The sequence below is a fragment of the Zingiber officinale genome, chromosome 2A (genome assembly GCF_018446385.1).
Source record: "Zingiber officinale cultivar Zhangliang chromosome 2A, Zo_v1.1, whole genome shotgun sequence".
NCBI lineage: Eukaryota > Viridiplantae > Streptophyta > Magnoliopsida > Zingiberales > Zingiberaceae > Zingiber > Zingiber officinale.
Genome location: NC_055988.1, coordinates 43,281,026 through 43,425,204, shown reverse-complemented (window position 1 = coordinate 43,425,204; position 144,179 = coordinate 43,281,026). Strand labels below are relative to the sequence as shown.

At 38.2% G+C, this 144,179-nt stretch overlaps 1 protein-coding gene across 11 annotated transcripts; it reads right to left on the bottom strand.

Annotated features, from left to right (window-relative positions):
• Positions 1–57,457: 57,457 nt before the first annotated feature.
• Positions 57,458–141,560, bottom strand: LOC122041076 (mediator of RNA polymerase II transcription subunit 25-like). 11 transcript variants are annotated; one of them, XM_042600635.1, is made up of 17 exons: positions 141,288–141,560; positions 139,588–139,618; positions 134,908–134,971; positions 133,037–133,167; positions 109,759–109,968; positions 109,586–109,651; positions 93,404–93,445; positions 93,232–93,316; positions 82,248–82,315; positions 81,379–82,128; positions 80,864–80,917; positions 78,290–78,318; positions 71,947–72,044; positions 59,726–59,792; positions 59,538–59,622; positions 58,066–58,152; positions 57,458–57,991 (listed from the first exon to the last, which is right to left on the bottom strand). In XM_042600635.1, the coding sequence occupies exons 1-17, from the start codon at positions 141,383–141,385 to the stop codon at positions 57,677–57,679; spliced, it is 2,280 nt and encodes a 759-aa protein (XP_042456569.1). In that variant the 5' UTR covers positions 141,386–141,560; the 3' UTR covers positions 57,458–57,676. The 11 variants fall into 11 exon arrangements, with proteins under 11 accessions (XP_042456569.1, XP_042456576.1, XP_042456571.1 ...); XM_042600642.1 differs by having other exon boundaries at positions 93,232–93,445; positions 133,037–133,187; XM_042600637.1 differs by lacking the exon at positions 71,947–72,044 and adding an exon at positions 77,708–77,709 and having other exon boundaries at positions 93,232–93,445.
• Positions 141,561–144,179: the final 2,619 nt, after the last annotated feature.

The following is a 144,179-nucleotide window of genomic DNA, read 5'->3' as shown; positions in this document are numbered from 1 at the left end:
ACTTGTTGGAACTTCTCATGCCTAGCATCTGGCCAACCTTGACCTGTAGGGACTTCTTCGCCAAGTGTCCGGTCAACTCTTTGACCCACTTGGACTTTTCTCTTGATGCCAAGTGTCCGGTCAACCTTGACCGACTTGGGCTTACACTAGATGTCTGGTCACCCTTGACCCATATGGATTTCCACGTGTCTGGCTTCACTCATAAGTCTTTCCTTTTACCTTGCTTTACTCATTAGGACTTTTCATCTTCCTGGCTTCACTCACCAGGATTTTCACCTAGCTTCACTCACTAGGGTTTCACCTGGCTTCACTCACCAGGATTTTCCCACTGCCCGACTTCACTCACCGGGACTTTCACCCGCCTAGCTTCACTCACTAGGTCTTTTACCTGGCTTCACTCACCAGGATTTCCCAACTGCCTAGCTTCACTCACTAGGTCTTTCACCTGGCTTCACTCACCAGGATTTTCCTTTGCCTAACCTCTAGTTAGGACTTTCCCGGTCAAGTATTCGGTCAACCTTGACCTACTTAACTCTTCTTCACATCAAACTGGTCAGTCATTGACCAGAGAGGAATTGTATCAACAATCTCCCAAATCAGACAATTGCATTTGCAATCTCCATGTTTTGTCAAACATCAAAACCCAAACATCAAGACTCAAACTTGAGCCAACTTAAGCTTAGTCAACCAGGTCAACATTGACCTAGGGATATTGCACTAACAATCTCATTTTGGAGTAACTTGACCCAGATGTTGGATTTTACTAGTTTGCGCATTAGATAATTTATTAGGTTATGTAATTTATCTACTTAAGAAGAACTTACAGTGTTGTTTGGCTCTTCGGAAATGGATACAGATTCATGGCTTCTCTCAGACTCTGCTTCTGATTCGCTCTCAATTTTGAACTCGATAACTTGTTCTCGGGCCGAAAGCATGAGGAAGCTTGTCTGTTCAAGATCTTAGTCAGAGTCTTCTGATGAAGATTCATCTCACATTACTTATATCACCTTCTTCTTCTGTTGTTTCTTTACTTCCTTCTAGTTTGGACTGTTCACCTTGATATATTCCTTCTTGTCGTAGCTATAGTAGGTGACTTCAGACTTGACCTTTGTATTGAGGTTTGAACTTGATGGTTTCATCTTTGATTGAATCACTTTCTTGATTTTGCATTTTGTGAAACTCTTCTTCTTATTGTATAGTTTTCTTACCAGGTTCACAATCTTGATGGTGATTTCATAATCGCCTTCTGAGTCTGATTCGCCTTCAGACTCGGGTTCGATTCGGTGCTTGGTTTTTAGTTCCCGAGTTTTGCTTGTACTTATAACTAAAATAATACTTTTCTCAACCAGAAGTACATTAGTCTATTTGTGATGTTCAAATTCGGAAAATAGCTCATCTAATCTAATTAGAGAAAAAATCCTTAGATACTTTTAAGCATCTACCATGATTGCCCAAAAAAATGTTCCTCGGAAAGACATTTACCGTGTACTTGATAACATCGCAGTTCTCCACATTCTGTCTGATTCCATGGAGGTCATTGAGAGGGTCTTAGATGTGTGAGTGTAACTGGCTCATCAATTCATTTCTTATATTTTTATATTATATAATTTATTTAAAATTAAGTCTCTCTTACTTACCTTAGTATTGGAGTTCCCTTCATGCATTTCAATTAAGCTGCTCCCGTAAGTCTTTTATACTTGAGAAAGGGTCAACTCGGTTTAGCTCTTCTTTGGTTACTCCGCATTGTAGAGTCTGAGTAGCTTTCATGTCGGCCTCGATTTTCTTTATTATGTGTTGGTCCCAGTTTTTGTATGACATCGGTTTTCTAGTGTCATCGAGTGGTAGTGAGAAGCCCGTTTTGATGATGATCTACATCGACTTGCGTCTTCAAGTGGTACTCCTCTAGCCTTTCCAGTAACTAAAGTTCTCGCCGAAGAAAAGAGTTGGGTGTGCGGTACTATAGCCTTCTTGATGGGCCATTAAAAAATTCTTGGACACAAAGGAAAAATGATAAAATATCCCAATACTTGGTCTTAGATTAGTAGTGTGCGATAAAGAAAAATAATGAACTCAAGTGGTGTTGCACCAACTTTGAGAAATAATAAACTCGTTCGAGAAAAATTATTGGAAGGGGTAAAAATATCAATTTTGATTGACTCTAAAAAATTCAAAAAAAAATACCACGAAAATATGCTTGAATGGTAGTTTTACTGATTCAAAGTGGCCCCATTCTGATACCAATTATAGGATCGAAAGCGCAAGAAGTGGGGAGGGGTGAATAGCGCTTGTGGCTTTTTCACGGTTTTTTTAAAACATAGAATAATGCATCGGAAAGAAATAAAGAAAAATAATTGCTAATACTATTTATTTTTACTTGGTTCAAAGTATGTGATAACTCCTACTCCTACTTGGTTCACTAATCGTTCATAAATTACAAGTGCACAAGACAAATATAAGAGAACTATAATTTAAGTGCTCTATAAAGAGAGATTATACTAATGACTTAGAATTCGGTGAATAGCGCTTTTGGTCGTCAGAGTCATGTCGCAAAGATGTAGGATCATCTTTGAAGCAGTGCACGAGAGAAGGATCATAAAATTGAGTTGCATCTTCAAAGCTGCTCGAAGACTTCTTTTATAGAGTGCTAAAGGCGCCTTCAACACCATGGAAGGTGCCTCTAGCTGTATATCTTATCCCAACAGCTTCGATCTCGATAACGTCCACTTTTTTTGAAGTTCATCCATCCGAAGGTGCCTTTAAGGCTCTCGAAGGCGCCTTTAGAACCATAGAAGGTTCCTCGATCACTGTTTACCAGAGTCTCTTTTGAGTATTTTATTTTCTGCAAGACATGTTAGTCTAAAATATCAAACATACCATGCAAAGCAAAGTTGACACAATAAAATCATATGAAAATAAAATATTTGAGAGTCTTCAGATTGTTTGATTTTGACTTTCGAATTTCCTAAAAATCCTAGGTCAAACTTGAAGGCGCTGGAATTCCGTTCTGTTTCAATTTCCCTGTACAAAAATTGTACAAGTACAGAACTTTTTCTAGCAACCCGCATGTTCAATCAAACATGTGTTTGATCAATCAAGCAAGTTCTTGACGGATCAAAGCACACCTTGATGGAAGTACAAGATCGTTGGCCTCTTGTGTTGGTATTCAAAATTGGTACAAAGAAAACTAAACTAATTACGCAACGGAATCAAAGAACTAGTTGTACCTTACCTTTGTATCTAAAGACCTCTTGATCTTCTATTGTATTCCTCTCCTTTTCTTAGACGTCATGTGGGCGATGATCTACCAAGATAACAAACATCCTTCCCTTCGTTGTTTCCAAACCGTCGACCACCAAAAGAATAGCTAGGATGGGGCACCTTCTCCACTTCTTCTTATTTTCCAAGTCGCTGTCCACAAAGGATGCAAGAGGAGGCGCCGACCCTAGCAAGGAGGAGGCACCGACCCCTAGCAAGGAGGAGGCGCCGATCCCTAGCAAGGAGGTGGAGATGGCACCAGCCCTAGCAAGGAGGAGGAGGTGGCGCCGACCCTAGCAAGGAGGAGGAGGTGTCGCTGGCCCTAGGAAAGGAGGAGGTGCTGTCGGCCCTAGGAAAGGAGGAGGTGCTGCCGACCCTAGGAAAGGAGGAGGCTAACCAAAAACCACAACGACAACGTGGATGAGTGGATGTGAGACTTTATATAGAGGCTACAACAGGGACCTAGAGGAAGAATTAGTTTAGGCCTCCTGATGGGCTTGGGCTTCCTGTGTTCAACCCGAACACTCAACTCAAGTCCATCAATAATAACCCATATCACTAAAGAGTTATTATTGAAGACCACCTTCCCGTCTGTTCCTCTTTACCTTTTGTAGACTCATTTGCATCCAATGGCTTTTACACCATTTGGTGGTTCTACAAGCTCCCAGACCTGATTAGAGTACATAGATTCTATTTCAGAGTTCATTGCACTTTGCCAAGATGCTACATCTTTATCTTGGAGTGCTTCATCATATGTCCAGGGATTAGCTTCATGTTCACTAGGGATCAAGTTCGAAGACTCTCCCAAAAACATGAATCTTTCAGGTCGTTTAACAACCCTCCAACTATACAACAAGGCACAACCTGTAATTGTGCATCATTTGTGACACGTGTTGCAGTTACTTGTGGTATCTCATCTTGTATCGTTGGTACTAAAGTAGAAGTGTCCTGTCTTATTTCCACAAGACCAATTTTTCTCATGGGCTTGTGGTTCATTACATAGTCCTCTTCTAAAAATTGGGCATTGGTGCTAACAATGACCTTCTGATCTTTAGGACTATAAAAAAAACCACCTTTTGTTCCTCTAAGATATCCTACGAACAAGCGAACTTCTGTATGTGATTCCAACTTATCAGCATCTCCCTTCAGCACATGAGCAGGAGTACCCCAAATCTGAATGTGTTTCAAACTAGGCTTACGCCCATTCCACAATTCTGTGGGAGTAAAGGGCACTGACTTAGAAGGTACCAAGTTCAGAATGTACGCCGCCGTTTCCAGAGCATATCCCCAAAATGAATTTGGTAATTCTGAATAACTTATCATTGATCTAACTATTTCCATAAGAATCATATTCCTTCGTTCCGCCACACCATTCTGTTGGGGTGTACCAGGTGCAGACAATTGGGATTAAATCCTGGCCTCTGATAAGTAACTCCTAAACTCTCTTAAGAGGTACTCTCCACCACGATCAGACTATAGTGTCTTGATACTTTTACCATGACATTTCTCCACATCAGCCTTGTACTCTTTGAACTTGTCAAAGCACTCAAACTTGCGACACATCAAGTAAATGTACCTATATCTCGGATAGTCGTCTATAAAAGAGGCAAAATATTTGAAACCATCTCTTTACTGGATAGTCATAGGCCCACACAAATCAGAATGAACCAATTCCAACACTTCTTTGGTTCTATACCCCCTTTGCCTTAAAAGGCCTCTTGGTCATTTTTCCTTCCAAGCAAGACTCGTAGGTCGAAAAGTTTTCCACTACCAATGAACCCAAAGGTCCATCAATTATTAACCTTTGAATCATACTCAAGTTAATATGACCTAATCTTAGATGCCAAAGATATGTTTGGTTCATTTTCGAAGGTTGCTTTCTCTTATTAGAATTAGAAGATGTGTTATTAATTTCCATTTGTTGCATCGTGGGAGTTATTGGATTAAGAGTATACAAATTGCCAACCAACGCACCAGAATAGATAACCACCCTATTTTTCTTGACAACCACTTTGTCATCAAAAGAAACGGAATATCCATCCATAAATAATTTAGAAACTAAAATCAAGTTATTTCTAAAACATGGTACGTAAAGACAATTGTTCAAAATCAAAGTTTTATTCCTATCAAAAGATAAATAAACATCTCCCACTGCAACAACTGCCACTCTCGTAGCATTGCCCATGTAGTGATCTCCCCATCATGTACTCATCTGGTTTCCTGGAACCCCTGCAATGAATTGCAGACATGATCAGTGGCTCCCGTATCTACACACTAGGTATCGGTAGATAACACCGCTAAACATGTTTCAACAACTAATAAATAAGATATACCTTTATTGTTTTCCTTTCTGCGAGGACAGTCCACCTTCCAATATCCAGACTGCTTGCATGTGAAGAACTTGCCTTTTGGCTTCTTCACACCTGCCTACGACCCAGTCCCTTGAGGTCGAATCACTTTCTTTGCCAAACCAACTTGTTTCTTCTTCTTCATTCTGCCTTTCGGTATAGAGGCAGAAACGTTTGCAGCAATATGAACTTGAGAACTTTGACAAAATAGCCCTTCTGCCGCTTGGAGTTCCGTCAGAAATTCTGCCAACGAATAAACCCTTTTGTTCATGTTGTAGTTTAGGCGGAACTACTTAAAACTCTTGGGCAGCGTTTGAAGAATGATATCGACCTGGGTTTCCCCATCAATTTCAGCTCCAAGGACTTCTATATCATTCAAATGAGTCATCATTTTGAGGATATGATCCCTTACGGGTGTCCCCTCAGTCATGGTGATCGTCATTAAGTTTCTCATGGCCTCCTGCCTGGCAGCCCGATTCTGGTGTTCGAAGAGTTCCTTGAGATTGAGCATCATGTCATAGGCAGTGGGTATGACCTGATGCTGATGTTGCAACACATTTGACATAGAAGCCAAAATGTAACACCATGCCATCTCATCTGCCTTAACCCATTTCCTATGTCTCTCTATCTCCTCTTCACTAGAATCCTTATCAGGCACGCTAGGACAGACCTCAAGAAGTACGAACTTGTATTCTTCAGCAGCTAAGACAATGTCCGAGTTCCATTTCCAATCAATGTAATTTGGACCAATAAGTTTGTTTTCTTTTAAAATAACAGCAAGAGGATTGAAATCCATTTTGAAATCCTGAGAATCACAAAATATTTGGTCAAAATTTTAGAATTTAAAATAATATTGATTTCTCAAACAATATAATTTAAATTCACCAACACCTCAAAACACTGTAAATTTCATATGCCATGATAGTGTGGACGTGTATACTAATTCAAACATTTATAAGAGGAGGTTTTACCCATTAATTTTATTATTTTGTCAACCTAACTTTATGACAAATAAAATTAATAGTTGGTTCATCTTCAACCACACAAATAATAGCAGTGACTCTGATGGGGAGGATACTATTAAATGCGCCTAAGTATATACCATTACTTGATATTTAGTCCATTAATTAGGATTGTGCCCCTTCAGATGGAGAAGATCACACATGCCTAAATAATTTCCTATAATCATCCATAGAGGAAGTTTGATCTAGTGATCCATAAACAAACTCATCTGATATGGAGGAAGGCACTTAAAGCCAACGAGCAAGTTTGAATGCATCACTTACAAACCAGTAATGGAGACCGTGAAATTTATTTAAATAATCCCTCTTTTACTTAGTTATTTAAATTGAGGAATTTTAACATGCACAGCATCACATCACATAAAAATAGCATATAAAGGCAATAAATATGAAAATTAAATTTCTAAATTTTATGGCCTCATCCATCGCTGTCCTCTAATATGCCGCCAATGGATCAAGTCGTCGCGTCTATCTCGCTTCCTTCTTTATCGCGCCTCCTGTCCTAAAAATAGCACCACGCATAGCAAGGATACAAGCCGCAACAAAAGAAATAAAAATTTACATTTATCGATCCTATATTCCACAAAGTAATTTACATTTAATCTAGATCGAACAGAATGTAAAAAAAATAATACAGCAACCGGCTGTATTTAATTATTACAATCATGCACAACACAAAAAAACCTCAACATGCCCGAGGGTTCAAATCATACATAAACACACAAAGTCATAATAGTTGGGTCTAGGATGTCTGCAACCACAGAGTTAATCTTTCTATCACATCCTACTATTATCCTGCCTAAACTTATTATGAGCAGTGCATAATTTAACCGAAAACCAATCACACAGAGCTAGAAAACTAGCTCTGATACCACTTGAAGGTGATGGAAGTCCGTTCTGTTTCAATTTCCCTGTACAAAAATTGTACAAGTACAGAACTTTTCCTAGCAGCCCGCATGTTTGATTAGACATGTGTTTATTCAATCAAGCAAGTTCTTGACGGATTAAAGCACACCTTGATCGAAGTACAAGATCGATGGTCTCTTGTGTTGGTATTCAAAATTGATACATAGAAAACTAAACTAATTACACAACGGAATCAGAAAACTAGTTGTACATTTCCTTTGTAGTTAAAGACCTTTTGATCTTCTGTTGTATTCCTCTCCTCTTCTTGGACGTCGTGTGGGCGACGATCTACCAAGATAACAAACACCCTTCCCATCGTTGTTTCCAAACCGTCGACCACCAAGAGAATAGCTAGGATGGGTCACCTTCTCCTCTTCTTCATCTTTTCCAAGCCGCCGTCCACAAAGGATGCAAGAGGAGGCGCCGACCCTAGCAAGGAGGAGGCGTCGACCCCTAGCAAGGAGGTGGAGATGGCGCCGACCCTAGCAAGGAGGAGGAGGTGGCGCCGGCCCTAGCAAGGAGGAGGAGGTGGCGTTGACCCTAGGAAAGGAGGAGGCTAACCAAAAACCACAACGACAACGTGGATGGGTGGATGCGAGGCTTTATATAGAGGCTACAACAGGGACCTAGAGGAGGAATTGGTTTAGGCCTCTTGATTGGCTTGGGCTTCCTGTGTTCGGCTCGAACACTCAACTCAAGTCCATCAATAATAACTCATACCACTAAAGGGTTATTATTGAACTACCGCACCAATCCCATATTATAATATGAGTTTCTTCTTATCATAAGTGCGTTAATCTCCCTGCGTTAAAGATATCGTATATCCGTTAATTAAATGAGTTGCTGACAACTCAATTAATTAGTATCTAATTCCAAAAGTAGCACCACTCAACTTTATTATCATGCCGGAGTAAGTCCACCTACAGGGTTTACATGATAATCCTTTTGAGCTCCTAACTTTATGACAAATAAAATTAATTGTTGGTTCATCTTCGGTCACACAAATAATAGCAGTGACTCCGATGGTGAGGATACTATTAAATACGCCTAAGTATATATCATTACTTGATACTTAGTCCATTAATTAGGATTGTGCCCCTTTAGATGGAGAAGATCACACATACCTGAATAATTTCCTATAATCATCCATAGAGGAAGTTTGATCTAATGATCCGCAAACAAACTCATCCGATATAGAGGAAGGCACTTAAAGCCAGCGCGCAAGTTTGAATGCATCACTTACAAACCAGTAATGGAGACCGTGAAATTTATTTAAATAATCCCTCTCCTTCTTAGTTATTTAAATTGAGGAATTTTAACATGCACACACATCACAACACATAAAAACAGCATCACACCACACAAAAACAGCATATAAAGGCAATAAATATGAAAATTAAATTTATAACTATTATGGCATCATCCATCGCTGTCCTCCAATATGCCGCCAATGGATCAAGCTGTCGCGTCTATCTTGCTTCCTTCTTTGTGTCACGCCCCAGAGGAGTCTCTGTCCGAAGAAATTTCGGCAGCATCTCCCCTGTACGGCGGACAATATGAAACTTTCTACATATCACATATACATCAGCCACAGGCGGCTGGAATGATAACAAAAATAAAAAAACAACCACCACGCAGTTAATAAAGATATTCAGTAACAATAGGACTCTGACTCAAAATCCACCCTACTCCACTACACTCGTAAAGCTCAAATCCAACGATCTCACCTCTTCTGCCGTCCAGGAAGGCACGTAGTAGAATGAAATCCAAGATCATATCAAAAATCCATCAAAAGGTGTCACTCCATACAATATCCATAGGAAAAATCCAAAGACACTACTAAAACAAAGTCTGATATAGAAAAAGGCCAAAATAAAACCAATAACGAACTAGTAGAGAACTAGCTCTACGTGCATATGGGGGGGCCAGCGACTGGAGCTACTCCGGACACCCTCAACCTGAAAATATCAACAATGGAGGCGGGGTGAGTCCAACGCTCAGCAGGTACAACTGATATGCATAATAAAACAAATAACAGATAACACTAATCATGCGTACAGTCTCCTGAATACGAGAAGGAATAAATGCAACTGAAATGAAATCAGGAGATAACTGTACTAACCGGAATCAAGGTACAAAGGTAACAGGTCGTCAGACCGAAGAAAATCATAATCTTGTATGCATGTCAATCAAATGCATCCATACAAATGCAACATATAAGTGCAACAATCACAAACAATAAAATGCAATAAATGCATATGGTGACCGTGCACTCGGACATCACTGCTCCTGACAGTGACTGAGTGGACGGGATGCTGTCGGAGTACTCCTGTCCTCTGTCCCCAAATCATAAATGGGGGAGCTCAATGCTCTCATCTCCCGGTACACAATGACGGGGAGGATATCTCTGCCGGCTACCACGCTGAGTCTCCTGACCAACGGAGCCAAACAGAGTCCACCGCCTGCTACGCTGCTGCACTAAATGCCAGCGGAGCCAAGCAGAGCGGAACTGTCTGCCGGCTACCTCGAGACTAAGAGACCAAATGAACCGCCACACACCTGTCTGATATACCACTAACCCATGGGTGGTGGTGTGTGTGCAGTACATGTAACTGGCGATGGGCTCAACCATAGCGGAGCCAACAATCGCACAGCATGCAAACATGATGCATGACACTAAGCATGACAATCTCATGAATAGCATAGCAAGATCCATACATAAATACAAGGTGTACCACAAGTCAATGTATCAAATGGAAGGTACACAAACAGATAGGGTATCATATAAAACCCTAGGTCCAGAACATGATGTATCACATGGTTGGGTCACTACCGAAAGCTGTTAGGATCTTTCGTACGGCTAGAGAGGGGGGTGTGAATAGCCGACCCCAAACTTTCGCGTTTCTTCCTACGATTAGGTTAGTTGCAGCGGAAATACAAGGAAGAAACTAAGGAGAAGAAAGCAAACCTCAAACGCAAGGATGTAACGAGGTTCGGAGATTAGGGCTCCTACTCCTCGGCGTGTCCGTAAGGTGGACGAGTCCAGTCAATCCGTCGGTGGATGAGTCCCCGGAGAACCGGCTAATACAATAAACTCCTTGTGGGTGGAGAAACCTCGCCACAAACGTTTGCAACAGCAAACAAAGAGTACAAGAACAAAGAGTAAGCAAGAAATACAATAAGAATACACAAGCACTCTACCAATCTTGCTTTCTCGTCGACTGGAGTCCGGATGAAGCAGCAGCTTCAAAAACTCTAACAGCAGCAGCTGTTCCAGTCGGGGAAGCTCACGCGAAGCTTTGGACGAGCTCAACAAAACTCAAGCACAGCAGCACTTAGCAACAGGAAGAAGGAAGAAGAGTTTTCGCACAGAAGATGCCCTCGATTCTTTTATACCTGCGAAGACAGAAGCCAGCGGAGAAGAAATCTAGCCGTTGCGTTGCAACGGCTAGTGCCCTGATCGATGCGTGGACCGATCAGAACTCTTGATCGGTCCCGGACGATCAGCTTCATTCACGAAAGTTGCCCACCTTTACTTCGTTTCTGATCGATGCGTGGACCGATCAGTACCGATCGGTCCACGCACCGATCCCACCTCTGCGTCTACGATCGGTCGTGGAGACCGATCAGCTTCATGCCGATCGGTCCCCGAACCGATCGATAAGCTTCTTGCCTTGTTTGTTATCGATCGGTCACGGGCCGATCGGATACACTAACGTATCAGATCGATGCAGACCGATCGAGCAATTTTGCCCAAACCAAGTCCCAAGTCTCCCAAACCAACATTCGGTCAACCTCGACCTGTTGGTACTTAATTCCTAGCATCCGGTCACTCCCTTGACCTGCTAAGACTCTCCACCAAGTGTCCGGTCAATCCCTTTGACCCACTTGGACTTTCCTCTTCGTGCCAAGTATCGATCACTCCCTTGATCTACTTGGACTTCCCAACACCGGATGTCCGATCACCCTTGATCCATCTGGATTTTCCTGCCCGGCTTCACTCACGGGACTTTCACCTAGCTTCACTCACTAGGGTTTTCACCGGCTTCACTCAAGGGTTTTCAATCTGGCTTCACTCACCAGGACTTCTGACCGGCTTCACTCACGGGACTTTCCAATGCCAGCTTCACTCACCGGGACTTCCACTTTCACCTAGCTTCACTCACTAGGATTTTCACCGCTTCACTCACGGATTTCCATTGCCGCTTCACTCACGGGACTTCTCATTGGCTTCACTCACCGGACTTTCCAACTGCCTTCACTCACCGGGACTTCTCCATGCCTGGCTTCACTCACCGGGACTTTCCACCGCCTAACATCCAGTTAGGACTTTCCCACTGCCTGCTTCACTCACCGGACTTTCCTCGTGCCAAGCTCCCCGCTTGGACTTCTCCTCGTGCCAAGTCTCCATACTTGGACTTTTCCAGCCAAGTCTCCATACTTGGACTTTTCCCGTGCCAAGTCTCCATACTTGGACTTTTCGCATGCCAAGCTCCCTGCTTGGACCTTTCCAGTGCCAAGTCTCCATACTTGGACTTTTCAGGTCAACCAGGTCAACCTTGACCTACGGTTACACCAATAATCTCCCAAACATCTATTCTTGTCCCATATCAAGAATAGAACTCCCTCACGAGTGTCAAACATCAACATGCAACTCAACTAGGTCAACCTTGACCTAAAGTTGCATCAACAATCTTCCCAAGTCAAACATCAAAATACAACTCGAGTCAAGTCAACTTGAGTCGGGTCAACCAGGTCAACCTTGACCTAAGGTTGCACCAACAATCTCCCCCTTTTTGATGTTTGACAAAATCATAATCAAGTTAGGTTAACCCGATAACCTAACTTAGGTTTTCCAACCATCTTCCAATGTCCAATGTTCTTTCCTTGAACATTCTCTGGACATTCTCCCCTTAGGTTAACCCGATAACCTAACTTGGGTTCTCCAATAATTCTCCCCCTTTTTGACACACATCAAAAAGAATTCCAATGTTCTTCCTCGAACATTCCTTGACATTCTTCCCCTAGCTTAGGTTAAACCGATAACCTAACTTGGGTTCTCCAATAACTCTCCAATGAGCACTCTCCCCTTTTTGACACACATCAAAAAGAGAGTATCAAGGTCAAGAGTTTCTTCCTAATGAAAGTCCCATACCTTTCATTGAAACTCTTAATTTCCCCCTTGATACTAAACTCAACAATCAACTTAGTGATAATCCCATATCACTAATCCTTAAAAATCTTAAGGAGTAAAAACTCCCCCTAAAAGCCAACTCCCCCTTGACCATTGCACCAACAATGTCTTTGGGAGTTCCAAACCTTTAGAAATCTACAAAAACCCAACTTCCAGCTGAAATTTCAGACCAACAGCTGAAATCAGAAACTGGCACGCTCTGATCGGTCCCCAGACCGATCAGAAACCCCATGGATCGGTCCCCAGACCGATCAGGCCTTCACCAGATCGCACCCGTGCTACTGGAACCTACTGGATCGGTCTGCAGACCGATCCATGCTTCACTGGATCGGTCCGCAGACCGATCCAGACTCTGATAGGCAGATTTCTGAAATTTCCTTCCCGAAATTCAGAAACTCCTAGAAAATTCCAGAAAATTCGAAAAAATGTGAAATTCTGAGGATACATTCCTCATAACATATACTACCATGGAAAAATAGTTTTCTATGAAAGTAGTTTCCATTTTTCAATCTTGATACAAAGTTCAAAAACTTTGAAAAAGTTCAAGTTTAACTCAACTTTGTATCACAATGTTCAATGATGAATGCTATCACTAGGAAAGCTTCATCAAGGTTTTTCAAATCAATTTTAAAATGCTTTTAAAACCATTTGAATTTAGGACCATAATCTTAGGGCTATATGCACATAACTTGTACACAAGCTTTCCCTATGATCCTCCATATCTTGAATTAGGCTCATCTAGGTACAAGAACTATGCACCTTGATCCTAATTCATGATCCTAATATCTCACACACATCTAAAGTGTATCAAGCACATCCATGTCAATTTTGATGTGAGATATGGGTTTAGGTATCTTAGGCTAAGGTCTCATGCATTTTCTAAACACAAATTTGATCTCAATATCAAAATATGTTTTTCATCCTTAAATCAATTCGATTGATTATTAATGCAAGAGATGATGACATGGCATAAAATGGTATCATAAATGAGAACATGTGCCAATGTCATGATGTCATGGCATAAAGTTTGAAACTAAACTAACACATGACATATAAACTAGCCTAAGTATTATCATGACATTTCAAATGATAAAAAAATAAATATGATGTCATGGCATGGCATATGGCAACCAATCATGGCAAGTTAGCTCAAATAAAATACCTAAATCCGTATCTAAGTATCCTTAGCCTTAGCTAACTTAAAATCTAACCCTAGATTGCCCATATATCCCTAAGAGAAAACCAAAATCCCAATTATGGTATTTCTCTAGGTTTTCCTCAAATTGTGCCAATTAAAATCATTCTTTTCCATAATGGCACATTTTACTCTTTAAGGAGTAAATAATAATTCTTTTTCATTTCCAAAGGTTATCAAGACCTTGAAAATGCTCCTTGAGTGTCAATTTCCTCAAAGTTGGGTTAACTACCCTTCTAATTGGGTTGACACTCTCTAACCCATCTATGGGGTAGAGAAGATGCTCCTAGGAACCCAATACCTATTAGAGCTCATTGGGTTCACTAAATATTCACTAGGGATGACTTCCTAGCAACTCTCCTAATGACCCTCTTAGGCTTTAAAGCCTTGGTCATTTGGGACTCATCAAGATCAACTCTAGGGTGACTCCTTGTGACCTTGGTGGTGGTCTTCCTAGCCCTAGGTTTTGTTCCATAATTGAATGGAACATTATGATAAGTGGGCTTGACCACTTGGGACTTAGGTTTGTGACCCAAACCCTTTTTGTCCTTGGACATTGGTTTTGACCCTTAAACCCTAGAGATGACTTCTCCAAGTTCTTAAGAGCCTTTTCCAAAGTATCAAGTCTTGACCTCAAGACTTGATTCTCCTTCTCTAATACCTCAATTTTTGATTTGTCATTTTTCTTTGAGGCATTCCTAGGCATGTGTCTAGTTGATTTGGGATTCCTACCTAGGTTCTCCTTAACCTTAGATGAGGTAATTCTAGGGTTGGCTTTCCTAGGGTTATCCTTATCTAGGCTCACATGTTTGGCACCTAAGCATGTGTATTGATTTCTAATGTTATCATGCTTATCATTATTGACTAGTGCAATAAAATTTCTAGCATGTATCTTACTAGTATTGCACGAATGAGACTTAAATGATACCTTAGGGTTTGCCTTAGCTCCCCTATAGAAGTGCTCGGTTTCTTGCCCTTGTGAGGTTGCCTCCCTCGGACAATGACTCCGATAATGTCCCCTTCGCTTGCATTGGAAGCACACCACGTGCTCCTTGCCCTTGCGTGTCGGGACTCCGGCTACCTTGACCTTTGGCGCCGGTGGAGTCTTCCTTACCCTCTTTGGACACTTACTCTTGTAGTGCCCAAATTCCCTACACTCAAAGCATATTATATGTAACTTATTTGAAATTGAAATGCTTGAGTTACCTAGGTTTGGGGATGGGTGTGAGCTCTCTTCCTCATCCCTTCCGGAGGTAGATGTCTCTTCTTCTTGCTCCGAACTTGAACAAGAGGAACTCTCCTCCTCTTCTTCCTTGGATGTTGAGTAGCCCTCAACTCCCAATTCGCTCCCTCCATGATTTGAGCTACTTGGCTCACTAGGCTCCTCTTCATGGCTTGAAGTGGAGCTCTCCTCATGGTACTTGGCCAAGTTATCCCATAATTCCTTGGCATTGTTGTATTCACCTATCTTACGCAAAATATTAGTAGGTAATGAAAATTCAATTGTTTTAGTTACCTCATTGTTGATCGTGGATTGATGGACTTGTTCCTTTGTCCACTTGTTCTTCTCTAGAGGCTCTCCTTCTTTATCCATTGGAGGAGTAAAACCTTCTTGTACACAAAACCAATTCAACATATTAGTCCTAAGAAAATACATCATCCTTACCTTCCAATATGCGAAGTTGTCGTTGTAGAAGGGTGGAATGGTGATGTCTTCTCCGAATTGATCCATCTCTAGCTTTGCTCCCACGGGTGTTGATCCGATGAAGAGCGACCTCGCTCTGATACCACTTGTTAGGATCTTTCGTACGGCTAGAGAGGGGGGTGTGAATAGCCGACCCCAAACTTTCGCGTTTCTTCCTACGATTAGGTTAGTTGCAGCGGAAATACAAGGAAGAAACTAAGGAGAAGAAAGCAAACCTCAAACGCAAGGATGTAACGAGGTTCGGAGATTAGGGCTCCTACTCCTCGGCGTGTCCGTAAGGTGGACGAGTCCAGTCAATCCGTCGGTGGATGAGTCCCCGGAGAACCGGCTAATACAATAAACTCCTTGTGGGTGGAGAAACCTCGCCACAAACGTTTGCAACAGCAAACAAAGAGTACAAGAACAAAGAGTAAGCAAGAAATACAATAAGAATACACAAGCACTCTACCAATCTTGCTTTCTCGTCGACTGGAGTCCGGATGAAGCAGCAGCTTCAAAAAGTCGGGGAAGCTCACGCGAAGCTTTGGACGAGCTCAACAAAACTCAAGCACAGCAGCACTTAGCAACAGGAAGAAGGAAGAAGAGTTTTCGCACAGAAGATGCCCTCGATTCTTTTATACCTGCGAAGACAGAAGCCAGCGGAGAAGAAATCTAGCCGTTGCGTTGCAACGGCTAGTGCCCTGATCGGTCTGTGGACCGATCAGGGAACCTACTGATCGGTCCCCAGACCGATCAGCTTCATTCACAGAAAGTTGCCCACCTTTCTGTTCGTTTCCTGATCGGTCTGTGGACCGATCAGGTCACAGCTGGATCGGTCCACAGACCGATCCCACCTCTCCCGGCTGCGTCTCTGATCGGTCGTGGAGACCGATCAGACCATTCAGTCGCCCACGAACCATGATCGCCTTCCGTTTGTTATCTGATCGGTCACCAGACCGATCAGATACACAAACGTATCACTGGATCGGTCTGCAGACCGATCCAGAGCTTGGTTTTTGCCCAAACCAAGTCCCAAGTCTCCCAAACCAACATTCGGTCAACCTCGACCTGTTGGTACTTAATTCCTAGCATCTGGTCACTCCCTTGACCTGCTAAGACTCTCCACCAAGTGTCCGGTCAATCCCTTTGACCCACTTGGACTTTCCTCTTCGTGCCAAGTATCTGATCACTCCCTTGATCTACTTGGACTTCCCAACACCAGATGTCCGATCACCCTTGATCCATCTGGATTTTCCCTTGCCTGACTCACCGTGACTTTCACCTAGCTTCACTCACTAGGGTTTTCACCGCTTCACTCACCAGATTTCCAACCTGCTTCACTCACGGACTTCCAACTGCCCGGCTTCACTCACGGGACTTTCCAACCTGGCTTCACTCACCAGACTTCCACTTTCACCTAGCTTCACTCACTAGGATTTTCACCGCTTCACTCACCAGGATTTCCTGACTGCCTCACCAGGACTTTCCCACTGCCTCGCTTCACTCACCGGGACTTTCCATGCCTGGCTTCACTCACCGGGACTTCTCCGACTGCCTGGCTTCACTCACCAGGACTTTCCACACTGCCTAACATCCCAGTTAGGACTTTCCCACTGCCTGGCTTCACTCACCAGGACTTTCCCTCGTGCCAAGCTCCCTGCTTGGACTTCTCCGTGCCAAGTCTCCATACTTGGACTTTTCCAGTGCCAAGTCTCCATACTTGGACTTTTCCCGTGCCAAGTCTCCATACTTGGACTTTTCGCATGCCAAGCTCCCTGCTTGGACCTTTCCAGTGCCAAGTCTCCATACTTGGACTTTTCAGGTCAACCAGGTCAACCTTGACCTACGGTTACACCAATAATCTCCCAAACATCTATTCTTGTCCCATATCAAGAATAGAACTCCCTCACGAGTGTCAAACATCAACATGCAACTCAACTAGGTCAACCTTGACCTAAAGTTGCATCAACAATCTTCCCAAGTCAAACATCAAAATACAACTCGAGTCAAGTCAACTTGAGTCGGGTCAACCAGGTCAACCTTGACCTAAGGTTGCACCAACAAAAGCATGTATGGTCAGATAAATAATAACATGCAGTGCATAATAAATAAACAAACAACATGTAACAGACCATGTAGCGACCAACCGAATAAAATGGAAAACACAATTCTTGCTATATGTTAAACACTTTATTATGCATATCAAAAGACATAAGTCAAAGTACCCGCCTCCAATAGAAAAGGTCCAATCCGATAATCGAGATACTCGTCTCGCGTCAAAGTCCTGTAATACATGATATATAGATTTAGCTAATTTCATATAAATAATTAGCTAAATCAAATCCTCGAGAAACTATCATAAACCTGGATCCAATTATAAACTCTAATTAGATCATTTAACTCCTCAACTGATTCTAAATATTCTATTCGAATTAGGATTTGAAATAAACATAATCAAACATAGCATCTTACCCGACTTAGCCCAAATTCAATACATATTCAACTAATCAAATAAGTCCAAATTCTTTACCTCAATTCCCACAGCCAATCTTGCTGCTAAAAATCAATGAGAAGCTGAAAGGTGTGACTGTCGGTTCCAAGATCAATCCACAACAACGCAAACCCTACAGGAAACCTTCCCCACTCCCAAAATCAACAAGACTCAGCTGGACCTGGTGGCCGGCAGCAGTGTGGTACAGAGACAGCGGCACGAAAGAGGGAACTTGGCCGACTGTGGTGGCTGTGAATCCGCTGGTCGGCTCGAACCTCACAGCGGCGACTAGGGCAAAGAGAAGATCAGAGAGGGGCGGTGGTTGTGAACCCAAAAATCTAGGGCACAAGGAGTTAGTCGGTGACGAGAGCTCGGGTGGCTAGCGACCAGCCGCAACGCTGTGGCGTCGGAAATGGGGCGTTGACGCTAAGGCAGAGAGGATTCTCGGCAGCGCCGGCTGTGGGGGCGTCGCCGCTATCCCTTGTGGTGGTGGCGGCAGTGGAAACTAGGGCACGGCTCGGCGTCGGTGGGCAGAGATCAGGCTCGGAGAAGGGAGTGAAGATATGCCGGCGTTAGGGCACAGTTGACGGCGACAGAGGATCGACAGCAGGGGAAAAGGATCAGCTCGGCGCTTCTCCAGGTGGCGTCGACTGTGGCTAGGGCACCAGTGGCCGGTGCTAGGAACTCCACGGCAAGGGCTATAGTAGAGGAGAAGAAGGTCGGGGCTGGCTAGGGCACAGATGAGAAGAGATCGACGCTGAGTGAGAAGAGAGGAAGAAAGGGGAACCGCTCGGGTCGGGTGAGGGGTTCGGCGAGGGAAAGAAAAACAAGAAAAACAAAACAAAAAGGAAAAGTAAAAGAAAAATAAAACTTTTCCTCGTTAAATGGGGTGGCCTAAACAGGCTTTCCCGGACCTCGTTTTTATCCTCGTTAACTCGTCCGTACGAGCTCCGAAAAATTCCTAGAAAATTAACAAAAATTCCTAAAAATTCCCCTTGTTATTTCCTTTATTTTCCGGTATTTTACATTCTCCCCCACTAATAAAAATTTGGTCCCCAAATTTCGTTATCAACCATCAGCAAGTACTAACAACAGATAAATAGTATAAATACTGAACGGTAAATAAATCACATACCTCAAGTGAAAAGATAGGGATATCGAGCTCGGATCGTATCCTCGAGCTCCCAAGTAGCCTCCTCATCCGAATGATGCTGTCATCCGACTTTAACCAGCCGGATAGTCTTGTTCCGCAATTGACGCTCTTTCCGGTCTATAATCCATACCGGAATCACCTCATAAGTGACGTCAGGCTGAACGGGAACTGAGATATCTGTCAGCACATGTGTCGGGTCAGGTACGTATCTCCTCAGCATAGATACGTGGAATACATCGTGGACGCCTGCCAAAGACGGCGATAGTGCCAACCGATAAGCTACCGCTCTAATCCTCTCCGAGATCTGGAAAAGTCCAATATATCGCGGAGCTAGCTTACCTTTGAGGCCAATTTCTTCACCCCTTTCGTGGGTGAAACTCGTAGAAATACATGGTCGCAAATGGAGAACTCTAAGGGTCTCCGACTCCGGTCAGCATAACACTTCTGGCAGTCTTATGCCTCTAACATCCTCTGTCTGATAATATGGACCACTTTGCCTCACGTTGAGCTCTATGAGGTCTCAACAACTGGGTCTCTCGGATTCTCGTCCTGATCGACGACTGAGCAACTATGGTAACAAGAATACCCTGCTCTGTCTGTCCCTGCTCCTCAATGTCTAACTCAGAGAAATCCTGAATCAAATCTGTGACCACAACTCGGTGGCAAGCTAAAGTCCCTCTGGACCTCTAGCTAAGTGTATCGGTAACCACATTAGCTTTTCCCCGGTGATAGTTAATGGTACAATCATAATACTTCAGGAACTCCATCTATCTCCTCGGTCGAAGATTAAGTTCCTTCTGAGTGAACAGATATTTGAGACTCCGATGGTCAGTGAGAATCTCAATGTAATATCATACAGGTACTGCCGCCAAATCTTCAGGGCAAAAATAACAGCGGCCAACTCCAGATCATGAACTGAGTATTTTCTTCTCAGGCTCCCTCAACTATCGAGAAGCATATAAGAATACTCTAACGTGCTGCACCAGAACAGCACCCATACCCTGTAGAAACGCGTCGGTGTAGAGGACAAATCCGTCCTCTCCAGAAGGTAAAAACCAAAAATCGAAGCCGACACTAGTCTCCGCTTCAACTCCTAGAAGCTGATCTTGCAATCCTCAGTCCAAGTAAACTTCACGCCTTTCATGGTCACGCGTGAAAGTAGCATAACTATGCGGAAGAAACCCTCGACGAAAGGTCTGTAATATCCTGCGAGTCACAAAAGACTGCGGATCTCCTACACTGATTTCGGCTGCTCCCAACGGTAACAACCTCTATCTCCTGTGGAACCACGGTACACTCCTACTGGTGACCGTGTGTTCCAAACATCATTACAAAAGACAATCCAAACCAGCACTACTGATAATCACATATAGATGTTCTCGTCGAATCATCTCTAGATCTATGCAAAGGTAGTGTACGTGACTCACCTCGGATCCGTAATAAATCACAACATCGTCCACAAAGATAATGGACACCTATCCAAACATCCTCGACATACCAGGATCATCGAGTCCCTGAAAACATCTAAGGCACTGTAAGCCTATATGACAAAAATCAATACACATAATGTCCGTATCACAGACATTCCTATTCATAAGATCTCCAATAATAAATCGAAAAATCTGATCATCAATAACATAAATCACCAAAGAATAAATCCTCCAGGGTGAGAGCAACGCTCCATCACAGGAAACACCACATATGTGGGAGCAACGCTCTACCACAAGAAATCCTCAATATGTGGGAGCAACACTCCACCACAAATAATCTGAAATATATATCTGCAATAAATATAGGAGCAATGCTCCGCTACCAGCAATCCGTGATATGTGGGAGCAACGCTCCACCACAAAACAATACCTAAGTACCCCAAGGCACCTAACTATCCAGCTAGAGACTGTACAAGATCTCTCTACCACAATTCGCTGTGGTTAGCCTAGGATATAACAACTTCTAATCAAATCCATCATCAACTCTATCAGCATCCTAGTGGGTCATCCACTGATAGGAAAATTAGTTGATGGGTTAATTCAACAAATGACATAATGCAGTCACTCCACATTCTGCATTCAGCATAAGTAGAATCATCATGCTGCTACCAATATATACTTGGCACACGTGCTCACATAACATATGTATGATCGACATAATCCTCTAATTAGTACACACCAAACATACTCACAACATAGGTATAAATCATCGTGATATCTCCAACAATGCATACCGAACCCGTGTGCAAAATCAAAGTAGGTAAAATCAACAATACACCTTAAACAACACTCACATGACATATCTTCACCTATGCCAAGAGTATAACCAACATATACTTCCAATAAAGCATACTAAACCCAGGTGCACTCACATATCAAACATAATCAAAAAGATACCTCAGATACCACACCAAACACATATGTACATATCATAACTCAGATTAAATCGACAAAATGCCTCTATCAAAACACCACCGATGTACTTATACTACAACTCGGATTTAATTTGACGAGATATCTTCAATAACACATCCAGATACATACACCGAACTATATATCTATGATCCACAAGGAACCTTCAAACCATATCAGAACATGGATACATATACTACTTGCCAATGGGCAGTCTACCACATGACTCCTACAACACATAACAATCATAATATACATGTAACATAGACATGCAAAATCAGCACACCAGCTCAATCAAAGAGACCAACCTTATTCTACCAACACTCATGGGCTAACGGTAAATCTAAACAAAATTCATGCATATGATCAAGCATGAATACATTAATCAAAAGCAACCCAAAATAGAGCAGCCTAATCATCCAGTAACAATCCTGCTCTAGGTTCAAAGGAACTAGTATCGGACAAGAAAGATATACACACCATGGTATAACATTGTCAGTCAATGTCATACACTACCAAGACTATATCTAATGGGAAAAATTTTATCATCATAAATCCAAATGTACTCTCCCAGTATACACTAGTAACGATTGTATCCCATAAGTGTTAAGCAATTAGCTCTACACTTCCTTACATCAGCGGGGTCGCATATTCCAATGCACCCTCTAAGTTATCCCACCAGGTATATATACAGTTCACGATCAAAGTCTTCATGGAATATGATACATCGATCCTTTATAAACTATCCAAGCTGAAAATGATTTCTGACTAAATCAGTCCTTCCCACGTCAGTACAAAACATGTACTCAAAGGTGCTCTAGATACATAACTAAGCACAAATAAGCTAAAGGTTCGAACCTCAAAAAATAGAGTATGGCAATCCTCTACTGATCAACCAACAAAACTAAATCATTCATCTACTAACTAATCAAGAATACCTTAATCCTCCACAAGCAACTAAGGTATATTCAACCACATAATATCATATGTATAAATGTGTACGACCCAAAAGAAAAAGTCAGAATTTAAGAACATCAAGACACTCTCATCTTCATCCTCAAAAACATCAGCCCACACTATATCAGATGAATAAATCTCTACTCCCCATGAGGGCAAGTTAGCATTCAAAACATCAATCATTATTTATCCACATAGTCCCATATCAGAGGAAGCATATATCATCATTTTTTTTTATATCATCCTGTTAACTATCCAAAACCAACCAGGTTTATTAAAATCTCATAGGCACATTCAACCGTAAAACTCTCCAGCACCCAATTTATAATCTGATCACCAACCATAATCATTAAACCTGTGAATATCATAAATGACACTCACTATGTCACCATCAATGACAACCCAAATATAAATCATCAAAATAGTTATCCACTAATAGATCATCAAAACAAATATCCAGTAATAGATCATCAGACAACCACCTAACATTTACTCTCACAAACCATTAGAAATCAACACATCACAATATCTGATCTCACAAAATTCCTCAACCTCAAATCATTCTCAACAATGATCAAACGTGATAACCCCCAATAACCAATTTCCATCGTACCTGGTACCCTAATATCCAAAAGATATGAGTATAAAACTCTCCTGGCTAAGTCAACAGGAATATGTAGGTATCATCCACTACCCAACTAACAATAGCAGAGGCTGGTATGTGCCTCCATCTCCTACAAATAGTAATAGAAGCTAACACTACTGATGGTATGATAAGAAAAATCACCAGAGATTATAATCCTTTATCTCTATTAAGGTCAACCATGCTCAATGGCTAATCCATCACATGTAATATGTGCTACTACAACCAAACAGGTACTACATAAAGAATGCTAATAACTATCATAAACTATAAAATTAAACATCATACCTATATGCCGTCTGGAGATGTTCCATCGCTGTCCAACCCCCAAATTGACCTCGGAATTCCGTACGAGAAAAACAAACACCGGAAATCCATATAAACCCAAAACGGAAGTCCATAACATAATCGAAACGGACAAATCCGTGCAACCGAAAATAACTGCCCACACCAATATGTCTCGCAACTAGGGCTAGTATAAAAATATCCAAAATACCAAAAGCAAGTATCACACCCTGCTCTGATACCAGTGAATTGGTATCAGATAAATCCCGAAAATCCAACACACGGAAATCAAATAAATATCGCCAAACTTTGGCGCGCTAATACCCAATAAACTGATATCAGATTATTCAAAGTATCCATAATACGAAAACAAAGATCGTATAAATCCAGAACACACAGCAAGTATCGTATACCTGCTCTGATACCACTAAATTGTCACGCCCTAGAGGAGTCTCTGTCCGAAGAAATTTCGGCAGCATCTCCCCTGTACGGCGGACAATATGAAACTTTCTACATATCACATATACATCAGCCACAGGCGGCTGGAATGATAACAAAAATAAAAAAATAACCACCACGCAGTTAATAAAGATATTCAGTAACAATAGGACTCTGACTCAAAATCCACCCTACTCCACTACACTCGTAAAGCTCAAATCCAACGATCTCACCTCTTCTGCCGTCCAGGAAGGCACGTAGTAGAATGAAATCCAAGATCATATCAAAAATCCATCAAAAGGTGTCACTCCATACAATATCCATAGGAAAAATCCAAAGACACTACTAAAACAAAGTCTGATATAGAAAAAGGCCAAAATAAAACCAATAACGAACTAGTAGAGAACTAGCTCTACGTGCATATGGGGGGGGGCCAGCGGCTGGAGCTGCTCCGGACACCCTCAACCTGAAAATATCAACAATGGAGGCGGGGTGAGTCCAACGCTCAGCAGGTACAACTGATATGCATAATAAAACAAATAACAGATAACACTAATCATGCGTACAGTCTCCTGAATACGAGAAGGAATAAATGTAACTGAAATGAAATCAGGAGATAAATGTACTAACCGGAATCAAGGTACAAAGGTAACAGGTCGTCAGACCGAAGAAAATCATAATCTTGTATGCAGGTCAATCAAATGCATCCATACAAATGCAGCATATAAGTGCAACAATCACAAACAATAAAATGCAATAAATGCATATGGTGACCGTGCACTCGGACATCACTGCTCCTGACAGTGACTGAGTGGACGGGATGCTGTCGGAGTACTCCTGTCCTCTGTCCCCAAATCATAAATGGGGGAGCTCAATGCTCTCATCTCCCGGTACACAATGACGGGGAGGATATCTCTGCCGGCTACCACGCTGAGTCTCCTGACCAACGGAGCCAAACAGAGTCCACCATCTGCCGGCTACCACGCTGCTACACTAAATGCCAACGGAGCCAAACAGAGCGGAACTGACTGCCGGCTACCACGCTGAGTCCTCAGACCAACGGAGCCAAACAGCAGAACCGCCACACACCTGTCTGATATACCACTAACCCATGGGTGGTGGTGGTGTGTGCAGTACATGTAACTGGCGATGGGCTCAACCATAGTGGAGCCGACAATCGCACAGCATGCAAACATGATGCATGACACTAAGCATGGCAATCTCATGAATAGCATAGCAAGATCCATACATAAATACAAGGTGTACCACAAGTCAATGTATCAAATGGAAGGTACACAAACAGATAGGGTATCATATAAAACCCTAGGTCCAGAACATGATGTATCACATGGTTGGGTCACTACCGAAAGCATGTATGGTCAGATAAATAATAACATGCAGTGCATAATAAATAAACAAACAACATGTAACAGACCATGTAGCGACCAACCGAATAAAATGGAAAACACAATTCTTGCTATATGTTAAACACTTTATTATGCATATCAAAAGACATAAGTCAAAGTACCCGCCTCCAATAGAAAAGGTCCAATCCGATAATCGAGATACTCGTCTCGCGTCAAAGTCCTGTAATACATGATATATAGATTTAGCTAATTTCATATAAATAATTAGCTAAATCAAATCCTCGAGAAACTATCATAAACCTGGATCCAATTATAAACTCTAATTAGATCATTTAACTCCTCAACTGATTCTAAATATTCTATTCGAATTAGGATTTGAAATAAACATAATCAAACATAGCATCTTACCCGACTTAGCCCAAATTCAATACATATTCAACTAATCAAATAAGTCCAAATTCTTTACCTCAATTCCCACAACCAATCTTGCTGCTAAAAATCAATGAGAAGCTGAAAGGTGTGACTGTCGGTTCAAAGATCAATCCACAGCAACGCAAACCCTACAGGAAACCTTCCCCACTCCCAAAATCAACAAGACTCGGCTGGACCTGGTGGCCGGCAGCAGTGTGGTACAGAGACAGTGGCACGAAAGAGGGAACTTGGCCGACTGTGGTGGCTGTGAATCTGCTGGTCGGCTCGAACCTCACACCGGCGACTAGGGCAAAGAGAAGATCAGAGAGGGGCGGTGGTTGTGAACCCAAAAATCTAGGGCACAAGGAGTTAGTCGGTGACGAGAGCTCGGGTGGCTAGCGACCAGCCGCAACGCTGTGGCGTCGGAAATGGGGCGTCGACGCTAAGGCAGAGAGGATTCTCGGCAGCGCCGGCTGTGGGGGCGTCGCCGCTATCCCTTGTGGTGGTGGCGGCAGTGGAAACTAGGGCACGGCTCAGCGTCGGTGGGCAGAGATCAGGCTCGGAGAAGGGAGTGAAGATATGCCGGCGTTAGGGCACAGTTGACGGCGGCAGAGGATCGACAGCAGGGGAAAAGGATCAGCTCGGCGCTTCTCCAGGTGGCGTCGACTGTGGCTAGGGCACCAGTGGCCGGTGCTAGGAACTCCACGGCAAGGGCTATAGTAGAGGAGAAGAAGGCCGGGGCTGGCTAGGGCACATATGAGAAGAGATCGACGCCGAGTGAGAAGAGAGGAAGAAAGGGGAACCGCTCGGGTTGGGTGAGGGGTTCGGCGAGGGAAAGAAAAAGAAGAAAAACAAAACAAAAAGGAAAAGTAAAAGAAAAATAAAACTTTTCCTCGTTAAATGGGGTGGCCTAAACAGGCTTTCCCGGACCTCGTTTTTATCCTCGTTAACTCGTCCGTACGAGCTCCGAAAAATTCCTAGAAAATTAACAAAAATTCTTAAAAATTCCCCTTGTTATTTCCTTTATTTTCCGGTATTTTACACTTTGCCACGCCTCCGGTCCTGAAAATAGCACAACGTGTAACGACCCGACCCTCTTGGCCCATTAGGCGGCCCATTCGGCGACCTCTCATGTCGTCGACCGTCCGTCCTTATGTCGTCGGCCCATTTGGCGACTTCTAATGTCGTCGACCGACGACCCTTAGCCGTGTCGTTACTCACTAGGACTTTCCACCCCTGGTCAGTGGATTTTTGCCTCCCCCAGGATTCGAACTCTAAACCTCCAGGCTTAAGTATTAGAGTTTATGAATCCTGGTAACCAAAAATAACTGCCCAGTTTGACTCGCAAACTTGGGCTAGCACAATATATCCAGAATACTAAAAGCAGGTATCACACCCTGCCCTGATACCAATAAATTGGTATAAGATAAATCTCGAAAAATCCAACACACGGAAACCAAACAAGTATCGCCAAACTTTGGCGCTCTGATACCATATCAATAGGTATCAGGTTATCCCAAATATCCAAAATACGAAAGCAACGATCGTAAAACTTAAGCTCTGATACCAAATAAATTGTCACGCCCCGGAGGAGTCCCTGACCGAGAAAATTTCGACAGCATCTCTCCTGTACGGCGGACAATCTGAAACTTTTCTACATCCTCATATACCTCAGCCACATGCGGCTGGAATAATAACATGTAAATAAACCATCACCACGCAGTTTATATAAATATAAGCAAACCAAAGCAGTAATACCATGACTCAAAATCAATCCTACTCAACTACACTCGTAAAGCTCAAATCCGATGAACTCACCTCTTCTGCCGTCCAAGCAGGCATGTAGTAGAATAAATCCAAATCATACCAAAAATCCATCAAACGATAAGAATCCATACAATATCCATAAGTAAAGCAATACAAGACTAAAAAAACAAAGTCTGATAGAGAAACTAAGATAAAATAACAACTTAAGATCAGTAGAGGACTAGCACTACGTGCAGATGGGGACTAGCGACTGGAACTGCTCCGGACAACCTCAACCTGAAAATATAACAACAATGGAGGCGGGGTGAGTCCAACACTCAGCAGGTACAACTGATATGCAAAATAAAGTAAATAACAGACAACACTAATCATACGTACAGTCTCCTGAATACGAGAAGGATAAATGCAACTGAAACAAAACCAGGAGAAAACTGTACTAACCAGGATCAAGGTAAAAAGGTAACAGGGTCGTCAGACCGAAGGTGTCATAATCCTGTATGCATGTCAATCAAATGCATTCATATAAATGCAGCAAGTAAATGCAGCAAACATAAACAGTAAATGCATCATGCATATGCTGCCAATGACATGGTCACCCCTGACGCCAGTCAGCCATCTCACACACAATGGTGAGTCTGAGTGGGTAAAGCTGTGACAACCGTGCACTCTGACATCACTGCCCCTGATGAGTGACCGAGTGGACGGGATGATGTTGGAGTACACACATACTCCTACCCCGGAATAATAAATGGGGGAGCGCAATGCTCTCATCTCCCGCTACACGATGACAGGGAGGGATCTCTAACGTGCTACACGCTGCGTCACACTACCCATGAGCGGATCAATGGAGCACCGGAAGAGCAAACTGACGTGCTACCACGCTGCGTCACACTACTCATAAGCGTCACAACAGAGCACCGAACAATGATGAAACTGGCAATGTGCTCGACAATAATGGAGCAATCTATCACACAACATGCAATCATGCAAATGGTGTATGCCACTAAGCATGGTAATATACCGAACTAATCTACATACACATATGATGTGCACCATAGTAAATAAATTACATCAAAGTATATTGATCAGATAAGGTATCAAACCTATGTCCTGAACATGGTGAAACATGGTTATATCACTACCCCTATGAGCATGTGTAATCAGGTACGTAACAACACGAGATGCAAAACAAACAATCAATCAGTAGGTAACAGGTATCGGGTAGTGATTAACCGAAACAAATAAGAGAACATAATTATTGCTACTTGTAAATTTCACTACTATGCATATCAAAGACATAAAGTCAAAAGTACCCGTCTCCGACAAAAGAAAGGTCCAATTCCGACTCCGAGATACTCGTCTCGCGTCAAAGTCCTGTAATACCAAACATACATTTTTATTTAGCTACAAATTAAACGAATAGCCAAATAAAAATCTTTAAGAACAATTTTAGGGAAAACCCCTAAACCATAAATCTCAATCTACCTAAAACAAATCCAACAGTTAATTAACGAACCCTAATTATTCTAAATCTCCGTTTTAAGTGATACTACAGCAGGGATAAATCCTTCCATATTGGCATACTACAATTATCCAACAAACATGAACCAACAATTATATACCAATCATACTAACTCATGTAAATCCAAATCCCTACACCTTACCTCAACACTAAGTTTCTCCGGTTGATCACGGCCAGATCGGGCAGTCGCTAAAATTGAGTAGCTGTCGGAAATCGAATGACTGCTCAATCTCAACTGCTGGAAGGAAATCCTGCCAAAACCAAAATGAATTGCTGGAACCCAAATCATGCAGAGGTGTGTCTCTGATCAGAAAGACTAGCAAAGAGTAGAGATGTGTCGGTGAACTCGAACCCTAGCTAAATCTCCACTGCTCGGAAGGAAGGAGGCACCGGAGAGGGGCGGTGCGTCAGCGTCGGCACAATGCTCGGGCACAAGAGAGGCCGGTGATCCGTTGGCGTCGCTGGGCTAGCCCCGTGCGGAAAGAAGGCTCGGCTAGGGCACGGGGTGGCCGGCGGTGGCGTCGGGCTGGCTATGGCATGGAGGAAACTCGGCCAAGGAGTCTCGGTAGTAGCACAGAGGAAGTCGGAGAGGGCGTCGGCACCTAGGGCTCGACTATGGCCAGCCGATTGGGGTGGCGGTAGAGGAGAGGAGGAAGGCGTGCGTGCTGGCGTCGGGTGTGCGGCTCAGGAGAAAGACAAAAATGAAGAAGATGAAAATGAGGGCTCGGCGGAGGGGTTGTATGCTCGAGGAGGAGTAACTGCCGCCGGCGGTTAGGGCAAGGAGGAGAAGGGAAGGGCGGCGTCGGGATGGCTCGGGTGCACGAGGGAGAGAAGAAACGACGAGGAAGAGAGAAAATAAAGAAAAAAGAAAAAGAAAAGAAAAAGGAAAAGAAAATAAAACTTTTCCTCATTAAAACAGGGTAGCCTAAACAGGCCTTCCCGGGGTCCTATTTTTATCCCCGCTAACTCGTCCCTACGAGCTCCGAAAATTTCCCGAAAATTTTCTAAAAACTCCAGAAAATTCCCTTATTATTATTCTCTTATTTTCCGGTATTTTACACAATGTATAGCAATGATACAAACCGCAATAAAAGAAATAAAAATTTACATTTATCGATCCTATATTCCACAAAGGAATTTACATGTAATCTAGATCGAACGGAATGTAAAAAATAATACAACAACTGGTTGTATTTAATTATTACAATCATGCACAACACAAAACAACCTCGACATGTCCGAGGGTTCAAATCACACATAAACACAAAAATCCATAATAGTTGGACCTATGATGCCTGCAACCACAGAGTTAATCTTTCTATCACATCCTACTATTGTCCTATCTAAATTTATATATGAGCAGTGCATAATTTAATCGAAAACCAATCACACAGAGTTAGAAAACTCGCTCTGATACCACTTGAAGGCGCTGAAATTCCGTTCTGTTTAAATTTTCCTGTATATAAATTGTATAAGTACAGAACTTTTCCTAGCAACCTGCATGTTCGATCAGATATGTGTTTGATCAATCAAGCAAGTTCTTGATGGATCAAAGCACACCTTGATCGAAGTACAAGATCACTGGCCTCTTGTTTTGGTATTCAAAATCGATACAAAGAAAACTAAATTAATTACGCAGCGGAATCAAAGAACTAGTTGTACCTTTCCTTTGAAGCTAAAGACCTCTTGATCTTTTGTTGTATTCCTCTCCTCTTCTTGGATGTCGTGTGAGTGACGATCTACCAAGATAACAAACACCCTTCCTTTCGTTATTTCCAAGTGGCCGACCACAAAGGAAAGCAAGAGGAGGCGCCGACCCTAGCAAGGAGGAGAAGCGTCGACCCTAGCAAGGAGAAGAGGAGGCACCGACCCCTAGCAAGGAGAAGAGGTGGCTCCGGCCCTAGGAAAGGAGGGGGTGCCATCGGTCCTAGGAAAAGAAGAGGTGTCGCCGGTCCTAGGAAAAGAAGAGGTGTCGCCGGCCCTAGGAAAAGAGGAGGCTAACCAAAAACCACAACAACTACTTGAAGGATGGGTGGATGCGAGGCTTTATATAGACGCTACAACAGGGACTTAGAGGAGGAATTGGTTTAGGCCTCTTGATAGACTTGGCCTGTTGGACCGTTGCGGTCGGCTAGAAGGGGGGGTTGAATAGCTTGAAAATAAAAAGCACAACCTTTCTCGAACTTTCTTAAACTAACACTTGCATAAAATCGAAAAGCAATAAATTAAAACAGAAAAAGAAGAGGCACTAGATGTTTACTTGGTTACAACCGGGGAGGATGTTAATCCAAGGAATGGAATGCACTAGAATATCTCCTTCAGGTGGAGAAGCCTCTTACAGCAATGAGAGCGCAAAAAGAAAGAAGCTAATCTAGAATTTGAGCGTATAAGTGTTGGAATTACAGATTCTGATTTGATGAAAAGCTTCTGGACCAAGGCTGTATTTATAGCCTTGGTCGGGGCACCCTAGGGGGGATAAAACTTTATCCCCCAGCGTTCAGATCATGATTGATGCAATCTGGTCAAAAAGTCAACTCCAGGCGCCCGGAAAGGTTCCGAGCGCCCTGGCTGGGAAAGTCAACCCTGTTGACTTTTTTCAGCCCGGATCTTCTGCTCCGGCTCTGTTCACCTCAGACCGAGTCTTCCGTTCGCTTGGGTGATCTCTGCCATCCGAAATAGGGCTCACCCAAACCCAACTTCCGGTCTTCTCGAGCAGGCTTCCGCTCCAGCTTCTCGTCCCTCAGAATTGCCGCGTGCTTCCTTCTCATCTGCTAGTGTACTCATCCGCAGTCTTCGTCCCTCGGTTGCACCCCATGCCGACCTTCTTGTTAGCTGCATTTCTTGCTCCTCGAGCAGTGTTCCGCTCCGGCTTCTCGTCCCTCGAAACCACCGCACGCTTCCTTCTCGTCCGTCGGTGTACTCTTCCGCAGCGCCTCGTCCCTCGGACGCACCGCGTGTCGTCCTTCTCGCTAGCTACGTCTTCTGCTCGACTACCTGTGCTTCTAAACTCCTGCACACTTAGACACAGGTTAAAAACACACAGGACCTAACTTAACTTGCTGATCACACCAAAATAACCTTGGGGTTCCAACAATCTCTCCCTATTTGATGTGAGCAACCCAGGTTAAGTTAGGGTAAAAATAGACATAATAATAAACTAACTAATTTTTCAATTAAGTGTTAAAAGATAAAAAAAATTGTTTACCTCCCCCCAGAATTATATTTTTCCTTCTCCCCCTTTGATCACATAAAAAAATGGGGTTCCGAAAAAAATCTAAGGGTTAGAAAAAATTTCTAACTTTCTTCAAAAATTCTAAGTCGAATAAACTCTAAGTTAGAGAAATTGCAATAATTTTCAGCAAAAAATATTCTAAGTTAAACAATTTCTAAATAAAACTTTAGGTAAGAAAATTTTCTAAGGAAAAACTCAAAAAAAAAATCTTAAGAAATTTTAACTTAGGAAATTTTACAAAAATATTTTTAAAAATTTTTTCTAAGTAACGATTTTAAGCAGAAATTTCTAATTTCAAAAAATAAACTTTTAACTTTTAAGTAAGTTTTTCGAAAAAATCTTAAGTAAAAAAAAATAAAAATTTTAAAAAATTGTTTAAAAAAACCTTTTTAAAGCATTATTAGATTCCCACTTTAATGCTTTTATTAAAAAGTTAATTAAACATTTTATTTCAATATTTTGGCTTCCAGGTCGTGGCGAGGCACTAGATCTTCTTGGTTATTGGAGCAACAACCACTTCCTTAGACAAAGTCTCATAAAGAAATTTTAATGTCTAATTTTCTCGCTGAAAGCTCTAAATCTGATTAATTCAAGTTCAAGTCAGACAGGACTTAGGAACCCAATATAGGTTCCAACCTACTGCATTGACTTAAAATTTCTTAGGGACATATTTCTTTGAAATATTTCTAATCTGTCCCTTATGATATCGAAAATACCAATTTAAATTGTTGTATTTTCTAAAATTTGTATTAGATGAGCATGCACGGTTTTTCAAGTTATCTACTTGAATTTTTAGATTTTCATTTTTTGATTTCAATTTTTTATTTTCTAATTTTGATTTGTCTAAATCTTCTAGAGGGCAAGATTTAGCTAGTATTACTTTTAAACTTTTATTTTCTTTTTCTAATTTGTAGCAGTCTTTTGTTAAAAATTTAACTAATTTAAAGAGTTTATCGGGAGGAAGAGATTGTACCTGACTTACCTTGTTAATCTCGTTGTCCGTGTCTCCCCCTGAAGTGCTGCTTTCTTCCGATGTAGCTCCCCCTTCAGCGATGCTCATTTCGGAAGAGCTTGAATCATAGTCGTTGTCTTGATGACTCGCTATTAATGTAAGCCCGGAGAACGCCTCGACTTCCGATTCGTACGACGTATCGTCCCACGTCGCTTTTAGGGCCTTGTGCTTTTGGACAGGTTTCTTACCTTTATCCTTATCCTTGTTCTTTAGCTTGGGGTAGTTGTCCTTGACGTGCCCTACTTCGTCGTAGTGGTAGCAGCGGATCATCCTTTTCTTTTTACCCTGCGGATGGTTATAGGTTCTAGATTTACAAAGTCTTTTAAACCGTTTTACCATCATTACCATTTCCTCGTCGTTGAGAGAAGACTCCGACTCAGGTTCGTCTCTCGATGCTTTGAGGGTGACATTGTTCTTGGGCTCCTTCGTACCTGCACATCTTGATTCGTGCACTTTAAATATAGAAAAGAATTCTTCTAATGTAATTTTTTCTAAGTCTTTTGAAATATAAAAGGCATCTACTAGTGACGCCCATTTTGAATTTCCAGGAAAGGAATTTAGTGCGTACCTTAGCGAATCTCGGTTACTTACCATCTCTTCGAGATTCGAAAGTTCGGTGATGATTTCCTTTATCCTTGAGTGTAGATGCATAACTATCTCGTCTTCCCCAAGTCGCGGGCTGGTGGGCTGGTTGCGGAGTACATCCCGTTTTACGAGCTTTGCTTCGAACGTTCCTTCATGCAGCTCAAGGAACTTCTCCCAAAGTTCCTTCGCGGAGTTGTAGTTGCCGATCTGGTTGACTTCTTGTGGCGGAAGAACAGTTAGTAGATAATACTCAACTTTACCGTTTGCCACGTAGTCGGCCTGCTCCTTTTTCATCCAGTGGTGTTTCTCCTTACCTTCCAGTGCTGTAAAATTGAATTCCATAATTAACATTAAATCAAAATCAGTTTTAAAGAATACCTGCATTCGCTTTTTCCAGCTAGCGAATTCCCCTTCGAACTTCGGTGGGTAGATGTTTGGTCTGGCCATTTTATCATTACTTCGTTCGGCGGTTAGTCCTCCTGAAGCGCCTTGGCTCTGATACCACTTGTTGGACAGTTGCGGCCGGCTAGAAGGGGGGGTTGAATAGCCTGAAAATAAAAAGCACAACTTTTCTCGAACTTTCTTGAACTAACACTTGCATAAAATCGAATAGCAATAAATTAAAACAGAAAAAGAAGAGGCACCAGATGTTTACATGGTTACAACTGGGAGGTTGTTAATCCAAGGAATGGAATGCACTAAAATATCTCCTTCACGTGGAGAAGCCTCTTACAACAATGAAAGCGTAAAAAGAAAGAAGCTAATCTAGAATTTGAGCGTACAAGTGTTGGAATTACAGTTTCTGAGTTGATGAAAAGCTTCTAGACCAAGGCTGTATTTATAGCCTTGGTTAGGGTGCCCCGAAGGGGTTCCGAGCTCCCTGGGAGGATAAAACTTTATCCCCCAACGTTCAGATCGAGATTGACGCGATATGGTCAAAAAGTCAACTCCGAGCGCCCGGAAGGGGTCCGGGCGCCCCGGACAGTTCCGAGCGCCCTAGTTGGGAAAGTCAACCCCGTTGACTTTTTTCAACCCAGGTCTTTTGCTCCGACTCCGTTGGCCTCAGACTGAGTCTAAAGCTCGCTTGGGTGATCTCTTCTATCCGGAATAGGGCTCACCCGAACCCAACTTTCGGTCTTCTCGAGCAGGCTTTCGCGCCGGCTTCTCGTCCCTCGGAATCGCCGCGTGCTTCCTTCTCGTCCGCCAGCGTACTCATCAACAGTCTTCGTCCCTCGGTCACACCCCGTGCCGACCTTCTCACTAGCTGTGTGTCTTGCTCCTCGAGCAGTCTTCCGATCCGGCTTCTCGTCCGCTGGTGTACTCTTCTGCAGCGCTTCGTCCCTCGGACGCACCGCGTGCCATATTTCTCGCTAGCTGCGTCTTCTGCTCGACTACCTGTGCTCCTAAGCTCCTACACACTTAGACACAGGTTAAAAACACACAGGACCTAACTTAACTTGTTGATCTCACCAAAATAACCTTGGAGTTCCAACATGGCCTTCCTGTGTTCGGCCCGAACACCCAACTCAAGTCCATCAATGATAACCCATACCATTAAAGGGTTATTATTGAACTACCGCAACAATTTCATATTACAATATAGGCTCCTTCTTATCATGAGTGCGTTAATCTCCCTGCATTTAAGATATCATATATCCGTTAATTAAATGAGTTACTGACAACTCAATTAATTAACATCTGTTTCCAAGAGTAGTACCACTCAACTTTATTATCATGCCGGACTAAATCCACCTGCAGGGTTTACAAGATAATCCTTATGAGCACCTCAAGGGGACATCATCAGTTTAAATAATTAGGACACAGATTTCTTCTATAATCAACAACACACTATATAAACAGTACTATCTCCCAACTCATCGGGCATATTGATTTAACGAATAAATCTCACCCATTGATAAGTTAAAGAAATAAATACTAAGTATACGTGCTTGTCATTTTATAGGAATTAAGAGGACGCACATCCATAATAACAGAGGTTCTATTCTTTTATGTAGTCAGTACAAATCAAACAACCTTAAACGGTCTTGTTCAATACACACACAACCTCAAACGGTCTTGTTCAATACACACATAGTGTACTAGTGTAATTTTATAGTCAAGACAGACTAATACCAAATTACACTACAACCGTTCCAATGGTTTGCCCCAATCCATCTTGGTTGTGAGCTACTATTTATAATTTATAAGGAACCGATAACATGATCTTTTGTGTGGCACCACACACCATGTTATCTACAATATAAATTAAATGGACTACTGCATTAACATATATATAAATATAAAATGCAAACATTTGACCAAAGTGATTCTCATTTCAAAATATTTCAAATTAAAACAGATGTTCATACAAAAGCTAGGCTTATAGTATACATACCAACACAAGTAAGACAAGACTTAGGAACTCAATATAGGTTCAACCAACTGGATTAATTAGATATTTCTTAGGGACATATTTCTTTGAAATATTTCTAATTTGTCGCTTATAGTATCTAAGATACCAATTTAATCCATAAAATTTTCAAGTATGCTGATTATTTGGATATGTGTGATTTTTCAAAATATCTACTTGTACTTTCAAATTATCATTTTTCTAATTTTAATTTATCATTTTCTACTTCTAATCTTTTAAGATCTTCCGAAAAACAAGATTTATGTAAAGTTAATTTCAACTTTTTATTTTCTTTTACTAGCATGCAATAATCTTTATTTAATAATTTAACAAATTTAAACATTTGGTCAGGTGGTAGAGATCGTACCTAACTTACCATGTCGATCTCTGATTTTCCCCCTGTAGAGCTGCTTTCCTCCGAAAACTCTCCCCCTTCATCGATGCTCATCTAGGATGAGCTTTCTGTGTCCTTGGGAAGGAATTCGGCTATAAGGGTTGTCCCGGCAATTTCTTCGGTCTCGAATTCTTCTGACGACAACTCGGTGTCCATCGAGGAGTCGGATTCAGCTTCAATCGGTTCTTCGTGGAGCTTCAAAAAATTTTCCCAGAGTTCTTTTGCACTTTGGTAGTTGTCAATTCTGTCGAGATCCTCCACTGGTAGTACACTTATGAGATGATATTCAGCCTTACCGTTTGATATGAAATCGTCGCGCTGCTTTTTGGTCCAGAGGCGTTTTTCAATTTCTTCTCCATTCGCATTATTTAGTGCTTCATAACCATATTTCATTATTAGTAAAATACTGAAATCTGTTTTAAGAAATAACTCCATTTGTCGCTTTCAAAACGCGGACTCCCCCTCGAACGTTGGTGGATAGATGTTAGCTCCGGCTATCTCGTTGCTTCAGTCGGCGGTTAGTCCTTCTGAGACGTCCTGGCTCTGATACCACTTGTTGGTACCGTTGGTGGCCGGCTATCGGAGGGTTGAATAGCCTTGCATAAATTAAAAACAAATACCCTTCTCAGACTTTTAAAAGAAAACTTGCATAAATTAAATAAAGAAAGAAACTAAAAAGAAGAGGCTCACAGATTTGACTTGGTTATAACCGGAGAGATTGTTAATCCAAGAAATTTGAAGTGCAATAAAGGCCTCCTTAGGCGGAGAAGCCTCTTACAACATTCAAGCATAGAAAATGAGAAGCTAAACTAAACAAGAGAAGCGTACAAGTGTTGAATATCAAATTGCTTGTTCTTCTTTAGCTTCTTGGACCAAGGCTATATTTTTAACCTTGGTCGGGGTGCCTGGAAGGGTTTGAGGTGCTTAGAGCGGGATTGAATTCTATCCCCGATGCGTCAGTCAAAGTCCATGTCGATAATGATAAACATAAGGTTCCGGGCGCTCGGAAGGGTTCTGGGCACCCAGACCCTTAAAGTCAACTTTGTTAACATGTTCGGTCTGTGCCCTCTACTCCAGTTCAGCTCGCCTCGGTCTAGATCTTCAGCTTCCAACTCCTCTTGCTTGGGTGATTTCAGCCATCCGAAATAGGGCTCACCCGAACCCAACTTCCGACCTTCTCAAGCAGGCTTCCGCTCCAGCTTCTTATCCCTCGGAATTGTCGCGTGCTTCCTTCTCGTCCGCCAGCGTACTCATCTGCAGCTCTTCATCCCTCAGACGCACCGAGCCTGTCGGCTCTCTCCCGTACCGACATTCTCGCTAGCTGCGTCTCTTGTTTCCCGAGCAATCTTCTGCTCCGGCTTCTTGTCCCTCCGAAACACCGCACGCTTCCTTCTCGTCCATTGGTGTACTCTTCTGCAGCGCCTCATCCCTCAAACACACAGAGTCCGTTGGTTCTCTCCCGTGTCGTTCTTCTCGCTAGCTGTGTCTTCCGCTCGACTTCCTATGCTCCTAAGTTCCTGTACACTTAGACACAGGGTCAAAACACCATAGGACCTAACTTAACTTGTTTGATCATATCAAAACAACCTGGGGTTCCAACAATAGAGACTGACTTATTTGGAACTCTATTTAGCAAGTAAATAGCTGTCTCGAGTGCGTAAGTCCAAAAGGATTTGGGAAGACTTGTATGATTCATCATCGACCTAACCATGTCCAACGATGTTCGATTTGCCTCTCTGAGACACCATTGTATTGTGGTGTGTAAGGCAAAGTCCATTAAGACAATATGTCATTGTCTTTGAGATAATCCTGAAACTCTTAGGTTAAGTATTTTTCACCTCGATACGATTGAAGTATTTTAATACTCTTGACTAGTTGTTTCTCTACTTCATGTCTGTATTCTTTTAACTTTTCAAAGGCCTCGGACTTGTATCTCAAGCGATACACATACCCAAATTATGAGTGATCATCGACGAAGGTAATGAAGTAGCTATAACCTCCTAGTGCATGAGTTAACATAGGTCCACATACATCAGTATGTATAAGGGCCAATACATCATTCTATCATTCACCTTTTCCCTTAAAAGGTAACTTAGTCATCTTGTTTTTTAAGCACAAAGCGCGTGTATCAAATGAATCTAATTCAAATGATTCCAAAATTCTACACTTGTGCAATTCAAACATGTATTTCTTACTTATATGACCCAGGCGATAATGCCACATGTAGGAAATTAATTAATTATCTCATTTACCACATTTGCTACTTGTTTCAATATTGAATATGTCATTGGATATATCTAACGTGTAGATACCATTGTATAATATTTCAGTCCCATAAAAAATATCATTCAAAGTTATGTAACAATAATTGTTACTAAAAATTAAATGAAAATCTTTTTATATTTAAGAAATAAATAAAAATAATGTTCTTTATTAATGAAGGAACATATAACAATTATCTAATTACAAAACTAGTCCACTAGGGAGTTTCAACAAATAAGTTCCTATGGCTATAGCTGAAACTTTTGTCCTATTGTAAACTCACAAATTTGTTTCTTCTTTGACTAGTCTTTTTCTATTCGTTAGCCTCTGTATGCCATAACATATGTGTGAGACACACCCGATATCCAATACCCAAGTGTTTGAAGAAATAGTATGGCATTCAATAATGAAGATACCTTCTTGAGGTGGGGTATCAGATGCCCTCTTCTTATTCACAGACTCAAGATAAATCTTGCAATTTCTTCTCCAATATCCCACCTTGCCACGGTGGTGACATGGCCCCTTTGGTGTCGGTTCTCCTTTATTAGCCTTTTTCTTCCCTTTTGCTTGAATTTTTTTATTTCATCTCGTTAGAACCTTTCTTAGAAGATTCAAACAACATCACAGCTTTCGGATCTTTCTTAACTGATGGCTCCACTATCTTAAGCATGTTGATCAACTCCGGAATTATGGATTCAAGTTGGTTCACCCAATAGCCCATCACAAACTGTGAATAACTTAGATAAACTATGTAGAATTAAGTCAATACTTAACTCATGATCCATTACAAATCCAAGTGATCCAACCTCTCAATACAGTCATTCATCTTTAGTACAAACTGCACTATAGATAAATCCTCCTACATCTTTGAGTAAAAGAGGAGCTTGGAGACTTTGAACAGTTTGGATCTTTTTACTCATCAAACAACTCATAAAGATGATAAACAATGGTATAAGCATCCAAATACTCATGCTTTTGTAATTTGGGAGATATTGAAGCTAGCATGATGCAACTAGCAAGCTCAAAATCAATCATATATTTCTAATGGGCCAACATTTGGTTAGAAGTTGTATCATTGGCCAAACTCATGGGAAGAGACTCTTCAAGGATAGGTTATCTTCTCAACTTTCATAACAATTTTTAGATTTCAAAGTCAATCCAAAAAGTTTGGCTCAGTCAATTTATTCATGTCCAAAATCAATCGCAAATTAACAGGAGTCATGCTTATTCTATTAACCGAGAAATACAAAATTGAGCAATTCACATACATAACAGAGATCCCACCTACTTATCAAATTCAAGAGCTCTTACTTTAAATTCGGGAGATAGTAAGTTTTCTCTAAGTGGGTTGATATCCACTATAGATAAAAATAACTTTAGAGTGAGTCCAATAAGTCATTCTCAGCTCTAGTGGTAGGTATCAAATATATCAATTATATATCACGTATATATGACTATCACATTATGTTATCAACTTTTGATATTTGCATAAATGTTGGGTTGTTAGCTCATTATCATATATGCATTAAATATATATCACCCAACTACATCTCTTTCCACATTAACCTTAGAGAAAGTCCAACAAATGAATGCTTCAAGTTATAGTCAACCTATTAATCATGAGATTGTATCTTAATGGTATGAACATGTCTAATTTCAAGTTAGGTTTGAAGTGAGTCCAACAATCCAAACATGAAATTAAACTCTAGTTCTTATCATATTAATGGAAGATGTAGACTTTAATATTTTTATAAGAGATTTAATTAATCTAGGTTTCATTAACCACATATAAAGAAGGCATACAAAAAATTTATAAACATTTACATGGCATCTTTCATGACATCAATCATGGCATAAATCATGGCATCAAACATGGCACAGATTATAGCATAAGTTATGGCATCATTGTCATAAATTAATTAGGAAATAAATATATTAAAGAATTTGATTTCATAAATTATAATTCCCTAACTAGATTAGGAAACAATTTTCAAATCTAATTATATATCTTATTAGGAAATAATTCCTAAGATTGGAATTTTCAAACAAATTAGGAAATAACTTCGAAGATTGGAATTTCCAAAAAAATAAGGAAATATTTTCAAAATTGGATTTCCTAACAAATTAGGAAATATATCCAAAATTAGATTTCCTAACCAATTGAGAAATATTTCCAAAATTAACTTTATGACAACCTACAACACACTAAATAAAGATCTACAATCTATGTCAAAACACTGGTGGCTCTGATACCACTTATTTGGTGTTTCTATGTGTGTTTTAAAAATTTTGTTTCGAAAACAAGCAGCGAAAGTATATTAATTTCTTAAATTATTACTACACGCATCACACACATATAGGATTTACACATGTAGACATAATTGTAGAAAATAAAAACTTCACGAAGAAAATTATACTTGTCATATGACGTGTAGAGACAACGTCATCAACTAGCAAACTTAACCAAGTTTGCCTCTATCTATATCCAAGCCGAGATACCCTCAAGACAACTTCGTTAAGCCATAATTTTTTGTCTCTAATTTGGTACTAGCCAAAGGGAGGAGACAATGGATCCGAAAGAGAATCCCGACTTGATTTTATACCTGCACCGAGGGAAACCCAGTGGCACAAATTGAGAAGACGGTAACCCTTAGGTTGTTGCCCGATGGCCCTAGAGCTATTGTCCGACGGTTGGACGGTTGTTGTCCTGATGGCTGGGAGCCAGACGGTAAGCAAGGGAGAGTAGTTCTTTGCTTGTTGTCCGGCAGCACAACATGCATAGTAGCCCATTTGGTTATTGTCCAGTGGTCGAGTTGCTAATTAGAGGCAACAAAGGAAAGGATGGAAGGCCAACAACAGCAAAGGTGGCACCAGCGGTGAGGGGAGGCGGTGGCAACAAACTTGGCGGCACCTTTGTTTCAGTAGTGCAAGAAGAGGGAGAGGGAGAGAAAGAAAAAGAGAAAACCTAATCCTATTAAGTTATCTACTTAATTATTTTCTCTTGTTCTATGAAGGGGGTATTTATATACCTCTTCACAATGACTTAGGGAGTAAGTCATAACCCAAACCTAAAACCCTTTAAGACAACTCAATTCATTAGCATTAAGTTTGGTTCAAAAATTAAACCATCTTGGTTTATAACCAAACCAATTTTGTTTCATAACTAAACCAAACCAATTTAGTTTATTACTAAACTATAATTAATCCAACCTTGCCTTCAAGAGATGTCACCCATCATCACTTCCGATGTGATAAATATCTTCTATATTTACTCCTCGTTTGGTCCTATCAGACTTAGTCTCTCTCAATCTGAGAATCCAATTCTCAAACTTGTTTTAAGTCTTTCGGATATACTCGTAGTGCATGTGACCCAATAGGTTCCTGGTTATGCTGATCATTCATAATTAACCATTAATTATAAATTGATCGTGAGTGGCACCTAGTAATACATCATGAACCTCAATTAACCAGAAAATCACAGTTGATCTCAGAACTAATTTTGAATCATTCGGTAGTTACAATTATCAATGCATTTATTTCTTTTACTCATCTTAGATCCATTTGGTTTAGGATATGATCTATGTGTCAGTCTCCACATGGTTGACTATGTCATACATATCCCAAGTAATAGATCATGATCTTGTGAATTCAAATTACTCAGACACATGTCAAAGAAGACCATCCTCTTGACACATTTTATTTTGGCCAAAGACTTATAAGTAATAATCCTGACAAGAGATCATAGGGTATACATCTCATTATAAAAGGGGTGATGAATCATCTATGAATTATTCAAACACCTTTAGGCATATTAACTTATATTCAATCATCCAAGACTTGCACCTCCTAAGAGATAATTGTTGAGATATCAAAGTATAAGCCTCCATGACCAAAATGACTTGAATACCTCAAATCTAAAGAAACTTACACTTGAGTTACAATAAGATCTTCATCGACATGTAAAGAACCACATGAAGTTTCATAGAAGGTCACTTCCAGTGAACTAGTTACCCCTTAACCAGCATCCATATGTTAACTTTCAATATCCTAATGTTTCCAACTAGTGAGGATCGACTGCTTGGATAAACTAAGGAGAATAACATTTGCTAGTCTTATATAATTATAGTGAGGATATTTGATGATATCCAATCTCATCAATTCATTGACTAAAAAATATTTCAATACATATGATCCTGCGGTAAGAATGGGGGACCCACAGATGGGGTCCCGTCCGAGCGGAACCAGAGATTACCCAGCCAAAGGTTTGGGTTTCCGACGCCAAAGGAGAACCGGAGCCGAGTGGCCGAGCGGAGGTGTCCGCTCGGCCGAGGACAGAATGGCCAAACGGAGGTGTCCGCTCGGCCGGAATCGTGGCAAGGGAACAGTGGTTAGCCGAGCGGCCTATTCGCTCGGCTCGGGATATGGTATGTCAGCAAAGGCATGCTGATTAGACTGTACGCAAGATGGCACTATTAAAGGCCCCACCATCACGTCACGGAAAGGTTGATACAGTAGTGGTATGGCCTTATGGATGCCCTTCTGACAGGCCCACACCTAGGCATGGTCGAGAGCAGGTGATTGTATCAACAGTATGGTCTTATGGATGCCCTTCTGACAGGCCCACACCTGGGCATGGTCGAAAGCAGGTGATTGCTTCGATTGGTGTGCCCAGGCTCCTTCGAGAGGTCTATATAAGGCCTCCACTTCTTCAACCGAAGGTACGCGAGTCTTCATCCTGCAGCCACCTTCTTCGCCTATTCCCTTGCCTGACTTGAACGTCGGAGGGTCGTCGCCGGGATCTCCCCGGCCCGACTTCTGTGCAGGTTCGCCGGAGCATTCGAGGATCTAGCAGAGAGCGCCACATCCCCAGCGTCCGTTGACTCCTGGTTCGGACAGGATCAAATTGGCGCCGTCTGTGGGAACGCACCTGCATCCGAACGGGAACAATGGACGAGGCTGGACGACAACACACGGTGATGCTTCCGTGGAGCAAAAACAGAAAGCAGCAGCCGAACGGCCGGAGCAACAAGCAACGTCTGCATCGGGTGGCCGAGCGGAAGCACCTCCAGCCACCGTCGCATTCCACCGGGCCTTATTTCGCACTCCTGAAGCCGTACCAGCTCGAAAAGATAGAGGATCTTCTTCAGACGAAATGCCTAGGCGAGATGACAGAAAGGGGAAAGCCCCCCGAGCGGACTCATCTCCCGAGCGGATCAATCGCCAATTTTCGGAGGCTATTCTACAAGACCCTCTGCCCAAGCACTACGTGCCTCCGACGATCGGCGAGTACAATGGAACAACAGACCCGGATGATCATCTGGGTAAGTTTGATAACACGGCTACGCTCCATCAATACACAGATGGAGTAAAATGCCGAGTTTTTCTTACCACCCTCTCGGGATCGGCTCAACGGTGGTTTCGGAGGCTGCCGGACGGATCTATCACCAGCTTCAAAGACTTCCGAACGGCCTTCCTCCACCACTTTGCAAGAAGTCGGCGATATCAAAAAACCAGCGTTAGTCTGTTCACCATCAAGCAAGAAGCCCGTGAATCGCTCCGAGCTTACATCCAGCGATTCAACAAAGTGGCGATGGATATTCCAACGGCCACATCGGAGACCATGATGAATGCCTTCACACAAGGCCTAGTGGATGGGGACTTCTTCCGGTCGCTCATCCGAAAGCCGCCCCGAGATTATGATCACATGCTACACCGGGCCAACGAATACATCAACATGGAAGAAGCGCAAGCCGCCCAGAAAAAGGAAACTCCAATCGAGCGGGCACCTACTCATGCCGAACGGAAACAGCACGCCGCTCATCAGCCGCCCAGAGGACCGAGGGCCGAAGCAATCCGATCCCCCCACGCCAGATCACACGTACAAGAGGTATCCGCCGCTCGGCCCAAGCCAAAGAAGAGATGGACCCCTATGTTCTGCTCCTTCCACAGGACGGATACGCACAACACGAAGGATTGTCGAAGTCTTCCCTTCGTGGCTAATCTCGTTCCCAGGAATGTCGAACGACGGTCTCCTTCCATAGACAGGAGACAAAGGACCCATGAAGCCGAACGGACCCGCACCGAGAGGCGACATCAACAGACGCCCGATCGGCACCGATCTCCAAGACAGGAGAATCGCCGAGCGTCCAGAGAACGGTCTCGACCGTCCACTCGGGAAGAGGAAAATAGGAGCAATACTTCCCGGGGCGAGATCAACGTTATTGCTGGTGGGCCGACAGGAGGAGACTCCAACCGAGCCAGAAAGGCGGGCGTCCGGCAGCTCCAGATCCACGCAGTCGGTTGCAGCCAAGATCACTTTCGGCCCGGGGACTTAGAAGGAGTTGAAGTGCCCACGACGACGCTCTGCTCATTAAAGCGGTAATAGAAAATTACACTATTTATCGATATTTGTTGACACAGGGAGTTCGGTCAACATCATATTCAAGAAGGTGTTTGATCACCGCAAATTGATCGAGCCAAGTCACGCCCATGACAACCCCGCTTCTACGGGTTTACTTGTAACGAAATTCACCGGCTTGACAGATCCTACTGGCTACCTCGGGAGAGGAGCCAGAGGACCAGGACAATAAACTTCGTGGTGGTCGACTCTCCTCGTCCTACAACGTCATTTTGGGACGACCGGCGCTCAGCGAATCCGAGCGATCGTCTCAACCTTCCACCAAAGATCAAGTTCCCGTGGAGGATAAAGTGGAGGAGTACGGGAGATCAGCTAGCTCACGATGCTACATCGAGATGCTCGAGAATCCAACTCCGCTCGAAGGCGCCGAATCGAGGTAAATGCCATCATCGAAAAGCCACCCTCTTTAATTTATGAAGAAAAAGAGGAAGTGCAGATTCATCCGACCCGCTCGGAGGCCACGACTTTTATCGCCTCTGATCTGGAGGAGAAGCAGAAGGAGGAGCTGATCCAATGCCTCCGGCGAAATCATGATGTCTTCGTCTGGTCGACACATGAGTTGCCCGGAATTTCGCCGAGCATAGCGCAACATGAGTTGCATGTCCGGCTCGGCCAGTGAAGCAGAGAAAAAGGGATTTCAGTGCCGAGCAGAATGCCATCATCCGGACGGAAGTAGAGAAACTTCTGGAGGCCGGCCATATACGCGAGGTGCAATTCCCGAGCTGGCTGGCTAACGTAGTATTAGTCTCTAAGCCGGGCGGCAAGTGGAGAGTCTGCATTGATTTTCGGGACTTGAACAAAGCATGCCCCAAGGACTTTTATCCTCTGCTCCGGAGGACTCTACGGCCGGCTGCGAATTAATTTGTATGCTCGACGCCTACCAAGGCTATCATCAAGTGCCGCTCGCCTGTGAAGATCAAGAAAAAGTCAGCTTCGTGACGGCCGACGGCACTTATTGCTATAATGTGATGTCGTTCGGATTGAAGAATGTCGGGGCCACCTATCAACGCTTGATGAACAAAGTGTTCAGGAAGCAGATCGGGCGGAATCTGGAAGTCTATGTGGACGACATTCTTATCAAATCTGCCCGAGCGGCCGATCTCTTCAAGGACATGGAAGAAACCTTCCGAACGCTACGCAAATATGGAGTCAAGCTAAATCCTTAGTGCTCGAGCAAAAGGAGGCGTTGGGGTACATAGTGACCGAGCGGGAAATCGAAGCCAATCCTAGCAAGGTGAAAGCTCTACAAGACATGCCGCCTCCAAGAAATACAAGGAAAGTGACCGGTCGGATAACCGCATTGTCCTGATTCATCTCCAAAACTGCCGACCGGAGCCTCCCTTTCTTCAAAATTTTGCGCAAGGCCACTAAATTTCACTGGGACGAGGAATGCGACCGAGCATTCGAAGAATTGAAGACATATCTTAATTCTCTGCCTATACTAGCTAAGCCGATCGGGGGTGAGTCACTTTATATTTATCTGTCTTCAACCGAGCATGTTGTAGGCTCGGCACTTGTAAGGTCCAGCGGCGAGGAACAGCCGGTGTATTTTCTGAGCCACATTTTAAAAGATGTCGAATCTCGTTACACTGGGCTCGAGAAGTTGGCCTTTGCTTTGGTTCTAGCCGCTCGGCGCCTTCGACCATATTTCTTGGCTCACACCATCATTGTCCGGACGAGCAGTCCACTAGGAAGAGTATTGTTGAATCTAGAAGCGTCCGGACGGCTCATCAAGTGGACGACCGAACTAAGTGAATTTGACATCCAATACCAGCCCCGCTCGGCAATGTGAACGAAGTGCAAAGACCTGAGCCGGAAGCTATGTGGAGAATATATGTGGATGGGTCTTCCACTCGGCTCGGAAGTGGGATTCGAATATTGCTGCTCTCACCTCAAGAAGAAAAAATGCACCTATCCGTCCGGATGGATTACAAAGCTACCAACAATGAAGCAGAGAATGAGGCCCTCATAGCCGGATTGCAGGCAGCACGACATGTGGGAGCCGGTCGAGTGACACTCTATTCGGATTCACAGTTGGCCGCTCAGCAACTTTCTGGCACCTTTGAAATCAATAGCGTTCGGCTTAAACTCTACGCTGAGGCCTTTGAAAAACTCAAAGCTACTTTCCGAGAGGTTCTTATTCAGAAGATCCCCCGAACGGAGAACCAGGCAGCCGATGAGTTGGTCAAACTAGCAAGTTCTATAACGTCGGTCGCCATTCAGCAACCAATTGAAAAAGTATTGCTGGTGGCGCACGTCGACCGGATGGAAAGCCTCACGTTTCCGAGCGACTGGAGGACACCCATCATAGAGTTCCTCCGCTCGGGAGACACACCAGCCGATCGGGATGAAGCCCAGCTGCTCAGGAGGAGGGCCGATCGGTTCACACTCATCGGCGATCAACTCTACAAGAAGGCTTTCTCACGTTCGCTGTTGAAATGCGTTAGCTCGGAAGACTCAGCTTACATTCTCCAAGAAGTACATCAAGGATCGTGCGGAGGGCATCCGGGCGGACGGTCACTAGCTAAGAAGATCCTGCTAGCTGGATACTTTTGGCCGACCTTACAAATAGACGCCGCTCGGACAGTATCTATGTGCCTTTCGTGCCAGAAGTATCACAACTTCTCCCACCGACCGACAGAGGGGATGAAGGCATCAACCGTTTCATGTCCGTTCGATCAATGGGGAATGGATATTGTGGGTCCATTTCCGATGGCGACCGAGAAGTTCTTATTGGTGGCGGTCGATTATTTTTCCAAGTGGGTGGAGGCCGAGCCACCAGCCGGATCACCGAATGATGGTCAAAAATTCATCCGCAACACATCATCCGTAGGTTCGGATCCTCGCCGATTGGTTTCCGACAATGGGCGGCAATTCAGGGAAGATGCTAGAAGATTGGTGCAAAAGCTACGATTGAGCAACACTTCACGTCCGTGGCTTACCCCCAAAGCAACGGCGGGAAATCCTTCGTATTCTGCGCGCTCGGCTCGACCACTTGGGAGGAAGTTGGCTGGAGGGCGTTTTATGGGCCATCCGAACGACTCCTAAGGAAGGAACGGGCGTCACACCTTTTCATCTGGTGTACGGCGGCGAAGCGGTCATTCCGGTTGAAGTCGGCGTCGAGTCCGTCCGGGTCCAATGTTACGATGAAGGCAACGCCAAACGAAGGAACATGGAGCTGGATTTGGTTGACGAGGAGCGAGCCAAGGCATCCGTTCGGCTGATGGCGTACCGTCAACGGATGAAGCAAAACTACAACCGGCGCGTCCTTCCCAGATCGTTCCAGGTCGGCGATCTTGTCTGGAAGAAAGTCAAGCCGGTCGGCGACGTCGGCAAGCTTGAAGCTCCGTGGGCAGGTCCCTTCAAAATCATCGAAAAGCTCCGCTCGGGCGCGTATTATTTGGAGGATGAGGACGGTCGGCAGCTGGATAGGCCGTGGAGCGCGAACTACCTCCAGCCTTACCGGACGGGCTGAAAGAGAACAAATATAAGGCACCGTCAACAAGGAACGAAGGACCAGAGCCGGTCGGCCGAAGGTAAATTGGTCGAGCCAAGCGCTCGAGCACCGAAGGCCACGTGCAGGAAGCAAAGTGGTGTAATATGGCGCTAATTCTTTGCATATTTTCTGTTAGCCTGTATCCTCATAATGCAGGAACCAAAAGTGATAAAAAGGATGGCAAAAAGCTTCGCCGAACGGAAGCGTCAAAATTAGCCTTAAAACCGTCTAGCCCAGACGTTAAACCGTAGAGCCGCGCCGACCGGCTATAAATATCCGCGCCGACGAGCTCCGTCGTTAAAGATCGAGAGCCGCGCTGACCGGCTATAAATATCCGCGCCGAAGATCGACGAGCTCCGTCGTTAAAGATCGAGAGCCGCGCCGACCGACCGAGCGGAAAACCGACGAGCTCCGTCGTTAAAGATCGAGAGTCGCGCCGACCGGCTATAAAAACCGAGCGGAAAATCGACGAGCTCCATCGTTAAAGATCGAGAGCCGCGCCGACCGGCTATAAATATCCGCGCCGACGAGCTCCGTCGTTAAAGATCGAGAGCCGCGCCGACCGGCTATAAATATCCGCGCCGACGAGCTCCGTCGTTAAAGATCGAGAGCCGCGCCGACCGGCTATAAATATCCGCACCGACGAGCCCGTTAAGATCGAGAGCCGCGCCGACCGCTATAAATATCCGCGCCGACGAGCCCGCCGTTAAAGATCGAGCGCACCGACCGCTATAAATATCCGGCCAAGACCGACGAGCACGCGTTAGAAGATCGAGCCGCTACCGATCGGCTATAAATATCGCACCGACGAGCCCGCTGTTAAAGATCGAGCCGCCGACCGGCTATAAATATCCGCCCGACGAGCTCCGTCTAAAGAGCCGCGCCGACCGGCTATAAATATCCGCGCCGAAGACCGACGAGCTCCGTCGTTAAAGATCGAGAGCCGCGCCGACCGGCTATAAATATCCGCGCCGACGAGCTCCGTCGTTAAAGATCGAGAGCCGCGCCGACCGGCTATAAATATCCACGCCGACGAGCTCCGTCGTTAAAGATCGAGAGCCGCGCCGACCGGCTATAAAAACCGAGCGGAAAACCTATGAGCACTATTGTTAAAGATCGACAGTCGGTCCGGCGACTATAAATACCCCGGGCGTACGAACGAATCAGAGAATAAGAAACCGCGGAAACCATAAGTATTAAAACATTTAGGCCCGCTCGGGCGTTGGTCCTTCGATACTTGGCACAGGCTAGATACGTGTAGAGCGAGTAGGCCCTCCCGCTCGGACTTTGCTTAATGGGTTAAACTGATCGGCCGCGTGACGGAGAACACTTAGAGCATGAGTGACTCTAAGCATAAACGTTAAGCAAACAGAATAATATTATGGGTAATGATCAGGAAGACGCAAGCAAAGACATAATTGCATTAAAGGGAAAGCATGCCGGACGGCAAGTACAAAAAGTTACGCTGGGCGTAAGAAACGCAAAAACAAGACAGAGACGAGGAACACTCTTCACTCGGGGTCTTCGAAGTTGAAGAAAGCGTCCGGGATATCGTCAATCATAGCCGCCAGATCCGAAGAGGGAATGGTCAGGTCAGCAGGAAGGTGCCCCCCCTTCTTCAAGTACGCCATGGTGACCTTGACCGCCTCGGCGAAAGTTGAGGAGACGTTGCCACCGAATTTTGAGCCGAACCGCTCCGAGCGGAGGTATTCTTGGCGCGCTGCTGCTAGGCGACTCGGCTCTCCCTCCTTGTACTTTCTGAGCGCCGCTCGGGAGGCAATTAGTGAATCTTGGAGAACTTTTTGGTCCACCTCCGCTTTAGTGCGTTCAGCTGAGCGCCCATCCCGTTCGGCAGCCAGTTGGGCTTCTAGCTTCTTAGATTGCTGATCTAGGGCTCGGACTTCAACTTTCATCTTGTCCAGATCGGCAATCGCCCGCTTCTTCCGGCTACTGGCGCGCTTCACGTCTCCGTCGCGTTTCTTCACTAAGTCTTCAAGTCGGGCCACCTCTGTAGCCAGGTCGGCAGCCTTCTTCTGTTCGGCCTCGAGGGCTTGTGTCCCCCGCTCGGCCGATGGACCCCCCGAGACTTGGAGTTTTTCCATGAGATCCTCCAGCTCGGCTAGCCGATGGCTAGTGGCGATTTGCTCTGCCCAATGCTGTAAGGGAAATGATAAAATCAGAAACCAAACAGTAGCAGGACACAAGAAGAAAAATGAACCTACCTGAGTGGCCTGCTGCATGTGGTTATCGCCGAGCTGCTTAGGCGTCATGAGGGCCACCCGAATCTGAGCGTCCTAGAAAAGCTTGGCGGGCGGACCCCTCAAGGTTATCTCATGAACGGGGCTTGATGGCCGATCGACAGACAATAAATATTCCTCCGATGGGAATCGAAGGGTAGTCTTGACGGTCGGGTGGCTGGCCGGCACTTCCTCAGCCTCAGTCGCCTGGCCCGAGGACTCCCCAACGGTTGAAGTTTCGCCCAACCGTCGTAAGCGACGACGAGTCCGTGGAGGAGAGCCAGAGGGCTGTGCGGTGGGCGAGGCCACTGAGGTCCCGATCTGCGACGGCGTGCGATCTGGTGAAGCGACCTCGATCGGCGCCTGTGGTTCGCCCTCTTGGGTCGGCGGAAAGCTGGGGTCTCTTCGACGTTTCCGCCGAGCTTCCAGTGGTGAATCCTCACTGGGGACTCCCAACTCTGCTGGAGCAGAGGAAATAGGATCCGCCTCAACCTCCGTTGAAGCGGATTGGGTAACTATTTCGTGGGCGATGACCGCGCCCTCTCCTCCATCTCGCCGGCTACTGGGATAAGACCCCGTCGTGAGTTCTTTTTTGGTAGCCGCCTCAATTTCCACGACCTTCAATTTCAGGTGATCGGTAGCCTTGGAGCGCCACATGACTTCAGCTGCAGTGGAAGAAATTAAAATCAGTTAGACAAAAAAGGCGAAGGGAGTAAAAGAGTCCTTACCCATGCGGTAGGGGAGATTGGCCCGAACGGGAGATAATCCAAAAATGTACAACACTCCCTTGAGAAGCAACTGGTCGATTTTGTACCGCTGACCGGACAACCAGTTTGCCGCATGAAGGTAGGCTGGATTGCTTCTGAATTTGCCGAGCTCCGGCTGGGTCGGCACAGCGGTCTGCCATTTGGTTCGGAATGCTGGCCGCTCGGGAAGTCGTATATAGAAGAAGAACTCCTTCCAGTGCTTGTTGGAGGTCGGCATATTATCAAAAAATTTGAAGCCTATTCTACTTTGGAAAATAAAAGTGCCCAACTCGGATTGTTTGGGGTAGAAGAAGAAGTGGAATATTTTGGGGTCAAGTGGAATACTGTGCAGCCTAAAGAGGACGACCACCCCGCTCAGCAGCCTAAAGGAATTCGGCACAAGTTGGCCGAGCGGGATGCGGAAATAATTACAAACTTCCAAAATAAATGGATGGGTAGGAAATCTAAGGCCGCCCTGGAATTGGTCTAGAAAAAAACAAATGGTACCGATCGGAGGGTTATGGGGCCGATCGGTCGGGCCGGCTACAACTATTTCATGGTCGTTCGGGATCCAGTAGGTCCTAACAACGCGCCGGGCGTGCTCCTCATCGAACCTACTCTCCATACTCATATACCATGGACCGTGAACCTCGGTAGCGGGTGCAGAAGTGCTCGCCATGACTAAAGAGGGGAAGGAAGCCTAGCAATACTCGGAAACGAGGGGACGAGAGAAGAGAAGAAGCTTACTGAGGGAAGATCAAAGGAAAGAACTCCCAGGAACTCGAAAACCGTCGGAAAGCAAGCACTGGGAGTTGCCGGAGTAAGCTAGCAGCGGGCGGCTTCGACAGAGGACGCATGATGGAACAGAGGGTCTGGCGTGAAGGCCAGCACTAGGGCTTTATACAAGCGAGACCGCTTAACCTCGTCCGTCGGATGCAGGGCACGAGAGACGAGGTCATCATCTAGCCGCCCATTTCAAAACAAAGGGCGTCTCATCGTACAGAGCGTCACCGCCACTAGAGACGAGCCACGTGGCGCTCTGTCACTAAGCGCAATTAATGCGCCCATACCGCGCATGCTTCGGATTAATGAAAAAGACTTGCGCAATTTTCAAGAGGATTTAGACAAGCAAGCATCCACTTTGGGCGCCAAGGCATACAAAGCGAAGAGCCGAGCGGCTAAATTCGGCATGAGGGCCGAACGGCGCAAGGGATATCAGCAGCAGTGATAAGGCGATGACCGCCCGCTCGGACACACAGTCCAGTCAGTCGGACTCACTGCCTCCTTCGACTAGACTTGAAGGGGAGGCAAGTGATCCTGCGGTAAGAATGGGGGACCCACAGATGGGGTCCCGTCCGAGCGGAACCAGAGATTACCCAGCCAAAGGTTTGGGTTTCCGACGCCAAAGGAGAACCGGAGCCGAGTGGCCGAGCGGAGGTGTCCGCTCGGCCGAGGACAGAATGGCCGAACGGAGGTGTCCGCTCGGCCGGAATCGTGGCAAGGGAACAGTGGTTAGCCGAGCGGCCTATTCGCTCGGCTCGGGATATGGTATGTCAGCAAAGGCATGATGATTAGACTGTACGCAAGATGGCACTATTAAAGGCCCCACCATCACGTCACGGAAAGGTTGATACAGTAGTGGTATGGCCTTATGGATGCCCTTCTGACAGGCCCACACCTAGGCATGGTCGAGAGCAGGTGATTGTATCAACAGTATGGTCTTATGGATGCCCTTCTGATAGGCCCACACCTGGGCATGGTCGAAAGCAGGTGATTGCTTCGATTGGTGTGCCCAGGCTCCTTCGAGAGGTCTATATAAGGCCTCCACTTCTTCAACCGAAGGTACGCGAGTCTTCATCCTGCAGCCACCTTCTTCGCCTATTCCCTTGCCTGACTTGAACGTCGAAGGGTCGTCGCCGGGATCTCCCCGGCCCGACTTCTGTGCAGGTTCGCCGGAGCATTCGAGGATCTAGCAGAGAGCGCCACATCCCCAGCGTCCGTTGACTCCTGGTTCGGACAGGATCAACATACATAATTATACATGGAGAGATACTCACTAATTATGATCTAATCATAATTTCTCTGATGTTATGCATTGTATTATAGACTTCACTTATTAAGTTAAGATCAATATCATATACATATAGAATGCACACTCAAATAAGAAATATTATTTATCTAATAAATAATTCAATATCTAAGATAATTACCTTAGGACACCTCTCAAATATAACAATACTTAAGATCTAGTGTAACAAAATTAAGATTAAAATAAAATATATTCTAATTTAAAACTCTCCTTTCTAGAAAGATTATGAAGGCAGAGAAACCTTTTTAATAAGAATCAAGAAATTTAAGCACAATAATAAAGAAATTATGGCAACTTAAAGAAAGAGAAGTTACAAGTCTTAGGTGTCGTTGATCTTTGTGAAGCACAAGAACAAATATGTTATCACAAGGAAGCAAAAGCACAACCAACATAATGTCGAAATGAGTGATCGATTGTTTGAAACACTATTTTGAGCCTCCTTTTATACAGCCCTATCTAAGTTCACTTGGCACTCTTCTTGTCAACTAGAAGTCCCTCTAATTATCTGGAGTATGCTAATGTGACTATAAACTGTATCTTCGTCGATAACATTTTAGTGGACTCTGATCTCCTAGAGTCCCTCCGGGGGCCTGAGCATGGTCAAATGTCTCTCTTGACTATCTCCTCTGAATCGTTGGATCACTTCTTCACCGGTCACCTAGAAGCTACTCTAGTTGCTCAAATGTCGAGGTTGACACCTTTTGCTAAGGTCGCTTGAAAGATCTCAATTCCGTCAGTTGAAGCTTATCTACAATTGGTCATCACCTGGAACTATCAAATAGCTCCCTACAACATAAAGTTAACGAGAGAAATAATAATATTCTAAGTAGGTTTCGAACAACACTAGTTGCTCGAAACTTTACTTACGTTTGTCTAGTACCTATAGGAATTTGCTAGATGTTCAGCTCCCAGCTGACTTATCTAGATTTTTACTACAAAGTATTTAGCTCCCAACTGACTTTCTTGGACTTTATTTACATAGTTCCGAACAAGGTCTACATTGCATGGTTCCTAATCAGGTCTTCTGTTGCCTACATCCACTAGGTCTTTCTACTGTCTGATTGCCAACTAGGACTTCTGTTGTATAGTCCCACTAGGTTTTTATGTTGTCTAGTTTCCAAGTAGGACTTTGTCTCATATCAAGTTACCTGCACCTGTGAATTTGACAAACTCATCAAATCACAAACAAACCTAACTTTAAACTTAATCATACATTAAAATATAGGTTTGATGTGATGCTCATGACACCAACAAATTTAACCTAGGATCATATTTGCATTTTTGAGTTTGATCAAATCCTAATTAAAATTTTACAAAAATACTAGTCCGAGCTTATTCATACATCAACATTTGACTAAGCTCTATAAAAGGAGACTCAAGACACTTGTTTTCATCATTCACTACTTCAAATCTTTTTTTCTAAGTGTTTTCATTCATTTGTGTGCCAACGCGTTGTGCTAGTGCTCTTCAAAAATCAACTGACAACCTAAGCTTGTAATTTTTATTACTTTTGTTGTCATACATTTTCGTTATTATTTATGCTTAAATTTAGATTCTTGTCAAGGGGTTTTCCACCTCTAGAAGCTTTCTAGAAAGGAGATCTTTATAAAGAATCTACATATTTTATCTATTCAAGTCTTGTCATATTAATTAGGTTAAGTGTTAGTTTGATTTTGCATGTTTAGATTTGGTTATAGAAACTTATTCTACTTAATTTAAGTTATTCTTGTTATTTCTGTTGTATATTCTTATTAACTTTTGATCTATGAAACTATCATCTCGTAATAAGGGATCCACACAATCCTACAATCTTTGTTTTCTCTTTGGTTAGTTCTGTCGTAAGTTGGAATTGATGAGCACAAATTGTAAACTTATTTTTGAAAAATGTTGGAATCCCCTTGGTATTAATTTTTATGAAGTTTAGTTCATGGAAGCTTTGTATTCTACAATGGGATGTGAGTTTTTATGGTGACAATCTGAATTCATATTCACCAGGTATGTATCGTTATTTGTGCTGTAAATCATAGATGGCTTTATTGGTTTCGTACCAAATAAGGCGAGACTTTATGATACTTAATTGAAAAATAAAAAGTTTTTCGTAAGTTGAAAAATTGTCACATGGAGAAAGCTTCTCTCTAGCCCATCAATGAGTCAACTAACAAACTCGTCCTTGAAAAATCATGATAAAATCATTGCATTTCATCGTTGCAAAAATTTAGGGTTTGAGAATGTCAACAAATTTCATGTTGATTGGCAAGCTTCGACTACTTTGATTCTGAATTGGATGTGGCTGGATAAAGAGTTGGAAATTATTGAGTTTGCCGAGCATTTTGTAGTCAGATGATTGAAGCATTTCTTTGTTCATGTTCAAGAAAGGCAGCCATAAAGAGCAAGGGGCACACCTTCAATTCTTGCTACTGCCATTAGCTAATAGAGCCATGTCACCTCACATCATTTACATTCCGAATCCCAGAGCTAAGGATGTAATCGAGCCGAACCGAACTTTTGAATGTTTGAGCTTGACTCGTTTATAATCGAGTCGAGCTCGAGCTTTATTTAACGAATATATTCATGACTCACGAACTTATTCGAACTTTTATCGAGTGTAAACGAGTTTAATAAATATAAATCATAAATTTAAATATTCATTAAAAACTAAATTACATATTTAGAGAAAATTATAATATTATTATTAAAATTTATAATTTTATTCTAATAAATAAATTTAATATATTTATCTATATTTTTCATAAGTAGAGTATAAAATTTATAAATTCAATATCAAAACTATTATTTTTTTATTTAAAAGTCGCTTAATGAGCTTAACGAACGTGTTCACGAGCTAACGAGCCGAATATTACGAAACTTGAGGTTGATTTGTTTATCTTAACGAACCTCATTAAACGAGCTCAACCGAACTTTTATCGAATCGAGCTTCGAATAGCTCGCAAGCGACTTGGTCCATTTACACCCCTACCCAGAGCCGCCCAAGTCCACGAACACCGCATCCATTATTGCCTAAACAATTACCAAAATCTATGCCAGTGAAGGTTCAATGAAACCCAAATGGAGAAAGTTCGATCTTCATCATTTGCTCAATTAGCAAAGTGTCTGCGCGCGTGTATATATATATATATAGTTAACTGAATGCGCGGAGTGCCCGAAAACCACTCGAGCACCCCAACTGAATGCTCATCCGGATGCCTCAATAGCTTCCAGACGTCCAAGACACTCAGTCACCTATGCACATCGCACATGGATTGTCGCTCATAATATCAAAACCCTATATATATATATACACGGACGTCTGGATGCATTCCTAGACGTCCCGATTCTCAAAAGTAAATTAGGACATCCGGTGATATACCTGAACCTATGAGGGTCACCCAAGTATGCACCGAACGGATGTACTAGGAACAATTAATTATTTCTATCAACGCATACATTTCATAGAAATTATTCAAATAATAACAACTAAAGAAAAACCGATAAAGCTTTAGTGGAATGCGAGGAAACTTTGCCGATTGGCGGAATGATTAAACACAAACCAGTCACATTAATATTACCACTAGGAAACCTTACAATAGGACCCATGATGAGTATAACTCAAGTGGAGTAAAGCATTCATGAACATAATGATAATGGTCGCAGTAGTTTTAGGTACCCTAGTACAATTCCTAATAACCCAGTAAAGAAGAGAGCTACTCTATAGAACGAAAGGTGAAACGTCCAATATAAATCTAATTAATACATGGCTAAGGTAAAAAACCTCCGGGCAAATTGGTTGGCCCTGCTTGAGGTAGCCTTCCCTGTGTCATGATTTGGGACCTGCCATGTCCTTGAATAAATGTTTGGCTGATTCCAGCCCCAACGATTTGTTGCGGCTGCTGTTGCTGCTGCTGTTGAGCCGGCTGCTGAACCTGAAGATGCTGATGCTGCTGTGCCTGCTGTTGAAGTTGTTGCTGCTGCATATGTTGCTGTTGGAGATGTAAGTGGGACTGCGATTGTGGTTGCAGCTGTTGAAGCTGCTGCTGCTGACTTGGGACTTGAGGTTTGAAGACTACCATATCCTACAAGAATATAAAGAAAAGATTAGTAGATCAGAAGCTAAATGGAGTAGCAAAGTAAACTTTTCTATGCATACCCCAGGAAAAAGCATGCCAATTAATCGACCAGCTTTGTCAGAGACAGAGAGAAGCAATGTCTGTGAAGGTAACTGGATGACTGCACACTGATGTCAACATGAAAAGCATATTAGCTTCTAGCTGAGTGTGTTTCTTTAGTATGTTATCCACAAAGGATATAAAATTAATGATAACGAAAATGCAACTTAGGACTAATAGTTGGAATCGCAATATCCACTTAAGAAAATATTGACAGGATGTGAAAAGGTTGCAACTGAAATAAGGGTGCCGTTTAACCATCACCAAGTTGTTTGTTCCTACAATTTGAGGTTGGCTGAAGTGAAATGAGGATGCACATTACTAAGTAAGGGTGTTTTATTTTGGGCCGCCCGTTGCGAGCGCTTCCTGATGGTAGCCAATGGGAAACTTTCATGAGGTCAAGCCGGTCACCCCCAAGATTAGTCGGCGTATGTTGGATGTCAACTAAAAAAAATCACTGACAATAGCTCAAAATATTGACAAATAGGAGGGAGAAGCAGATGGGGAAAAAAGCAAAAGAATGAAAATGGATATGTACGAGTGATTTATGATCCATTTATAATTTTCTAAATTTGCTCCTTCCCTTGATTTGTCGCCGTAAGTTGAATACCTAGTGCAGCTAAAAAAATTGATGGCAATAGCTCAAAAAATTGACAAATAGGAGGGAGAAGTGGATATGTATGAGTGATTTATGATTCATTTATAATTTTTTAAATTTGCTCCTTCCCTTGATTTGTCGACTTAAGTTGAATACCTAGTGCAGCTAAAAAAAAAATTGATGGCAATAGCTCAAAAAATTGACAAATAGGAGGGAGAAGCAGATGGGAAAAAAAGTAAAAGAATGGAAATGGTATGTATTGGTGATTTATGATTCATTTACAATTTTCTAAATTTGCCCCCTCCCCTCCTATTTTTCCATCCAAGCAAACTAAGCCTTATCTGGAGCGGAAGAGAGAATCAACATCTGAACTGGTTATACCGCTTGGCCAGCCTAGAAGGAATAAGTTCAGAAACATTGAGAAAGTCAAGTACTGCAGTTGCTTCAATTTTTTGTTAACAATCAAAAAGGCAGAAGAAAGTCGACATCAACTGTGAAAAACTAAATATCAACCAAAGAATGATTTGGACTGAAGCTTTATAATCAATGTGCATCTCCCAAGTTCTATCTTTTATTGTTCATAGCTGAAAGAAAACAGCTAAATCAGCCAATGTTTGAGCAATACACCTTTGGACAGAAAAGAACCCCAAAGAAATGGGAAGAATATCTCCTTGCAAACAGATATATTGATTCTTTCATCAGAGGATAGAAACTCCATAACGAAAAAGGTTTGGCATAGCCATTGATCACTCTTAGTCATCAGTTGCAAGTCAGATTTGGTCAAATACTTCGTTGAAGATAGCAAAAACAAACATTTGAAAAGGAAAGTATCAAGCTTTGCATTCCATGACTTACAAGCTTCTTTTCTTGCAATTGTCCAAGAAATCCATGCTGATTTAGTGTCCGAAATACCAAAAAGTCTGCATTCCCCACATATTGCCTGCATTTAAAGTGAACAAAGAATTAGACAAGAATGATATTTGTAGAAAGAATTGGAACGGGAAATGGTTTATCTTAATTAATTTTTAAAACTGAGGAAATACTTGTTATTCATATGCTCTTGTGCTATGAGGCGTACAATTTGCATGACTGATGGCCAATCGGCTGCTACTGTAATTGATAGATTGTGTTAAGACTGAACTTCACAATATATGATAATAAGATTGAAATTCATCGAATATCAGAACCCAAAGTAGTTGTTGAAAAAGCATTACTGTAAGTATCAAGCAGAATGTTAGAAGAATGAAAACAACTCCTGCACTTGAATCATCCTCATTGGTATCATGAATCAAAAGCACAAGCCCCTTTCCTAAGCAACTGTATGATAAACACTAACTAGTAAATTTTGGTATCGTGCACTGCACTTTGCTATATATCATTACAACAACAACAACCAAGGCTTATCCCACTAGGTGGGGTCGGCTATATGGATCCTTTTATATCATTGAGCTCTATCTCCTAGTATATCATCATCTATACTTAAATAAATTTTATCTTATTTTATTGTTGCTAACCAAGTCATTTTTAGTCTTCCTCTTCCTCATTTGATATGTGTGTTTGTTATAGTTTCACATCACATAATTGGAGCATTTATTAGTCATCTAAGTACATATCTGTATCATCTTAAATGTGTCTCTTGGAGTTTTCCCTCAATCGATGCAACTCGGACTTTCTCTCTCTCATTTCTTATTCTGTCCATTCTCATATGTTCACACATCGGCCTTAACATCATCATCTCTGCAACTCTCATCTTTTACTCATGTGCTCGAGTCATAGCTCAACATTCAACTCCATATAACATAGCAGATTTAACTGCAATTTTGTAGAATTTTTCTTTAAATTTTAGAGGTACTTTTCAGTAACATAAAACACCTGACGCTCTCCTCCATTTCAATCATCCTGCTTGTATTCTAGATGAGGCATCTCTCTCAATCCCTCCATCATTTTGCAAAAACGATCCTAATTTTCTAAAGCTCTTGGTTCTGAACAACTCGTCATCTCCTATCTTAACAATTGTCTCATTATGTCTAATATTGCTAAACTTAAATTCCATATATTCTGTCTTTATTCTACTAAGCCTAAAACCTTTCCCTTTTAGTGTTTTCCGCCAAAATTCTAGTTTAGCATTTACTCCTTCACGTGTTTCATCTACCAAAACAATATCATCTGCAAATAACATGCACCACAATATTGTGTCTTGAATGTGTGCAGTGAGTTCATCCATAATTAGTGTAAAAAGATAGGGACTTAAAGTTGATCCTTAATGTAACTCTATCTTTATTGGAAATACTTCCTTTACTCCACCTAAAGTCTTTACTTTAGTCGTTATATCCTCGTACATATTCTTAATTTGTTCAATATATATTACGCTAACACCTCTCTTTTCTAGAATTCTCCATATAATTTCGCTTGGGACTCTATCATAAGTTTTTTCTAAATCAATGAATACCATGTGTAGATCTTATTTTTGCTCCCGATATTTTTCAATTAATTGTCTAAGATGTATAGCTTTTATTGTCAACCTTCCAAGCATCAAATTGATTTTCGATCATGTGGTCTCCTTCCTTAATCTGTTTTCTATTACTTTTTCTCAAAATTTCATGGTATAATTCATTAGTTTAATACTCCTATAGTTTGCACAATTTTGTATGTCTCCCTTGTTCTTATATAAAGGAATTAGAGTGTGTATCCTCCATTTGATCGCCTTAGATGAAGAGTACTTATCTCTCTCTCTTGTTATATACCTTACATGCTCTACTCGATGAAGAGTACCCAACCATGACACCCTCATTCGCATTAGATGAGAATTTTTTTCAAATGATGCTTTGTATTGAGAATCTACACCTTACAACCAAACACCTAAGGTGTTTAATTGTATTTTCTCCAACCAAAGTTCATGAAGACCTGCATGCATAAACTCTAATTTAGATATAGGATGTGGCATTTATCGTCTTGGCTCAAAGGTAAGCTAGGTAGTCCGTATTCATTTAACATTGACCTAACCACCTCTTGGCGCATGATTTGCTTTCCACCGTCCCCTCGGGGCGGTGCGATGGTTAAGACATGGGGTGTTGGCCTAGGGACGGGTTGGCGGGGGCGATGGGGGCGAGCGAATCGCCTTTTGCCACATGATTTGCTTTCCACCACATTATTTCATTGAGGTGTTCTTGGAGAAGAAATTTCACAATTATACCTGTTTTCTTTGTAAAATTCAATGAATTTAAAATTCTCAAAAATTTGCCACCATGGTCACTTTGGATCTAATTAATTTTTAGACTTTTTTCATTTTTGACTCGTTTACAAAACCAATAAAGGCCTCTAAGGTATTGTACTTATATTTTAGAAAATACGCCCAATTGTACCTAATGAAATCAACCACAATAACGAAACAATATCTACTTTCATTGTATGATCTAAATTTACTATTATCAAATTAGTCCGTATGAATTACTTCAAGAGTTAAAGATGTATTAACTAAAGTGTTACCCTTATGAATGGATGAATGGCCTTGGTTTGCTTTCCTTTAACATGCATCGCATAATCGATCCTTGTTATAATGGATCTTTAGCAAAGCCTTCACTGACTTTTTTAGTCATTTTTTCATTTGTCTCATGTTGGTATGTCCCAACATCCTGTGTCACAACTAAACATCTTCTTCATGAGACATTTTAGAAATATAAAGAATAGTGTCTAGCTCATTTAGTCAAGTTTGTCTCCGACGTCACACAATTGGCTCATGCTAAGTAAATTGCATTTCATGCCTTCTACTAACAACAGTTTTAAATTACAAAATTTGATGAAAATTCAATGTTACCAATACCCATTACCTGAAACTCTCCACTATTGCTAAAGGATATAATTCCCTTAACCTTGCGCTTAATGGTGGTGAACTTCCTCGCATATTCAGTCGTATGTCTCGAGCACTCACTATCCATGAATCAATCGTCCAAGTGCTACCAATCGACCTGTACCTAATCAAATGTGAAGCATTAAATGTTTTGGTACCCAAACCTTAGATCCACTAGTGTTAGTCAAGCAATGCTTGGGTACCTAAGCTTTTACAATTCTAGAACTAGAAACACCCCTAGTGAAGTTTTAGGTATGATGATGTATACCTACCTACAAATCAAAGACATGTTATTTACATTTACTTTGGCATGTATACAAGGTCAACCTTGGTATAAACGACTTATTGATCCCTAAGTATCATATTAAGATTCTTTGAGTTCAATGTGAATTATTCTTAGCTCTTCATCTTCTATTTACAATTTCAAAGAAGAATTCTCTCCTTCAAGTTTTTCAACTTGGAACAAGCTTCTCTCTTGAACTTTGCAAGTAGAAGATAAGATGTCTCCTTCCTTAAGGGCTTTTAATTCTTTTTGGAGGGACTTGACTTTCTCCTTAGATCTAACCAAAGAATTAGTAAAGTAAGCTATTGTCCCATATAACTTATCTAATTTAAGAAAATTTATAAGTCATCACCAAGACAATAGCTCCTCGCATGATGACTCATCCGAACTTGATGATTCTTCCTCCTAAGGTGGTGACTGCATCATCCACTCCATCAATGGCTATAAAGGTCATATGTCAAGCCACTTTGCACAGCTTCTCCTCGTAGGATGACAATTCATCCCACATGACCTTGAGATTCTTCTTTTTTTTGGCTTCTCTTCTTGCTTTTAGAGCTTTAGGCAATCTGCCTTAAAATACCCTTTCTTGTTACATTCAATGTAAGCAACCTAGACTTTATATTTTAGCTTTAGTTCTACAATTACCATCCTTCATCCTTCTTTGAGTCTCAACGGATCCTTTTAGCATCCTTCTTGTTAAATTTCATATTCCTGCACATCATTTTACTCACGAACTTCGCCATGTCAATGATGGAGATATCTCCTTCGCTCATAGTTTCATCTTCAGACTTGAATGTTGCTTCCTTTTCCTTATTTTCCTTCGGTTTTTTCCATAACAAAGGTAACACCTTTCTCTTTGACTCATATTAGCTTGTTCATGTAACTCAAACTCAAATAAAAGTTCATTTAATTTGATAATGGAAAGGTCCTTTTAAAGGCATCCACCATGGATGACCACACAAATGATCTAGAGAAAGACTTAAGAGAGTGCCTGATAAAGTCTTTATCCAATGACAGAGTATATTGAGGAGTTCCTTGAACATCTTGTGAAATTGATGCTCATTATTTCTCCATCCTTCATTGTGCAATTTTGCATTTGGCTTATTAGTAGGTCTTATTTGGCTATCCTTGAGCCCCTCGAGTATTCATGCAACTTGCGCTCATAAAAGGCCAAACTATGTTCGACTACTCTTGAGCTATGACACTGTAGAACTAATGTGGCTTTAGCATTGGCTTGAGTTTTCTTTTTTATCTCCGTTATCAACTTCGAGTAGTTTAGAATTGGTTGGTCTTCATCAACCGGCATCATGAATCCCTTCATAACAATAAACCAATTGTCAATTATACAACCCTTGTCAGTATGCAAAATTTGCACCACTAAGGTATATGGGTCCCGTAGTCTCTCTGCATAGTCATCTTTCTTTAGAAAATAGATTCATTTAGTTGTTAGTCCTCTAAAATGACTTCGCTGTGATACCACTTGTGGATGGTGAAGAGAAACTAGTGGGGGAGAATAGTCTTATTCACTTCATCGCTTTTGCTTGCTTGTTTTCTACATAATTAGTTGAAATACAAATTCAACATAATTTTAAAAACATACAACATAATTAGTTCGCTCCATCCTATCACTTTGGCATAGTGATACAATGTGGTTCGGTCAGACATCCCTAGGACCCCTACACCACGGCTAGGATCCTTTAGGCGGATCACTCCTCAAAGACTCCACTATGCTTTCTTTTTAGCAATGCTGAAAGTGAAGCAACCTCTTACAACTTTTCTTCTTATTATAACATTGAAGTATAAGGAATAAAAGAACAAGAGAAGACACTAAATAGATTTGAGAGCTTTGAAAGAGAGCTTTTCTTGACACTTCCCATATTTCCGAAAGTTGATTGTCCCACCAAATTCGTCGTGTATCAGTATGTTAAACTCATATTTGTCATTGCAACAACGCCTTTATATTTTCTTATATTGGCATCAATCAACTTAATGTCATTCCAGTCGGCAATTCAACAAATACATCATGTTGCTTGCTTTTTTTTGATCCAAAGTCGTTGACTCCTCAACAAGATTCAATCGACTACTCAACAAAGGCGATTATGCTGCTCAGTTATGCTTTGTTCCCAGTCAACTGCATATTAGGTGGCTATAGATGCTCAACTTAATCGCCCACTAGAGATGTATTATACGCCCAGCTCTACTTAAGTACCAACCAACTGATCTATCCATATAATTGACAATTCAACAAAGACGTAGCATACACTTAGTTTTGGATAAGTATTAGTTGCTTGTCCAAACTATAAAACCCATAATTGGATAAAGATTTAAGGTTTTCCAACTGACTAACTAAATCCAATAGTCAACCGACTAATTCTCAATCTAGTCAACTAACTAAATCTCAATCTAGTAGATAGTTACCTAGACTTGATCATTCTAATGATCTACTTTCGCCTAGTGTTGAGTTCTACCCATGCCCCCATGAGTCTAGTTCACTCAACTCGCACAGATCACCATAGATTACTATTTGCCAAAAGGCCTTCGGGACTTCCATGCCTAGAGACTCTTCACCTCTAGGTCTTGCTCCTAGGACATCAAGCTGTTAAGATTACGGTCCCTGATCTTATTGGACTTCCATTTTTAAGCATTCGATCATCCTAAGCTACTGGGACTTCAAGTCGCCAAGAATGTAGACCCCAACCTACTTGGACTTTCTTGTCTGGCACCCGATTTATCTGACTTGTCGAGACTTCATCTCACCAAGTATCTAATCCTCATTAACCTACTTGGATTTCCTGCACTTGCATATTTGATAGATACGTCATATCACAATATTCCCTAACTTAAATTTGGTCCAAATATCAAAATCACATACAATATTACATGCTTGGAGGCATTATTACACCAAGAGAAATGTGTAGGATTTGGCATTGTAAAGGACTTTTGGACAAATAAGAAATGCTCTCAATTTTGAATCATGAAGGGGTAGGTACCATTGGATTATCAGGGAAGCAAGGCACGTTGTTTAATTTGTGCATTTACTTTGTATGCAAGAGCACAATAGTGTTGGCCTTAATGTAAATTTTTGGTGTTGAACCTAAGCTTATGAAGGCATCATCAACCTTAATGCTAATCACAAGTGTTGGGCCTAACCATATAAAGGTGCCGACCCTAAGCATATGAAGGCATCATCCTTAATGCAAATCATGGGTGTTGGTCCTAACCATATGAAGGTATCGACCTAGTCTTTATTACTGCATCGGGCTTATTTTACTCATGGCATCAGCCTAGCATGTATGTCAAACTCTCATGTGTGTATAATATAGGAGTGTTTAGCCTCACATTGCCTCATTATTACTATGCATGATTATAGTCATTTTTCAATGACTTATTGCTTTGATAAAATTTGTAGGTGAACCTAATGCAATGATTTGTCAAGTGAATGCTAAATTAAGTCATTTAATAGTAGCAAGCATTACTCTACTTTTTTTGTCAAATGAATGCCAAACTAAGTCATTTATCAAGCATTACTCTAAATTCTTTATTTATTTATTATATGTATAAAATGGTATACCTTGCTCTCACTATATGGTTAAGGAAATGATATGCTTATGTATCTTAACAATCATTGTTGACTTTGGAACTAATTCCTATGTTGTAGTTGCCTCCAAATCCGTAGGTGGGATGAAGCACTAATAGAAAGCCCGGAGATGGAGATGTACTATGCCATTGCGTTGAACTAAGACTTGTTAGTTCACTTGTGAGACTCTTATAGTGAAGGTGTTTGTATTTTGGATATCCACCTTGTCGATCTTGCTGTGATATTTTTGTGGACTATGTTTTGAGTGACTTGGTGTGGTTGCTTGTACCTTCTTTTAACTCCTCTAGTGGATTTCAAGTCTTGTTTTCGGTTATTTTGGATGTTGGAACATTCACGCTATTTGGTGGATATAATTATGTTTTAATTAAGTTGCTTCTTGGGACGGTGTCCATCTTCATTTGCATGGTTAGTTTATCTTATGTTATGTTAACACGACATGTTTGGGATGTTTGGTTGGGCATTAACTGATAAAAACCTTGTAAAATAGTCTAGAGGAATTTTTGGTTGAAATTAGTGCCACAAACCTAATTTTAGTCTACACTTTTTTACCAAAATGTAAAGTGTCAACCGAACTTCCCATGTTAGTCAACATCATTTTCTAACAACTAAATCTGGTCAACCAACCTTGTGTTGATTAATTGAGGCTTCAGCTTGGGTCCACCTAACCTTTGTAGTGTAACCTAGCCTTTTAAAGCTTTTGAGTATGACTTTTGGGCAGTAACAGAGCAAGTCAAACCTAATGTAGGTGTTGCCTCCTAGAGATGTACATAATAAGTCAATCAGTAAGGAATTGTTATTTGAAAAAATCTCCCCGGCTGTTGATGAGAGAAGTTGAGTTTGTGTGGTATGACATCTCTGAGGAACAAATATAATTGTGCAAGAACAAGTGGCTGATTCTTTCCTTTATAATAAGAAAGTTAATTGTGTTAATGGTAGAAATGCTCTTTTAGTACGTAGTTGTTGATTTTGAAGGGGACAAATAAGTAGACTTTCCTACCTAGCTGGGATCAAGTTATTTGACATGGAGAATGCTTAATAAAAGTTGTTGCTACCTTTTCTTTTTTTTTTTTGAAGCTCAATAAAAGTAAGAACCTTCTTTTTATTGAATGTAAGTTTTCAAAGTGAGGGATAATGTTTCATAGAAGCTATGTGCATTGTGCTATTGGATGTGATATCAAGGGGGTTTCGGGCTTATGCTAATCTCATTGATTGGGATTCTCCAACTAAGTTATGGGTTATTGCTGCAAACTATCATGTGTGGATGGTAAAAAATTATAGATGTATCAAAACAAGAAGAATTCTACTAGACTTGATCTGGCAAAACTAATTAGTAATGTTCATTTGAAATTTCCAAATAAGTAGAGGATGAATTTTTTTAACCTGGAAACTGCATTGTTTAAACCTAAAGTTGAATCACCTTTCACTAGATGTTGGATTTCTACTAAATTGTTAGAAGTTGTTATATGTTGGATGCTTTTTGAAGTTGTAAGTCACTGAAAGGCTAGTAACTTATAGGTTAGGTTGATGATCAGCAGAAAATAAAGAAGTAAAAGGATGAAAACTGAAGTTGGTTGGTTTTGTTCCTCATTAGTTATGGCGATGAGTGAAACTTTAAATGATGAAGCAACTTTTGCTTTTGTTTTGTGACACCTTTGGTGTAACATGTTTAGTTTTGTGAATGTTTTTGAACTAAAGAAATTGTATGTACCAAAATTGTTTCCGCCCCATGGACTATTGGGTATATTGTTTGGTCTATCAATGAAACGTACAGAGTGGGGCACTTAAATGCCCTGTAAACTGTAAATATTAGTCGGGATGATACTACATTGTCAGAGTCGAGATGAGGAAGAATATTATAGATTTAGGATTTTTAAATTTGAAGTTGCTTATTAGAGTCAGCATGGAGATGATTATGCTTTTAGTTGTGATTTATGATGTTTTGGAAGCTAATCTAATATATAAACTCCACCATCATACAAAATTGTGAAAGCTATAGCATGGAACATAGGTCAAAGCAAAAAATACCTCGTTGTTCACGAGTGTACAATGATAGTCAAATTGGTTGATGCATGCTGGGAATAGTCTAATAATCCTACATGTTGGTCAGTTGCTGTGGAGTTCAGGGTAAGTTATGTTACAAAAAAAAAAAAAAAAAACATGCTTTAATATATAGGAAGGTGATAAATGTGTCGATTGGTGGGGACTATATAACCTTATCAAGGTGTGTCTTGAGAGCACAATGGAAGTTTGAGGTTGTATCTTGAACTTCAGAAAGGGATCCTTGATAGGGATCGTGGTGGTGTCAGAGATGTCCAATGTAGATCTGATATTGGACATGAATATTATGTCAGCATGCAATGCAATGGTGCATGGCAATGCTACTTAAGTGTTGGCTTTTAACACAATAAAATGCTTTCCTTAGAAATTTGGAGATGCATGTGATCAAGGAATCTCGATCATTTCTACATTATAAGCACAACTCCTAAATAACAAGTGAGAGGGTTGCCTACTTTTTTTTATTGAGACAAGCTCCCAGCCAACATAATAATTGGTTGTTATTGGCTACTTTGATAAATTGACTTGGAATAGAGTGGTGGTTGAGATCTTCTAGTCCAAATTGAGTTATCAGAGGTTATTATTGCATGATGGATGGCACCTAAAGACCTAGTGGAATTTAAAATCAAGAACTTTAGACGAAGGGTTTATTTATGCTATTATTTCACCATGAAATACACTGTATTATTCATTGATGAAAAGGATAAATCCCTTTAAATATGCATACTATAGAATAAATACACTTTGCCTCAAATAAATGATTTACTTGTTTAGTTAAAAGGAACAATACTCAAAGATTCAGAAACTTAGAAGGGGTTGCTTGAAATGTCATTAAGTGAATTTTTCCCTAAATTTGTGAGAGGTGGGGCGCAATTGCAGTGGTGATTGTGCGTGACCAAGAGAGGAGTCGAATGCCTCTTTTCCCCCAAATTGAAACTATCTTTTCCCCTTCCTCTCTAAGCCTTTCCCTTCATCCTGTTCTACTTTAGATGGTGGAGATCAAGAGAGAAAGAAAGAGAAGCAAGTGTAGTGAACTCTTTTCTTCCTCCAAAGCGGCTGGTAGCTACACGGAGCCAATTTTGTTTTGAGGATAAGACCTTGAAAAAACTCAAAATGTTCTCTTGTTTAGGGATGAAAAGAACCCTAATGGCCTATATGAGGTCCTAAAGAGAACTTATCACTATATGAAGATATGAGGATTTGGGAATGGACTCTATCATGATTGTAAAAAAGTCAAAGGGGAAAAACCTCTTTTTGGTGGAAAGAATCAAGTTAGTGTACACGGTGATTCTCATGCCTTGCAGAGATCGTTGATAACTAATTTGGTAGATATGATGATTTTGAGAGGAAACTCATAGGCTTCATGATTGCAAAAGGCCATCGGGACAATTCAAAGATGCCCTCAATTTTAGGTCTTAACAAGGTGGGTCCAGTTGAATTGTTGGGGAGGCAAATTGTTTAATCATTTATTTTGTAATGCATAAGCATAGTATAGGCGTTGACACAAATCATTGTGTCATTTCTAAATATATAGAGGCATCAACTCAATCTTCATGATGGTGTTAGCCTTCTTTTACTCATGGCACAAAACTTAGCATGCATGGTACACTGTAGTGATTGCCTCTCATGTGTGTATACTATTGGGTGTTTGACCCAATATCTTGCATTGATATTGTTATGCATGATATATCATTTTTCCTCGACTTGTTTAATGAAATGTATAAGTAAGACAATTAGTCACATGAATACTAAACTAAGTCATGTAATAGTAACAAGCATTACTATGAATATTTTGATTGCTTTGATAGCATTGTGAACATATCAATTGCATGTATATGTTGTTATACCTTGCTGTCATTGTATGGTCAAGTATCATCTTATGCATTTTGCTAATCATTTTTTACTTTGGAACTGATACCCATGTTATTGCCTCAAAATTTGGAGGTGGCGGAAGCATTAAACCATAGGAAGCACAGATATGGAGATGTGTTGTGCCAATATTAGATTTTGGTCGATGTGAACTAAGATTTGTTGGTTAATTTGTGAGTCTCTCTAGTAGTGCAAGTGTTAGTTTCTGGATGTCCACCTTGTCACGATACTTTGTGGATTGTGTTATATGTCACTTAGAGTGGTTACTAGTACCTTTGGTGAATTTCAAAGTCTTGCTATATGTTGCTTTAGTTTTTAGCACATTTATGCTAGTTGGTTGAGATGATATTTTAATTTTCTTTTATGTGGATGGGTCAACCGAGTGTTCTAAATGGTTGCTGCCTAGGCAGTGCCTAGGCAGGAGACGAGCATCAACTATAACACTTTTGTCTTAGACGGTGCTTTAGGCGGTCAAAGATGAGTTGAGACGGTGGGTGGGCGAGACGGCGCATGAGGCGGTCGAAGCGGAGCTTGAGGCGGGAAAGGCTATGGGACAACAAAATTTTAAAAACCCTAGTCCCTTTCAAAACATAAATAACACCACAGCCTAAGTCATCCACAACTCACCTCTTCCGCCGCCGCCGCCGTCGCCACTAGGTTAGCTTCATATAGTTTTAGTTATAAAACCTCAAGCTGTAGCAGTTTCACCAATGCGAAGCATCCTAATTCCTAACGCATCGTCGAGGCCCAGCGACAAATCCGGACGCATCGTGCAAGCCCGAATGTGAGCCTCGAAGCATCGCCCGAGCCCAGCAATGGGCCTTGACACGTCGAGTGGGCTAAACAGGGTATGAAGCCGGAGTTAAGTTTAGGTTTTTAAGTTAGGATTTGATAAATAACTTTAGGTTAATAATTTTAATTAACTCCTAGCAATAATCAAGATAATTTAAATAGATTTAATTAAAGATTAATAAAATTATCTCATTATATATATATATATATAATTAAATTTTTTATTTTTAGTTAATATATTTTATATTTAAAAATTACCAAAACTTCAATATAGCTCGATATTTTAAATCATGTTTCTAATAAGTTTTTGTTCTAATTTTTTATCTTTTATTTAATTATTGAAGGTTAATGGTGGAAAATAAGAAACAACCAATTGAAACGAAAGTCTAGTGATATTATTTGGGATTATGAAGTTTTGTAATGCAAAGAAAAAAAAGATTAGATCACATACAAATTGTGTAAGAAGCTTATTAAGGGAGGAGTTTATCAGATGAAGCATCACATTACGGGTATTGTAGGACAAGTTGAAGCATATCCTAAAACATCTAATGAAGACAAAAAGAGTAAGAACTTATTTTGAAAATAACAAAAATAACAAGCAAGAAAGGGTAGAAAAACTAAAAGAAGAGAGGGATTAAGTAAAAATATAGGTGTTGATGCAGAGGATGATGATTGTCAAGTGGAGGGAAATTCTTCTAAAAAAAAGTCAAAACTCCTCGGACCTATTGATAAGTGGGCATCTACAATCGATCCAACAAAGGCAAGACAACAAAACATAAATGATGCATTAAAGTTAAAGTTTGCGAATAATGTGTATTACCTGGATTTATGAGGAAGGAATTCCTTTTCATGCAATTTACAATCAAAGCTTTAGACAATTTGTGGAGGCAATTGACCAATTCGGTCCGGGCTACAAACCTACAAGTCAATATCTTCTAAGAGAGCCACTTTTGAAACGAGAAGTTAAGAGGATCAAATTATATCTAAAAAAGCATGAAGAGTGGATGAAAAATGAATAATTAATTATGATCGAAGCATGGACGGATCACAAGAGGAGAAGCATTATGAATTTATGTATTAATTGCAAACTAAGCACTTCCTTCTTAGTTTTATTGAAGAATTCATGGAGGTGCACACTAGGGCTTACATCTTCAAGTTTGTAGAAAAATACATCAATGAAATTGACCCTCAACATGTTTTGTTCAAGTAGTGGCGGGCAATGCGACAAATAATATGGCGGCGGCGAAGTTTTTGAAGGTTACATGACCTCAAATTTTTTAGACTTCTTGTGCAACTCATACAGTCAACCTCATGCTTGAAGCAAGTAGAAAGCTACCCAAGTTAAGCATAATACTTGAGAAAGCAAAGGTCCTAACAATATTCATCTATCTACATAATAGAACTTTGACTATTACGAGGAAATATACCAAAAAGAGAGATATTGTGAGGCCTAGGGTGACTAGATTTGCTACTTCATTTTTTACTTTGGAAAGTCTAAAAGACAAGAAAGATCAATTGAGACTTATGTCTACATGCGAGGAGTGGAGCAAATCAAAATTAAGTAGTGTGAAGGGGAAAACGACAGAGGTGATGATAACAAGCATCGCATTTTAGAATAGTGTTTCTTTGGCTTTGAATGTTTTCACCCCTTTAGTGAAAGTTTTACGACTTGTTGATAGTGATAAAAAACCCTCAACCTTTTTATTGGGTGCACTTAACAAGTCAAGGAAGAGATTAAAAAGGCTTTTAAAAGAGAAGAAAATGTCACCCCTATTTTGAAGATTATTGATAAAATGTCTAAGGGTAAACTTAATAGTCCTTTACATTATACCGCTCCCTTATTGAATATGATTTTTTACTTCAAAGATCCAAGCATACAAAATGACACCAATGTTATGAATGAGTTTTTGAATTGTGTCCACCGATGAGGACATGCAATCCACCATTTTTAATGATGAATTGTTGAAGTATAAGAGTAAATCCGGAAACTTTGGAAGAAACATGACGGTTGCGGCATATGAGAAGGTGGAGGTGTACCATGACTTTGACCCGGATATATCTTGGTTATTAATTTTTATAATTATTAAAAGATTAACCATACATCATTATAAAATATTAAGAATATTATTAAGTAATGATTCAAAATGTCTTATTACCTATATAATTATGTTTATTATCTATTGGTAATAAATTTATTAGGTATTAGTAATTATCTATTTTCTATTAACTAATACTTAACATATATTATTTACTACATAATATAGGCAAAAGTCCGTGCCACGACCCACGAAAGTCGTCGTGGGATCGCAGTGGTCGTCCCGCGGTGCCTCCATTATCCTGCATCGGCCCACGGTGTTGGTGTTGGGCCAATGCCGGTGCGAGCAATTGGTGAAACGGCAAATTTCTTACTTTAACTGTCTTACAATTTAATGTTGCTCTTTTCTATCGATTCTTTTCATTATCATCATTACTTAAGATGCTCTATATTCTCTTCTATTGCGAGTGTTCAGTTAAACATGTTTTGACAAACCCTTATGTCTTGAATGAGACAAACTATGCTTGGTTTATCCAAGTGTTTCTGTGCCTCCAAAGAAGATCCCTCATCTAAGCTTACCTCATCTAATCATGTAAGCCCTCTTGCAAACAATAGAACTTTAACCCTTGCACTTGCAAAAGCCTCATTAAGAAACAACAAAATCCTAACCTCCACATTCACAAAAGTCTAACCCTTGCATTAGTTACAAAAGCTCCATCACGGTCTATCGCAAAAGCACCTCCACATTCACTAAAAAAGTATATCATTACTTTTATCAAAAGTCTAAGTTTATATTCAAAGTTTCAATTCAACATGACAACAAGTCAATAAGGATTAGACTAAACATAACTAATCTTCTAAATAATCTACACATGCACCATCAACTACATCCTTATCCTCTTATCATCGGACTCAAAATCAACATCTTCATTCTCCTCCTCGATGTATCTAAATCCTCATTGCTTATCATGGTTATTGCACGATTCATAATAAAATATCACATTTATTCTACTTCCATAATTTTCAACAACTTGTTCTTCATCGGACAAACATTGATCCTCCTCTTCTAGACATTCTCGTGAAGTTCTCGCACTATAGAGCTTCTTCGGGATTATAGATTATCATCTACTCCACTTGCTTCATCAACAATTTGTCATGTGTGCCCAGAATCTAGTTCAACTTCATCATCTTCCCCACTATCCACAATCCAACCTTGTGCATTTGAAGCATCTTTTACAAGAACATCGACATTCTTTTCTTTTTCTCTTTTTTTATTTGTTCAATAATCTAACATTAAATTGGACAAATACTAGATTGTTTAACCGACATCCAACCTATTTCTTTTCTTTGTATGAATCTTAAAAAACGAGAGAAAGTAATATATTATAATTAGTAACATGAATATAAACTTTAAAACAAATTAAAGACTTAAAGCCTAAAGTTTACCCCTTCAAATGCACTCCAATTTCTTTCACACCCGAATGAACTTGTAGTTAATGAAAGTATCCTCGATGCACTCTTAGCAAGTTGGGTGTGTGAGCACCATATGTACTCCACCATGCATATGGATCAAATGTATCATCATTCTTTTTACATGTTTTTGCTGCCAATGTTTTGCCAAATAACCCAATCTTATGTCTATATTTTGCAAATTGATTATTAATAATTGTATCCTGTAGATCTAACTCACTGACATGCAACATTTCCATGCATTCAAAAATCCCCATCACAACCTCCTCATAAACAGCAATAGAACTATCATTATAGTAAAAATAGGAATTCAACAAAAAAAAACAGTAGTACGCAATGTTGTATTAAGTCTATCCTTCTTTTTTGATTCAATAATCACTATAACAGACTGATAATTTGATTCCACATTGTTCAGGGTCACCTTGATATCTACTTTAGCTTAAAGAAGCTCCTCATATAGAGACCCCATGGATGGCTTTCTATCTCCATCTACCAATCGAAGAACACTCTCTAAAAGAGGAAATATTTTCAAACAAAGTGTCACACCATTCCAAAAACTCATGCTCATCGCAATAGAGTAATTCAACTTCCCTTTGTTTTTAGCCATTTACATGTCTCTCACAAATCACTTGTAAACATAGCCCTTAAACTAGATTTTTTAGCAATCAAACTTTGCAACGTGAGAAAATTTGATGCAAACCTGGTAACTCTTGTCGGACTGTCTCTCTTCTTCGTAAAACTTCTGATCAATGACAAAGTCTTATGGTAAGCATAAATGAAAATGATAAAATACTAGGCTTGCTCAATAACCTTTTTATATCGTGGAAGCTTGCCAATACTTTCAAGCATGAGATTAACAGTGTGAGTTGCACATGAACTCAAAAAGATCCTAGATCATTTTTCTCTCATAAATTTAGTAGTCATATTGTTGGTCACATTGTCTGTTACAATCTGAACAATATTCTGAGTTCCTACTTATACAACACACTTGTCAGTTGTATGTGCCTCACCTGAAAACTCCTAAGACTCTGAAAATGTAGTACCTTTCTTGCAATTAACACAAATTTAATATGTTTCTTCTTTTTCTATCACTCCATGTCATGATCAAGCACCCATTCTTTACCCATTCTTCTTCAAGTTTCTTCAACAGTTACTTTCTTCTTTCAACTTCGACATTCAACAGTGGCTCCCTAAGTTGATATTGGAGACTTGAATCCTGATCCAAATTGGCCCACTGCCTTCATTAATTGCTTGAAACTATCATTATCAACAGCATTGAATGTGATTCCATTTTCATAAACATATCTCTTAACATATTGTTGAACTTATTGAGTTCTCTTTTTGAAAATAACCTCATTTATATTATTTTTTTTAGTGAAACACTTTATTCCCACTTGCACCTACGTTTTCTGGAGCAATTACTAATGCATATCTATCCATTGGGCCAAGTGGAAGACGTTTTTTAATTTCATCCCTTCAATTTCAAGACCTTCTTATTCATCTTAAGAAATAGTCATCTCTACTCTACAACTTTGTTCCTCCATTATTTTGTTCTTCTTTCTGTTCCTCCCTTCTAAAATAATATGTTGGCACTTATTTTTATCTTATTGAGATGTTTTTCGACAACCAGATACATTTTCAGGTATATTTTCAATGTGCTCCTTGACATTATACACTCCTCCCGACATCATTTTTCTACGACTTGCATTTAATTTTATAAAGGTTCTTAGGATCAATCAACATCTTAAACTCCCATCCGATGTCATTTGACTTTTTCCTAAGAATTCCGGATTCAGATTTATTGGAAGATGTTGTTGAAGATGAATTGCTTGCCATTGTGATAACCTGAAAAGTAATTTAAGAATAAATTTAGGAACTTTGGAATCATTAACAAGTCTAAGAAAAAAATTATATATAAAATATAATTATACAATAAAAAATAGCATTAACAAGTATGAGAATAATCGAATATATTTTTCATATATCTTAATCTAATTAATAAAATTTATTAGATATTTATTAAAACAATAATTTTAAAATATTTTTTATATATTTAAATCTGATTTGTATAAATGAATAATATTTATTAAAAAATTTTAAATATCTTTTTATATATTTAAACCTGTTTTATATAAATTAATAATATTTATTTTAAAATTAATTTTTAAATATATTTTTTATATATTTAATTGAGATAATTTAATTAGACTTTATGAAAGCCTATTATTGAAACTGTCCTAGTTGGGAATTGTTTGATTTAATTAAATCCTAAAAATATTTATGCACAGTACAGGAACTCACGACAACACCACTGGACACCACCAGACGCATGGAGGCGTTCGACGGTGCCAAAAGATTCGCAGGACACGTCCAGCACTGCCAGAAGGATCGCGAGACACCATTGAACATGTCCTGCGACGCTTCCGACAGCTGTAGACTCCTATAGCATCTCGCGACGCGCCCAATGTTGCCAGAGTCGTCTCGCGACGATGAGTAGACGAAACAAAAAATAAATAACAAAAACAAAAAAAAATACCATAATCGATGAATCAACCAAGCTGCAGTGATGAGACGATGAGAGCAAATGAAGAGGCAGACGCAAACGAACAAGTAATTTAGGGATTTTAAATTTAATGATTTATTGGTCGGACAAACAGGTTTTTGTAAATTAAAAACCCAAAATCATCAACGCCGAGGGTTGCCTAGGCGGTTGGGCTGCCTAGGTTTCTAGCGCAGGTAGCTGACGTGTAATGCCTAGGCAGCGCCTAGGCGGCCATCTAAGGCGAGCTTTAGAACATTGGTTCCAGCCATGGAGCAACAATGATAGTAGCAAACATAGCATTTGATGACTGCATCTTAAACCATTGTGGCAAAAGGTGAATACACTCGCCTCCAGCGCCCCCGCCAACCCGTCCCAGGGCCAACACGGAGGAGGTAAATCACGGGCAGCTACTAGCCTTTGGAATAGTGACTAGCACATAAGGGAGGTATTTAACTCGGCTTTGCCAAGATTCGAACCCCAGACCTCATTGTGACACCACCTCATGCGCTAGCCATTAGACCCATCCGAGGGGACGACTGCATCTTAAACCAGAATGTACCTAAGGAGGATGTGAGCATGCATGTAGTCACGCTTTCAAGCCCTTTTTTATTATCAGCAGAGGGATAATTTTGAAGACAAAACAAAAGTTAGGGACTATAGAAGTGAATTTAGGGGAAAGATTGAATTAAAATTTTAGGGGATAAAATGAAATCTTCCCAACAAATAAGAGGGGATTGAAAGGATGAGACCAATTCGAATGATTCCACAGGAAGCGTGTTCAACGTGTTACATCAGCAATTATTGACATATTGGGAATGAGGATAATTAAACTGGTTTGTGTGAAATACTTGGTTATTGAGTGAACTTTCTAATGCCGATATAAGAATTCAAGGGAGTTTTGCATAACCATCTCAAATCACATACAACAGGAACGCTGACAGTATCAACTAAGCTTGTTTTCATCTCACTTTATGTTGCCATTTAAGATCAAGGATATCCAGTGTAGTTGAAAACAAGAGATTAACTTGTAGGAATACATGTGACTAGATCAAGCATATGGTGCATAAAAGAACTTTAACTACCAACGGAAAATCAAACGAAGTCAAACAAACTTACGAGTCTGATGCTGTTTGACTTCTATAACCCTGCCATAAAGAAATTACGCAATGATCAAGGCAAGTAAAATTTATATATTCATGTAAAGAAAAGGATTTAGAGATAAAATAAGGTTTTCTTCATGATAATTCCCATGCAAGAAAAATTCATCCCAGCATTAATTTCAAACATGCCCAGCAACGCCAAGATTTACCACTGTCAGATGACTGAAACATGTCATTGATTGGCACAAGAAAATTAACTTGTGTCACAAAGTGTCAACCGTACCATTGGGATATCGCAATGTTGTCATGGAGTATCAATGGTCATTTCGGCTAGTATGAGAGGTGACTAAGTGGACCATGCTGAAGAGAATCTTGTTGTCAAGAATAGGAGGAGAAACAGGATGAGAAGCTAAAATTTGAATGACAAGGTGAGAAGCAAGCATACTGGAAAAGGTCAAGGAATTTGCAGCGAGCTGAGGAAGAGAAGGTTATTGGCACATTAGCTTGTGGAGGAACGTCCAAGTGAGGAAAATGGCGAAATTAGGTGATAAATTCCATTAAGTTTAGCTTTTGATCTAGAGACAGAAGCTATCGAGGTGGCCTCAGGCCTTGTCTACAAGGGTGTCAAGACAAGGGCAAGGAAAGGAGGTGGGTCACAGAAAGGGGCTTAATTATATAACTTTATAATTGTAAATTATAATTATAAAGTTATATCATTGCAAAATTATAACTTCATAAAGTTGACAATTATATTAACCATGGTTTGATATCTCGTACGGTATCGGGTGAAACGGTCCACATGTATTATTTCAATAAATCACCGAAACTCGATACCACTCAGCATTACAATTCAAAATCTCGAGTGTGTTGCAGTTTCGACCTTCAACTAAAAAAGGTATTATTCTAATATCAGATAGACACTTCAATGCATGATGTCAGTGATAGATTGAAGGTTGAAGGAAGAAAGAAAAGCAAAGGAAGGAGATATTGTCTATGTTGAATGGCATGGAGTTAAGATAATTTTTTTGAATGATATATTTCAATCATTTCACTTGGCATGATACAAGATTTAAAACCATGTTTGGACAATGTCTCCTTCCTATGCTTCATCTCCTTCTTCAACTCCAATCTATTACTCGCACTATGCATTGAAACATCAACACAATAGTGAAACAATATCATTTCATTGAAGAACCAAAATTTCAGCATGGCTCGAGATTGGAACCTTGATATTAATAATATATAATTTTATAATTACATAAGTTTATAATATATAACTAATAAAAATAACTTATCTCTTGTAAGTTACATATGAAATATTATAGAAATTATAAATGTATTTCATTTCACATGTGAATTATTATAACTTATAGTTATATAGATTCATAGTTATATAAGTTGTAACTATAATTAAATTGGATGACTTTTTATTGTATAACTATAATTCTAGAGTTACATTATAGAACTTATAACCATATTTAATTACAATTTTAACTATTAACTAATGTAATTTTATTATGCACTATAACATCTAATATTGTTATTTATCTTATAAAGGTTGTTACTATATAAAGACTAAATGCATATTTGTTTATTCTTTATAATATTGAAAAAATAGTGTTTAAAATGTAATAATATGTATAAAGTTAATATATGTGAATTATAAATATCAAATATAGTTCTAAAATATTATAGTTAAATTTTAAAATTTTACAATATTATGCTTTCCTAAGATTTGAACCTATACACCTCCTTTTGTTCCTAGGTAGGATCTCAATCGTGACTATCTTATTTGCTATCATCAATATGCATATAGAATGGTGAACTACTAGAGCATAAATCATGATGATAGCTCATATTAAAATACAATGAAATTTAGATCCATCAAAAATGTGGTTAGCACATTGAATAGTTGACTTTCTAATTTGTCTATTATTTTGTGACATTTGAATCCAAGATCATCACCGCAAGCAAACTAGAAAACTCATTGTTAAAGATAAAATAAACCTAACCAATGCAAATAGTAATGGTAATATTACAAATGAAATTTTCATAATATCAACTTCATCCTAAGCTATGAAAATTTGATTTTGTTAAAGACAATAAAATTTAAAAAAAAAACAGTGCAATGATAATTGTACCAAATAAAACAAAAATCTCATCTCATAATGTCAACTTTAACCCAAGCCATGGATAGACTTAATTTATCCAAAAACGAGTCTTCTACGAATGAGAAAAGAGTAAGAAGCCTATAATCTACATTGCCTATTATCTTGGTATATGGGTTTCCTATATTAGAATAAGTTAAACAGCAGTTCATAAAAATAAATAAATAAATAACAAGATTTCATGTGCTTCCAAAAGGCCTTACTTGTTTGGTATAATCTACTTCAAAAATTTTAAATACTAGCTGTTATGAATAGTGGAAAATACTGGTTGATACTCATCTGTATACTAGTATATTGGAATATAGTAGAGTCAAACCAATACAGTTTGTTGCATAGCCAATATTTTATCACCGTTGAATAGTGGCCAACAAGAGAAAATTGCATGATATCATTACTAACATGAATAAGAATCCAAAGCTTACTTCAAGTCTACAAATAAACACAGGTTGCCCTTGTCTCTGGCCAGACAATTGTCCCTAAACAAATAAGTAACAGAAGATTAGGATAAGCATCAATTCTGACAGTGGGATACTAATGACTAGGGCATACAAGATCGGCATTGACTTTAAAGGCATGATATTTTAATTGATAGCTTTACCTAGCAAAACGACAATAAAGTTGAGCATTAATGAACATACAAGAAGCACTCTAATTTTTTGTACCAAGATAAAACTTGCAGAAAAGAAAAGACATTTGTAAAAGGTAACTAAGGAATTTATTCCATTATTACATTTTATAGTGTACTATGATTCTAAATTTAACCATGACACTTCAAAAACTTTACTCTTTCCAACATAAGTTTCTAAAATCATACAAGAACAAGATTCAAGGTATGTCATTTTACTCCTTAAAATGTAGCTAACAATCAACTCGTTACTTAAGATGTTCAACTTTTAAGCATACGATAATCCTGGGAAAACAGGAAAAAGAACACCACCTCCCAAATTTTAACATATTTGGACTGAGACTGTTGAATATTTGAAGTTTGCTGCACCAAAGGCATATTGATTGCAGTATTATTAGCTATCTCAAGTGAATGTGATCCAGCTTGCTGAGACATTCCAGGTGTCGGGATCATGGTTCCAGGCCCAGAGGAGACGGAGCTGGATACAAGATTGTTCATCATGTTTTGGTTTATTGTTATTCCAACTTGGCTTATTTGTGCACCTGATGTTAATGTTCCTTGTCCAACATTTGATGCTGAAAGACCTATTGTCATATTTCCTTGAAGAGTATTCAGTGTGGGTGGAATGCCAATACTTGAGTTTCCACCTAAATTAGAAGTGACTGATGCAAGTGAACCAAGTGGTGAATTTTGAGTAACTTGTGTCACAGCCATTGGTTGTCCTGACCCCGAGACTGAAGAAATGGCTGAATGAGCAGATGACGCCATACCACTAGAGATCATATTCGACATGTGAACTGCCACAGGTGTTCGATGTTGGGAAATCGTATTAAGAATGTTGACATTAGCTGGAGCAGGAACTGCAGGGCGTAATGGTTGTGAGAGAGGATTTAATAATGGTTTGATTTCCTGTGTTGTGTCAATATTTGCATTCATTTCCTGAGAGCTATGAGATGGAGAAGAATTCTGTAGGTTGGAAACTCCTTGAGAAGGAACATTAGTAATTGATGATATATGTGAAAAACCAGGACCAGACACCATAGAAGAAACAGTAGCTGGCTCCTGAAATGAGAAAACACAAGTCATCTAATTACTCTAGGAAAAAGAACATATTATTACAAAATAAAAAATTGTCAAAAATTTAACCAGGCTAAAAATATGAAACTGCTCAAAGTTCGTACCACTTTTACAGTTGCAGTTGGGATGCTTCCAACAGTTATTGGTTGACGGGGCATTATAGTTCCATTTACTGTGAAAAATAAAGGAACAAAAAAAGAGTTGTATTGATAAAGAGGTTAACATAAAATCCAAAACCATAGTACAACATAAACACAGCAAACAAGATCAAATGCAACATAAACTTCAGCGTAACAATGTGCTTGCTTTTTTGCAGCATAAAACTAACTCAACAGAAGTTCAATTGATATGACAAAGCAGAATGGTGAACAAAGAAAGTAAGTGCCTCACCTTCTTTACTCTTAAAAGAAACTAACTCAACATTTATTGTTGGATCGAGAGAGGCTACAGGCGAGGCGAGACATGGGGTGAATAGCCAATCGCTTTCGTTCTCGATTGAAAATCTACAAGACTAGTGCAGTGGAAAAAACAAACAATAAAAGAAAACAATTAAGATAAACTAAGACACAAATTTTTAATGTAGTTTGGAACCCTAGTTCCAACTCCATAATCTATGATCCTTTGATGGATCGCTCCTCACAAAGTGAGTATCTTTTCTCCTACTTGGTTAACTACAGAAGATAGAGAAATATCTTCTTACAATTGTTGGAATTTAAGTACAAGAAGAAGAGTAAGAAACAATAAAAATAAGAGTAAGGAAAAGCAACGCAATAGACTTAGAATTGAAAATATGTAAGTTTTCAATAGTCTTCTCGTGCCTCCATAAACTGATAATTATAGCAACAACCTTTTGCTCTCTTTTCTCCTTCAATCTGCTTTTCTAGATCATGATCAGTCAACTAGATCATCCCCAATCTATTGTTGACTTAATTTTGTCATCTATGATGCCACAACAGCAATTTCAATCGATTGGTTAGGGTCATCAATTGACAAAATGATTTTTTTAATAAAAAAATATCATATCATACAACAACAACCAAGTCTTATTCCATTATGTGGGATAGACAAAAATATCATATCATAGGTCAAGAAAATTTGTCTATAGCATATACTTATTTCTGACACAACATTACACGGCTGTATATATATGTATACTGACACTCCGCTCAATCTCAAAGATATATTTATTTCTAGCTCTCCATACATAGTGTATTAACGAATACAAAGCCAAGTGTTGAGCCTTCATTAATATCATATTCCCGTGGTAACATCTCCCAAATACCCTTAGAGCCCATTTGAAAGTGGACATCTCCTGTCACATATGAAGCTAGTCTCTAACCCTCCTAGATGACTCAGCAATAGAGGGGCACCCAAAAAAACAAATGCTCCTGCGTCCCCAACACCTGTCAACAAAATGTACACTGCCTATCCTCTAAGTACTCTTGCATGTCTTTGGTATGAAGACGCCACAGGGCCAGCAGCCAACAAGTGATAGTGTGACTAGGCTGCAAGTAAGTCTTCCACACCATTCGTGTGCATACCTTCTTTAGACTAGGATATCTAAAGAAGTCATATGCCTGAACCACTCCGTCGTCCTGTGCGAACTAACCTACCAGTCTTTGTCCAACAACAGTCGGCAAGCCTGCATCTCAAAGAATTCGGTCCCCTATCAACAGTAGCCTCTTAATTAAGGGGCTTTGTAAAGATTACTATTCAAGACCACACATCAACTATCCAAGAATTAAGAGGCTCCACACCTTCGAAATTTCACCATGCCAAGAAGACTCACTTCTGAGTTTTTTTAAAGACTCTCACCTTTGGCACTTTATCGTCTTACCTATAATGGGTCCTCCTTACCTATTAATGTAGGATCCTTGGCGGCCGACTAGAGGAGGGTAAATAGCCCTGCAAAATAAAATGAACCTTCATCGAATGTTTGCAACTTAATTAAACCAACACTTGCATAAACAAAATAAAAGACTGAAAAAAAAGTAAACTAAGACACGAAACAGTTACTTGGTTACAACCGGGGAGATTGTTAATCCAAGGAAGTTGAAAGCTCACTAAACAGTACAGCGTTGATGGCTCACAAACAAATAGTAGAACAAACTAAAAGCGTTTACAAGAGTTGTTCTGAACCATTGGGACCAGGGCTATATTTATAGCCCTGGTCGGGGCGCCTGGACGAGTTCCAAGCATCTGGGAGGGGATAAACTTTTATCTCCGTCGTAACGGAACGCGTCACGTTGCGTTCCGAATAATTTTCTGCTCCAGACGCCCTGGACAAGTCCAGGCGCCCAGGACCAAAAAATCAGCTTTTGTTGATTTTTCGGTCCCGGTCTTCCGCTCGCCTTGGTCCAGGTCTTCCGCTATGGCTCCGCTCGCATTGGTCCAGGTCTTTCGCTCCGGCTCCGCTCGCTTGGGTGATCTCAGCCATCTGGAATAAGGTCACCCGAACCCAACTTCCGGCCTTCTCGAGCAATCTTTCGCTCCGACTTCTCATCCCTCGGAAACTCTGCGCGCCTCCTTCTCGTCCGTCCACATACTCTTCCACAGCACCTCGTCCCTCAAACGCACCGAGTCCGTCGGCTCTCTTCCATGTCATCCTTCTCGCTAGTTGCGTCTTTCGCTCGACTTCCTGTGCTCCTAAGTTCCTGCACACTTAAACACAGGGGTTAAATACCACCAGGACCTAACCTATCTTGGTTAATCACATCAAAACCACCTCGGGTACTTACATTTAAGACTCCAATTATCCAAGGATTATGTCTTTAACCTACTTAGTCTTCCACTTGCCAAGTATTTGGTCCCCGATCTACTTGCTAAGTATCTGATCTTTCTGACCAACTTGAAATTTCCTACACCATCAACGCACATGAGATAACGTATAACTTTGCTCAACATCAAAATTGGGAGTAAACATAATTTTAGTAAACATCAAAATATTGATTTTTTGGATTAAATTGGTTTGGTTTTGATTCTAAATTTTGAAAATTAATTTAAATGATTTTTTATTAAATAGTTAAACAATCTTAATATTTTTTTATTTTTTAAAAAAATGATTATTTTGATTACTGACCGAATTAATTGATTTCTTATCGGTTCTATTTTAATAGTAAGAATTGATAGGTTCGATTGGTTGAAAAAAAAATCAATTAATTCAGTTTTAACAAATTTGGTTCAGTCAATTCGATATTAACTAATTGATCACCCTTAAGCAAAACCTTAAGGACATACTTGTACCAACATTTATAATATATACACTATATACTCCAATAATAAAAACTTGGGGAAAACATGATCTATATATAATGGGAATTGATCCATAATTATGGAGAATAGCTAATTTCCATTTTTATTGTTAATATTGTGTTATATATATATATATATATACATATTTTTTAAAGTGATTTACAATAAAAAAATATTCCATTTTTTTCAATTTCCATCAACGTTAGGGTCAATTTTAAGTTTCCTTCCAACCTTCATCTTTTTTCTATATCAACCTTCATAGTTAAATTACTTTCTTTGATCTCCTTCATTGCCTATTTCTCTTTTCTCATTAGTTTTCTTCAAATGTAACATATACAATTGCTACACATAGTCAAAGGCTCTTAATCATGATACTACATAGTCAGAGGCTCCTAATCGTGATAGCTTATGGTACAACTATTATGAAAAAAGGCACGTCATAGTTGCAAATGATGTTACATGCTTCATGGTTGCACAACCGAGTAGGGAGATAAAAGAATACAAATAAAGATCAATGGTCAAATGCATATGATGAGTCCACGACAAAATGAAGCATTACCAAAGGAATCAGGTGAACCAAACCAAGTAAAGGTCAAGCCGTTGAGATTTCTTATTAGTAACTTTGATAAGCCTTCAAAGTACTTATTCATTGGTATACTCATGTATCAATTGATCCTCTATTGGATTAAGTGTATCAAAAAGAACCTTTAACAACCCTTGGATCATGGATCCAAGAGCTACCAATCATAAAACCATTCGATAAGTACCCTTTCCACGTACTCCCCATATCCAAGAAATTGCAAAATAGCCACAGCCGATGATTCGCTAACTAATATAGTAGGTGCAAGAGATGTTACAATAAGTTTTTCGTTAAGCTTAAAAATTCTTTACTCAAGATTTATATTGCAATGTAATTTTTCATCTTAGTTATTGTGAGTTTCAAGACAAGGATTCAAGGAAAATAATTGAGCATCCTAAAGAATGGGATAAACTCTACTATTTTAAAACATCGGCTAATTAAAACATTATCAAAAGCAAGTTACTTTCCTTTTTAGTTACATAACTTTATTTGCCTAATAAAGATATGATCTATGATTTGGTTTCACCACCACCGACATGAACATCCATTAGAACCATTAAACTATTTGTTTTCATCTTTATTCAAAAATATAAATGTCGAGAGTTTACATTCTTAAGTGTGAACTTGCAAAACACAAATGATTATTTTTTTCATTAAATAATAAAAGAAACAAATGGGTTCCTACTCCTACCGTTTATAGAGTAAAATGGCTGCTGTTATTTGTAGATATATCTGATGTTAGAAACATCCTACAATTTGTTGCATGATTGAAAAACAATCCGAGTTTGAGGTCAATATCCAAAGGTTTAAAATAGATACTGTTAGAGATTATATCATTCAAGGCCTAACTCCTTATTTCAAAAATAAGAGTACATAAGTCATCTTGTATCAATACACCACAATAAAAAGGATCACAGAAAGAAAAATGGTCATCTCCTACAATCCGTGTGAGCCATTTTATTACCAAAAAAAACTTATATGCCTAAACATTTTTAGAGAAGTTCATCTTAATCATTTGCCTTCCAAAATCTTCGGATCAAGAATCCAATGAAACGACTCTCAACATTTGATTCAGACAAACTACAAATAATCTTGTCCCTATGATATTTAGGTGTGTATCATTTGTTCATAACAGGGAGGTCGACAATAGAAGTTATACATCTTCTTAGACAACTAGTTGAAAAATATTGAGAGCAAAAATAATATCTACACATGGTATTCATTGACTTAGAAAAAACTTATGATAGAGTCCCAAAAGAAATTATATGAAAAATTCTAGAAAAGAAAGGTGTTAGCGTAACATATATTTAACTAATTAAGGATATGTACGAGGATGTAACGACCAAAATAAAAACTTCAGGCAGAGTAACTGAAGCATTTCCAATGAAGATAGGGTTAAGGATTGGCTCTAAAGCCCTATCTTTTTACACTAATTACAGACGAACTCACTACACACATTCAAGACACAGTATCATGGTACATGTTGTTTACAGATGATATTATTTTGGTAGATGAAACACGTAAAGGAGAAAATGCTAAACTAGAATCTTAGGGAGAAACACTAGAAGGAAAAAGTTTTAGCCTTAGTAGAATAAATATAGGAAATTCAAGTTTAGCAATATTAGAAGTAATGAGATAATTGTTAAGATAGGAGATGACGAGTTGCCCAAAACCGGGAGCTTTAAATATTTAAGATCATTTTTACAAAATGATAGAGGGATTGAGAGAGATGTCTTACATAAAATACAAACAAGATAGTTGAAATGGAGGAGAGTGTCAAATGTTTTATGTGATCGTAAAGTACCACTAGAACTTAAAGGAAAGTTCTACAAAGTCACAATTAAACTTAGCTATGTTATATAGAGCTGAATGTTGGTCTATGACTTAAGCACATGAGTAGAAGATAGGAGTTGTAGAGATGAGGATGTTAAGGTGGATGTGTTGATATACGAGGATGGACAGAATAAAAAATGAGAGCATTAAAAATAAAGTAGAAGTTGCAAGAAAACTCCTAGAGATACGATACGGGCATATAATTAGATGACTAATAAATGCTCCAGTTAAGTGATATGAAACTATGACAAATACACATATCAAACTAGGAAAACCAAAAAAAGGCTCGGTTAGCAACAATAAAACAAGATAAAATTTATTTAAGTATAGACAATGATATAGTAAGAGATGGAGCTTAATGGCATAAAAGGATCCATATAACCGACCCCACCTAGTGGGATAAAGTTTGGTTGTTGTTGTTGTTGTATTATTTGTTCATGTGCATAGTCAAAATAGAGGGGAACTAGACCAACAGACATTAAAATGTATATTTGTAAGTTATTGCTCAATTAAAAAAGGGTACAAGTGTTATTGTTCTATCTATCGACGGATGTTACTTTTAATGAACAAGCATCTTACTTTGTCTTCACCACACTTCCATGCAAAAACCAAAAGATGTTCATCTACAAGCAACTCACGGACTATTGTACCAAGCTGGGAAAAATAAACAAGAAGATCCATAAATCATGGGATCTCACCCATAAATTAGGAGAGCATAGTTAGTTTCTTTTTCTATTGTTAGGATTGTTAAATATACAACCTCTACATATTTTTTAGGCAAAGTACAATAGAATATTCTTCCATTCAAAATGTTTTTTTCAATTTTTGTCAACAACAAGACAAAGTTATTTCAACAAAGGCCTATAAACAAGAGTGTGAGGACCTGGGAAGCAACCCATATAGATTCCCCTCTGATCAAACGTGTGTTACAGATACGATCTTAAATTATCGACTGTTGGGTCACCAGAGACTGCTGAACAGAGGCTAGCATATTGGTTTGCTAGGGACGACGGTGTGGTTCAAGCATATGACTTCTTTAGGCATCCTAGTCCTAAAAAGCCATGGTTCTAGCCAAGTCATGCAGTTAACCTCTAGATGCTAGCACAAAAAGGAGTACATGGAGGATCGGCGACAATACACATTCTGTAGACCGGTACCGGAGACACAAGAGCATCTATTCTTTGGATGCCCTCCTATAGCAGAGTTATGGAGGCGGATTAGAGACGGGCTTCACATGCGACAGGAGATGTCCACATATCGGGGGATGATGCCAATTTTTAGGAGGTATTACCGTGGGGTTGACAAAGGCGCGTCATTTTACCTTGTCTTCTATGATTATGTATGGAGGGCTAGAATTAGTAGTTGTTTTTAATGATGAGCAATTAGACATGAGAATTTTTCGGAGTGTTCAAATTCATATATATCGATCTTTAGGGGTATACTTGGATCTGACACTATGTCAAACAAAAGTAGCTCCTAAAGGTCAATTCTTGTACTCATGAGTTGTGCTATACTATTTTACTTATCAAAAAAAAGGCCTATGAACAAAGAACAAGGAATGCATTTCCCATTTTTCAGCCATGATATGACACAAATGTTGGTCCACATGTCATTATTGAATTTATTGAACAATATTTTGCTAATTATATCTAGGCCAAAACAAATCAAAGCTGTCAACAGTAATATAAATTAATCTCAATCATGGTTTAAAGTATCATGTCAAGACGGGCGAAACGGGCGAAACATCTTGTTCCGCTCAGCGACCGTCACCGACACAACCCCGGCACCAGACCCGCGACAAGTGCGACGTGTTATGCGACCCCGTGGTCACAATGGAGGGGTTGCTCGACCCTACAACAGCAACGGAGGGGTCACATAACCCTTCTGCTTCCGCCGCGGAGGCATCATGCGACCCTGCGGTGGCTGTAAAGGGTTCGCACAGCCAACGCGGTCACGCTGAAGGAGTCACGCAATCCCCACGGTCATGGTTGGTCGCGCAACCCTGCGACGGCACCGAAGTCATACAGGCTCGCGAGTGGTGTCGGATTTCAGATTTTTTTTAATTAAACTTAGGTTAATTATTTTAATCAACTCCTAGCTATGATGGGACTTTATTAAACTCTAATAAAATTATCTAATTAATTTTATATTTCATTTATTTTAATTTAAAAATTATAATAAAATTTTTATTTATTTATTTATCTATTTTCATATCTTTTTCTTTTTTAAAAAATTATTTTTTATATTGTTTATTTTTTAAATATTTATGTTAAATATTTTAGTTTTTAATTAATATATTTACATTTAAAAAATGTCGAAACTAGAAGTTAATACGCAATGATTTAAATCACATTTTGTGCCAGTCGCCACGAGCATAACATACTGCACATGAACTAAAACCAAATCCAATTTGCACAAAAGAAATTACACTTGATTAGTTGATTTGTAAAAACCGGCCATGTATCACCTAATAAAGATCATCTCACCCTGTAACAGGCAGAGCCATCCTTCCAACAAGTGAAAAAGGAGAAGAGCAGCGAAGTAAGACTTTAGCCCTCAAGATGAGGGTTTGTCACCAAGCATCAAAGGCAGGACATGCTTGGAGGTTTTGCATGAGATTGTAGGTGGTGAGCTAAGTTCAATCATGCTTCAGGCTAATTTCACACTGCAGATCCCAGAAAGCCTCAAAGCCATCTAGTGATGGCTGCAATGTTATAATTCAAATATTTGCATCTCTTGTACTTTGGAGTACTTGTGAAATCAAAGAAGGCACATTGGACTACTCAATAACGTTCATCCCTGCTTCACTGGTCTCCTAATCAACAAGAGTTATTCCTCCCATTGGGAAGGTAAGCCTTGATAGATTGTCAAAAGGTGCACTTTCTATAGCTTACACCTGATAACCTATTGAAGGGGAGCCTTGGCACAACGGTAAAGTTGTTGTTTTGTGACCAAAAGATCACGGGTTCAAATCCTGAAAATAATCTCTTGCAAAAAAGCAAAGTAAGGCTGCATACAATGGATCCTTCCCCGCGACCCCGCATAGCGGGAGCTTTGTGCACCGAGCTGCCCTTTTACACTTGATAACCTATTGATTCTATTGGTAGACAAGGCCAGGTATTCCAATCCTAAGGCCAATGACTCCTGACTTCCAAACTTACTATGAATATCTTCCTAGCTTAGTAGAGAGAAAAGATAGCCTTTGATTGGGGTTCAATAATCTTGTAGTAGCAGATATTCATATGAGCATTGAATGATTTGAGGATTGCAATGGTTATGGATTAACTGCTTGAAATGGTTTTCATTTGTTAGAAGTGATACCTCTTAAGACTTAGGTTAGCCAGGTAAAAGAATTTAAAACTAAAGCTTTTAGGAACTAAAATTACCGTTTGAAACCCCAAGTCATGTCAGAGTTTCAATCTTCAACTAGAGAGGTACACTTTCAGTGTCACATCGAAGTGTTGGCACATCGTGTTGATAGCCAAATGGAAGTGGAGCAAAAAAATGCAGAAAAAAAAAAAAAGATGTAATCACATACATACTGAGGCTAACAGGATACATACCTAGGCTAATGGGTAACATTTACTTTTGTCTCCAATTACAAAGGTATCGCTTGGAATTGTCTTGGCATTAAATTGAGCTTTATTCTTCGTCTCCATGGTCCAATTTTTAGATTTGATGGAGTCAAATTTGTTCACAAGCATCTCAAAACCTTCAACGATACTAAACCACATATCTATATCATTCATGAAATAATATTCCATCCTACCACCTTTCCAATAAGAAAAATGGGTATCGTCAAAGAAGGATGGCCTCATAGTACTAAAGCCTTCCTGCAATACCATAATTACGTCCTTATTTTAGTCTTTTGGAGGTAGAACCTATTCTAATACCAATTGTAAGTGGTGAATAGGCTTAAACAATAATTAGATACAGCAAGAAAAACTATTCCACCATAAGAAAACTAAAGCAACACAAGTAATAAAAGAAATGTACAAAGAAAGAGAGAGACAATTTTAACTCAATGGTTTACATGTTCAGCAGCCCTCAGACTCCTACTCCACAGCCTATAACCTTTCAGTAACTCACACCATGAATTCCACTAGCTTTCGCCTTCTTGAAAAACCTTTAGAGGTGGGAAACCTCTAACAATGACTTGGTTACAAAAATGTGAAGAGAAATTTACAAGAAGCAAAGAAAAGAGCTTGAGAGTTGACAATTTGGTAAAGTAAATTTGCTATGTATTGATGTGCAGAGCTAACATACCCTATATTTATAGGCCCTACCAAGCTTCCAAGTAGCTTTTAGAGTCATCCAATCAGCCCTACATCAGTCAACTAGTCGATTGTGTGCAACCACTTTGCTCGCAATTTCAATTGATTCCTTTTAGTCATCCATCAACTCTCCTCAAGTTGACGATTCAACAAAAAGATGAGGAGTCGACTTGCTTTATCAATCGATTGCTCAATTGAATGGGCATATAGTACCAGTTTACTAATCAGTACTAATCAATTGACTAGTACATTAGTAACTTGAAGGTTTGAGTCGTCTAGTGAATCGACTAGACTATGAGTTAACTAGTAATCACAATTCAATCGATAGTATTGATTGGGTTATTGCTAAAGCTCCAAATCATGTGCACTCATAATCATCATTGCACAAATGAAATATGCCAAATACCTAGAGAATAGCCTTCTCCATGACCTTAGTTTGATATCTTCTTTCTCTTGCCAAGCGTTAAGTCAATCTTGACCTCCCAAGGTTTCATCTAGCTAGGTGGATCTTACCCTTGATCTGTAGATTGACCTCCCAAGGTTTCATCTAGCTAGGTGGATATTACCCTTGATCTGTCGAGACTTCTTCCTAGACATCCAATCACCCTTGATTTGTCAAGACTTCCTTTTGTCACTCGACCTGCTCCTACACTTGTCACAAACTCATCCAATCCATATTCTAATTTAACACTTCGCCTACTTCAAAATCAATAGCACCAACACATTATTCATCGCACGATCAACAAAAGTAACATAGAAACATTACCTATATCGGGTTTCTATAATTTAGTGCAACAATATGTTTTGTGCTTGTTGTACGCCATGCTAAGAGATTTCAATCTAAGTTTAATGCATAATAGGTTCTTACAGAAACGGAACAGCCTGTCTATGCCAAGGTACAAGATTCAAGCTATGTTCAATACATAGGTTAATGGATGGGAAAGAACAACCTCAACAAACACATGTTCTCTTGGTTAAAACCTGATAACCCTAAGTCCCAAAGAAGCAGTCAGTCTGCAATGACAAATCCATTAAATGGTATTCACTGCAGCAGTACACAACAAAAAGGAATCCAAGAGCAGAAATTTTCAAATTAGAAATATCTATTTAGACAACCAAATTCATTAAATGTTGGAACAAAAATTTAACCTGATGGGTTAGCAGTTGCAGGCAGTCCTGAAATAGGGACAGTGGATGACCCATCTATCTTTCCAATTCCTTGACTTGAGATGCTCTGGTTTGGCAATAAAGTGCGGCTTAGAGCAGCACAAGCCTCAACAAAGGACTCTGAGAGTAAAACTAGAAAATTAGGATTTCTAACATGATCTACCGATGGATCTGCAGCATGAGGATTTTTCTTTCCCTGTATAACAACAAACTTTTATCTAATTGACTGGGTACGATAAACAATGAACTCGCAAAACAACAATAACACAAAATAGTATCTAATAGGCATAGTTGTTTTGCATGAACACAATCAAACGCTGACAAAAAATTGCAAGAAAAAAAATGAACTGTCGAGGAGACTAGAAAATAAAGATATATTGATAATGAGGACTGTAATATAGATGCTCTTTTTTAGATGGACAAAAGCGGAAAGAAAAAAACTAATAGCACATTCAAAGAGAATTTACTAGATAATGAAGTTACAAGAATATGGAACTTAAGCGTTGTGATTTTCACAAAGAGCACATGATGTTATCTTATTTACAAAATAACCATTCATAAATCTTAGTTAATGGTCAAGAAAGAAATTATATAGTAATAAAGTAGTATACATAACAAATCACAATTTTAGCCTACATTGTGTTAAATATTGGAAGAATCACATTACCTTCAATATCATTTATTTAGCTCAAGTTTGGAATCTTGTGCCTTTTCCATTGGCTCAAAGGAAACTTAGCATTCTGGCCACTGAACAAAACCAACAATCATAAACACAAATAGTAGACAATCATGGTTTAAAATCTCATGTCATACCGGGCGACATGGACGAAACATTTCTTGCGCCTACTAATCGATACGATGCAAAAACTAGCATGCTTCGCGCGACCCCCGAGGCACAACCTCTGCGAAGGGGTGGCACGGTCGCTAGCCAGTCACGCGAGCATGGGTGCTAGGGCTTTTTAATTAAAACTTTGTTTAATAATTTCAAACTCCCAACTATAAAACTACAGTAGTGATAATCTAAATAAACTTAATTAAACCCTAATAGACCTATCATATTAATTTAATATATTATTTCTTTTAATTTTTAAAATATATAATAAAATTTATTTGTTTATTTATTTATCATACAAGAGATCTTATTTTTTTCATTTTCATTTTAATTTTTTTATTTTTTTTATTTTTAAGATATTCAAGTTAAAAAAATATTAATATATTTTATATTAAAATTACTGAAACTTTATCAACATGGCACAATACGGTACCAAAGTTGTATCGTTCCGATCATAAATCGAACTCCGATATGGTTCAAAAAATTTTAACCATGAACAATACCTAGTATTTAGTCGATATCATAGTCTTGTTTCGTCCGGTACCACCCAAGATGGCTTTGACTCTAAAAGAGGATGGAGTAGGATTAAACCATGAAATAGAAAGCTTCCACTTAGAAGACTGAAGATACAAGTGGATTAGGCCAAGGTTTAAAATTTCAAGCTATATTGGAGTTTCAATCTGACCAGAACGATACGGTTTCAATATCGTACCATGTCGTGCCGATATAGTTTAAGTATATTTTAAATATAAAATATATTAATAAATATAAAAAAATAACTTACATATTTTTAAAATAAAAAGAAAAAGAAAAAATACGAGGTCTCACATATGATAAAAAAATTTTATTATATATTTTTAAAAATATATATATATATATATTATTTTAATAGGATAGTTCTACTAGGGTTTAATTAAGTTTATTTAGATTATCCCTACTTTTTTTCAGTTGAGACTAGGTATTCAACTTTAGATTATCCCTGCTATAGCCTTATAGTTGGGAATTGATTAAAATTATTAAGCAAAGTTTTAATTAAAAAACACTAGCACTCACGCAACACGCGAGCAACAGCGCAACACCTCTATAGTAGCCGTGGGGGTTGTGCGACCCTTCCGTAGCGCCCATGAGGGTAGTGCAATCCCTCCGTCATGGGTGCGGGGTTCACACGACCTCTCCATGGAGGTTGTGTACCCCCTTCACAGCGGTTGTGGGGGTCGTGGGGCACGTGTCGATCTCTACGTCGTACGAGTCGACAGGCAGAATGAAATATTTAGCTCATGCCGCCCAATACCCACGAGATTTTAAACCATAATTAGGCTTCTTGTGAAGAAGGGGGGCAGTGAAGAAAGCCTTTGGTTACAAAAACTCTTTCCGTGACAATTGAAGCGGAACAAAAAAGTGAAAATAAGAGGTCCATGATCAGAGGTGTTATACACTCTTAATCATGTTAAATTAGTTAATCAAAATTATATCAATTAGATATAGTATATGATATATCATTAATGTAATATATGTCATATTAATTAAATTCAGTAGACCAATATATCGGGATATCATTATTTATTTGATTTGTAATACATATATTATAGTCCATATGATATAGCATTAACCTAAAAAAGTTGTAAATGTAGAATCCATTTTCTCTTTGTTGGGTTCTTCAATCTTCTTCAGCTTAGATTCTTTTTTCAATCTGAAGTTTCTTCCTGCAGTCTGTAAAAATTTCTTCATCCCAGATTGCTTCCAACATTTCTGATGCTGATTTCTTCCAGCAAATCTCCCCCTTGTATTGATGTTGCTGAAAAGTAAGAACTCATGAGTTTTCTTCTTTATTCTTCAGTTTTGGTGCTGTCCTCAGGATCTTCTGCATTGCTACCTTCTTCCAAATTTTGCAGTTCTAAGTTGTCCTCTATAGAATCTGCTCGTTTCTCTGAATCTTTGGAGCAGATCTACTGTTCTCTTCCTTACATTTTGCAGCCATCTGGTAGAGGCCTTTTTCCTTTGCTAGATTTCCTCCCAGATGATAGCTGTTTTTGGTCCCTACATATATTTGCAGCAAATTTCATATCTAAAGGAGCCCCCCATTCGTGGAAGCAGGCCTTCTACAATCAGTATATCAGCTGAGTATCTATGTTTCTTTGCTTAGCAGACTACTAAACTTCAGCATGTGACACTGTCATACCCAGTTCGTGAAGTTAATTTGTATGGCAAATGTATATGGTTAAAAATATGGATTCTAAATTTTAGAACTGAGAAATGTCCAGCAATATGTTCCTTTTCTCTAGTCTTAAGCCTACGTCTCATCCTATTTTATGTCACTTTAGCAAATAGGCCCCTCTCATCTATTCAAAGTGTTGGTCAGATCCCTCCTCACTTTGCCACTTTCTGTTGCCTATATACCCAAATTTTATTTGAATCTGATATCAGTTGACAAACGCATTAAGTTAGTCTGAATTTCACTGAGGATGATTCACGGACCAATAGAGTATTTAGTACAAGGCAAGAGTCTCAATGATTATATTATTTCAGTCGTTGCACATTCATTTGCCCCTGAGGCTGTTACCTATTTACTTCACATTCATAGCCATCTAGGGCATCCTAGTCTTCAGAGCCTACAAAAGATGGCTCCTAGTCTTCCAATCTCCCGAGTTTCAAATGTGAGTCCTATCAAACAGTAGAATATTTTCAATTCACAATGCCTATCAATATCCATTTTTCAATTCTCTTCCTTTTTTTCTGAAAAACTCCGCCGGTGACAAACGAAGGTCCCAAGGAGGAGGGTTGTGTTAGGTTGTCAACAGCGTTAAAAGTTAAAACTATGACAAATATTCAATTAATAGATTCATTAAACTATTATGCGAATGCTAGGTTGTTCTCCAAAAAGAACGCATTACAAGGTCCAACTGTAACATCTCGGCAAGGACCATTACATCTCTAGAACTCAGATGTAGTGCTAAATATGCAAGAGTTCGCATTGCAGGGTCCGACTGTAACGTATCGATAAGGACCATTATATCTTCATGAGAATTTCGGTGTAGTGTTAAATACGCAAGAATTCTCACAATATAGGTTGGATAAAAATAAATATGATAGAAAAACTAATAATCTAAGGTTTAGAACATGAAACATAAAAAACCCTCACTGATAAATCACAGAGCTAGTAGATACGATAATTAGGAGAAGAATTAGTATTTTTTTTACAAGAGACAAAATGGGGCTTTAAGTTATGGTACACAGGAAAGAGTAAAGCAAGAAATGGAGTAGGTATTGTTGTAGATAGTTCGTTAAAGGATGAAGTTGTATGAGTATTTAGAAAAGGGGATAAAATTATAACTCTTAAGATAATAGTGGCGAAAGAAACTATTAACATAATTAGCATATATGCACCGCAAGTAGGATAGATGAAGCTATAAATCAAGATCTTGGGACGACTTATATGAAATATTACAAAATATTCCGCCAAATGAAATGATTTTAATACAAGGTGATCTAAATGTGCATGTCGAAGTAAAAAATGAGGAAATATGAGAGGGTACTTTCTCTTCTCCACTACCACACGTTATACTCTAGTTTTTTATAAAGGTTCTCCCTATTCCTAGCCCAATTCTTTCTATTCCCACTTTGTTGTCTCTCCCTAATTCACCATACTCTCCTATAAATAAAGCAAAACCAAAGCCTCATCCACAAAAAACCTACACAGAAGATCAAGAGTTAAGTTTGTCATACCCATTTGAGATTCTGTTGCTATTGTAGCACCATCTATTGTCCCAAAGTCTATCTCTAACCTTGATCTTCTTATTGCTTCAAGAAAAATTATTCATATGTATAGCAACTCACATGCATTATCTCGATTCATTTTTTATGCTTCCTTGTTTCTGCAGATGCTTTGGATTCTGTTAAGAACACCCAAACTATCTCAAGCTCTATCTAATCCAAAGTGAAGAGTAGATATGATTAAATAAAATAGTATCATTGGATTATAATCTTACATGGGACTTCATTATTGTCACTTCTAGGAAATCTATGTGGGTTACAAGTGGGTGGTTATGATTTAAAAACTGATAATTCCATTGCTAGACTAGAAATTCGATTAGTAGAGAAAGAGATACTCAGAAATATAGTTACTTTGGCAAAGGCATACTCAAATATATAATGATGACCATATATATGCAGATCTTCTTTAGGTCAAGATTATCCCAGTTTGTATTTTTGATTTAATAGTGTCCACTCTTAGAAAGTGTTAAGGAATAGACTCAAATATTAAGTGTGATGATGAACCAATACAGCTAAATAGAAAAACAAGAAATGACCCTTGTCATCAGAAGCATATCAAGAGAGCACAATCAAATAATCAAAAAAAATTATTGAACCATTTAGACAAGTTATAAACAAAGCAAACGCTGAGTGCCAAACGAGGTAAGGGGTTAGAAGATATTTGAATCGACACAAAGTTAATGAAGCATTCTATTTACTAAAGCCAATCAATTTTTAAAAAAGCATAATAGGTGTTCTGCAATTGGCCCACTCATGGATCTCCTAGCTCAACATCAACTAAGGGTTCATAGGAGTATTGACTATGTTAGTCAAAATTGCAATCAACACCTAAAGATCTTACAACCTTATGATCCAAATCCAAACTGACTTTAACAATTCAAGTTCCGAGTAATATCTAAATTGGGTTACAATGTTATGATTCTACAATCCAATCCTAAGCCGGCTTATAGTTTCTACACGGAATCTTGGTTCCCACCTCCTTAATTGGAATATATTTTTATTCAATTAAACATTTTAACAATGTCAGAATGCTTTGGATTAACAAAAGACTCTTGTTGACTTCTAAGTAAGAAAACCTTTTAATTGTTGTTATTATCAGTCATTATATATTTATGATTCATCTTATTGAAGTTATTACTTGTTATACATGCATGGAACACTAAAAATTATATTGTATTTTTCATTTATTTACAATGAGTAAATTATATTGTATTCATTTGCAAAGAAGGGTAAGATTGCGTGCAATAAATCCTTTCCCAGCACTCCGCATTGGTGGGCGCTTCATACACCGGGCTATCTTTTTTACAATGAGTAATTTGATTTATCGATATTAGAATGATAAAGATTAAAATATTCATAGTAATATTGTATATTAAAAGCCAATAGGTATTTATTTTTAAACTATTATTAGTAAATTTTAGGATCTTACGATCCTATGCTTTGATCCTACAATCTGCTTTTATGGAGCTATCCTAGATGCAATCCCGACAACCTTGGTATTGATTGGTCAAGCTCTAACATTCTAGTTCTTCAAAAAAATTAAAATCATATCAAATTTGTAGTTTCTCTACGAAAGATAAATGTCTAATCATGGAGAGTAAACTATTTTCCAAGAAAATACTTAGGCACCGTTTGGTTTGTAAGTTTTTCATTTTCATTTTCTGAAAAAAACGAAAACATTGTTTGATTGGCAATTTCACATCCATTTTCTAGAAAAAAGCGAGATATCATTCTATGGAAAATAAAGAATGTCTAAAAGTCTTTTTATAAGAAAAGGAAAAAATGCGCGTTTTTTAGAAAATGAAAATAAGAATCAAAGAAACCACATGCTCCCTTAGATTTCTCGAGTCCTTGGTTTAAAAGTGTTAATAAAGATATGGTTTCAACTTTGTAATTCTTGTAGCATCGTCATTGTAGGAACTACTAATGTCATCAACAAAAATAATGAGATGAATACATGCTCCAAACTAAAAAAATGATAAAATTCTGACTAATCTAGTGCGCTCCTAGTTATACAGAATTAGAGAAGTGCAAAAATGAATTTTACCAAATTTAGTAGATTGCTAAATCCTATACAAAAACACCTACAGCTTAAACACAAGCATGTTCCCATAGCAACAAATCCAAGAGGTTATTCCATGAATACCTCTTCCTCAAGATTCTCATGAAGGCATTATGGATATCCAATGACCGAAGTGACTAGATGCAAAAGGGAGAAAGAATCTCACAAAAATAAACTTAGTCACAAGAAAAAAGTATCAATGTAATCAACTTCATAAATTTAAGTGCACCCTTCTTCCACAAATTAGGTTTCAATCGATGCACAATACCTCCATATTTCATCTTTGCAATGAGTACCTACTTACATACAATTGTATACTTGGGAGAAGCAAGAGGAATTAGCTCTCAAGTGTCATTAAAATGCAAGATATCATGCTGCCAATCATTTCTTGATTCTATCTCAAATCAGAAAGAGCTTCTAAAAATAGTTTTATGAATGGAATGTGAAACCAAAGATGAAATAAAAGTAGAATAACTAGATGAAAAAGAAGTATAAGAGATATTTTGAGAAAGATGTGAAGTAGAGCATTTGTTGGTACCTTTGTAGAGAGTAATAGGAAGGTCCCAATCAAAGGTCAGATCCATACTAACAAGGAATTGAGTAGTAAGTTGGCACTTGTTGGTACCATGCTCAACTCTTCAAAGGTATGAAAGAGGTCAAAAAATACACCTTGGCAAGTTGGCATTGCCACTTCTTGAGACTTCAATGGATACACTAAACTGAGAATCTTGAGACGTCATTTAAAGAACAATTAGTAAATACAAAATATTTGAAAACAAGTTTTCCAAGAGACTCGACTTAGAATCCGGATATCAAAGTGTACCAAGGTAAAAAGTGCAAAAGAACATTGTGAACACTATTCAGAATTGAAGATAGGACATGGTTACATAATTGGCAAGGCACACATTCTAGACTTTCAAGATTAGGCAAACTAGGAATTTTCTGGAATTTAGTAGGCTAGGATGTTTATGATGACTATGAATTTTGATTGCTCAAGAATTAATTATAAGAAGAGTTGAGCATGTAGTCACTACCAATTGATACAATCCTTAACCCGCATAACCTATACAATATCTGAATCAGAAATGAAGATTATCAAACAATTAAGTGACTTAGTGTGTTTGCTCGGAGATAATGAATAGAAAGAAAAATTAGGCATAAAAGGATTATATAAAGTTACAAAGATAGTGTATAGGAAGCCTACCAACGTCTTTCACATAGAGTGACTCATCTGCTACGAAGTGGCGTGAATGGGGTGAGATGGTAGTGTAAAGTAGAGAAGAAATGAAACAAACATACTCGCAAAGGCACTTGAAGATAGAATTTAGATGTTCGATCGATAATCCAAGTCATAAAAGCAGTAGGATTATCTTCTCAAACCACCAATAACACAGACTGACATAATGCACCTGAGAGGTATGAAACTTAAGACATCTTTAAGATACTCTTCAACTGATATATCAATGGTAGGCCTGTTGCTGAGGATACCATTCTGGAATGCTTCCTTATATGGAACCAAAGTTTAAAATCACGACCCGTGCCAAGGTTTCGGTCCCGGATCGGAACGATACGGTTTCGGTATCGTATCGTGTCGTGCCGATATTGTTTCGGTATTTTTTTATTTATATATAGTAATTATTAGATAAATATGTTTATTGTGTATAATTTAAAAATAAGTTGTATATTAATTTTATATAAATTCTCAATTATTGAACAACTTAATATGGTTAGAAAAAATAATTAAATATAATTTTCTTTAAAACAAGTTGATCTATGAATAACTTGAACTAAAATTGATACATCATAATATGTTACCTTATTAATACCAAAAGGAGTGGCGTGAATCAGATGGAAGCATTGGTTCTTACGACATTTTGTTTAGGTCAACTCCATAGTTCTCCAATGTCCAGATTAAATAAGCATCCCATGACATGCAATATTGATATTGATTTCTCCACATGTCCATCAGCGTGTCTCGATTCATCACTGGATGTTGGATTTGAACTGGCACCACTGAAATCGGAACGGGTACAAGTACAGGCACAGGATAAGGATAAGGATAAGGATAAGCATACATCCCCGAACTCTGGTATGATGGATCACCATATGATGCATCAGAGTTATAATAAGAAGGTTGCGAGTATGATAATTATGAGCTTTCTTTTGTTTGTCACCCTTATATCGATGTTGATATTGAATAGCACTACTTCTAGCTCCATGATCATAATCTTGAGTTGCATGTGTGTAATCTATCTTACATGTCCATAGCTCTGATGCTAGAGTAGGGGGAACATAATTTTTACCACTAGATGCATCACCATTGTCATCACTTCCATGAGTACTTGCACTGCTATCAACATCACTATCCTCATTTCGAACTTCTCTTCGGACTGCAATGTCAGAAGGTGATGATGTATCATCACTGTCATCCTGTTCTTGCTCATCAATTGCATCGAGTGGATTTTCTCTAATTCTCAATTGACCCCTTCCCGTAAAAGCAGGAGGTTTGCCTTTTTCTTTCTTTTTAATAAAAATTACAGGACCTTTGCCTTTGCCTTTATCTATGGACTTTGGTTGGGTTTGTGATGTTTGAGAATGCCTAGACCGAGATCCAAATCGAAATTCTTGATCAAAAGCTTCATCATCTTCTTCCTCGCAGATATCTCCTCTAGCTTGTATTTTTCAATCTGTTGAGTAAGAAATTGAGATGGTCATGGCGGGTCTCCTGCTTCATCAAGTAATGGATTCTCAGCCTCAACGGCGCTCCACCAATCCATCATTGGACCATTATCAGTTTGGACAAATCCAATATCAAATGGGTCTACATCACCAGACTCTTGTTCTTTATTCTCTTCTGTTAGTTGAAGACGCATATTATAATGAACGTAGATCATCTTCTCCAAGCGACGATAAGAAAGATAATTTCGTACTTTTGTATGAATGAGGGAGAAAGTTGACCAATTTCTTTCACAAGCACTTGAAGACGTTGTCTGTGAGAGAATTCGTACTGCAATCTTTTTCAAATTTGGAGTTGATCCTCCATATTGTAAGCACCACTCAACTGTAAGATAAATAAAAACAAGATTAAAATAAGTATTTATATTTGTTGACAATAATTAGTAATAATGTTTACTATATTTACCTGCATCCATTTTATATCTGCATGACACTGTAATAGAATCGCTAAAAGAACCATATGCCTCTCGAAATAATCGATTTTCATTAATAGTCTCAGCAATTGATTCTTTGTTTGTATGTAGTCTTAATATTACATGTCTGAGAGCCACTAATAAATCATCATTTGTGCAAAGATTATAACAATATTGATATGCCGGATTGACATAATAGCCTACAATAATTAAACATATATAATTATTAATAACAATATTAAAAATTATTTATCATTAAAAAATACATACCGACCAAATAAATAGATTTTCCCATTTGATCATCCCATCTTATAGTAATTATATCAATGTAATGTTGATACTTGGTCAGTGATTGTAGACGCCTCTTAATTTCCTCTTTTGCTTCATGAATTAGGCGGTAAATGTTGTCCATTTGTGGCTTCTTGTCCATATCAACTTTAGATAGAACAATGTACAATGATTTTACTGCTATAAGAATATCTGCGATATAGTCCCAAAATCTGACAGATATAATAATTTTTTACACCTCCTTACCTTCAGTCGTGTTAGAATATCGAGAAACTTTCCAATCCTCAGAAGAGAACATGGCCTTCAATCCGACTTTTTTCTAATTTAACGATTTTAACAAGAGAAAGTGAGTGGCAAATTTAGTCGCTCATCGTCGCAGAATCTCCCCATCAATAAATTTCCTCATTAATCCATGAACCCAATGATGATTATAGATGAATTTTTGTTAAAGATTGACCTTTTTTCACTGCCTTCTTCACTATATCGAGCTTACCGATATCTGCCATCATCAAATCGATACAGTGTGATGTGCATGGTGTCCAAAATAATGTTTGATACTTTTGCTCCAATAACTCTCCAGCCCTTTTAAAGTTGGCATCATTATATGTAATCACCTGCACTATATGTTCTACACCTATCTCGTAAACTACACTATCCATCAAATAATATATGCAGGGTGCATCATGATAGTATGTAGTTGCATCAATAGATTTATGAAATATCACCTTTCTATTGCAGTATAGTAGAAAGTTGATAATGTTCATTCGTGTAGGTTATGTCCAGCCATCACACATCAACGTAACCCCATATAAGCTCCATTGCTTCTTGCATGATAGGATCTAAGTCTTGATCTCCTCCACTTGCTCATCTAAATATGGACCGGCAATTTCATATACAGTCGGAGGTTGAATGCCAGGACCAGATTTTTGGATGTTGGACACCATGCTACGGTAGTATGTGTTGTTTGCTGCATTAGGGAAAATATGATTAAAATGGAAATATTTAGCAATACTTTTACCGATTGATTTTTTCTTCTCTTTTGAATATGCATCATCAATCCTAGTCTGTTTGCTAGCTTGGTCTGGGAATACTAATGGATCAATATTAGCAATATCAACTGCACGTCTTCGTCCCATAGAAGAAAAAAAACAACCAATACCACCTGTGTTGAAGTAATATGAACACTTACACTCCTTCCTAATGTTGTTGCAGTAGTTGAGTCACTTCCACTGGCACCTGAGTCACTTCTATGTCACATATTTTGCTCATAGTCATATTGAGTTCGAGAGGCATTGAGAACTGCTAAAAAGTCTTCGTCATTTGGAACTTCACCACGACCTTCCATTTCATCATAGATTGGTTTTTTAAAGCTTCGGCTATCAACAAGTTCACGTTCTCGTTGTTGTTTATACTTTAATGCTTTTTTGCCATCAAGTTCCTCTTTCATTGCACAACGAACTTCTTGAGAAATTTTTGGACAATTAGAAACATCTGAATATCCACCAGCAAGATGTTCTAGGCGTGTGACGCCGCTGTCGCGTCCAATCATATCATAATGCAAACATTGCCAATGAAATCGATTTTCTAATCGGCGTGTGTCTCCAAGTAGGATCATGAGATTGTTGTTTTGGTGTCATTACCTATGCATTATACAAAAATTAAGAATAATATATATTTCTAGGTAATGGTCATCATTTTATAATGTCAAGAATGTATTAACATTATAAATTTACAAATTAAGTATATAAACTATAAAGAGCAACTTCTGAAATTTGAAACAATCTCCTAAAAATATTAATTCATCTTTCTCAATTTAGAATGATCAAAATTGCACAAGATTAAATATGTTAATATTCGTAGATTCAAATTTTAAATTAATTCTGAGATTAAAAAGATTTATCTATAATAAATATATAAATTAACATAAAAATACTATACAAATTAATTATTTATTTATTTAATTATTATTGTAAAAATTATAAAATAATAAAAATATCAGAATATCAATTTAATTTATTAGATTTTTTAAATTTTTTAACAATATTTTTAAATGAAATTTAAAATAATAAAAAATTATTAGAATATATATATGAATTTTTATAATTTTTTAATTTTAAAATGAAATTTAAAATAATAAAAAAAATTAGTAAAATATAAATCAGATTTATTATAATTTTTTTAAAATTTTTAAATACAATTTAAAATATTAAAAAATCATTTTTCAGAATATTAATTAAAATTTTAATTTTAATTATATTTTTTAATATATTTTATTGGAATAATTTAATTAGGGTTTATAAAAGTCTATTTGTAATATCACACTTCCTTAGGAATGGTTTAAATTAATAAAATTAAAATCTAATTTGTTTTTTAAAGCTAGGGCACGCGAAGCACGCAAGCAGCGGTGGATCACAACCTCCGGTGGTGCCGAAGGTGTCGCAGGACACCTCCGGTGGTCCGGCGACTCCTCCAGCGTATCAGAGTTCGCCGCCCTTGTTGTCGCCTTGCTGTTGCTCACCTCGCCACTGTCGCCTCGCTGCTGCTCGCCTCGACTGTCGATCGATCGCGATCTCTGGTGCCTTTTATATATTTTTTTTTACAGCAATCAATTAACCGCGACAGAAGGAATCGAATTGATTCCTTCTGTCGCGCGATCGACTACAAAAGGAATTGATTCCTTCTGTAATCGATCGCGCGATAGAAGAAATCGATTCGATTCCTGTCGCGATTAATCGATCGTGCGTGGAATCGATTCCTTCATTTTGTCGCGATCTCTGGTGCCATTTTTTTTCTACAGCGATCGATGAATCGCGACAAAAGGAACGCGTGGACTGATGCGCGTGTATCACGCACCGAAATTTTATCTCGTCGGGTGCCGGTTTCGGCCAGGCGGCGGAACGGTAAAAACCATCCATGCCGCCCAGCACGGAACGGTATTCGTTTCCCTGTATGGAACCATATTGGAGAAAGAGCACCGATCTCATAAAAATTTGCACAAGATACACAAGATGAGCCACTAGCTTAACAGCACCAAGAATAAATCTGCACACAGATTCTGCTGAGAACCACCAAATCTATCAGAGAATCAATTAGTAAATACCAATTGGAACCAGATATACTCTGAAGGAAGCACAGAATAGGTCTCCACCAAACTTGAAGAGCAGATCTGTTTCAAATTATTAAAAAACAAAAACAAAAAGGTAGAGAAAGTGAGGATGTGCTGGATTTATGGAAACCACAATGAAGATCTGGAAACATTCTTGGAGACGGGCAAAGCAAATAAATTTGTTGCTGAACAAAGTCTTTTTTAAAGAGAAATTGTGAAGAAATCACAAGAAAAAATCAATTTCTGGGAAGATCTTGCAAGAACAGAAGGCAGAAGACGGAAAAAGCAACACAGTTTCCTGGCAAATAGTGTCACTACTAAAATCTAATGTAAGAAATAATGCACAAGATCTCCAATAATGTAAATCACATGGTTTAGGCAAGCAGGAGAAATCGGGCAACAGGAACAAGGATGGGCAAAAATCAGAAGGGCAGCACTTATTATCATTTTCAACAAAAGAACAGAGCCACCTTGAAAAAAAAAAAAAAGTTGAAACAGCAATCCATCATATTTTTCATCCAAAAATACTCTTAAAAAGGCATTGTGTAGCTATAGCCGTAGCTGCTACACTATGTAGCAACAATAGTCATAGTTACTATAATGTGTTAAAGTAAACAGGCTCAACTTTTTCTTTTCGGTCCAATTTGGCCAAAATTACTACACATAAAACCCTCATATATAAAAATACAGTTTACCAATTTGGTCAAAATTACTCAAATTTGAACAAAAACACTCCAATTTGGTCAAAATCACTTAACACTTTTGTAGTAGCTATGTCTATAGCTACTACAACTTGAAGCAGTTATGGACATAGCTACTATATCGTGAAGCAAATTGTAGCAGCTATCATCACAACAAAATTTATCCAATTTGATCACAATTAATTGACATTGTTGTATAAGTTATGTCATAACTGCTACAACTTATAACAACTACGGTCATAGCTACTACAACAATGTTACAATAATTTAACTGAGTTGGAGTGATTTTGATTAAATTTAAACAATTTTGAGTTATTTGGTAAAATATAATTTAATATAAAATTACTCCATGTGTTGTAATGTTGAACAAGTTGGAGCAATTTTGCTCTATGTTATACTAGCTATGATTGTAGTTGGTACAACACTGAAATTATTTTCAGGATGAAAAAAGTGATACGGCATCGTTTTGATATTTTTTGAAAAAGGAGTACACTTCTGATGAAAAATTATAATAAAAGATGCCTTTTAATTTTTGCCTGAGAAAGAAACCCCAATGAGATATGGAATTAGAAAAAAATCACAAACTGAATTGAATCACAATGCAGTGATGAAGAAGAAAACTTGCGATAGGAATTGCCTTGGCAAGAACTCATTAAAGGTCAGACATAAAAAAAAAAATTATTAGTTTTTTACACATAGTCCACTCTACCTTAATAGTTAATATAAATTATCACCATGAAGTTTATATGATTGCAGTTAAGCATTTTTCTATTTATAATTAGGTCTCAACACCTTTAATGTATTGCACGACTATATCCATTTATTTATTTGTGAAGGGAGTTGACAAGTGATAATTAGGAGTTTTATTTTATTTGGTTCAACCTAATCTAGTTCAAGTGAAACACAAGTTCATATAATTGGATATTCGCAATTTCAGCTGCATATATAATCACGTAGACTGCATATTGATGCTAATCAGACTATTGGCGCCAACCCCGTATAGGGGACTGTATATATTATATGATATATGGCTCCTGCTGCAAACACCAAAGAGGCCACTTTTTAATCCATAAAGCCAGCATCACCAAGTGGTCCAACTCAGACATAAAATTGTTGACAACTTCATAAAATTGTGAATGACACAAAACCATAGCGTCAACAAATACAGAACCCAACAATGAATATTATTGTGACAATTAGCCCTAGAATCTTTGATACAGAACTCAACATTACTGCTAAAGCCCTAGTGGTGCTCCTACATTGTGCAACTAAAGGCAAATAATATGAATGGATATGGCTGGTAAGAACAAAAAAAAAACAAAGAAAAGGATGACCATTTATAAGATACCTTGTTGAAGGGAATAATTGGGAGAGAATAAAGTTGAGAAGCAATGCCCTAGTCCATCTTATTATATATGCACAAAAAAGTATATATATGGATATAAAATTAGTGATTACTTCCACGATATTCACAATATCTACAGTACAACCCTTAACAAGGTTGATTGGTCATAACAACGTAGGGCTTTAATTCCAATTAAACAGAAGGGACAGCAAGTCATTTGATTAAGCCGGGTTAGACAATGAAGCAATTGAACTAATCTTGCATGACAAAGAGGCTGAAACATATTGGTCACTCGAGAGGTGACACTTCATTCACCCTTGTAGATGCACCCTGCAACTTTTTCTTTATTCAACATGGACAAATACATCAATACAAACGGGTAGGAAACACATTGATCAAATGCTCTATTTAAAAACTGAAGTGTTGTTCCATGACAGTCAACAAGCGCAAAGCATATCATTCCACCTGAGGACCAAAATCATAAAAGAATTGGACGCACACCACCTGCTGACCCTCAACGCCCACTGACACTTACCGCTAATATCCACCATTGATATCCAGCTTCAATGTCACCGTAGAACCATGTATCAAAAACAGCAAATAACTACTGAGGGCAAAGCCCAACCAAAAGTTAATAACCTATATTGTTAGTTGTCAAACTGAAAACCAGTTAAACTTATCCCTAATTTCCCATGTCTATCCACCCACCCTCTTGATCCCACCTTCTGCGAACAAATCCCTCAAGCATCAACTAGGATTATAAATCACGGAGCAACATAGAATCATAGAATCAACTGGTGTACTACACAAGGAGCAACATAGAATCATAGAAGTTCATAAGAAGAGAGGAATAGGAATCTTAAGTAGTATAAGCTTCATTCAAGAAAAGTAAAGACTGAACTAAGTAGCAATCAATGTATAGTAAGGTATATAAATAAATTGTCCATGCATTATATGAATATTGGCCAAGCCAACAATTTTCAGTCAAAATATTAAGTGATTTCACATTAAAGAAATTAAAATTATTAATAAAAAATATTTGTATGGCATAATTAAATGGCTTGTGAAGGAGACATGAATACCGCATTATATATAGATCTCAATTTGGGTAGTTGTTTAGGTGAAATCACGGACAATGAGACAAAGCACTGCCAAAGAGTAATCAAGCATATCAGTAAAACAGGAAACAAAACTTACTACTAGTCACTACCACGTATATGCAACAAAAAATTATATTGTATGATGCCTTTATTACCTGGCTAAATGATTTTGCAACGGTCTCAGCATCAGCAAGGAAACTCTCTTTTTGTACTTCAGTATTCTCCTTGTGTTCTAAACTTGAGATAGGAGGTCGATAGACAGGAGTAGGGAGAGGGTAGGGATTGCTGGCAGCAACAAGGACACAATGTTTTTGTACTTCGGGGCTTTGGTGATTGTCTGATGCATTTATAGAGACTAGAAGCATCTAATATTCCAGATGATGTATATGTATTAGAAAAAAAAGATACAAAACAATTCACTATGAAGAAAAAATATTAACATAAAGAAGAAAATAGTATTTGACATGCAAAACAAACAAATTCCATGAAAACATATGGGACAAGAGTTCCATATAAAAAAGCAATTTTTTCAAGTGTCGATAAGACACAATACTTATCAACATGATATGTATTAGTGGCATAAATGGGAGTACCCATGTTGGTCAGTAGCGAGCTTCATTTTTTTAAGTAATTTGGTTGAACACTGTGTTTCGACTATGTCACTAGATTTTAAACTATGAAAACTCTAGCACACATTCTAATAGGAAGACAAAAATACAAGAGTGTGATTTGGATGACAATTTTAGCATTATCTTTGTACCGAGAAACAACAAAATATTATCTCAATTTTAACATGCCAAGAGGTGAAAGTGTTGGCATGAAATGATAATCGTCAACAAGATTGGCACAAAGGAGGCATTGTTTGGATATCGAATAGTACCTAGTTTCAATTATGAGATTTCAAATCATGTTCTAACAACTCCATTTTAAGAAAATGTGAAGTTTTTAGTTAGCAATTAAAATATCAAATTATGTGCATGAGTAGAATTTACCATTACATTCGCCAACCGACACTGAAACTCTTTTGTACCTGCACTCGACTGCCAGGTAAGGCTTCCGCAAGAGGCCACACAGTCAGGCAAAGTCGTAATGAGGTCGCCACAGCCTCACGACTAAGCATGGTAGGTGCGATACTACCACGACCTTATCGAGGCCTTACAACAAAGCGAAGGTGTCACAAGGCCTTGCGACAAAGCGAGGGTGTCGCAAGGCCATCGTGAGGTTGCAATGGCATCATGGCAACCAAGCCTAGCCATGACCTCAGTCACGATACGACGGCAAGCTATAGCCACTGATAGCGCCTTATAACTTTTTTCCCAATTTTTCACCCTTTTTCCTTTGACTCCCCTATTTTTCATTCCTTTTCTTTCTTTATGTTCCTTTGTAAGGAAAAGTATAACAATGTAGCAATATAAGGAAAAATATAATAATGCTAGGCCAAGATTGAAAAGAAAATTAAATATAATATAAATTCTAACCTTATAAAATATCCTACTATGATTGAACTAAATTATTTTGGATATAAATTTGGTTCAATTTTAAACCAAAATAAATCTAAATTAAATTCAAATTAAACCTACTTAATCATAATTGTCATGTCTACTACTAGGTGGACTCTACCTAGTCCTAAATTGACTTTTACTCACCCTACTTCTTAAAATGTTAATTTTATTTAACTTAATTATTTAAGAAATAATTTTAAATATAAAAATTTTAAATAAGATAAATTTGATATGTAAAATACTTTTTATATATTCTAACTTTTTTATGTCAATAGAGATTGAGATAAAGTGTTAGCATGTGATATGAAAACTAAAGTTCAACAAGATCGTGGCAAGCTTCTCCTTTGTGTTCCTTAGCTTTAGTTCGAATGTCAATAAACAACTAGAGTTCAACACCATAATTTATTTAAATATTTATTTAATTTAAATTTTAAAAAATAAATTATTAATTCAAAAGTAAACATCTATAGCAATTAAATATTAATAAAAATATTTTCAATTAATATATTTTATATTTAAAAAAATATTGAAACTCTATCGACATGGCACCAGAGTTATTTAAGGCGTGAAGTGCCCAAAAGTGCATAAGTGCTATGGATTTGAGGCGCTAGGGGAAAGGTGAGGCGCACTTTGGATATAAATTTATATAATTCAAACATATATAGGAAATTTATACCAACATATTTCATTAACAAAATTATAATCCATAAACTATTAAACAATAATATAAATATAAAATTCACTAACATTCAAAAATTGAAAATAGTTTATCTTCATAATCAAAATCAAAACTTCAAATTAAAGAAAAAACAAACTTCAAATATTGAAGAGTCATGCAAAGAGAAAAAAAAGTTTGCAAGGGAGGTTGATGTTCATTTTCTAAGGGAGAGGAAGAGTCAAATATAAATATGTAGTATGCATGCAACCTAATTAAAGTTTGATGTTCATTTTCTAGGGGAGAAGAAGAGTCATGCTAGAAATGTGTCACATGCATGCAACCTAATTAATTTAAAAGGTAATCAAATATGTCATATGCATGGCACGATATGGTTTTGTACATCGAAATCTCTACACGGCTTGAAATTTTAAATCTTGCTTTTAGTATAGTCTTGCTATAGGTTTTTAAAATGGTTATTTGTTAAAACATGCCTAATTGGTTGATACAATAAGGAAAATCTTGTAACACCAGTGTATAAATAAAAGTCGCCCACCAAGCCTATATTGTTTACTATCCTAAATCTTGCCCTAGGGTTATCTTTGTCAACATGAATTCATGAGTGTGGAGATGAGGCAATGCACCTACTCAAGCAGCAACAATGTCCTCATAACAAAACAATGTCCTTCCGTCATATATTCTAGTTTGTCACCATCACCATGTACCCTATCCACCATTTTTCCTTGCTCCATGCCACCTGCACCAATGACCACACTAGGAACATCTAACTTACCTACACTCTTATGCCACCACACCATTGAGAACCATGACAATTTTGGTGCTCAAGTTGAATCCATGAATAAGAGAAGGGTAGATTAAAAAACCACATGGTGGAACCATTATACTTGATCATATGAGTTATGATAACACACTTTGTACTTGGTTATGGCAACGAACCAACAAGGTGTACATTTTTTTTTTATGCCAAAGGATCGATTACCAACACGAAAACTACAATAACTTAGAGCCCCCTCCACAGTGCACAACATTAAGTAACAACAATTATTGAATATTCTAGACATAATAGTTTTCCTTTGTTGATGTGTTCCTACCCATAATTATCCTTTTGCCTCCTTAGTATATTCACACTTCTTATTTCCTTTATCACATATAATTTATGCATAAATGGGGCTTTTCCAATAAAGCAATATTAAGAATCCAGTCTGCACTACTTGATTTTTTTTACCAAAATGAATTTACTTAATACATTACCAGTGGAAAACTATAATAACTTAGATTATATTCCTATCTACCGCCTACTCCATTAAGTATCAACAATTCTATGATATCATAACAATAATAATTTTTCTTTGTTGATGCATAATTATTGTATAAATGGGTCCAAGGTTTAAAATCCTGATTGTGCCAAGGTTTCGATCTCAGACCGAAACGATACAATTTTGGTATCGAATCGTACTGTGATGATACGATTTCAATATTTTTTTTATTTATATATATATATATATATATATATATATATATATATATATATATATATATATAGTAATTATTAGATAAATATGTTTATTGTATATAATTTAAAAATAAGTTGTACATTGATTTATATAAGTTCTCCATTATTGAACTTAATATTATTAAAAAGAATAATTAAATATAGTTTTTTTAAAGAAAATTAATTTATCAATAACTCAAATTAAAATTGATACATAATATATTACCTTATTAATATCAAAAGGAATAGTGAATCAGATGAAAGCATTAGTTCTCGTAACATTCTGCTTAGGTCAACTCTACAGTTCTCCAATGCTCAAATTAAATAATCATAATTATATAAATTAATACAAAAATACTATTTTATATATAATAATTATATAAATTAACTATTTATTCATTTAATTATTCATTAATTTAAATAATATATATTTAAAATAGTGAAAAAATATATTAAAACAATAAAAATATTAAAAAAAAAATATCAGAATATAAATTTGATTTATTAGAATTTTTAAATAAAATTTAAATCAGTAAAAACAACTTCAGAATATCAATTAATAAAATTAATATTTTTATAAAAAAATAAATATATTTTTTATATATTTTATTAGGATAATTTAATTAGGCTTGATGAAAGTCTTCAAAATATCACTTAAGTTGGAAATTATTTGAATTAAATAAATTATAAATTTAATTTTGCTAAGTAACATCACCCGCAAACCCCACGACGGTTCCGGCGCCGCTGAAGGCATCCAACAGCACCGGAGGCGACTCCTCTGGGATGCCTTCGACCCACTTCTGGCGTGTGACGTGTGCTCATGACACACAGATGACGCACGCGAAATTGGAAGCATACTATGATGGTTTCACTCCCCCGTTAAAACAATAAAAACCGCTCATATCACCCAGCACGGAACGGTATTTCAATCATTGAATGGGTCTTTGCCGTAGTGAAATGATATTAAGAATCCAATTCTATTAGTTCGTGATACTGACAAGAAATGTGGAATGAAAGTCACTTACTTTTTTCATAGCAACAATTATTCTTTTACATTTATGGTGAGTCACACTTTTTATGTAATGCCCTAGTGAAATGATAATAAGAATCCAATTATATTAGTTCAAGTGGGGTTGTCAGCAAGGCCTCCTTTCCCTCTTTTGATACTGACAAGAAACATGGAATGAAATTGTCTCTTACTTTTTTCATAGCAATAATTATCCTTTTACCTTCCTAGTGCAAATAACATGTTATATAATTACCATATAAATGGGTCTTCACCCTAGGAAAATAATATTGGGAATCCAATTTTGTTAGTTCAAAGGGGGATAAATGACAAGAAATGTAGAAAGAAATTCTCTTATTTTTTTCATTATATACAATAATGAGTATACATACACTATGCATTTATTATGTATAGAAACCAAGAAAAGAATAAAGTTAAAATATTTTATTTAGGATTCTAGTATTAAGGGATTTTCATAATTAATTTTCCTTTTCCAACAAAATTAGAAACTATCCAAAAGTAATTTTCTGCTTTCCAACACTCCCTCTAAGCTGGTGAATAGATATCCATTCCAAACTTGGATATAATCGTTAAGAAGTCATGTTCATTAAATTCCTTTTTAAATACATTGCAAGTTGCTCCTTTGTAGGCATATAAAGAGTACAAATCAACTTGTTGTCTAACTTCTTTATAAAGTGTCTATGGATCTCGATGTATTTTGACCTATCATTTAGAACCAGATTATGAGCAATATTGATGGCTAACTTGTTGTTGCAATTTAGTCTCATAGGCTCCTCCCGCTTTATCTTGATATCTTCAAGGGTGACTTCAACCACAATAGGTCACTCGCACCTTGAGTCATAGCCATGAACTATACTTTTGCAATTGATCAAACTACCATATTTTGTTTCTTACTCCTCCACGTGGCGTGACTGGATTACCACCTAAAATGTGTAGCCTAAGAATGTGTAATAACTTATTATAGAACGTATATCAACTGGATATCCTGCATAGTCTACGTCAGTGTAAATTTTAAGAATTAGCCCCAACTTTTTCTCACCTTTCATGTATAAAATTTCTTTCAGGTAGTGCAGTATAGGTGGTGGAGTATCAGATTTGCAACTTGTAGATGATCTTCTTTTGGCTTGTGCATGAACTAACTTACCACACTCATGACATAGGCAATGTCTAATCGAATGTGCCAAATATATTAGTTTCTCGACCAATGTTTGGAACCTTTCCTTGTTTGGAACTTCCACATCTACTACCTTATCATCATTTATCTATCAAAGTTTGTAATTGGGATCAATGGGAATTGGAGCATGTTTACACGCTAATTTACCAATTTCCTTCAAGAAGTCACATACTTCTGTTGCAAAATAAAGATACCTCGCCAAGACCGAACTACTTCGATCCTAAGGAAGCATTTCAAGCTCCCCAAGCCTTTGATCTCAAATTCCTTTGTCAAGCAGTTTTCCAAGTCCCCGTTTTCTTTCTCATCATTCCTAATAATAATTATGTCATCTAAATACACCAAACGAGTAGTAACTCCCTATAAAATCAAGTGTTTGGTAAATAATGTATGATCACTTTGACTCTATTTAAACTTTGGTATTGAGCATCACTATTGTAAACCTACCGAACCAAGCCCTTAGAGACTGCAAGAATCCCTGTAACACCTTCAGTTTGCAAACGTTGCTCCCCCTTTGATCTCTCCTCCAATTGTGATAAAATTTCCATATATATCTCTTCCTCTAAGTGAATGTGAATGAAGGCATTCTTCACATCAAACTATCATAAATCCTATTGAAATTTACAACCAAGGACAATAGAACTCTCACTTTATTATCTTAGCCGCCTTTGCAAATATCTCTTGATAGTCCACTCCAAAGGATTGTGTGTAACCCCAAGTAACCAACCTCGCCTAGTATCTCTCTAAAGGCACACGTCTCATCTATATTTCACGGCAAATACACATTTGCATCCCCGCTACTCTTTTATTTTGTGGTAGCTCCATGATTTAACACATTCTACTTTCCTCAAGTGCCTCCATCTCTACTCTCATATCTTCACTTCTCATCGGATAAAACCCTCAAATAAGGTATTAGGAATTGTGATAACATTTAAATTTGCTAAGAAAATTCAGTTTGAGATTAAAAAAAAAAATCTAATTTGGCCAATAAATATCTTGGATGTTTACTGCACTCTCTTGTCCATTTTCTTAAGGCAAGATGAAGGAAATTAGGTTTGTGCATACCTCACGTTCAGAAGTAGAAGTTAAGTTTTGGACTTGCAAGAGATGAGGTTCTTATGGGGACAATTCGGGCTGCAGGGATGGCTCCTTTGAAGATGATCCGGAGTGAGATGAAGATGAGTAAGATTGTGAGATGGGTAGGGCAAGGAAGAATAGATCTTCTACCTTAGCTTCATCAATAAAGTCACACTCCTCTTGAAGATAAGTCTAAGAGAAAAATGATGGGCCCTCCTCAAAAGCGACACCAACAGAGATATATAATTTTTGTATAGATGAGTGACTTATAGCCTTTTGTGTTAGTGAATAGCCAACAAACACACACTTGATTGCTCATGGATCTAATTTACCTCTATTGAAGTTAGACACATGAACAAAAGTAAGACAAACAATGACTCAAGGAGAAAGGTTATTTGAGGTTTGAATATTATAATAAAACTGAAAGAGGAGTTGCATAAGAGTTTGATTGCCTAAGACTTTAGAACATAGTCAATTTATATGTGGATTAGGACTACTTCCCCAATATGATTTCAGAATTCGACTTTGGAAGAGCAAAGAACGAATGTAGAAAGTGACCATTTTTTCTCTTAGCAACCACTTTATGTTGAGGAGTATTTATCCCTTCTTGTAGAAAATATAGTGAAAGAAATTGGTTAAAATAATCTTAACATTGTGAGAATAGAATTTTTTCCTTTGACACCAAATTGGTTATGTATTATAGTGGTCGCATATGATTTATATCTAAGAAGAAAAATCCATGAGACTACAATCATCCATAAAAGAAACAAACCACCGAACTCTTGTAACATTAGGAATTCTAGAGGGGACTCATATATCTATTGGGTCACTTCGGGAGCTAGAGGGAGGTGAATAGCTCGTCACGCTCGTTCGCTTGCTTCGTAGATAATGATGTTGCTGCAGAAAAACCTCACAGCAAGCTTTCAACGCTAACACCAGGATTTATTTAGTATCCACCTCAAGAAGAGGTGACTAATCCACTATGAAAAACACTCCTCGTAACTACCGGAGGAGGAGAAACTTCGTACAAAACTCACACAAGCATACAACTCGAAACAAGAAGTAAAAGTAAACAATACAATGAATAACATCTCTTGTTCAATCTTGTGTAGCTTGTAAATGCCTCTTGACTCTTGAAAGTACAGCAACACTTGTACCCAAGATGCTCCAAAAACTAGCGGAAGACTCGTGAGCTCGGTGGAGAAGAATCGGGAGAGATCTTCGTGTAAGCGCTACCTCATTTGAACTCGCTGTCGCCCTTATATTCCGCGATTTAGGGCTCCCAATCGACTGGGTCTCCTCCCAATTGATTGCCACGTCAAATCCCAACAATCCTAGCCATCCAAAACCTACATCCTGCGCAACAGTCATATCCCAATCGATTGATCAATCGATTAAAGAGGCTTGAATCGATTGATCGATCGATTCAGAGCGCCTCTGTGCTCTCGTTGAAAAAAGCCTAAATCGATTCAGCTTTTCTCACATCCTTGCGAGAAATTCAGCCCAATTTTTCTGTGCTCGCGAGAAGGTCTCTCCAATCGACCGGCTGATTGATTGGGCTGCCTTCACTCGCAGCACACTCACAATCGATCAGCTGATCGATTGGGCTCTGGTTGAATCTGATCAAATTGATCAACCCTAACTTGCCTAACTCAAGTCTAGGATTCTCAAACCCAACATCCAGTCAACCTTGACCTGTTGAGTCTTCTCATTGCCTAACATCCTGTCAACCTTGACCTGCTGGAACTTCTTCATCAAGTGTCTGATCAATCCCTTGACCAACTTGGACTTTTCTCCTTGTGCCCACTATCCGGTCAATCCTTTGACCTACTTGAACTTTCAATCACCAGATGTCCGGTCATCCTTGACCCACCTGGATTTCCATTGTCTGACTTCACTCACTAAAACTTTTCATTCTGCCTAACTTCACTCACTAGGACTTTCACCTGGTTTCACTCACCAAGACTTTCATCTGCCTAGCTAAACTCACTAGGTCTTTCATGGCTTTACTCACCAAGACTTTCATCTGTCTAGCTAAACTCACTAAGTCTTTCACCTGGCTTCACTCACAGGATTTTTCATTCTGCCTAGCTTCACTCACCAAAACTTTCACTGGCTTCACTCACCAAGACTTTCATCTGCCTAGCTTCACTCACTAGAGCTTTCACCTGCCTTCACTCACCAAGATTTTTCATTCTGACTAGCTTTACTCACTAGGTCTTTCACCACCTGACTTCACTCATCAGGATTTTCATCTGCCTAGCTTCGCTCACTAGGTCTTTCACCTAGCTTCACTCACCAGGACTTTCACACCAAGTGCCGGTCAATACCGACCCACCGATTTTCATCTTCTAACCTTCCCGTTGGGCTTATCAATCAAGTATCCGGTCAACCTTGACCTACTTACCAATCTCCACAAACGGACAATTGTCGCTGCAATCTCCATATATTGTCAAACATCAAATCCCAAATATCAAGACTTAAGCTTGAGTCAACTCAAACTTAGTCAACCTGATCAACCTTGGTTCCCAAGGGATATTACACCAACAATATCAATGTGAATCAAATAAAAAGGCAAAGAAAAATACTAACACTCTTGATGGGCCTTAACACTCTTAATCAAGAAAGAGAGCATTCTTTTTAAAATAATACATGATGATTAAAATGAAAACGTTGACACCAAATGAGATAATTATATGAAATAGAAAAATTAGACTTTGAGAAAGCATGCTTGACAATAGGTGAGTGTGTGCCTAAGATAATAAGATAGTAGAGACCACCCTTTTCCTTAACAAGTCAAATCCTCTTCCCCGAAATCTAATCCGAAAATACAATCAGTGAGAGCAATAAAAAGACATTATAGTTAATATCAAGGGTTAGTTTGTAAATAGACAAAAGATTAGTGGATAATTTTGAAACATCAACTTCATCATTGCTATCCAAATGATGAGAATGTAGAGATCCGACCTAACATTTCCGTGTCTATTATCTTGTATGGCTCAATCCTTCTATCCTTGATATCTAAATTGATTAATGAGACATAGAACGTATCATCCTTTTATCAATCTTTGTGTTTCTTAATCTCTAAATAGACACACTCAATCATATAAGCTCAATATCTCATATTGACTCATTTGAGCATGACCATGATTTCTTGTGTCCTACTAATCAAGGGGCTCACATATATCACTTCCGTTATATGGAAGGGATAGATCTCATCTACATCACTCGCCTCCCTCCGCATAACTTATTGCATACCAGTGATCGACTTTATAGTCTACCTTGTTACAGGTGACGTTTGCCGATACAAGTACACAACTCCTTATATAGGGAACCGTAGTGACTTCAGGTCCAAGGACTATTCATACCAATAATCACATGAGAATGTTTATAACACTCATATAACGATCCATGAAATATTCTCATGGCGAGTCATTTAGTATATATTCTCTAATCTATACTCATGTGTCAACCTGATATCTCATATCCATGACTTGTGAGATCAAATCATCCGTTGACCTACATGCTAGTCTCAACGCATTAATATTGTCCTTGCATATTAATACTTGACTAGGAATAGTTAAGAGTAGTGTTCTATGTATATCTACAATATCTCACTATCAATTCAACCAATTGATATGTTATAGATTAGAACCTCCTACTGTAGGATATTATTATACTTATTCATTCGGCACTGAATTGAAATAAATATAATAATCAACTTTGTCTTTTATTAACAATGAAATATGATACAAAAGAAGCTCTTTACAATCATCTCATAATTAGTACTAAGGTTAATACTAACAATCTCCCACTAGCACTAGTGTCAATCACTGAAATATCTAATACCCAGTGACCTAGTATGACCATCGTGCTTCCTCTGTGCCAAAGCCTTGGTACTCTGCATATCCTCACATCTCCTCTATCGATAATCTCTCGAATGAGATAGAATCGCCGTAGTATATGTTTGGATATCTGATGAGAGCGCGGTTCCTTAACCTGTGCAACAGCTCCATTGTTATCACAATAGAGGACTATTGGGTTCGATATACTAGGAACAATGCCAAGCTCAACAATAAACTTCCTAATCCAAACTGCCTCCTTTATTGCAGCTGAAGCAGCAATATACTCGGCCTCTGTTGTAGAATCAACGACTGTATCCTACTTTGAACTCTTCCAGCTCACAGCACCACCATTTGAACAAAATACATACCCTAACTGCGATCTGTAATCATCCTTATTTGTTTGGAAGCTAACATCGGTGTAACCCATTACAGCAAGCTCTTCATCGCCTCCAAAGATCAAGAAATAATTTTAAGTTCTTCTCAAGTACTTAAGAATATTCTTGACTGTTGTCCAGTGACCTTCACCTGGATCTGACTGGTATCTGTTCGTCATGCTTAATGCATACGAGACATCTGGGCGAGTACAAAGTATGGCGTACATGATAGACCCAATAGCATATGCATAAGGAATCTGATTCATACGGTCTCTTTCTTCCTTAGAAGAAAGACATTGAGTCTTCGAAAGACTCACACCATGTAACATCGGCAGAAATCCCTTTTTGAAATTATGCATGGCAAAACGTTTAATCAAATTATCAATATATGTACTCTGACTTAGACCAAGTAATTTCTTAGATTTATCTCTATAAATCTTGATGCCTAAAATGTAGGCTGCTTTATCTAAATCCTTCATTGAGAAACAATTCCCAAGCCAAGTCTTCACTGATTGAAGAGTATGGATATCATTTCGAATGAGAAGTATATCATCTACATACAATATGAGAAAGATGACTGTGCTCCCACTAATCTTTTTATAGACACAAGGTTCATCTTCATTCTTGATGAAACCAAACGCTTTGATTGCATCATCGAATCGAAGATTTCAGCTTCTAGAAACTTGCTTCAATCCATAAATGGATCGTTGCAACTTACACACCTTTCCAGATGCTTAGAATCTATAAAACCATCAGAGTTGTGTCACGTACACAAACTCGAGTAGATTTCCGTTAAGAAATGCAGTTTTGACATCCATATGTCAAATCTCGTAATCATAGTAAGCTGCAATAGCAAGCATGATCCGAATAGACTTGAGCATCGTAACTGGTGAAAAGATTTAATCATAGTCTATACCATGAATCTGTTTGAATCTTTTAGCTACCAATCGTCCTTTATAGGTATGCAGATGACCATCCATGTCAATCTTCCTTTTAAAGACTCACTTACAACCAATGGATTTGATCCCTTCAGATGGATCAACCAAAGTTCATACTTGGTTAGTGTACATGGATTTCATGGTTTCTAGTCATTTCTCAGAATCTGAGCCCTGTACAGCTTCTTAATAAGATGTAGGCTCATTAAGACCAACAAGCACTACATCACCGTGGTCAGATAAGAGAAAAGAATATCTCTCAAGTTGACGACGGGTCCTATCAGATCTACGTAAAGCTTGTGCTATTTGAATAGGTTATTGCTCCATAATTTCTTGTGGTGTAACAAAATTATGATCCATAATATCTTGTGGTACCTGTTCCGTTTCCATTAAGCCTTCGGTGCTAGTTTGTGTATCTTGAATTTCTTCAAGATTGACTTGACTCCCACTAGTTTTTCTAGAAATAATTTCCTTTTCTAGAAAGAAATAATTTCCTTTTCTAGAAAGACACTAGTTCTGGCAATAAACACTTTGCCTTGTGTGGGATTATAGAAGTAATATCTATTTGTTTCCTTAGGATATCCTATAAAGTAGCACTTCTCTGATTTAGGTCCTAGTTTATCTGAGACTTGTCGTCGAACGTAAGCCTCATATTCCCAAATCTTCATGAAAGATATCTTGGGACTCTTCCCAGTCCATATTATATATGGTGTCTTTATGACAGCCTTAGTTGGAACTAGGGGTGAGCATTCGGTTAATTCGGTCCATAAATTAACCGAATTAACCGAAAACCGATTTAGTGTTGGCTAACCGAATCAAATCAAAATTTTACTAAAACTGAATTAACTGAATTAGTTATTTCAGTTAACACCGAATTCACTAAATTTGTTTAAAATAATAATAAAAAGAATTTATACAAAATTAATATCAAATTAACCGAATTAACCGAATGCTCACCCCTAGTTGGAACGTGGTTAAGTGTGAAAGTGGTCGTCTCTAGAGCATGTCCCCAGAAGAAAGTAGGAAGTTCTGTTTGACTCATCATCGATCGTATCATATCCAATAAAGTACGATTTCTCCTTTCTAATACATCATTCCATTGTAGTGTGTCAGGTGGAGTAAGTTGAGATATAATCCCACATTCAACGAGATAGTCATGAAATTCTTGGCTAAGGTATTCCCCACCTCGATATGATCGAAGCATCTTAATACGCTTACCAAGTTAATTTTGTACTTCATTCTTGAATTCTTTGAACTTTTTAAAAGATTCTGATTTGTGTCTCATCAGATACACGTAGTCATATCTACTAATATCATCAGTGAAAGTAATAAAGTAATGATAGTCTCCTCTAGCTGTTATTCTGAAAGGGTGCATACATCAGTATGTATGAGTCCTAACAAGTCATTAGCTCTTTCGCTATATCCACTAAATGGTGTTTTTGTCATCTTGCCTTGAAAACAAGATTCGCATACCTCATATGATTCAAAATTAAATGAGTCCAAAAGTCCATCCTTATAGAGTTGGGATATGCGACTCTCATTTATGTGTCCTAAGCGACAATGCCAGAGATATGTTTGGTTCAAATCATTAGACTTGAACTGTTTGGTATTTATGTTATAGATTGGGTGATCAAAGTCTAGAACATAGAGTTCATTCACGAGATGGGCACTACAATAGAATATTTCATTGAAATAAACGGAACAACATTTGTCCTTTATTACAAATGAGAATCCTTTCTTGTTCAAATAAGAAGCAGAAATGATGTTCTTAGTTAAGACAGACGCATAACAACACTCTTGAAGTTCTAAAACAAGCAAAGTGGGTAAAGATAAGGAATATATTCCTACAGCATAGCAGAACTCTTGCACCATTGCTACTCGTAGGTACTTCGCCTTTTGTCGAAGATCTACTATTTCTCAGCCCCTGCACATTAATGCAAATGTGAGATGCACAGGTATCTAATACCCATGAAGAAGAAATAGATAGATTAACTTCTAAAACATTTATACCTAAGGCGAAGTCTCGCTTCTCTTCCTTTCAGTTCCTCTAGGTACAACTTGCAGTTCCCCTTCCAGCCCACCTTTGAGTTTCAATGCATGAATCTTGCCCTTGCCTTTGGCTTGGGTCTTCCCCTTACCTTTAGGCTTCCACTTGCCTTTGCCCTTTGGCACCATCAAAATAGTACTAGGCTTTGCCTTCTTAAGGTTGAGTTCAGTAATTCTCAACACGCTCAACCTCTTGTCAATTTCATTCATGTTATAATTCATGACAAATTGACCGTAGCTTTCGGCAATGATTGCAAAATAAGGTCAGTGGTCGATTCTTGATCTAGTGGAAATCCCAATCGTTATAGGTTCTCCACATACGATCATTTTGAGCACGTAAGGCCCTACGGGACTTCCTTCTTGCATTCTGCATTGAAATAGAGCCTTGAAGATCTCAAATCTCTCATGTCTTGCTTGTCCTTAATATAGTTGTCTAAGATGTTCAACCATATCATAAACATTCATGTTCTCATGTTGCTTCTGAAGCTCAGAGTTCACGGTAGCGAGCATAAGGCATGATACATCTAATGGATCATCTTGATGCTTCTTATAAGCATCCTTATCAGCTCTAGTGGCAGTCGTGGGGGGTACTTCAGGAATGGGTTGCTCTAGGACGTACAGTTTTCTTTCTTGCTTGAGAACTATTCTCAATTTCTGTATCAATCCATGAAGTTAGCTCCATTGAGCTTGTCCTTATCAAGAATAGATCGTAAAGAGAGAGTATTCGACGTATTTAACGACATGGTGATCTACAACAATAAAATGCAAAAATAAATATCATATTTAGGTCATTTAATTAGGTCTTTAATTAAATGATTCTTCCACTGAATTTGTAAAGTTTTGGTAGAGCAAGTGATGTAGTGTTACCCACACTACTAGCTCCAAGTCCAATCGCGTTGACATTTATGTGAGACAAGATCCATATTATACCTCATCTTGAGTTAGATTTTGCTAATCGCCCAAGACTTAGTATAACATAGGTAGGCAACGTTTACCAATTACATCATATGTAACTCTTGTATCATTGGGTGAACAAGACTATTTGTTCATTTGTCATCTTATGAAATCCAAATTATAACTAATCTTGAGTTAACTTTGACTAATCGCCCAAGACTAGTATAATTTGAATTTCATCATATGGGATATGCCTCTAAATTCTCAACTTAGTTAAGTCACACCCAAAGTTTAATAGTCGAACATCACAATTGTCCTGTCGCACTCTAGCAAGATAAATCGAGTCACTTTGCTTTGGCAAAACGTGACTACAATTGATCGAGCTAGAAGTGAGTACCAAAATTTAGTAGCGTATATAAAAGAGACCTAATCATGATTAAACTACACATGCATCGATAGCATATCATGGCATACATCTCATATATGCATAAATAAACGTGACATGGTTATGACCCATTTTTTATGATCCTCTCGAGCCAATGAGAGGATCGTAAGGTCAACCTAAGTCAAAGCATCTTCTTCCTCCTCCCTTTGTCACCGTCATCCAATAGACTTGTTCTTCTCTAATTTGTACATTACAAAATCTAAAGAAACCTCGAGTTACATTCGAGGGAAATCTAAATTTACAACAAGAAAGAAAAGGGAGAGGCACGACACGCAGACAACACACATCCAATCACATCAGGGTTAAGGGTCATGACCATGCATCAAGGAGGCAGCGCCCCTTGCGAGGTGAGGGGGCAGCGCCCCAGAAGTTGCATACTCATTGTATGAGTTGCTGCCATGCTCGAGACCCCACTACCCACAAAACTTTAGTCAAGACCGTTGGCCTAAATCTTACTCATAATCATGTAAATCATAATAAAATCTCATGCATTTCTATATCGCATATCAAAATCTACTACAACTTAGTATATGCCTTTGCAAGTGGCTTTGATACCACTGTAAGGAATAATAGCGTTAACATGCCGAAAAGCGCAGCGAAGAAATAAATTCCTATCCAAAAGATCCGTGCAAAGGAAACCATATACTAAGTTTTGTTAAAAGATATATACCTTTACTGTGTGCCCTTCGCAATCCCGACAGCAACGTTTCTTTAGGATGTATATCTCAACACGATCAACACGTCTGTGCCTCTACGGTATCCACACGAACACGTTCTCCGTCTATCTCACGAACTCACGAAATGGAGAAAGAAACAACCAAAAGTTATACTAGCAACCTCTTGTGGATGTTTCGACCAAGAGTGGAAGAAGGAAGAAGAGCAAAAACCAAGAAGATCTCATCACCCAAAAGGTCACTTCATCTATATAAGGTGACTTCACAAAAGAGTTACTTTACTAAATAGGTTACTTCACCAAAAGGTTATTTTACCAAAAAGGTTACTTCACCTAAAGGTTACTTTTACAAATGATTTTTGTATTCATCAATAAAAAAACGTTTTTGTCTCTTGATCTTCCTTTTGATTAATGATAATATATTAATCTCTATTAATATTCATTAATCTTAATGGGTTGGATTTAGAATATTGGATTAACCATTAACCCAATAAGTCATTAACCCAATAAATCAATGAGTCTAACTCATTACTCAATAAATCTAATCCGAATTCATTCGAGTCTAACTCAATGTGTATAATTTGGATTAAACTTAACCTCATAATCTATCTCCAAATCAACATGTTCTTTGTGTGTGACCCAATAGGCTCTCGTAACATTGGCTATGTATCTAAAACCATTTTAGATACATAAGCAATGAGTGGCATTGCTATCCAAGTGACGAGAATGTCGAGATACAACCTAATCTTTCCGTGTCTATTATCTTGTATGACTCAATCCTTCTATCATTGATAGCTAGATTGATTAATAAGGCATAGAACGTGTCATCCTCTTATCAATCTTTGTGTTTCTTGATCTCTAAGTAGACACACTCAATCAAATAAGTTCAATATTATTGATTTATTAAGTATGTTATGCTTTCATATTGTTTTATATTTATATAATCATATATTTAAACCTTATTATGATATGTTCCAATATATATTTTGCAGATATCATTATGGCAGATTAAATCATCCTATTGCACCCCATATTCTCGACTAGGGGTGGGATCGGGTCAGGACTTGTCCCGTAACCCCCTTACCCAATACCCGTCCCGATAAGAATTGAGATTTTTTTTCTCCCGATCTCGTACCCGAAAAGTGTCGGGACTCGAATATTCGGGATCCCGAATATTCAGGATCAGGTAGGGACCCGTAAGAATATCCCAATTTTTTTTAAAAAAAAATCTATGGAGACTAAAACAATTGTTTAGTACAATATAATACAAATAAATTAAAACGATTTCGTGGAACATAACCATTAAAAACTATAATATCTTCACAGGACATCATAAATATATTAAAACTAATAAAAAAAACTAAAACTACTACTTAGTTTATACTTTATACCTAATACAAGAAAATCCAAAAAAAAAGTTATCATGTCAGTCATTGTATCAATAATGAATTGATGATATGGTGACTTTAGTCCTTAGAAATGCTTGGATTCAACCTACAGAAAAAAAGATCAAAAAAAATATTCTTTATATCATTTTATCATTTTTCATATACTAAAATAAACTAACTGACTATCTTCTTCACACATTACAATAAATTATTTATAAACAAAATTACGATGAAGTATGAGAAAAATGGAGAGACAAAAAAAATAAACATAATGGTTAGATGCTTAAAATATAAAAAAATAATATTATAATATAATTGGGTCAGGACGGGATTCCTATCGAGAGAAAAAAAATTTCTCGATCCCTTTCCCGATAGCGATCGGGACGAGAAAAATCCCGAACCTTCGGGTCAGGAAAATGTCGAGTAGAGATATTTTCGGGTCGGAAATGAGATGAGATTCGGAAAGGGTCAGGATTTTCGGGATTTTTTCCTTTCTTAAAAAAGAAAAAAGAAATCAAGGGGAAACATAGAAATAAACTCTTTGTTTTACTTAAGGGGCTAAATTGCTAATAACCAATTAATGGACACTTGGGCTTAGCCCAATTGATAAAGAATGGGCCAAACCCTAAGGATTTGGTTCTTATAAGGTGGGTAGTGAAGAGGAAAAAAAAAGAAGGGTTTCGGCGGAAGAAAAGGAAGAGGAGGAGGTCTCGGCGAGAGGAAAGGAAGGCGCCTCACCATTGTTCGTCGTCGCCAACACCGGGTCTCCGAAAACAAGGCACCTCTAGAACCCTTTCTCTTCCCCTCAATTAAGTCTGTTTTCCTTTTTGTTATCCGGTATTTGCAGTAGTTTATTTTTCCAGCACCTCTTTCGGCTCCTTGAACTCATATACGCAGCAAGTTTTGAGGAACTCTAGGCTTTCTACAGCAGGTATGAGTGAGGGTTTTATTCGGTTGGCTAGCAGGGGCTTCTGATGGTTGTGTTTGTGATATAAGCAAGGGTTTGATTGATTGTAGCCTGCTTTGAGTTTGAGAGTTGGAGTTGATCTTTGGTGTTTGTATTACTTCCTTGCAATAAATCTGTTTTGTGAAGGGGATTTCAGCAGCAGGTCAACTGAATCGTTCTTCTTGCTTTGCTCTTCAAGTGGATTTTTTTTTAATAATGATCGGCTTGGAAATGTGAGGTTCAGTTTATGGGGTTCTGGGTTTCCTCAAGCTAGTTGTGATGTGGTGGATAAATTCTCGGTACAGTGTTTTGGACTGGGTTGGATGATATTGTGTTGAGATGATTTCTGTCTACGGTGGCAGAGTTGGCTGGTGGGTATCAGTGTTGTGTTCTAGAAGGGTAGTGAATTCGACTATTGGTTAGAATGGGTGGGGAGTAGTGGATTTGGGTTGACCTCTGGTGAAGCTTTTGTTTCCTCGAGCAGTGTGGAGGAAAAAAAAAGAAAGGGAGTTGGCGTTGTGTTAAGTGATTATTTTTCCTTTTGTTCTCTTCTAGAATTTTTGCATGACCATGGCATAATTTAATCTTTATTCTGCTCTTTACTAAAAATTTCATGTCCATGGTATTAAGTGAACTTTGCTTGTTTTCTTCCATATTCATAAAACTGTTAAGTGATTCCTAGCTTCTTAATATAGACATGGTATTAATACTGCATGACCGTGTTATTATTTAAGTTGCATGAATACCTTAAGTTGCATGAACTACATACCTTAGACCCAAATAAGATATCGGTAGTGGTGCAGGTTGCTTCACTCAATAGATTCAACCACGGAAATTGATAAGAGTGTAGGAAGTTTGGTATTGAAGGAGCTATGAGGGTGGGACTGCAATTCAGTTTCTTTTGTTGACTTTTAGAACAGAATATTTGCTAAATCTCGGATCAGATTTTTGTTAGTGTTTGTTACTCCTTTCTGTCTCATAATGTCCAAGTTGTTCATGAAATGTTTGGAGTTTAAGTAGCCCTTCTTATGGGAATATGCTTAACTGCTATGGATGTAAATTGCGAAGTCTGGTATTGATAAACTATGACCACATGTAGTTACTGGTATGATTTCTTAAATAGTTTAATATAGAAAATGGTAATTTCTATTTATTTAATGATGGAAAAAAAGACTATAATTAATGGGAATTCCGGAAGGGTCAAGGCCCCAGAGGGACCCGTTTACGGGACAAGGCCACAGAGCGACCCCAATACCGGATTTTCATATTTGGCCACCGCCAGTGACGAGAGTTGCTGACGCCCGCCACCGGTACCATGGTTAAACAAATTGATCAATCGAACAAAGGATAAAGAATGACTAATGCGCCTCTACCTAAGAATGATATATGATGAATGCTAAAGGAAAAATGTCTATAATGTAACACACAATGGATACTCAAAGTAATGTTGATGATACTCATAGTATAATGTTTTTTAAAAAAAAACTTATATGCATGTTTGCTTATGTTAGACAACAAATCCAAATAAAGGTAGATTTGTTGATGCATGCGACTAGATAAGAAGATTTTACTACACTGGTTTGGAGGTGCTGAGTTAAACTCACCGGGTTTTGGTTTTGTGTGGCGGTGAAGAAACGGACGACGTTGGAGGCTTGGACCCTTGACGACTGGGTTGGACAGTACACTCCCAAGGACTCACCGATTCCGCATAAAGAATAAATAAATAGCATTTATAATTTAGAGAGAATAAATTTGCTTTCAATTTAAATTCTTAGGATGTATGACAGGTTTATCAATAACAAACAATTTTCTTATTCGTTAATGTTATATGATGCAAAAAAAAAAAAAAAAAAAACTTAGGAGTTTAAGTCATCCATTACCAACCTAGTCTCAACACATTAATATTGTCTTGCATATTAATGTTTGACTAGAATAGTTAAGAGTAGTGTTCTATGTATATCTACAATATCTCACTATCAATTCAACCAATTGATATGTTGTAGATTAGAACCTCCTACTCTAGGACATTATTATACTTATTCATTCAGCACTGAATTGAAATAAATATAATAACTAACTTTGCTTTTTATTAACAATGAAATATGATACAAAAGAGCCCTTTACAATCATCTCATAATTGGTACCAGAACTAATACTAACAGTTTCTCAATCTTGGACTCACTAAAGTAGTCAAGAATAGTTTATTTAGGAAGAATCTAGTATTATGGAGTGATTTTTATAAAGGAGACTTGATGAGCTCGCTGCTAAATTTTTTAATCACCCAATTAACCCATTCTCAACTTAAGTAGGGGGTTTACATGCAATTTCTTGTAACAATCCTTGGTATATTAGGATGGAAAATGACGACTTTGTAACTGTGAGTTTTAACTTTTAAGTATCTAGGATGGCTTTTGCAAAAGAACAAAAATTTAATAGAGATGTTTTACATAAAATATAAAAGGGATAATTGAAATGGAGGGTGACAGGTCAAAAACATAAACAAAAAATAAAAGCACACGAGCAGAATATGAGACCAACTATGTTATATGGAGTTGTTATGTTATATAGAATTGAATATTAGAGTATGAATATAACATATAATTTAAAATTGAGTTGCAAGGATTAGGATATTAAAGTGGAACAACAAATATTTCAGATGGTATAGATATGTACTTAAGTGACAAAAAAATCTCCCATGTGAGACCATGACAAATATGCATATAAGAGGATAAAAAAATTTAGTTAGCAATAATAAAATAAAATAAAATTTCTTTAAATATAGATAAGGATATAGTAGGAGATAGTCCAATATTGTAAGAGAATTCAAATAGTCGACCTCACTTAGTAGGATAAAGGTTTGGTGGTGATTGTTGCTCATATTCTTACAATAGGTGCACCAAATATTATCTTGAGGATCACTTTTGAGATGTTTTTATTTCAATTGGTGTTCTCTTGTGCAACCATGGCACTAGTTCTGACATGATGCCCTCTTTGACTATCCTAAGCCCAAATCAAGGTGATAACCTCATTCAGTGATGAGACTTCTTCCTTGTAGAGAACTTGAATTTGCACCTTAAGTCAACCAAAAAATAATATACTCCATCTTTCTCAATAAATTTCTTCAAGATCATGGCATCTTCAGGGCACTTCATCTCAAGGACCCAATAATGGTGGAATTCTTGTCACAGATTTTACAATATATTTATATATTTTGTTACACTTTCATTGCCCTATTTCGCAGCGACGATAGTCATTTTAACTTCATGCACACGAGCAAATTTTATGTTTAGTGAAGGGAGCCCCAGATATCTTTTGTAGAGGTAAGAAACATACACGTACCACTAATTTCCAATGTCATTAAAATATATAACTAGGATATAATCATGGAGTTCTCTTCATCCCAAGCTTCAAAATTTCAGATCACCTTGTTTGGGTTCTATGAGTGGTGGGTATTCTAAAATTCACCAGTAGGAATATAGGTTATTGTTGCTCATTCACCAAATTGAGGAGGGATATTTGTTTATGCGATATTAGACATCGCAGACTATGGAGAAAATACTACCTCTGAAGGTTACACCAGTAGGAAGATAGGTTATTGTTGCTCATTCACCAAATCGAGGAGGGCTATTTGTTTATGCGATATTAGACATCGCAGACTATGGAGAAAATACTACCTCTGAAGGTTACGCAACAGAGAGATTAAAAAAAAAGGATGTCAGCAATGAAAGCCAACAGTAAATCAGTAAGGAATAAGAACTTGACAATGAGTAATGAATAAAAACTTGACAATGAAGGCCAAAAAAAAAAGAAATCTCAAAGGCATAAAACCATAGAGCTCTAATACTATAACAAGAAACGTAAAATGAAATTCTCTTACTTTTTCATTATGCACAATAATGAATATAAATACATTGTGTATTAGTTATGTATAAAAACTCAAAAAATAGAAAAGAATAAAGTTAACATATTTTAATCCAAAATTGGATCTTATTATGAAGGGATTTTCATGACTAATTTTATTTTTCCTACAAAAACAGAAATTATCCTAAAATAGTTGTATACTTTCCAACAATTTTATCCCTAGAGCTTTGAAGGTAAGACAATTCTACCCATAGGTAGAGAGACCAAGAGGGGAAGCGATAGGTAAAAGAGAGTTTTTTCTCTAGGAGAACCCGAAGGGAAGGAAAAGAATGCTTCTTTACCACGTTGAGGGGATGACATAACAATATTTACACTAAGATATTATTTTTTTCTAGCCGTGAAACCTCAAACTCACTAACAACGCAGATTTTTTATTTTTTCATTCTTTTCTTTTTCATTATTTTCATTTTTTTTATTTTATAATTAATCCCTTTTCCTTCCCTATTAATTTTTTCCCTCCAGTAAACAGAAACTAAATACATCTTTAATTATGTAGGAAACTGATTATTTGGAAACATAGAAAAAAAATTAATATATTTTATATTGAAAAAGAACTGAAACCTTATCGACACAGCACAATACTATATCAAAACCGTTTTCCAATCATAAACTGAAACTCCGACACAACTCAATTTTAATCCTTGGGGTGCCCTATTTGTCAACTATTACATGACAAAAAACTCATGTTGAATTTTTATTGTATTAAAATATTGAAACAAAAATAAAACTGGAGAGCCGACAAAAGACAAAAAAACTCATTTCAATATTAGTGGAATAGTTAAATACATGGCAGGAGAATAGATAAAACCTTAACAAATTTATTTCACCATATTAGTCAAAGATTTGAACAGAAATGGAAATTAGTAATACAAGTACTAATATTTTGCATCATCTGATCTAATACAAGTTTGTAGGTATAACAAAAGAACAAGTAGCAATAAGAGCAAAAAATCACTATATTAGACTGGTAAGTAAAGCATTAAATTGATGTATGAAAGGAATCTGTGAGCTCATCACTTACCATTAATGCTTCAGAAAGGCCTTCAGCAATGGCAGCTTCACTAAAACCACCACCAGAAAAGCACATTGTTGATAGCCACTGGAGGAAAATATCCAAGTCTTTTGTCCAACCACTCCGTTGCACCACAATATCTACAAAAAGGGAATTTGGACTGGGAGAAAACAATAAAAAATAGAAACCCAGTGTTACAGAGGAGGTTTACTGATCCAAAATATTCAGGATTATGGCATAAGATTAAAGGTACAGCACAGCCTTTTACAACCACACAAACACTAGCTCAAATTTGCAAATAGTTGGTCTTCTGATGACCCTATTGAGAACCTTGTGATGTAATTGGCAACTAAAACAGATGTTAATCCTCTATCCAACAACAACAACAACAACAACCAAGCCTTTTCCCACTAGATGTTAATCCTCTATCCACGTAACAAATTAAAGAAATGCATATTTATAAAAGAAGAATTGAAATTTCAGTTTGTATTCCTGTAGCAAATTACTATCTGTCTCAAAGAATGTGAGGGCAGTATAAAATCTCACATTGCCAAAATTTCACTGTTTCACCCTGGTTGTTTCATATGCATGAAGGATACACAAGATACAATCAAATTTTAAGCAAATGTTCCCAGAATCCCTTATCCATCTAAATATATACTAATTCTCTCTTTACTTTCTTGGAGGCTTTTAGAGCTTTTAAATTTCTTGCAATTACTTACAAAGACATCCCTCTCTTCGTGCAGTGGGTAGGCTGCATATGCTTTCTAAAACCTTAAAGGTAATTTTCTTGCTGTCAATTACCTCCCTCATATTTACTTATATCATTTTTTGGACAATCATCATTAATTACTAGGATAACTATCTAATGCCTAGTGGGAAAACAATGCAGAAGAAACAATCTAAAGATATTATTTGAGGAATGCAGGGCACCTTGGTGACGGACAACCATTGCAAAGTCATACAAAATCTTATTGTAAACATCTGAGTTTAATCAGAAGTATAAAATGGTTGTACAAGAAAATCCAACATGCAAAAAAGACAAGCAAAGAGAGCTACTAATTCTGACTCCTAGATACCAAAAAACGGAAGAACAAAGGAACTTTATGTCTGAAAATTTTGAAAATTCTGTAGATGATGCAGAAAACCTGGAGGTTTACCTATTCTATGTACATCCAGAGCTCCATATGAAAACAGGCATGATAGGGATGGCCAAGGAGATATTCGAGACCAGGTTGATATTAGAGCCATGAATTTGACCATAGTAGTACAGTTGGGCTACAGCTGTAGGAATGCATACCCCTTCCATATGGCTATTAGCATACAAATAATGTAGCCCATATTCTGTCATGTTAGGCCTTGACATTGCAAAGTGAAAGATGAAGAGGTCGTCAAGGAAGGGGTGATCATCATCAAACAAACTATGTTGTGTAACAATGGAGTTAGTTTGATCCTTAACTAAAAGGGGAAATGAGAAATAGGTATAGTGTCAACAGAATCAAAAACAGATAACCAAATACAAAAATACCACGAGCTGCGAATTTGCAGAAGGCTCTAACTATAGGTGCAAACTTAATTTGCCAGAAACTAAAAACACTTCAGAAAATATTTTAAAAAATAAAATACAATAGTTACAATCAATCAAAAAAAAATTGCTAATTCATATGGCATGATATGATGTATAACATGGTTTAGTGCCTATCTAAATGTTTCCATCAAAATAGTGTAAAGCAACATAAATTCTGCAAAAGGATATATAAAATCAATATAACTACAATGGTTATTTTTTTCATTGATCCGTTGCCAACATATATATCTGGAAATCCAAAATGCTGTTAAGAAATCACTGTTAATCGCTTGTGGACTTAATAAATTGATACCATTATAAGGGCCATGTGTGTTGAAGACAACCAAAGCGAACTCAGGGTTTGTTCCATTAAGTTTCTGCAAATTGAAAAAACAAAAGCAGAAAGATAATTCACTATTCACGAAAATCTAAATACATACAATATAATCAAGTCACTGTGTTCTAAATGTTATATAGCTGAGCAAGTTATATTCATTTGTTTTTTTTTGTACGAGCAAGTTATTTAATGGACAGGAAACTATTTGCTTGACAGAAAGTCCCTTTTGAAAGTTGAAAAGACAGTTCTAACTTGGCAAAATGACTTTTGGACTGTCACCTAAATTTTCTGTTGTAGGTTCATTTGACTTGTAGTGATGAGCTGCCTAAATTCCTTCATTTACCACGTCTCTCTCAACACAGCAGCACTCCAAGTTGTCTCTCCTCCATTTCGCTCTCCCTGTTTCTCCACTCCCTCACCATGTGTCTTATTTTCCTCATCCTCGGACACTCCCTCATTGGGTTTCTCTTGCTCTTGTTTTCACCTCCGCTTTTACCCCTGCCAACTCTTCTGCTTCCTCCTTTTTTCAGTGTTGACTGGCTCACCCATTATTAGTGACACATCTTAATAGAATTAGATGTCAAAATTAGATCCATACTACATCATTGAAGGTGCATCTAATTATGACAAAGCACGATTCAAATGAATTAACACTTCAAGTGTCAATTGGTATCAACAAGCATGGATGAATCATATTGTTGTAATCACCAACTTGCTGCATATTGAATTTTATTCCTTTTTTTAAATTAATTTTAAATTTTAACAGATAATTGAGCAGAACCAATGCAATATTTTGAGTTTTCGAGATTCATTTAAAGTCGTAGTAGGGTTGGGTTGAGTGCATCTATAGGTGATTAGAGTTAGGTAAGTTCAAAATAAATTAGTTTAGCATTGAACCAAGTTTATTCTTCAAGACGTTCAGTCATGTTTGGTTGAGTTTAATGGAGGTTTTTGGATGTTAGGATTATTCATATTCCTCTCCTCTCATCAAGTACTCCTCTCCTAGACCTTCTCTCTCCCTTCCCCCTTCACATTGCCACCCATCCTAAACCCTTCAACACGGGTGCATGACACTAATCAAAGCCAATGGCACATGTTGCTCCTCCTCTCTTTTGACCCTAGCATTCTCCTTTTCTTGATCTCTCCCAATCTCCCCCTCCCTTTCTCTCTTGTGTGCCCACTGGTAGTGTCACATTACCCATCCAGGATTGGACACATGCTAGTGACAAGCAACACTTTCCCCCTCTAGCGGCCATCCTCCCTTTTCTTGATCCCTCTCACTGTGCACCACATCTTCCTTTGCTCTTGTAGATGTTCGTGATTTGTCATCCTTCAAAGCAATAAATTGGCAAGTGTTTTCACCTCTTTCATTCAAGATAGAGAGTGTGGATCTATCTTCTAGATCATAGTTAAATTCAATAAGATTGGGTAAGCAAAGCTTCTATTCACTGTGAGATTCTCTATTTTATCAAGTGATGAATTTTCTTTCTTCTCTAGATTGCTTTCTAGTGGCAGTAATTGTTCTTCCAATTTGAATCAATTTTTATATTCAACCATGCTCAATTTAGTTAAGGTAAGAGGGAGATGTTAGTTTTCTTTGCTTGTTAAATGGTTACTTGTATTGATTGTTCGGACTGGAAATCCAAATTGTTTGTTACCTATAGTTGTGCACCTTTTTTGTCTTGTTAGAGTAGAAAATGGAGATGCATTTATATCTTGTATTTATGCTTATTCCAATCCTAGTCAATAACAGTCCAACTCCTAATTGTTAAACTAGATATGTTATATTATCTAAAAAATCTTAGGGGTGTAGTTGTAATTTCTAAAACTTTTTGGATTTTTATAAAATTGTGATTAAAAGCCCCAGCCCTATTTCTTCCTCCCCTACTATATTTTTTCCATAACCCTAATTTTATTTTCCCAAAACTGCAAACGCCGCTACCATCTTTCCTCTCCCATCTTCTCTCATCCTAAACTCCTTCCCTCCTCATACAGCCGACACCAACCGTGTCATTGTTGTCGCCGCCAACACGACATAGTGTTGCTGCCGTTACTACCATCCGCCAATATTGTTCCCAGCAACCCTGCAACATCACTAACCTCACTTTTCGCTTGGATTTTTCCAACAAAGGGAACCTCAAGCGAAGTAATTTGGACTTTTGCTCAGGTGGATTTTTTGTACTTGATTTTCTTGGCAAATTACCTTGTGTATGATTAATTGGATAAACTAGATACCATAAATTATCTATAATTTTTAGTTTAGCAGAAAGGAATTAATTTTGACCATTATTACTCTTGCTTCTTGAGAAACTTTCTCTAATTGTTATCTTCATATTAAGTTGCTTAGTTGTTCTATCTATGCCCTACCGAGACTTAATAATTAGGCTATCACTAGATAATTTTGAATTAAAAGAAAATTTACAGAAATATAGAATAACCATTAAAGAATTGGAAGTATTATAGGAATTATATAAACAACAACAACCAAGCTATATAAAACCTTCTACAGACATTATATTATCATTTATATTTACATAAATTTTATCTTGCTTTATTATTACTAACAAAGTTTTTTTTGCCTTCTTCTTCCACGTTTGATTTGCATATTTGTCGTAGTTTCACATTGGAGCATTTATTAATCGTCTAAATGCATATTTGTATCATCTTAAATGTGTTGGAATTTTTCTCAATAGGTGCAACTCCGACATTCTCTCTAATACTTTCATTTCATATCATGTCCATTCTGTCCATTCTTGTATGTCCGTAAATTCACCATAACATCCTCATGTTTGCAACTCTCATCATCATCTACTTTGTGCTCAAGTCATAGTCCAATATTCAGATTCATATAACATAATAAGTTTAACCACCGTTTTGTAAAACATTTCTTTAAATCTTAGAGATACTTTACAATAAAAAAAAATACTTGTTCTCCTCCATTTAACCATTATTCTATGTAAGACATTACTCTCAATCCCTTCATTGTTTTGTAAAAATAATCCTAAATATTTAAATCTCTTAATCTTTGATCTAGAAAATCCTTGAGCAGTTAGATAAACGATGAAACCAAGCATGAGGAGCTTGTCGAAGACCATATATGGATTTCTTGAGTTGGCAAACATGAGTTGGGAATTGTGGATGGATGAATGTTGCTCCATAAATACAGTTTTCTCAAGATGACCATGAAGAAATGCATTAGAAACGTCTAATTGTTGTATAGGTCAATTAGAACTAACAGCTATCAATAACAATAATCTAACATATGTGATTTTGATAATTGGGCTAAAGGTGTCACTAAAGTCAATATCTAGTTGTTGACTAAATCATTTAGCTATAATCGAGCTTTGTACCATTCAAGAAAACCATCAGCTCAATGTTTAAGACGAAATATCCATTTAGAGCCCACAACATTCATAAATGGAGTGTGTTGAATTAGGCTCCATGTTCCATTGTGAAGAAGTGCAACAAATTCTACACTACGCCAGTTTGGATCCTTATTCGCTTGTGAAAACAAGTTGATTTAATAGATTTTGAAGAAACTACCAAACTCGTGGAAGAGGATATTGGGTTGTCATTGGTGGACATCATGCATAAATGTCAACTCAAAGGAAGTGTACATCAAGGAGCATCTTCATCAGAGTCAGTTGTCGAAGAGGGAGATGAAGTAGGTTGGAATTGTGAAGATGCGATATGTGGCTCATCTGACGAAGGAAGTTGAGCATTTTCTTGATTGGATGATGTAGCGAAAGAATCGATAAGAGAGACCCCAGAGGGAAGTGGCGATGGTGCTGGACCTAAAATACCATCATTTCTAGTATTAGTATTATTTCTAGCCAAAGGAGTCGAATATCTAAGATCTGGTACAATGTTAGGTGACATCAAGAAGATGCCACCTATATCAGGAGGAGAGATTGAAAAAACTGCTAAAAAGGGGATAGAGACTCATCAAAAATAATATGTCGTGAAATATATATTCGTCCTATTGATATATGTAAACAATAATACCCATGATGCAAATTACTAAAACCAAGAAAAATATATTGTAGTGAACGAGAGTTAATTCAATTTATTTTCTTTTATGCATTTTAGAATTTTAGTACTTTGGTGTATTCATTTTGTTGTTGGCATGAGTCTACTCTTGTTAGTCGTATCATGAGTATAGTAGTCATTATGTTGAGTTGAATATTTTTCTATAATATTAAATAAATTGTTAAGTACTCATATTTATTATAGCCTTATGCACCCTTATGGGTATTGTGGTTTTTGATGTAGTGATAAATATTGTTTGCTTAATTTACACCTCACCTTTCTGCTTCACTCAAATAAATCAGTTGATAATTAAAGATGTAACAGGTAGGTAAAGGCAGATTGAAAAAATGGTGATTAATGTAATCAATAGTCTTTTAAGATATCCGAATGAAAGCTAATAGTGATATAGAACACTGGCATGTAAGTTTTAAATCAATGACATCAATTGGTGATAGCTAAGAGATGTTGTGCCTATACAATGAACATATCAAGTTCAAAAAACACATTATCAACAAAGAAATTAGCATGAAATACAGGCAGAATAATTGTTACAATCAATAATTGAACAAAGATGATAGCTTACAAACTCCAACGGTTCCTAAGAACTCTCATTTGTTAGAAGCATACCTGCCCAGTTAACTCATTCCCATAATAGCACCTACATTAGTCCAACATGTTCAGGGATCAATTCTCAAAAGTAAAAACTAGTGGTAGCCAATGCAGAAGCACTGACAAACACTAATCTGATCCACAAAAAATACAACATTAGATATCAACCAAGACATTCAAAAAATGAGTATATAATAGTTTTTCCAAAATTGAGGGAAAAGCCATTGCAGTTGGCTATGGCTGGATGTACCATAAAAAAATAGAAATTTAATAAACAATTGTTTTAGCATTATTTATAGACTTTAAATAGAGGGGCAAACATGGCCGGAAGATAACTATGGCTTTATGCTAGTATGATTATTCATTTTGTAATGTTACTTAAAAATGATTGTTTTCTTTCCTTTCAAGAAAACAGGTAAACATTTTTTCCCCTCCAAGGAAACAACTTAAGATAATCACTTCATCATTTCTCTTCTACCCACTTTCTTTCCCAAGAACATTTCTATCTTTTCCAATTTAGTTCACTCCTTAGAAACTTGGCCTAATAAAATAGCTTATGAAATCTTAGAAAAGGATCCTAGGTAAAGAATGAATTCATTTGAGAATAGTAGCATGATCACTTAACTATTATACTTGTTAAGTAGTTGAGCTATTGGTTGGATCTTGTTCGAACTTAACACTTTATTTATATAGTTAATTGAAACATTCAAATTGATACACTGGGCACTAAATTCATGTATTTGATATGTTGGTATTAGTTCAAAAAACATTTAGTTCTTGTTAATCTAGTTAGGTGATGCTTTCTAATAGAAAACAAATACTATGGAAGTTCTTACTAAACTTCAAAGTGCCACCTCATAGCATCAACGATGTTACACTCAGTAATCAAGAATTAACATAAAAAAACCACACTAGTACATATTCTTTGAATGGTAGAACCAAGCAACTATTACTAGTCGCCACAAATGATACAAAGTCAAAAAAAAAAAAAATCTTAAACAATGCAATAAATTCCATTAGGAGTTCATTTTCACTTCATAATAATCCATCATATTGATCTTTTTCCAAAATTTCTAATATCCTAATAGCACAAAAATTTTGCCTATATAATTCCAAACCTTGGGCACTACTCTTTTCTTTCTAGCTCTAGTGATATTTGAAGACAAAAAAACAAGCAGTAGTAGACAGTAATCAGTTGGAGAAAGAAAAAGGGAAGTGAGCATGAGCATATGGTTCGCAAAAATCATGAACAAAATCAATATCTTGTATTGTTATTTTCTCCGCCTTTTATTCTTTTTTTTCCCCCTTAAAACAGGATAATATAGTAATGATTCAACTATTAAACCTCCTTCTGCTATTGCTTTTCCTCCTTTAGAGAAAAAAAGAGGAATTTTGGAGAAATTTGACCTACACTATCTGAGCTCCATTGGTTTCAATTGATTCCAAGTAGTAATCAAACCTGCATTCTTTATGGATGAGTATTTGAATGCGCTCTATAGGTACAAATGTACCACAAATCTTATATTTTATCACAAAAAATGATGTGCAGAAGAAAATGGTAGATGATTAGCAAAGTAACACGGAAAAAAAGGGGAAAAAAACAAACCCATAATTTTTATAAAGGAAAGAGGAAGAAGAAAAGCTTCCAAAACAAAGGCTAAAATTCAAGAAGGCAAACGAGGGAAGCGTGTTCGGGAGAATGGGAAGGGATGGCCGACCTGATGATCTTCTCGAGGTAATCGTTGCGGATGGTCTGCCAATAGGGGCCAAGGGCAGCCGTCCCTTCCACCACCACGATCAGCTGCTTTTCCGCCATTCTCCTCCACCCGAGGGCTTAACGATGAGTCACTCCACGCTCTGTATGTCGACGACGTATCGCTCACCCACCGCCAACGCCTGCCCTGCCGCTACGACAATTCGCTACGGACTTGGCTGAGAGAGAGACCATCCGCAAACAGCACCTATTGATCGAGTCGCTCGTAAAAAACCTAGAACTCAAAATTTTCTTATCGTTAAAATATCTAAATATTTTTTTAAAAAAAAAATCTAAAATTATATTCACTAGTAATATTTAAATAAATTTTATTTTATTATTACTAACTAAATTTTTTTTAGTTTTCTCTTTCTTATATACATATTTATCATAATTTTATATTATTTAATTAGAATATTTATTAATATTTTAAATATATATTTATATTATTATAAACTTTCAGAATTTATTCTCTTTAATATCTTAATTTTTTATCAAATTTATTCTCATATATCCACACCTTGGGTTTAACATTCTCATTTTTTACTATATTCATTTTCTTTTAAGTCATGATATAACATTCAATCTCGTATAATATAGTTTATTTAACCATCATTTTACAAAAAAAATAAAATTTTAAAATTACTTTACCATCATAAAAAAATGATAAGGAGTCCTAATTTTTAAATCATTCTGTTTATATTATATGCTAAATCCAACCAAAATACATAGATGATTTTGCGTTTTTCACATTCAAAACTTGGTTTTAGAATTGTTCAAATAATATAGCCTTATTGAGTTCATTTCTCATTTTACACTTCTCCCTCATTTCTTAAACTACGTTTGGTTAAGGGTAATATAATTAAACTTGTATATAATAAACTTTGTGATATAATATAATATAATTGTGATTACATTACTACGTTTGGTAATGTAATGTATGTAATCTTTGATTATAAAGGTAACTACATTCTTTTATTTGGTGTCCAATATTTTTTATAAGGAATGTAATTCGTATTATTATAAAATGACAAAAATATTCTATGACTTCTACCGGCGGTGGTCGACGGTCGTGGGCGACGACGGTGCCCGGAGGTGGTTGACGGCGGCCGACCGGTGACCAGCGACGGCGGCTGGTCGGCCACAGGCAACGGCGGGCAACCGACGATCGGTGGCGGCGGCGGAGGCGGCCGGGCAGCGACCGGTGGCGAGGACGGTCGGCCAGCGACCGGTGGCGCCGGCGGCCAGCCAGCGATCTGCGGCAGCGACGGCGGCCAGCCGGAGATTGGCGGGCGACCGACGACGGCATTGGTCGATCAATGACCGGCGGCGGCCAGCGACGATCGACCGACAATGGCGACAGAAGGGACCGTCAATAATCGATTGATGTCGAAAATAAACTAGGGGTATATTTGGTATTTAAATTTTAGTTAAACAATGACTTCGTAATGTAATCGGATTACATGGTGTTTACTTTGTAATCTAGATTACAAACTTCATTACCTTTTGTAATCCAGATTACATTACATTACATCTTTAAAACTACACCAAACAAAGTAATCAATCTTGTAATGTAATTTTGATTACATTACAAGATGAATTATATCCTACCAAACGTAACCTTACTGTTCATCTGAAAATCAATACTACAATACCATATTCCCTCGTTCTTGTTAGATTTTGAGGGATGTCTTAAGACAATCACCTTATGATTTTACTATTTATTTGATAAATATAGATTCATTATTTTAGTGTATATTATATGTTTGAATAATCTTAAACTCATTTACTGAATGTCTGTAATACAATTTATAACATGAGAGAATTTGTGATTTGATCATAACTTGTGATTATCTTTACATGTGCAATTATGAAAGTATTAAAATTTCCATAGTCATTGAATTGGTGCATTCGGACATCATTAATTCTATAATACTAACACAGATTATACTCCTTGGTTCGGCCAATCAACTGTTTCTCACTAGCTGGAGACATTAAAATGTCAAGAGTTAAATGTGGATGCTAGTTATAGTAATTAGTTAATTGAAGTGACTCACTGTAAGACTTCATATAGTTCTCTAAATATATATAGATATGTTTGTGAAGTTCTTACTGCAACACGAGTACAAGTTTTCTTCGACTTGAGGTATACAAGTCATCTTGGTCATGGAGACTTATACTTTGACATCTTAAGCAAACATCTCTTAGAGGTGTGGACCTAAGATGATTGGATATAAGTCGAAGTGTCTGAAGGTGTTTAGTAGCCCACAGAGGATTCACCGCTCTTTATGATTAAGAGTATGAGACTCTTGTACACATATACGAGTAATTTGAATCCGCAGAATAAGGAAGTATTACTTGGGCTAAGTGTGACGTAGTTAGCCTAGTGGGGGCAAACACATAGACCATATCATAAATCAAGTGGGTATAAGATAAGTGAAAGGAACGAGACACAACTCATAATAGTGGTTGAAGGGTTCAGAATTAGTTTTAAGATCAACAGTATTTTTTTAGTTAATTGGGGATCATAATGTACTACTAGATGTCACTTATGATCATTGTATAATTAAGTAGTTATTTATGGACTGCCAAAAAAACTAGAAACCTATTGGGTCACACGCACTACGAATCTTTAAAAGACATAAAACAAGTTAGAGAATATGATTCTTAAATCAAGAGATAAATGTTTGGTTGGACCATACATAAGATAAATATGAAAATATTTATCGAAATGGAAGCGCAGATGGATCACATCTCTTATGAAAGAGTTGGGTCATATTTAGTTTAGTTATGAATTAATTTGGTTTAGCTATGAACCAACTTGATTTAGTTATGAACCACACCAAGGGGTTAATGG

Bases quoted from the DNA above. Each gene is read 5' to 3' on its own strand.
- LOC122041076 (XM_042600632.1), bottom strand. From the start codon at position 141,385: ATGGCGGAAAAGCAGCTGATCGTGGTGGTGGAAGGGACGGCTGCCCTT. The intron at 109,969-133,036 runs GTAAGTGATGAG...CTGGAATATTAG, and splicing joins GCCTTTCTGAAGCATTAATG to ATGCTTCTAGTCTCTATAAA. The intron at 57,992-58,065 runs GTATGCATAGAA...ATATTCTTGTAG, and splicing joins TTGGCATGCTTTTTCCTGGG to GATATGGTAGTCTTCAAACC.